This window comes from Vitis vinifera, chromosome 19 (assembly GCF_030704535.1).
Source record: "Vitis vinifera cultivar Pinot Noir 40024 chromosome 19, ASM3070453v1".
Taxonomy (NCBI): Eukaryota; Viridiplantae; Streptophyta; class Magnoliopsida; order Vitales; family Vitaceae; genus Vitis; species Vitis vinifera.
In genome coordinates this window covers 7,693,435-7,835,742 of record NC_081823.1, presented here as the reverse complement: position 1 = coordinate 7,835,742, position 142,308 = coordinate 7,693,435, and the positions used below count along the sequence as shown (strand labels likewise).

The 142,308-nt window shown below is 33.9% G+C and overlaps 14 protein-coding genes and 1 pseudogene across 25 annotated transcripts; 8 read left to right on the top strand and 7 right to left on the bottom strand.

Moving 5' to 3' along the window:
• Positions 1 to 9,796: 9,796 nt before the first annotated feature.
• Positions 9,797 to 14,798, top strand: LOC100243592 (zinc finger CCCH domain-containing protein 18). Of its 6 annotated transcripts, none has more exons than XM_019217189.2 (9): positions 9,847 to 10,046; positions 10,953 to 11,468; positions 11,616 to 11,818; positions 11,903 to 12,070; positions 12,150 to 12,329; positions 12,731 to 12,807; positions 13,071 to 13,247; positions 13,364 to 13,490; positions 14,223 to 14,798. In XM_019217189.2, the coding sequence occupies exons 2-9, from the start codon at positions 10,980 to 10,982 to the stop codon at positions 14,287 to 14,289; spliced, it is 1,488 nt and encodes a 495-aa protein (XP_019072734.1). In that variant the 5' UTR covers positions 9,847 to 10,046; positions 10,953 to 10,979; the 3' UTR covers positions 14,290 to 14,798. The 6 variants fall into 6 exon arrangements, with proteins under 6 accessions (XP_002276183.1, XP_019072734.1, XP_059591256.1 ...); XM_059735273.1 differs by having other exon boundaries at positions 9,847 to 10,832; XM_002276147.5 differs by having other exon boundaries at positions 9,797 to 10,046; positions 10,953 to 11,818.
• Positions 14,799 to 16,297: 1,499 nt separating this feature from the next.
• On the bottom strand, positions 16,298 to 26,910 carry LOC100260706 (transcription termination factor MTERF9, chloroplastic). 3 transcript variants are annotated; one of them, XM_002276188.5, is made up of 7 exons: positions 26,531 to 26,910; positions 24,731 to 24,809; positions 24,483 to 24,661; positions 23,699 to 24,391; positions 17,271 to 17,739; positions 17,007 to 17,164; positions 16,298 to 16,692 (listed from the first exon to the last, which is right to left on the bottom strand). In XM_002276188.5, the coding sequence occupies exons 1-5, from the start codon at positions 26,804 to 26,806 to the stop codon at positions 17,422 to 17,424; spliced, it is 1,545 nt and encodes a 514-aa protein (XP_002276224.1). In that variant the 5' UTR covers positions 26,807 to 26,910; the 3' UTR covers positions 16,298 to 16,692; positions 17,007 to 17,164; positions 17,271 to 17,421. The 3 variants fall into 3 exon arrangements, with proteins under 3 accessions (XP_002276224.1, XP_010644524.1, XP_010644525.1); XM_010646222.3 differs by having other exon boundaries at positions 17,007 to 17,147; XM_010646223.3 differs by lacking the exon at positions 17,007 to 17,164.
• Positions 26,911 to 45,196: 18,286 nt separating this feature from the next.
• Positions 45,197 to 46,565, top strand: LOC100255436 (uncharacterized). The gene is made up of 2 exons (XM_002273968.5): positions 45,197 to 45,491; positions 46,190 to 46,565. The coding sequence occupies exons 1-2, from the start codon at positions 45,338 to 45,340 to the stop codon at positions 46,336 to 46,338; spliced, it is 303 nt and encodes a 100-aa protein (XP_002274004.1). The 5' UTR covers positions 45,197 to 45,337; the 3' UTR covers positions 46,339 to 46,565.
• A 3,207-nt stretch (positions 46,566 to 49,772) lies between these two features.
• Positions 49,773 to 51,319, top strand: LOC100250451 (uncharacterized). Of its 2 annotated transcripts, none has more exons than XM_019216874.2 (4): positions 49,773 to 50,170; positions 50,397 to 50,419; positions 50,849 to 50,930; positions 51,049 to 51,319. In XM_019216874.2, the coding sequence occupies exons 1-4, from the start codon at positions 49,813 to 49,815 to the stop codon at positions 51,093 to 51,095; spliced, it is 510 nt and encodes a 169-aa protein (XP_019072419.1). In that variant the 5' UTR covers positions 49,773 to 49,812; the 3' UTR covers positions 51,096 to 51,319. The 2 variants fall into 2 exon arrangements, with proteins under 2 accessions (XP_019072419.1, XP_002274080.2); XM_002274044.4 differs by having other exon boundaries at positions 49,784 to 50,170; positions 50,370 to 50,419.
• A 5,804-nt stretch (positions 51,320 to 57,123) lies between these two features.
• LOC100250258 (scarecrow-like protein 21) lies at positions 57,124 to 58,905 on the top strand. The gene has a single exon (XM_002274067.5). It carries the CDS (start codon positions 57,124 to 57,126, stop codon positions 58,759 to 58,761), a length of 1,638 nt encoding a protein of 545 aa, XP_002274103.1. The 3' UTR covers positions 58,762 to 58,905.
• Positions 57,527 to 61,354, bottom strand: LOC104877617 (uncharacterized). 2 transcript variants are annotated; one of them, XM_010646240.3, is made up of 3 exons: positions 61,229 to 61,354; positions 60,705 to 60,967; positions 57,527 to 59,677 (listed from the first exon to the last, which is right to left on the bottom strand). In XM_010646240.3, the coding sequence occupies exons 2-3, from the start codon at positions 60,916 to 60,918 to the stop codon at positions 59,073 to 59,075; spliced, it is 819 nt and encodes a 272-aa protein (XP_010644542.2). In that variant the 5' UTR covers positions 60,919 to 60,967; positions 61,229 to 61,354; the 3' UTR covers positions 57,527 to 59,072. The 2 variants fall into 2 exon arrangements, with proteins under 2 accessions (XP_010644542.2, XP_059591657.1); XM_059735674.1 differs by lacking the exon at positions 61,229 to 61,354 and having other exon boundaries at positions 60,705 to 61,215.
• A 1,928-nt stretch (positions 61,355 to 63,282) lies between these two features.
• On the bottom strand, positions 63,283 to 70,731 carry LOC100245137 (probable WRKY transcription factor 20). The gene is made up of 6 exons (XM_010646218.3): positions 70,234 to 70,731; positions 68,797 to 68,991; positions 67,695 to 68,247; positions 67,452 to 67,599; positions 67,207 to 67,365; positions 63,283 to 64,291 (listed from the first exon to the last, which is right to left on the bottom strand). Exons 1-6 carry the CDS (start codon positions 70,468 to 70,470, stop codon positions 63,796 to 63,798), a joined length of 1,788 nt encoding a protein of 595 aa, XP_010644520.1. The 5' UTR covers positions 70,471 to 70,731; the 3' UTR covers positions 63,283 to 63,795.
• Positions 70,732 to 71,895: 1,164 nt separating this feature from the next.
• On the bottom strand, positions 71,896 to 78,895 carry LOC104877608 (truncated FRIGIDA-like protein 1). The gene is made up of 4 exons (XM_010646219.3): positions 78,730 to 78,895; positions 77,767 to 78,543; positions 72,937 to 73,007; positions 71,896 to 72,847 (listed from the first exon to the last, which is right to left on the bottom strand). The coding sequence occupies exons 1-4, from the start codon at positions 78,893 to 78,895 to the stop codon at positions 72,560 to 72,562; spliced, it is 1,302 nt and encodes a 433-aa protein (XP_010644521.2). The 3' UTR covers positions 71,896 to 72,559.
• Positions 78,896 to 78,917: 22 nt separating this feature from the next.
• On the bottom strand, positions 78,918 to 90,967 carry LOC100262244 (truncated FRIGIDA-like protein 1). Of its 2 annotated transcripts, none has more exons than XM_019217241.2 (3): positions 89,915 to 90,967; positions 79,671 to 79,843; positions 78,918 to 79,588 (listed from the first exon to the last, which is right to left on the bottom strand). In XM_019217241.2, the coding sequence occupies exons 1-3, from the start codon at positions 90,822 to 90,824 to the stop codon at positions 79,070 to 79,072; spliced, it is 1,602 nt and encodes a 533-aa protein (XP_019072786.1). In that variant the 5' UTR covers positions 90,825 to 90,967; the 3' UTR covers positions 78,918 to 79,069. The 2 variants fall into 2 exon arrangements, with proteins under 2 accessions (XP_019072786.1, XP_010644522.1); XM_010646220.3 differs by having other exon boundaries at positions 78,918 to 79,585; positions 79,668 to 79,843; positions 89,915 to 90,965.
• A 7,639-nt stretch (positions 90,968 to 98,606) lies between these two features.
• On the top strand, positions 98,607 to 101,065 carry LOC100257136 (probable serine/threonine-protein kinase WNK11). The gene is made up of 3 exons (XM_002276332.4): positions 98,607 to 98,745; positions 99,395 to 99,898; positions 100,301 to 101,065. The coding sequence occupies exons 1-3, from the start codon at positions 98,743 to 98,745 to the stop codon at positions 100,688 to 100,690; spliced, it is 897 nt and encodes a 298-aa protein (XP_002276368.2). The 5' UTR covers positions 98,607 to 98,742; the 3' UTR covers positions 100,691 to 101,065.
• A 3,283-nt stretch (positions 101,066 to 104,348) lies between these two features.
• LOC100252011 (probably inactive leucine-rich repeat receptor-like protein kinase IMK2) lies at positions 104,349 to 106,437 on the top strand. Its single transcript, XM_010646217.3, has 2 exons — positions 104,349 to 105,570; positions 105,670 to 106,437. The coding sequence occupies exons 1-2, from the start codon at positions 104,430 to 104,432 to the stop codon at positions 106,317 to 106,319; spliced, it is 1,791 nt and encodes a 596-aa protein (XP_010644519.1). The 5' UTR covers positions 104,349 to 104,429; the 3' UTR covers positions 106,320 to 106,437.
• Positions 106,438 to 109,024: 2,587 nt separating this feature from the next.
• LOC100267443 (heterogeneous nuclear ribonucleoprotein 1) lies at positions 109,025 to 113,976 on the top strand. Of its 2 annotated transcripts, XM_002274553.5 has the most exons (5): positions 109,025 to 109,390; positions 109,508 to 109,631; positions 109,952 to 110,178; positions 110,453 to 111,653; positions 113,396 to 113,976. In XM_002274553.5, the coding sequence occupies exons 3-5, from the start codon at positions 109,957 to 109,959 to the stop codon at positions 113,407 to 113,409; spliced, it is 1,437 nt and encodes a 478-aa protein (XP_002274589.1). In that variant the 5' UTR covers positions 109,025 to 109,390; positions 109,508 to 109,631; positions 109,952 to 109,956; the 3' UTR covers positions 113,410 to 113,976. The 2 variants fall into 2 exon arrangements, with proteins under 2 accessions (XP_002274589.1, XP_059591152.1); XM_059735169.1 differs by lacking the exon at positions 113,396 to 113,976 and having other exon boundaries at positions 109,063 to 109,390; positions 110,453 to 112,086.
• A 2,293-nt stretch (positions 113,977 to 116,269) lies between these two features.
• On the top strand, positions 116,270 to 121,169 carry LOC100246876 (protein TORNADO 1). The gene is made up of 3 exons (XM_002276375.4): positions 116,270 to 118,050; positions 118,147 to 119,387; positions 119,646 to 121,169. The coding sequence occupies exons 1-3, from the start codon at positions 116,547 to 116,549 to the stop codon at positions 121,059 to 121,061; spliced, it is 4,161 nt and encodes a 1,386-aa protein (XP_002276411.1). The 5' UTR covers positions 116,270 to 116,546; the 3' UTR covers positions 121,062 to 121,169.
• A 9,431-nt stretch (positions 121,170 to 130,600) lies between these two features.
• Positions 130,601 to 132,707, bottom strand: LOC100264032 (cytochrome P450 89A2-like; annotated as a pseudogene).
• A 443-nt stretch (positions 132,708 to 133,150) lies between these two features.
• Positions 133,151 to 136,107, bottom strand: LOC100262283 (uncharacterized). The gene is made up of 2 exons (XM_002274717.5): positions 135,719 to 136,107; positions 133,151 to 134,718 (listed from the first exon to the last, which is right to left on the bottom strand). Exon 2 carries the CDS (start codon positions 134,694 to 134,696, stop codon positions 133,383 to 133,385), a length of 1,314 nt encoding a protein of 437 aa, XP_002274753.1. The 5' UTR covers positions 134,697 to 134,718; positions 135,719 to 136,107; the 3' UTR covers positions 133,151 to 133,382.
• Between the last annotated feature and the right edge of the window lie 6,201 nt (positions 136,108 to 142,308).

Sequence of the window (142,308 nt, the reverse complement as noted above, 5' to 3'; positions counted from 1 at the left end):
TACAGTAGTGGTTTGTAGATTTTGAATTTGTTGGTGAGCCCTGTTATTTGGTTCTTAAATGTACGTTTTGGGCTTGTTTGATAGTGATATTGGGTTTGAGTCTTGTTCGATCTTATTTAATAGATTGGGCTTGCTTGTCAATAATATTGGGCTTCATTAGATTATTGATCATGGGCTTGCCTTTTTATTTATTTTTATTTTTTTAAGGAAAATAAAATTGTAGAGTCTTTTTTAAAAATTATAGAGTTTTTTTAAATAAATAAAAAAACAGTAAAATACCTTTTTAATTTTTTTCTAAAAAAAATTGTAAAATCACTTTTTCTAAATAAAAATTGTAAAAACGTTTTTTAAAATAAAATTTGTAAATTCTTTTTAAAATAATAACTATAAAAATCCTTATTTTAAATAAAACCATAAAATCCTTTTAAATAAAATGATAAAAAAATTTAAATAAAATTGTGTAATCCCTTTCTTTTGAATGAAAATAGCAAACATTTTTAAAATAAAGTTGTTAGATCATCACTTTCTTAATAAAAGTAAAGAAATCTTTTCTTAAATAAAATAACATTGAAAAATTCTTTTTAACAAAATAAAGATAAAATCTTTTCAATATAAAATAAATTAGAAACCTTTTTTTAACAATAAATTTGAAATCTTTCTTTATTCCATTGAGTAATTTACAAAGTGTTAATAAAATTAAAAATTCTTTCCTTAATTTTTTTTTAAAAAAAAATTCATTCCATTGCATTTTTTAACAATAATCTTATTATATATAGAAAATTGAACAAAAAATCTTTTTTTGGTAAATATATAAAAATAATCGATTAAAAAAATCATTTTTGGTAAATTAAAAAAAGGAATTCAAGTTTCTTTTGTAAATAATTTTAAAATGTTTTTCTATTAAAAATATTTTTTAATAAAATTGGATTAGAATTTTTTTTTTTTGTAAACAAAAGTTGTAAAGAAATCATCTCCTTAATAAAAATCGAATTGAAATCTTATTTTTGTAATTAAACCAGTGAAAAATACTTTATTGGTAAAACCATTTGTCGTATATAGAAATTAACTGATACTTTTTTTTTAATAAAATTATAAAATCGTCTTTTCAATAAAAAAAAATATTAAAAATCAATTCCTCTGTAAATAAGGCTCAAATTAGAATATTCTTTTGTAAATAAATTTGTAACTTTTTTTAAAAAAAATTATTTTTAAAAATTATTTTTATTTGAAATATTTCTTGAAAATGAATTTCATTTTAAACAAAAAAAATAAAAAAGTTTTCTTGTGTAAATAAAATCAAATTGGAACATTCTTATAAATAACTTTATAACAAATCTTTCTTTTAAAAAATTGTAAAAAAAAAAAAAAATCTTAAAACAAAAATTGAATTAAAATATTTTTTTGGAAATAAAATTATAAAAAAACATTCCTTTTCTAATAAAAATAAATAAAAACCATTTTCTTGTAAATAAAATCAAATTTAAACATTTCTCTTTCAATAAAATTATAATGAACAAATTCTTTTCATAAAAACAAGGAAAATTCTTTTAAAATAAGTTTGAACATAAATAAAATTAAATCTTTTGATAAATAAATAAAAGCTTTGTGAATAATCAAATTGATTTTTAATGTAATTAAATTCTTTCGAGATTATGATATTTGAAATAGTAAAATCATTTTAATAAATTATTTTGTGTATTTCTCACTTAATCATTACTTTGATATATATTTGTATTATTCTTTTGTGATATACATGATTTATCAACCAATTATCATAGTCCTTTTTACTTGTTTAGTAGAAACTTAGAGGGGTACAATGATAATAAGTCGTACATTTACTATAGATAACCTGAGTTCTAAATTTGTTTTTGGTTTATAAATTTATCCTTTTTCCAAATAGTGAGTCATATACGTTTTAGTTTTTACTTTATTTTCCTTTTAAAAACAACTCCAATTTTTCAAAAATTAATTTTTCTCCAATAAAAAATAAATCTTGTCATCCATGGGTATTCATATGAAAAATACAGAAACTTAGTTAATAAAGCTTATTGATTAAAATCTTTGATTTTTCATATTTTATTAAACAATATGTAAAAATATATTTGAAAACATATTTTAACATGTTTTTTTTTTTTTAATAAGGTTTTCATAATTTGAATATATATATATATAAAGAGAAACATAAAGGAAAATTTTAAATTTTTTTTTTAATATGAGTATTCATAAAAAATTATAAGGAGAAAATTAAATTATTATAAAAATATGTGTAACCAAGGTTTAGTTGATTTCAGTTTTGATGATAACAAAATAAGGTTTAAAACTAATGATTATATTTCAAGTGTGATTAAGCAAGATGATTTTCAAAGTGACAATCACAAAAACAAATCAAGTTAAGGAAAAATCATGAATAAAAAGACTACCTCAAAGAAAAATGTTTTTTAAGATACAAACTTCATAAGATCTCTTTGTAAGGTTGTTGGTGCATTAGGATTTTCATGCATTACATTCTTTACTTATGCACCAAAATCATTCAAGAGTTATGTTGTTTTAAATATTTTTAAAATTGGATGATTTCATGTTTTCAATTAAAACATTTTGTCAAATATTTTTCAAACTTATTTAAAAGGTTTTAAGTTGAAAAGTTGGTTGTTGAGTAAAAAATGGCTCAATTGGTTGAACCGAATGAGGAACCGGTCGACCCCCAGCTCAACCGATCGAGGGGTGCAAAAAGACTTTATCTTTCTCTTTCAAAACGGTTGCTCAACCAGTTAAGGGTGAATAGGAACCGGTCGACCCCCACCTCAATCAGTTGAGGTTCAGTCAAAAGGTGGTCAAGGTCCAACGGTCACCTACCAAGCATTAAATGCTAACGGCTGGTCAACCGATCGAACCCCAACTCGACCGATCGAACCCCTAACAACTAGTTTGACTTTTTCCTCTATAAAAAGGCTTAAATCTTCATTGTTTTATGAGCTTAACCTTCCTAAACATTTCTTGAATATATTTGAGCCTTGGGAGTGCGTTTTGAGTGCATCATTGTTAAAAAACTTGCATATCTTTAGTGCACCATTCAATCATAGTTTTTCTTGTATCCTTTGAACCTAAAGTTTTGTACTAGGATTTTGTGAAATTATTTGTATATCTTTGAAAGGAAGAATCTAAGTGTGAGGTATCACTTAGGGATTCTCAAGTGTGGGGTATCACTTGAGAGGTTGTTCAAGAGTGGGGTATCTCTTGAGAAGTATAAAGGGTGCTTGGAGCCAAAAGTCCAAGAGGGTGGATTAGAACCATAATCCAATTGTATTGCTTGAAGGTTTGGTTTGGAAGCCTTGAATTAGTGAAACCTCAAGCTTGGGATTGAAGCTAGAGGAGAGTGGATGTAGGTCGGGTTGCACCGAACCACTATAAAATCTTGTGTTTGCATTCTTTCTTCCCTATTTTTTTTACTTTATATGCAATTGTCTTTATATTGTTTTATTATATACTTGCATATAATTGTCTCTTACATTCACATAGTTTAAATCTGTAAAAAAAAGACCATCACCCTTTTCACCTCCCCCTTTTAGGGTGATTACCTTAGATTGGATTAACCTAATTTTTGTAACACCTATTTCATATTAAGTAGTAAAAGTTAAATATAACAATAAAAAAGAGTAATAAATATAAGGAAGTTTAGATCTTACTATTAAAATATGGCAAAAACTAATAAAACATCTATATTATTATAACCAATCACAAATATTGTTTAGTGTAACAAATGAATATCGACATTCTAAGATTTTTCAAATATTTTAGTTGATAAATATTATTACAAAATATTGTTTGCTATGGGCCTTAGACGCTGGTATGATTCAAGTAGTTTCAAACATATTTTTGTTATAATTATTTTCTATATCTCATCTGTTAAAATATAAGTTGTAATTTCATACATTATCCAATTAAAAAGTAACCAAACTATAAATTTTTTTCAATAATTATAAATCAATTGACAAGAAAGCAACAAAAAAGAATAGATATTAGGAAGATATAAATACCTTGGTATGGTTAAGTGAGTAAATTAGATCTTCTTGAGTGAGAATGTTGGATCATTTTCCCTCTCTTGGATTGACAACATCATACAAATATTATAAAAATAGAAATATATACAAGGTAAGGACTCAAATATGTTGAATATCCAAGCAACATAGAAAAAAAAACTAGGGTGAAGGAGAATAGTTAATTACCATTATGACATTTATTTACATTTATATAGGAAGATAAAAAGACTATGTTTTAGGTTTTTGACATGCATGGGTTAGTTTTTCATAATTTAAAGTTAATTTATTTAATAATTAAAAAACCTAATTATTTAAAATAATAATAAAATATAATTTTTGAATTTAAAAACACAAATAAGTATATAATTTTGGTACAAGACATTCCATTTTTGTACAATTTATATTTATATAATAATTAATACTATTTTGTGTTTTAAAAAATAATGTTTATTTATAGTAGTGGTTGAATGGGATAAATGGGATATGTGGTGGTTCATGTATCATTTAAAATTTGACATTAATATTTTAAATAACAATAAATATCATAGAAAGCATTTTTTTTTTTTTTTTTTTTAAATTTGAATGTGAAGAAACGAATCAATGGAAAAAAAATTCTCTAAAGAAAGAGATTTCACAAATGAATCAATTGATTTGAGCAATAACATTTAGGGAGAATTATGTTTTGGGGGTAGATGGGCCCCCAAATTAACAAAAGGTTCATGTAACTCTTCAAATTGAGCCCAAGACCCAATGAAAGTATGGAAATTGAGTTGAAGGATATCATCCTTCAGTATTTCCAAAAATGCCCTTCGTTGATTTTGAGAAAAAAAATTAATATTTTTGAAAAATACTTTTATTTAATTTAATATTTTTTAAAAATACTTTTATGTAATTTAATATTTTTTAAAATAAAATTATTTAATTTAATATTTTTTAAAATAATTTTATTTAATTTAATATTTTTTAAAAATAAATTTATTTAATTTAATATTTTAAAAAAATATTTAATTTAATATTTTTTAAATACTTTAATTTAATGTAATATTTTTGAAAAAAAATTTAATTTAATATTTTTGAAAAAAAATTAATTTAATTTAATATTTAAAAAAATATTTAATTTAATATTTTTGAAAACTACTTTTATTTAGTTTAGTATTTTTGAAAAAAAAAATTATTTAACTTAATTTTATAAAATATTTTATATATGTTCTTAAAGGGTATATTTGTCTATTACTATTTCATATCCTTCAACTCAATTTGAAGAGTTATATGGACCTTTTGTTAATTTGGGGTCCATCTACCCCCAAAAGATAATTCTCCCTAACATTTAAATCAATCATATTTATGTCTAAAAAACAATTTAATTTAAAACAATGAATAGCCATTTATTATTATTATTTAAATTTTTAAATATTATCTAAATCATTTAAATTGTTTATAGGTTTGTATTATCTAAAAAAATAATGATAAGACTAAAGCACATATGAAAATATTTAACACTAAAATTAAGATAATTTTTTTGTTAACAAATTTCAGCAATAATATTTAAATTTAAAAAGATTAATTTAAAACAAAATAAATAATTGTTATTATTTAAATTTTTATAAATATTATATTAATGATAGGATTGAAGCACATATAAGTGAGGATGTCGCTTTAGGGAAAAAAATTGATAAACATTTCCCTCTTATAAATGTGTCTTTTTTTTTTTTTTTTAATTTAGCTTACATAAAATATCGTCACACAACAAATTTCAAAAATTTTAAAATTAATTGAATGTTAGGTTGATTTATTGATTACAAAGCCCAAACCATTAAACCCTTCTATTATGTTTGGTTTTTAAAAAATAATTTTTTTGTGTTTAATTTTATTATAAAGTAAAACAAAAAATTTATATATTTTAAAATTATTTAATTTTATATAATAGAATAAAATACGTGAAATGGGTTTGAAGAAACATATAAAATGATATATTAACTTTAATTCTTTTTTTTTTTAATTTCTTTTTTCCTTTTACTTTTTCTCCCGATTTTTTTCTTCAAATCGACTCTAGGACCTAGGGTTGCATTTTCTATCACAAAAGCTAAATTGTGACATTGAATTACATTTGGAGAATTGCTAACCAAACTTTTACAAACTTTATGTGGAAATAATTATTTTAAAAAACAATTTTGGATGCATAAAATAAAATAAATGTAAGTACTAAAATAATGATCATATTCTTACTTTGATATACTAATAACACTTTTGAAGTGAGATTGAGTTACCTTGGGACCTTAACTTATAAAAAGTTGTATATTTCTTAATCTTCCCATCAAAGACTATACGAGAGTTATACTTATTATTTACATCCATTATATACAAATGAAGGGGTAATGGTGGGTTATTAATTTGAATACATCTCTAGAATTACATAGGTTATACTTTTCTATTTTCCTCCATTACTCGTAAACATAATGTACAAAATAAGTTTCATAATGACGGAGTTACAAAAATTGTGACACCACATTCATATAAATTAAATTTTATGACTCTCCATTTATAATTTGAGTCTTCCATAGGTAAGACTCTTGAATGCCGAATCAGTTGATTCACCTACCTATCAATCGATACCCTTAAATAATATTTATATAAATATAATTATATATAACCACACATTATAGGAAAAAAAAGCTAACAATAATAACTTTTCAAAACTTTATCATATTGAAAAGCAACCTAGTAAGTTAAAGAAACCAAGATGATCATATTTAGAAATTCTAATATAATATGACCAACATAAATTTATCTCATTTGAGCTGATTCAATCCAACAACTAAAAGCAATGCATAGGTATATAAAGCCACATCCTTACTTCTATGGTACAATAGCCTAACTAAATTTGACTACATTTTGAGGGGTTTTTTTTTTTTTTTGGATCCAATGTCATAATATAAATAAAGAAATAATAAGAAATTATGCATGTGCTCATTCTAGAAATGTGATAGAAAAAGAGCATTGTTTCTCAACGACCCTCGACAAGGTACATTGGGGAGGGGGAGGGGGAGGGGGAGTGGGGGTAGGGGGGTAGGGGGTGGGGGTCAACAAAAATGTTAGAGCCCCCATTGAATGCGGGGATGAGAAAAAAAATGGTTAGAAAGATATGGCTATGCTTGGTGTTGTTTCCGCTTTTGCTTTGTTTTTCAAAGTGCACCACATGTTGCCTGGAAAGTGAACAATGATTAGGTGAGTTCATGTGAAGCAGCTATGAATGAAAGTGACCCCTCACATGAATCATTCATTGCTTTTGGATATCATCTTTACCCATTTGAGAAGTTAAATCATTTTAACCTTTCATTCCCCATCCAGCCATACTGCATACCCTTTGCATTTTCTTCTTTTATCCATGTCTTTCCGCCATATAATGACACTTTTTTTTGCCATTTCTTATTAAGAGAAGCTTCGAAATTACAAAAAAAAAAAAAAAAAAATTAAAAAAAATTAAAAAAGGCAAATAAAAACTTATCCTAGGCTTAGGCTTTTTGGATTTGATAAATGAAAAGTTCCTCTTCTAAGGTCAACAAGAATTTCTATATTTATTTTTAAAAATTTTATTCATATAACTTATCATCTTAAAAAGACTTTAATATGGAAATTAGACAAGGATTGTTTTTTTGTCATAATTTTATTTTGATTTATGCAATGACTTTTTTCATGTTTAATAATTTTTTTATAATATCAATATTATCATTTAAAGAAAATGAAAAGTATCCCATGATCCTTTATAAATATATATATATATTATTGCTAATAATTTGTCTAATGACACATATAATGTGCATTATAATTAGGTAATAATGTATCATTGAGAAAATAGTTTTAGAAAAATGACTCATTTAGGAAAATGTCTTTAAATGATTTACAAGTGAATGAAATACATTCTTTCAAAACCAATAAACATATCTAATATATTAAAGTTACAATCTCTTTAATAGTAAAAAAAAAAAAGTACAGATTATTAAATAATTCGTTGTAACTCATAAAACAAATTTCCATATAGTGCAAGTTTTTTAACAGCAAAAAAAATACAAATCATCAAGTGATTTGTTGTATCATATTTCCTTGTATAGAGTAAGTTTTTTATTAAGGTGAAATTTGTCATAAAGACATAAAATCATACTTTAATCTCAACCAACCGATTATTTGGAGCAACATCATATATAGACATATAATATATATTGATAGTGAACTTTCACATAGATGTAAACTATTAACCTCAAATCATTGGGATTCATCAACAGATGGGATGGCTAAGATATGATTTCATGAAGAAATTAATTAATATAAGGGTGTCCCTTGGATGTGACCAAAAGCTGAGTAGCCGGCAGAGTTCCTTGAAACTTGTACAAAATGTACATTTGAGTCATTGACATTGAAAATAACTTATTTGTACGTAGCTCTACTCTTCAAGATACCCATGGGAACTTTCAATACTTTAGTATATTTTCTTGGATGGAAACAGAAAGATGTGTAAAGAAAAGATTTGTATTTTATGTGGCAAAAAGAATATAAATTTTAATAATTTCTATTTTGAAAAGGACCCACGTCACCCACCCTAATTTTTTTGGGAAGAAAAAATCTTCCATAAATTTGTGTTTTTAAAATTAAATTAGGGTTTTAAACTTTGAACCGTTGTTGAGGTCAACTTGGTTAAAAACCCTAGATTTATAGAGAGATGAGATGAGATCATGAGAGAGAATCAATGAAGAATCATGGGGAATGGAGGGATTTGAGGGGAAGGAAATGGTCAAAAACCCAAGAAAAGAGGTGGGTATTGTGATCAACACAAAGCCCACTTCTCATTATATCTTAATTACAAATTCAATCATTTACCCTTCAATCTCTCACTATCATTTACTACTACAAATTCTATGTGTTATTTACCAAAAGAAGCTTTACCTTTTCTTTTTTCTTTTTTTCTAATTTTCAATTTGAATTGTATTTTTTAGAATATATGGAAAGTTTTGATTTTTAAGAATATAAATTTTCATTCGAATATATCAAAAAGATAATAAAATCCCGAATGATTAGCATGACCATGAATACAATTTGATAGAGAAATAAATGAGAATTTAAGATTAATTTGAATTTTTAAAATGATAGGGTTTTTTTTTTTTTTTTTTAAATATGGAGATTTTAAGTGCATTTAAGTGATAAAAAACAGAAAATGGGTATATGTATATATATCTTGTGGTTCCAAAATTATCCAAACTAAAAAAAATTAATAATATAGTTAAATATAATAAATATTGTATTCTTATTGTCTTGTTGACCGTAATGCCCCTCACATAAAGCAAATGAAATTGTATCCTCCAAAGAGAGAGGGAAAAAAAAGGGTTGGGGCCCAAAAGATGCAAGTGGGTTTTGTCTTATAATGATGATTAGTGCCCCAAGTGACCAACGAGGTGACTACATATGACCTTAATTATATAATCAAAGTTGCATTTCAACAATTTATCATCAATATTTTAAGTCCAAATGAAGTGTCCATTCCCACTTTGTACCCAAACCCATTTGAGATAATCTCAAGGCCAATCCAATGGTGCAAATCTTAGAACCTGGGTGGACAAACCTGCATTGGAGTTCCCAATTTTTTTTTTTTTTTGAATTCTATACATGGGATTCTCAATAGCTTCAAAGGGTAAAACAGTAATTTCAAAAATGAAAAATGTTTATTAATATGGTGGGGATTACAACATGTGCACAACTGAAGTAATTGCTATGAAAAAAAAAAAAAGTTGAGTAAGTCTTTATAAATTGAAATTATGCAAATTAATATTAACATGTTGGCTTTGAGCTGATGACAGTGTGCTCCCTTTAAAGCATACTTCCTGTCACTCTGCTTTTTGAGATTAAGATGATGTCGTTTTTGCAGAGGGGTGGAGACATGAGAGGGGGATTTAATGGAGTCAAAGCATTAATCATGTTGTTTGAATATTTGGATTAGTTTTCTCTTCACAGTGTGTGGTGGTATGTTGGATTGCCTGGATCTGAGTTTTGTTTTGCTGTTTCTTGTGTTTTTTCCTGCAAAAAAAACTGGTTTTTCTTCCTGCTTGGTGAGTGGATGGGAATGATTGTTATGGGCTTCCTCTGAAGATTTCCTCTGAAGATTTGCTTGTGTATGGATATGGGTTCAGGCTCACATGGCTGAAAATGTTTTTTCTTTTTCATTTACTTTTTCTTTTTGAGTTTCTAGTCAATTTCCCAGGAAAGCCAATACTTTTGGGATAGTCTTAAAAAATGGGTTTATTGACAAAAATTCAAACATGGAAGACAAAAGGGTTTGTTGAGAAATTATTCAAGCTTCATGGGTTGTGGTTCCGAATAAAATTTCCAAAAGTGCAATTGTTATTCTTTATAAATGGCCTTTTGTTTGTGGGTTCACCTTTTAAATCAGTGATATTTTCTGTTAATATGTTTGGATGGAATGATTTTTCCTTGTATCTCATTTATTTTGTAGTTATCTTATTCTAGATTTGGGAGAAGTTCATCTTTGGCTTAATTTTACAGCTTTTCTTCGGCTGTATTGACTTATCCTGTTAGACATATTTCCTTTTAAAAGAGGAGAATGTGAAAGAGATAATAGTATATACACATGATCTTCCTTTTCTGAATGTAAATTTAGATTTCATGGAATATATGGTATTTTTCCATTTTGCAAAAACCTAAATCTTTAGATATAGGTTCATTGCTTTCTGTTTCCTCAGTCTGCAGCCTTTTCCTTTTGACCCAAATCTCATTTCTTTCATAGATAAGGTTTGTCATGTGCGTGCGTGGTTTTTTTTTTCTTTTCTTTTCTGGTGATTTAGAAATTCATTTTTATGAGTACTCAATCATTTTTCTCATGTTCTTTTTTCTGTTGTGTTATATTTGCAGTGACTTGATATATATTCTAGATGTGACATGGATTTTTCTGAGTCCACAGCAGTTGTTTTCAATAGAATTCAAAAACTAGAACCAGAGAATGTTTCAAAGATTATAGGGTATCTTCTTGTTAAGGGTTTTAGTAAGGGAGAAATGATTCGGTTGGCTTTTGGTCCCGATAAGGCGATTCGTATGATAATTGAAGGGGTCAAAATAGAGCTTGGTTTGATTCCAAATCCACCATCTCCAATCTCTCCTCACTTCCCTCCTCTCTCTCCTTCAACTGGTTCTTGGTTCCCTTCATCTTCTCCGTCTCCCGTGAACCGATATCTCCAACATGCTACAGAGCAACTACCAAAAGATTATAGTCTCCAAAGTCAGCCTTTGGGTTTAGAGGAACAGTTAGAACAGGTCAACCCAGCAATTTTAGGAGTTTCCGGTGATTACTATTACCCGGAGACGGCAGTGGAAAATTTGAGTGTGAGGACGGGTCCAAGATCTCTGATTGGTTCGGAATTTCCAGTTAAGGTTTGTCACTATTTCAACAAGGGGTTTTGTAAGCATGGAAATAATTGTCGATACTTGCATGCACAAGTCTTTCCTGAGGTTTTAAGCCCTATTGCAAATGATCTTGCTAATGATGATCATATTTTCTCACCTGGTTCAATCGAGAAGTTGGAATTGGAGTTAACAGAGCTCCTGAAATCAAGAAGAGGCAATCCTGTCTCCATTGCCTCTCTGCCTATGATGTATTATGAGAGATATGGTAGGGGTCTTCAGGCTGAAGGGTACCTCACTGAGAGCCAACGACATGGGAAAGCTGGTTATAGTTTGACAAAGCTTCTTGCTCGGTTGAGAACCATTCGACTAATTGACAGGTGCAATGATTGTTCATGGGGTTCCATATTCATGGATTTTTTGCAAGTAGTTATTAATTGATTAATATGTCAAATATTTTGCAGGCCTCATGGGCAGCATTCAGTAATTTTGGCAGAAGACGTGCCAAAATACATGGAAAGCCGGAGTGAGAGGAGTGACCCTGGTCCAATTGTAAGTGGTTCCCGGCAGATATATCTGACATTTCCAGCTGAGAGTACTTTTACTGAAGAAGATGTCTCTGACTACTTCAGGTGATTCAACCTCCAAACTTCACTGAATCTAGTTTTTCATTGCTTCTAGTTTTCTTATCTTGTGGGGTGGTGTTTGCAGCACCTTTGGACTGGTTGAGGATGTGAGGATTCCCTGCCAGCAGAAACGGATGTTTGGGTTTGTAACCTTTGACAGTTCTGATACCGTGAAGAGCATTTTGGCCAAGGGAAGTCCACATTATGTTTGTGGGGCTCGTGTTCTTGTGAAACCTTACAGAGAAAAGCCAAGGACTGGTGATAGGTAGTCCCCTTTTTTTTTGTGGTGGATTTGATTGTTTAACGGCAATGGGTTTTCCCAATAATTGACATTTAAATCAAAACACATGCATTGTGGGAAATTTTTTTGCTTGTTATAGCATTAGAATTATTCTATGTAGTAAAAGTACTACTTGATATAATATTGGTAACAATTTATAATTTGTTCTATCAATTCATTTTTTGACACTTTTCAATCATTCAAATATGATTAATTCTGGGTGAATCGGGTTAGAACATTAGCCTTAGTACATTTTTAACTATCTGTACTCGCCAGCCATTGGAAATTTTTCTATGCTTTTTTACCACTTAGAACTTCTTGTGATGTTTAAGCTCCAGGATAATTAATACAATCTCTCACAAATATGTTGTTCTATTTTCATGCAGGAAATATTTAGAGAAATTTGAGTCTTCAATGTATTATCCTTTGCAATATGCAGACATGGATTCCGAGCTTCACATGAGTAAGTACATCCCTTCACATGAGCTTCACAGAGTTTCTTCCATTGAAACTCAAAGCAAAATTAAATTGGATGATTTTTTTGAGGAATGCTTCTGTGAGTTTCTTTACAAACTTGGTCATATGCCATGTGGTCGTTGATAAATTTTTAATTAATTATAAAAAATAAGGAACATTTATGCATTGTATGTATGTTTTGAAAATGTTTCTTTGTGTTTATAGGCTTATAGCATTTGTGTACCTTCTAATATGTATGATCTCTTTCAGTGCCTAGAGGAATGGAGACCTCAAGATTGCTCAGAAAGCAGATTATGGAAGAGCAAGAGTTTGCACAGGATCTTGAATTTGAGACAAGGCGTCTCTCCAAGCTGCAGCTAGCACGAAATCCTCTGGCCAATCAGCTCCACCATGGCTATTCCTTGGATGAACTAAAAGTCTTGGAAGGTCTGAAATTGCTTCTTTTTTCTTTTTTTCATTTTTAACTTTTGGTATTCCATCATTCTGGAATTGTTCTCTCTCTTCTGACTTGACGCTTTTTCTTGGTCTTGTTCAAACCATAGCACATGCAAATCATTCCAAGTTCCCGACTGTTGTCCATTCCAATTATCCATTGGATGTTTCAAACAATGGCTCTACAAGTGATGATAAGCCATGGCGTGCAGTCAACAACCCCATCGATCATAAGAGGTATAAATGCATTTCTATTAGTGATTAGTGATTCTTCCTTGTTGAATCTATGGTTGGCAACATTTCCTCGCAGCCTTAAAGCATAAGGGTTTTGGTATCTTCTTTTCACCAGTAACAAGTTCCAAATTCCCGTTACCTTCGATTATTGTCAATCACTGCATATTTGTGTTTTAGTAGCTACCATTCTGCTTGTTGCATTAATGCCCTTAATTGGGTGGTCTTCAAAGTTTTTATTTTTATTTTTTATTTTTATTATTATTATTATTTACGAGCAAATATAATATGAGCTAAACAAATGTGTGATGGAATTTAATCATATTAGATTTTTTTTATATAATCTCCATTATAATTGTTTTTATTTAATAAATTATCAAATACTAACCACATAAAATCATGCAATGTGATTTAAAGCATCTAATTAGAAAGAGTTAGTTTGTTTGTTTGTTTCATTTGCATGCAGCATTGTCGTTACATAAAAAAATCTTTTCAAAATCAGACTTGATAAAATGAATTAGTAAACAACATTGAAATATCATATAAGGGCCTCATTTAGAATCTTGGCCTTCGACTTACTGAAAATTGCTTTCTTCGGTTTCTTTTTGCTTTTCTGCAATATTGATGCTGCACCCATGTTGCTAATCTGATAAAAAACAATCTAACCTCTTTGGCTTGCGTTCATGATTATACTTATGAGTCATGTAACAAAGCATTATTTGTTTTGTCTGCTAACAGTTCAGGTCTTGAACTCCCGGATAGCCCATTTGCATTTCCGATAGGAAGCAGCATTTCTACAATATAGCAAGCAGCATTTCTACAGTCACATAGGTTCAGCAACACACAGATGAATGATAGGAGTATAAAACAGATAGGTTTCAAAGGCAGCATCATCGGTTTGATACAGAACAGCTTCTTCCTACACTTTCTCCCCTTACAATTCATGGATAAATGGATCAAAGTTCCCTGCAAGTATATACCGACAGAAGAAGAAACACTGCAAACATCTCCTCGTTGTTATCCAGGTAATGAATGAGGCATAGCTAGTAAAGAAGAAAATGATACACAAAATCTGCATGTAAGAAAGTTGTTTCAGTTTTTTTAATGTTAATCACAGAAGAAATGAGGTCTGGATCTATAGGAGAGGGTGTAATATAGTTTTCTACTAAAAGAAAGAAACTAGAGTATATGCGGGGTCTTTAGAGGTAAATACATGTCTATAATTTATGTAACACCGAACCATAAAAGGCTTCAAGCAAAGTTAGCATCCCATACCAATTTATGAGAATCTCCAAATTTTGCTGGGGCTCCTCACATGATGGAGTTGGGTTTGCATTGCCTCATCTAATCAGTTGTGGGCAAATGAGGCTTTTCTGCATTTGCACCTGTGTTCTCATTTGCTCAAGCCCAGAAATGATCATTCAAGACACAGGAACATTTCACCTCCAACCCTATGATCCATCCCATTAACAATGCCAATATTAAGCCAGGATGGATCATACAAATGATAATTCAAGACTCATGAGGTGCCATGTCAGATGTTGTAAAAGGTTTGACATCCTCATTGGATATTGCAAGATCATTTATATCTGATTTTTTTTTTTTTTTTTTTTTTAACTTATAACCCACCAAATTTTCAATAAAGTAGCCAATAATTGGGTTGGGAACAAGGAAAAGAAAGCTTCCGTTTTTCAAATATTGGCCCTCACCCCACTAGCATTTCACCTGGACCACATTAGATACTGTAATGTTTGTTTCTAAACCAGAGGTCCATGGTTGAAGTTAGACTTTCTATCATTCAGACCAAACAACCCACTTCATTATCAGTGGCTTCGAATAAACACATAAGCAGACGGGTGCACACTAGGCCTACTTTATTCTTGCGGATAAGATAAAAGATTTGCTGGATCTTCAAAATTTCAATGATTGAAACAGTAATATTATATGATCCACAAGTTAAATAAGCATAATAAGCTAACCTATTGAAAAATGGAGAAGTTGTAGTTGTTGAGGAATTATAGTCGTATAAAGACAACCTGCATTGTTCTGCTTTGTCTCATTCATTGGATCCCTCTCTAATTATCTCAATCATCTTTGGACAGATGCTTGCTCTGAAAGTGACACCATTTATTGATGGGTCCCTCCAATACTAATCTCTGGCCCAAGGCATACCCTATTGTAAACCCGATCACACCATCTGAAAGTGACTTGACAACCACATTGGATAATCTTTAAACTGAAGAAAGTACCAAAAAATAAAGAAGGGAAAACAAAGGAATGATGTTTGCACATACCAATGTGAATGAGGCTTGAAGAAAGAAATATGTTTTGGACTAGGTCAAGAACTCTGAAACAAATTGAATACCCATGACTTGCCCAATGAAGAAGAGAATATGTTATAATTAAATCATCGCATGCATACAAGGGGTTTTTTTTTTCTAGCATATAACTTCAATCCTTGTTGCTAGTCACTATTCTATAATATGCAAGTGTTTCTAGGACTGCAAAAGAAATATTTTCCAAGAAGTCACCTTTCAGGCATCCAACTCAACTTTGTGACTGGTGAATTCTAGGGGGCTTCACCAATGACAGAACAAAAACAGCTGGAGGTGTACACAACTGAGTGGGGTGATTTTCTCTGTTGCTAAAATTAAGTATAGTTACATGATTATATGTCAATATACATGATGATACTTTTACATAGTGTGCTTCGTCTTCCACCCATATGGTGTCGAGCATAAGGAGGAGCCATTCACCTTGAACAAAAAGAAACACATTTCTAAAAAGTGAAATAAAAATTTTTAAGGAGTGAATTGCTGAATCATTTCGTTCAATTCATTGGATGAACATCAATCACTGGTTCAGAGGAGATTACACCATGGCTAGCAGCCAGAAGACAAAAGCAGAGTAAAACAGGAAATGGAAGAGCTTAGAACATAACTTTGAATGCATGAAGGGGGAATAAAATCAACAATACTCTGCAAGCTTCAAAATCCACTTGGTGGCAATTCTTGATGCAGTAAGATAACAAAATCCGCTAAGATGTGACAAGGAGAAGAGTGGTACAAAAAAACGTCTCAAGGACAGAAAGGGAGAAAAGAAAAAAAGAAAAAGACTATGGAGTTGCCTTCTGCTGTGAACGACAGTAAGTACAAATTGCAACCCCAACGCTGTTCCCATGAGGATCTGCTGCTGTTAGGATGAAAACCTGCAACGAATTCAAGTAAATGTCAGAAAGAAATTTAAGTCAGCATTATTCAACACAAAATATCCAAAAACAGACATTCTCATGGTAAACAATTTGAATTGGAGGTTAACCTATATCTATTATGAATAAAATTTTAACTGTTAATATTATTTAAGGACTATTCAACCCCATGAATGCATGCGTACAGGGTATTGTAATCATTTATCAACTAGGAGTTCCTGTGAGTAAGGGATTTCATGCACTAGAGAATCCAAATTGGAGGCTCAACCATAAGTGGATTCACTCATTTTCTTGTTCAATAATACAGAACTGACCTTAAAATAGAGGATTGGGCACTGGTGTCATTTGATATTGTCAATCAACAGAAGTTAACAAAGCCCTTCTACACGCCTTAGATTGCGTATGTAATTGTTATATTGCCTTGACAGAGCTTATATATGACAGTGGCATGGTTTCTGCACATATAATGGCACTGAAAACAACATCAAAAACTCACTTTGATACACTAAAATAAGAAGCATGTGCAGTGATTCATGGGTTTAAGAAGAACAAAATCAGCAAACCACTAAATCACTCACCAGGGCTCATAGTCATTGGAAATCTGAGCTTCACTCAGAAATCTTCCAAGTATCCCAAAAATAACTATATCAGTTGTTGAAGTTTCAGGAAGACCACTCGCTCTTCCAATGATCATGCTAGTAAACTTATGACAAAGTTGAAATAGATCTGTTATCTTCGCTTCTCATACTTCTTTGCAAAATCTTTGAGTAGTAATCTCTGTCGAAAGGCCAAATAACTATCAAGACTAGTCCCAGCCCACTGCTGACAAAAGCATTCATCAGTTGGAACAAATGAACTCAGAGGAAATGGCCCCTTTGGGGCTTTCTTTAGGTAAACCAAGAACCTATGGCGAGGACGAATTCTCTGGTCCAAAGACAAGCTTAGATACATAGGATATTTGGTCAAGGAATGAACCTCATTTCGAAGTTCATTGACCAAGTACATGTACTTAGGCTTTAGATTATCCTCCAGTGATAGAGATAGTACCTGCAAGTATGGTCAAGACAATCAGAAAGTTTAAGACGATAAAACTCATTTAAGGAAAAAGAAAGCAATCAAACAAAAAACATCATAGTCACATTGTAGAAGAGAGATGGAAGGAACACAAGGTAAAAAATTATTTTCTTTAATCCTTTTCTACATAGAAACTCACATATATATATACAAAAAATCCTAGCACCTAAATCGAACTTTCCTAACTCAATTACAACAAATCCCTTTGATCACGGGATTGCTTAATTCTTTTTACAAAATCAGAACTTCCTTAATTTCATTCTACTACACTCCCCCTAAAGCTAGTGAATAGATGTTTTCCATTCGCAGTTTAGATACACGTGCTCGGTTTGTACTACTTAAACCTTTTATAAATATATCTACAAGTCGGTGGTCAGTAGATACACAAGGAGTGCAGATCAATCCACTATCTAGTTTCTCCTTAATAAAATGTCTGTCAATTTCTATGTGTTTAGTTCGATCATGTTGCAATGGATTATGTGCAATACTGATTGCAGATTTATTGTCACAGTAAAGTCTCATTGACCCATCCCATTCAATATTCAAATCCTCCAAAATAACCTTCAGCCACAGTAGTTCACAAAATCCTTAGGCAATGACTAGAAATTTTGCTTTTGCACTGGACCTTGCCACCAAACTTTGTTTCTTGCTTCTCCATGTCACCAAATTCCCACCAAGAAAGGTGCAATACCCAATAGTTAATCTTCTATCAACCACAAATCTGACATAATTTACATATGTGTATGCTTCAAGTACTAGTCTCAAGCTTTGTTTAGATAGCATACCCTTTCTTGGAGACTCCATAAGGTACAGTAGTACTCGATTAGCAGCTTGTAAATGAACCTCTTTTGGACTGCGCATGAAATGACTAATCACACTCACAACATATACTATATCCACTCTTATGTGAGAGAGATAAATGAGTCTTCCTACTAGGCATTGATGCATCTCTCTATCTACTATAGTATCTTCCTCAACCTCTCCAAGCTTATGATTAGCATCTATTGGTGTGCTTGCTGGTTTACATGCTAACTTCCTTGTTTCCTTGAGAAGGTCCGTTACATATTTCTACTCAAAAATAAAAATTCTTTGCTTAGAATGTGCAACCTCAATTCCTAATAAATATTTCAACCTTCCTAACTCTTTAATCTCGAATTTCTTAGTCAAGCATTATCTCAAAGTCTACCTCTCTATTCATCATTTTTTGTCATCATGATGATGTCTACATATATCAAAAGAGTTGTAACTCCCCCTGAATTTGAATGTCTGATGAACAACATATGATCTCCCTAACTTTGTATGTATCCCATGTTTTTCACACTTTTGCAAACCTTTCAAACCACACCCTTGGAAATTGTTTCAGCCCATATAGAGCTTTCTTCGGTTTACACACCTTTTTAATAGTTGGGCCATTACCAAATCCAGAAGGGACTTTCATATAAATTTCTTCTTCCAAATTTCCATTCAAAAATGCATGTTTGACATCAAACTATTGTAGATCCCAATTATAATTTGCTACCAATAATAACAAAATTTTGATTGTGTTCATCTTGGCAACCGAAGCAAATGTCTCTAGAGAGTCCACATCATATTTTTTTAGTGTATCATTTAGCCACCAGTCTTGCCTTGTACCTCTCTAATGTCCCATCCACTCTATACTTGACAGTATAGACCCGCTTACATCCCACTAGATTTTTTCCTGTAGGTAAATCTCCCATCTCCCAAGTTTTATTCTTCTCTAGGGCCTCCATTTCTGCATCCATGGCTTGCCTCCGATTTTAATTAAAAAAAGCCTTGAATAGAGTGGTAAGAATATGAATATTGTTCAAACTTATGAGAAAACCCTTATGGGATGGAGACAACTTTTCAAATGACACAATATGGGAAAGTAGATACAAAGGGCATTTAATGCATTCCCTCATTCCCTTTCTAATGGCAATAGAGAGATTTTGATCCATAGATTTTTTAGATTGAAGTTCAAATTCAGTTTGTAAGGAAGGATGAGAAATTGTTACCTTATTTCTAGAAGCCAATTCAGATTCGTGGACTTGTATTAGTTTAGGAACTACAACTTTCTTTCTTGAATACACTTTACCAATCATTCGATCTTCAAGAGCAGACTCAAGCAGCAACGACTTGGGTTCAAGGAAGTAGGTTATGGATACTAGATCAGACACTGGACTAAAGACTGTAGGAGGGTTAATGAGAGAGATCAATAAGATAAGAATCATGATCTTTGTCTTCCTTGATGGAATTCTCCCCCTAAAGACAAGGAGTAAGAAAGTAGGAGTCACTCTCGTTGAAAGTAACATTTGTTGAGACAAAAAAATAAAATAAATTGGATGGTGGATTACAACACTTATACCCCTTTTGAGTTGAGGAATATCCTACAAAAACATATTTGACTACTCTTGGGTCCAATTTTCCCTTGTTTGGACTATGAACATGCACAAAGCGCACACACCCAAATATCTTAGGAATGAGATGGTTTGTGGTTTTCATATTAGGATAAAACGATGAAAGTATATCTATGGGACTTTTGAAACCTAAGACTTTAGAGGGTAATCGATTTATGAGATGTGTGAGATTAGGATAGCTTCCCCTTAATAAGATCTAGGCACATTATTTTTAAAACAAAAAAACTCATGTTGTATCAAGGTGGCCATTTTTCCTCTTAGCAACTCCATTTTGTTGTGAGGTGTTGACACATAATGACTCACAGATTATTCCCTCATGTTGAAGGTATGGAGTTAGGACTTGATTGAAATAATCTCTGACATTGTTAGATTGAAACCTCTTGCTAATGACAACAAATTGGTTTTTTATTGTGTTATGAAAGCTTAGAAGAACAAAATCCACATTAGATTTGTGTTTAAGTAAGAAAATCTAGCAAGCCCTCATACAATCATTGATAAAGGACACAAACCAACATGCCCTAGATATATTAGGAATAGGGGAACGACCCTAAATATTACTATGAATTAGATGAAAGGGCTCTAAACTTCTTTTATCATCATTGGTGAGGAAGGTTGAACACTTGTGTTTGGCAGGTTCACATACATTACAATGAAAACTTTCAACATCTAATTTCTTAAATAAAGAAGTAAACACAATCTTAAGAGTTCTAAATGATGGATGTCCAAGTCTACAATGTTGAAGCCAAATTTTTTTCTTTATTGATAAGGTGGTGCTCAAAAAGAAAAGATACGGATGACTCGTTTGATGTCCCAAGGTAGTATAGTATGTTCCATTCTGTTCCTTAGCAAGTCCAATCATCTTTCCCAAGTCCTGGTCCTAAAATACAGTGACTAGGGTAAAAAGTCACATTGCAACCTAAATCTTGTGTAAGTTTTTATATAGAGACAAGATTAGTGGACAACTTGGGAACACGAATCACATTTCTACATGTGAGTGTAAGACTAATTTGGAGATCTCCTACACTTGCAACAGTGGTTTGGTTAATAAACCATCTACTGTAGCTATTTTCCTACTACTTGGACAAAGGGTTATAGTTGTTAAATTGGTGTGATGAATGAGTCATGTGATCTGTAATACCTGAATTTAAAACCCAAGAATTGACAAAGATTCTATCCGAGATTTTTAATCTAATGGAAATAGGAAACTTACCTAAAATGACCTACTTGAAGATTTCCTACTTAAGGTTTCTCAAGAGTTCCTAACAAAGCTCTCAATTTTTCAATCTCCTACTGATAGAATCTACCTTGTTCTAGAGATTTTTCTTCAATTGGCTAGACAAAAGACAAGTTTTCTTGCCCATTATCCCTTCGTTGCCCTCCATTGTAACCCCACTCTTTGCTAAATTTGGTTGACTTACCATGAAGTTTCTAGCGTTTTTCTCATGTATGTCTGAGCTTCTAATGGTAAGTGCACCACAAGTTATCCCTGTTATCACGATTTAAAGCTCCTAACCAATCAGTCTTTTTGTTATCAACAGTGCTAGCCTTTTTATCACTCCCTTTGTTAGCAACCATAGCCGAGCCTATTCTGAGGTTCAAGCATGACACTTCTCTTGCTTTCTTCTGCTCAGATAATAAAGATAGTGTAATTCAAAATTGGAAGCTCTTTGCTTAGAATTTGGATTATAACTTGGTCAAATTCAGCATTTGGACCAACTAAGAAATCATATACTTAATATTTTTCAATATAATTCTTCAAGATTGTTGCATCCTTAGGACATTTTGTCTCAATGTATTGACAGTGATCAAGTTCTTGTCATAGATTTTACAACATATTGACATACTTTGTGATTGTCTTGTTTACCTGTTTTGCTGCTCTAGTCTTGACTTTAATTTTATACACTTGTGTTGCATCTAGTGCCTTCAAGTATGTCTGATGAACTGCATCCTAAATGTCTTCAGCAATTGTCAAGAACATACAAGTGTCACTAATTTCAGGCGTCATTGAGTTCCACAACCATGCGATAATCATTGAGTCTTACTCATCCCATGCATCAAACCAAGGGTCTCCTCTCCTTGGTCCCATTCCCAAGAGATGACATAAATTTCTTTTTCCCTTCAGAAAGGTATGAACAAACTGAGACCATTTTAAATAATTCTAACCATTAAGCCTGAATATTGCTTGAATATTCTACAATTCTCTTGTGTTGTGATTGGTAATCACTCCTTTAGATTTAGCAATGACAGTGGTAGTTTCTAATATCTTAGACAATTTTTCTCTTTTTTCCTTTCTTTGCTTTTTTAGAAATAAAAACAAACTTCGACTAATCCCACAAGGCCCTGAAGTTAACGGCCAAGTAAACCTCCAGTGGCCCTGAGGGGACTCGAATTGGAAATAAAAACAAACTTTTAAAAATATAAAAACCAACCTAAGGGTTTAAACAACACATTGAGTCATGTTATAACTTTAGTGGGCAATGGTCTCCGGTTTCTTTTGCAATGGGTTCACAATCTCCTATTGTATCGGAGGTGCAAAGATGACAATGGTCTCCGGCTGCTTTTGCAATGGGTTCACGATCTATACTTATAGTGGTGACAATCACAAGGATGGAGGAGAAGATGGTTGAAGCAATCTCAATGAAGATGGTGTGCGGCAACGCGAAGCGGAGATGATTACGATGTGAGGATGAGACGTCTGGCGAGGCTAAGACAAGGTCAACGACAAGGCAGAGAGTAATGACGCAATCTCTAATTTATAATGTGACGATGACAGATGTTGCTACATCATCGGTGTGAAGAGGAGGGCACAATCTCTGTTTTGCAATGAGTTAACAACGTGATGACCACAACATGACGACGATGACTGCTTTGGTGTTGCGTTCACAATCTGATTGGCTATAATGGTCCGACTTAGAAAAGAGGAAATTTTAAGACCAACGATGAAGGTCGATTTTGGTCTTCAACTTGACAATGAAAGCCAAAAAAAACTTATCTTCCCTGATTTACAAGCCTAAAGCTCTAATAGCATGTAGAAGAGAGATGGAAGGAATACAAGGTAAAAAATTATTTTCCTTAATCCTTTTTCTTATAGAGAATATATATATATACACACATAAAATCCTAGCACCAAAATTAGGAACTTTCCTAACTCAATTACAACAAATTCCTTTGACCACAGGATTGCCTAATTCTCTTCACAAAATCACAACTTCCCTAATTCCCTTCTTCCACACACATGATAAAATTTCTTTAAAAGATTTATCATTTTTTCTTAAGGCAAACCATTTCAAACAAAATATATATTATAACACAAATTTATAAGTACTAAGTGAAAATTTCCATACATTATCATATTTTCAAAACCTAAAAGGGGATCATGAATACTCTAGAAAAATAAAACACAAAGATGAGGGAGACTATACTGCTTTCTGCAACAAATAAGTGCGAGAAATCCCAAATATGTAAATCCAAGAGTGAATTTGTTAATTTCTATGAAATCTGAAAAGAGAACTGACCTGTGTAAGATTTGTTAAAACTTTCAAGATGTCAGAATTACGCATTCCAATACTTCTCAGGAAATTTATCCTAGGCAGAAATCCATCCTCAATGCTGTAATGAAGAAGCTGGGGATGTTTAGTAACCATTTTCACTATACTATCTCTGGGAGCTCCCAATTCTCTTGAGAGAAAACTATAGCGGGTGTTCCATGAATTGTCAATCCTCTGAACCAGTATTTGAGGGCTTAACTGCACGACTTTCCCTAAATCATTTTTCTTAATGCCAACCTCTTCGATCAAGTACCTCACTGTGGGTTTCAATGAATTCTCCACACTATAAGAAAACAAAGATGGAGCAGCAGCAATTACATGCCCTATTCTAGAATCTGGAATACCCAAACCCACCAAAAAAGCAACATGGGACTTCAGATTGTTCTCCACTGTATACTCTAGAATTTGTGGCTGCCTCAAAATAATTCTTTTGATGTCTCTGTGTTTGACACCAACACTTGACAAGTACTCCAACCTTTCCTGTGCAGAACATGCATTAATCTGAAGGGAAGGCATGTGCCTCTCATACATTTGGATAAAATGCGATTCCTTAAGTCCAAAAGTGCTCAGGTAATCAAGAAGTGGAAACCATTTCTCATCTAAATCTATTTCTTCTGATAATCGACAGTATTTGTTCTCTGTAGATTTCCTGGGCTTCAGCTGCAAAAAAAGAAAACTCGTAATATTTCCTTCATGCCATTCACTACATCCATAATAAATACCACATCTCATTATGTTACCAAATAATTACCTTTCCTATCCCATGCATTTCTGATGAATCATAATCTTCTGATTTGTTGAAAGTATGATAAGAACTCCCAATGGTGTTTTTCCCATTTTTGACATCCAATTCTCCTTTGGAAATATTAAAACTTCCTTCAGATTTTAATGATCTAATGCTCTGGTCTTCTTCTAGTTGTCTCCGGCTACCTTCATGAACAAAATTATCATTAGCCATGTTCCCTCCTGAAACTTTTTGAAATGCTCTAAAGCTCATACCTTGTCTTGTATCATTCCCCTTCTGTGAATTAAATTTTTTCCGATCAGCATCAAACTCTTCTGTCTCAGAATCTTCATCCTGGAGATACATTCTAAAGTGAAGCAGCAAATACTTTTGACAAGAAAAAGCAAACTCATACAGTATAATCAATAATGTAAAGATAAACAATTCCCAACATACCAGCAGCACACCAAGTCAACAGATGACCAGGAAAAGGCATACATAGAGCACAAGGAAAAACAGTTCATATATGTAGATCTAAGAGAACATAATTAACAACAAACTGATGTTGTTCGCAGAAGTAAGAAAAACATGAAAACCACTTCAAGCATATAAAAACCCCCATCTGGCTTTAAGTATCAGCATACTGTTTAATGACAAAAAGTAAGCCACTCTTCTGGACTTCAATAAACCTAAAATTGAACCTCACCAATCTTCATTTCTAGATGATATCTGAAACTTCCAAATGATAGATAATGGATTCTCATCCTTAAGATGAGTGATAGGCCAACCCTTTCCATTGTAGTTTTTGAATTTCTTTGAATTCCTTTTGCAGTTGTGAATCAGGGTAAAGGGCAAAATACCTCAGTTCAGAAGAAAAACCATATATGTGCATGAACAACAAACTTACAGTTCAGAGCTAAAGTGAAATAATCCAATAAGTTTCTCAAAAATACGTTTTATAGTCTATTTGACAATGATTTTAAGAAGTGTTTTTAGCCTATAAAATGTTTTTGAAAAAAATTAAAAGTGCGTTTGGTAGTGATTTTAGAAAACGTTTCTAGCCTTTCTAAGGCTTGAATGATACAAATTTCTAATTGTTAAAAATATTAGAAACACTTCCTAAAATCATTGTCAAACAAACTATAAGTGTTTGGTAAAATTAAGTAAACACTTCTAAAAATCTAAAAACACACTTAGAGTGCGTTTGGTAGTGATTTTAAGAAGTGTTTCTAACTTTTATAACACTTTTCATCATTTAAAGTATTAAAAATACTAAAAACACTTCCTAAAATCACTGTCAAACGGACTCATATGGTATTGAAAAATCACTTATAGTATTTTCTCCAAAAACACTTTATCCGTTATTCTAAAAACACTTCCAGAGGCACTCACGGTTAGCACCCTCTCTCCTCCACGTGATTCCTAGTGTTTCATTCTACTTCAATTATTTCTAGAAAAGCATTGAACGGATTAGCATTTTCTAAGTTCTTTTGTCGGTTACAAAAGCAAGAATTCCATCGCTTTAGATCTCAAAAAGCAAACAAAACGCCAGACCACCCAGAAAAGCACCAAATTCCATCTCAAATTACCAAAACAAAAGCAAATTTCACTTTAAAAAAGATAAAAATAAATAAATAAATCACACAACATACAAACCACAAGCTCGATTCTAAATGCATTGCCAGTTGAGTATTCTCCAAGACCTTTTTCCCGATTCCAAAAGCAAACTTTCATTACTTTATCGCTTAAAAATAAAGAAATTTGTTTGCAAGATCCCGAAGCACTCAAACAATGCAGGATGTTCCAGTTAAAATTACCAAAACAAAAGGAAATTTCACATTCAAAATTAACAAGAACACATCCTGCAGGCTCAGAAATACTTCTCTTGATTTCAAAAGCAAAAGATTTCCACTACTTGAGCTCTTCGAAAGCAAGAAAACCGGTTCCAAGAACCCAACCGGCCAAAAACAAGCAAAAAATTCCCCCTCAAATTCCCAAACCGAAACCATACTTCAACAAAAACCTCAAAACAAGCCAAAAGAAGAAGAGGGAGAAAAAAAAAACATAGAGCTCACATCGAAGAACCAATCTCCATCCTCATCCCCCGCATTGTCATCAGTATCGTAAGGCGAGAGCACTTGTCCGTAGCGTGACCTGCGATTGGACTTGAGAATTCTAGGATTAGAGTGCGTAGACAGCACAGTGAACCCACTGGTTCTGCAACTGCTTCTTCTTTTATCGATTTTTGCACTGATGGAATTGAGATTCGAGAGTGAATCAGGGTTTGATGAAGCAGAAGGAGAGTGAGAATGAGGAATGAGGTTGAACGTGTAGAGATAGAAAGCAGCCATGTTGGAGAGAGAATGAAAGAGAGGAACCCTATCTGCTCAAAAATATCTCCTGTTTTCCCTTCTTCCCATCTCCTCTCGCTTTCAAAATATTTTTATAATAACATTCCATAAAATAAAATAAAAAATGATAGATTTCTTTTTGTAACAAAAAAAAAAAAATATATATATATATATATATATATAGGCTCATTATTTATTATTATTTTATTTAATAAATCGTAGTCAAAATTAATTTAAAATTTTCAAACTTTGGTCATCTAAATAATATATAGAAAAAATCTATGCACATGGTGATCATCATTTTTAACTTGTATCAATTTCCCAACCATTACCATAATTTATTCCAATTACCAAAAAATATTTGTGGAATACCATTAAACCCTAATAAGGCCTGATGGGCCCCAATTTGCCTTAAAAAATGTACATATTTTTATAAAGAATATATATATATATATATATTTTTAAGGATATACACTGGGGCTTAGAATTTGCACTTCAAGGTGAGGGAATGCCTCAAATGCATTCCCAAGGCTACATAAATGGATATTTAAACCCTAATAAGGGATGATGGGTCCCACTTTGCCTTAAAAAAAATGTCAACAATTTTATGAAGAACATAGATGTACATAGGCCTTGAAATTGATCATAAAGGTGGAGGAATGGCTCAAATGAATCCTCAAGGTTGCACAAAAAAATATTTAGACCCTAACAAGGCCTAATGGGTTCGTGGTCCATGTTTTAAAAAATGTACATATTTTTGTGATAAATGTATGTATTTTTTAAAATTGGTTTTCAAGGAGAGGAAAGGGCTTAAATGCATTCATGAGGTTACATAAATGAATATTTAGACATAATAAAGCTTTATGGGCTTCCCATTAGCTTTAGGTAAAATATACACATATTTTGTAAAAAAATGTACGTATTTTTCTTAAGGATACACATAAGTTTAAAATTCATACTTTGAGGTTGATGAAAGCCTCAAATGCATTCTCAATGTTACACAAATGAATATTTAAATATTAATAAGGCCTAATGGGTCCAGATCCACCATGGAAAAATATGTATTTTTATGGAAAAATGTACGTGAGATTAGAATTCGTACTTTGGAAATGTGGTCATGATAGTAATAAATGAATATTTAAAGCATAACAAGGCCTAATGGGATTATGGTTTGCCTGAAAAAAATGTATGCATTTTTGTGAAGAATGTACATATTTTTCTTAAGGATGTATGTGGGCATTGAAATTTCGAGGTGGGAGTAAGGCCTCAAATGCATTCCTAAGGTTACACAAATGAATATTTAAACCCTAATAAGGCCTAAAGGTCCCAATCCGCCTTTAAAATGTAAATATTTTTGTGAAGAATGTATATATATTTTCTTTAAAATGTATGCATTTTTTTTTAAGGATATGCATAAGCTTAGAATTTGTATTTCGAGGTAAGAGAAGGCCTTAGATGCATTCATGAGGTTACACAAATGAGTATTTGGACCCTAACAAGGCCTAATGGGGTCACAATCCACATTTACAAAAAAAAAAATGTACATATATTTGTTAAGAATGTAGGTAAGCATAAAAATTGGCTTTTGAGAAGGGGCAAGAGCTCAAATGCCTTCCTCATGTTTCACACATGAATATTTAAACCCTAATAAGGCCAAATGGAGTCTTAGATTGCCTTTAAAAAATGTATGTATTTTTTTTTAAAGATGTATGTGGTCTTAGAACTTAGCCCTTTAGGAGGAGGAAAGACTCCAATTCAATCCCTAGGTTCCATAAATGAATATTTAGACACAACTAAAGTCTAATATGGTACCAATTCATCTAAATATTCATTTGTGGAACTCAGAGAATGCATTTGAGCCCTATCCCCACCTAAATTGTCAATTTCTAAGCTTGTGTACATACTTAAGAAAAACACGTACATTTTGAAAAAAAAAAAAAACACTTGAATTTTTTTAAAAGGCAAACTAGGACCCCATCAGGCTTTATTAGAGTCTAAATATTCATTTGTCAAATTTAGTGGAATGCATTTTGAGCTCTTCCCCTACCTTAATAGTCAATTTCTAAGTCCACATGTTTTCTTAATAAAAATATGTACATTCTTAACAAAATATACATACATTTTTTTAAGGGTGAACTAGGACCTTATTAAGCCTTATTAAGGTTTAAATATTCATTTGTGAAACCTCGAGAATGAATTTGAGCTCTCCCTTAACCTCAAAGGCCGATTTCAAAGCACATATACATCCTTAAAAAAAAATATATACATCTTTAAGAAAAATGCGTATATTTTTTTAAAGGTAAATTGAGACCCAAATTAATCCTTATTAGGGCTTAAATAGTCATTTTTTGAACCTTGGGAGAGCATCACCATAGATTTTATCATTGGGATGAGTCGAAAGGCTATGGATTGATCATAGTGATAATAGAGGGCAGCTCCTACAGATTGCACTATAAAGGAGACGACAAGGTTATTCCTAAAGTATGTTATCAACTACTAATAAAAACATCATTAGTGATCCCAACCTGTACTTTACTAGTAAGTTCTAGACAAAGCTTTTTAAGATGATGGGGGTCTAAGCTTCACTTCTCTGCCAACTTTCATTCATAAACAGATGAGGCATTTTGTGAGTGCTAATAAGAGATATTAGGCTAAGTTATTAGATGTGGCCTAGTTTTCTTGCAATCTACCAAGAAGTAAGGCAACTAACAAGAGCCTATTCGAGCTAACTACAGGGTAACAATTATTAACTTCTCACACTTTTGTAATGGGCTATTGGGAAAAGGTTCAGAAGCTTTCAAGCTTACTAGGGGTGGCAACAACAAGTTGACATAACTTGCTCATACTTGGACAAGGCCGTTAAAAGGATGAAGAGGTGGTTTGACAATAAGAAGTGACACACCAAGTATCAAGTGGGCGACATGTGCTTGTCAAGCTACTCTCTCAACAATTTAAGTCTCTAAGGTCAGTGCATAAAGACCTTGTGAAAAGATATGAAGGCCTCTTCCTTATACTCATGGAGGAAAATATCGGGAAATATCGGCGATATATCATCGATATATCTTGTATCGAGAGGCGGCGACACAACATTTCCAGGAGAAAAATTGGGGGGACGATTTTTCGCAATAAATCGGCAATTTCTCCAAATAATCGCCTGTGGCAGCGGAAAATCGGCGATAAATCGGCGATATTTCGACGATACATCGCCGACTTTTTGGAGATATTTCGCTCCTCTCTCTAGCGCGATCTGACGGCCCAGATCACGTCCGCGTTGATCCAACGGCCCAGATGCGATTCCAACGTTAATAATGTGATCCAACGGCCAGATTTGTCCCAGTTTGTGATCCAACGGCCAGATTTGAATTTCAACGGTAAATTGGTGTTCCAACGGCTATTTTGGCCCAAATTTCTTCTATAAATAGCCATTTTTCCATCAATTTCACTCATTTTTGCATTCATTCTTCATTTGCTCTCTCATTACTCCAATTTTAAGGTATGTATATTTTAAATTGTAATTAATTTTGTTTGCAATTGTAATTAATATGGATGATTTAATGTTATTTTTATATTCAATAGTAATTAATTTGTATATTTTTATTGAATTGACTTAGGTTAATTTGATTATTTAATTATAAATTGATATGTTTATTTTAGATGATTATTTGTGATTTAGTTTCACATTTAATTAATTTAATTAACATGTTAAATTATTTAATTAATTTAATTAACATGAACTAGTATATTTTGAATATGAAATATGTTCATTTTTATGATTATTGGGATTTTTTTTCATATGCAATTATGATTAGTTTTTAATTTAGTAAATTTATCATAGAATTAGATCTAGATTTAAAAAATTAACTTAGCTAAATTATTTAATTAGTTTAATTAACATGAACTACTATATATGGAATATTAAATATGTTCAATTTTTATGATTATCATGATTTAGTTTCATATCCAATTATGATTAATTTTTAATTTAGTAAATTTTTCATAGAATTAGATTTAGATTCAAAAAATTAACTTAGCTAAATTATTTAATTAGTCTAATTAACATGAACTATTATATATGGAATATTAAATATGTTCAATTTTTATGATTATCATGATTTAGTTTCATATCCAATTATGATTAATTTTTAATTTAGTAAATTTTTCATAGAATTAGATTTAGATTCAAAAAATTAACTTAGCTAAATTATTTAATTAGTTTAATTAACATGAACTACTATATATGGAATATTAAATATGTTCAATTTTTATGATTATCATGATTTAGTTTCATATCCAATTATGATTAATTTTTAATTTAGTAAATTTTTCATAGAATTAGATTTAGATTCAAAAAATTAACTTAGCTAAATTATTTAATTAGTTTAATTAATATGAACTACTATATATGGAATATTAAATATGTTCAATTTTTATGATTATCATGATTTAGTTTCATATCCAATTATGATTAATTTTTAATTTAGTAAATTTTTCATAGAATTAGATTTAAATTCAAAAAATTAACTTAGCTGAATTATTTAATTAGTTTAATTAATATGAACTACTATATATGGAATATTAAATATGTTCAATTTTTATGATTATCATGATTTAGTTTCATATCCAATTATGATTAATTTTTAATTTAGTAAATTTTTCATAGAATTAGATTTAGATTCAAAAAATTAACTTAGCTAAATTATTTAATTAGTTTAATTAACATGAACTACTATATATGGAATATTAAATATGTTCAATTTTTATGATTATCATGATTTAGTTTCATATCCAATTATGATTAATTTTTAATTTAGTAAATTTTTCATAGAATTAGATTTAGATTCAAAAAATTAATTTAGCTAAATTATTTAATTAATTTAATTAACATGAACTACTATATATGGAATATTAAATATGTTCAATTTTTATGATTATCATGATTTAGTTTCATATCCAATTATGATTAATTTTTAATTTAGTAAATTTTTCATAAAATTAGATTTAGATTCAAAAAATTAACTTAGCTAAATTATTTAATTAGTTTAATTAAATATATGGAATATCAACTATGTTCATTCTTTATCATTATTTTGTACATTTCTCATATATTTAAATTTAAATATTGACTTGATTTATGTTTACATTGAAATCACATTCAAGTGTATTTTTATTGCAATAGATTTAGCATGGCTAGTGAAGGTGGTTCTGCCCTACCAGGGCGAGATCCGGCTTGGAAGCATTGTTTACCGATTGAGGGTAACCGAAATGGAACAATTTGTAATTTCTGTGGGTTGGTGATGAAAAGTGGAGGCATCACACGATTCAAGTTTCATTTAATGCAAAAAGACCCGCATAACAACACCAAAAAGTGTCCGAGAGTGCCGCCTGAAGTGAAAGAAGAGATACGATTCCTAGTGCATGACAAAACAAAAGCAAAAGCAAAGAAAAATGCAAATATTGAAGACATTCGTGCTCAATTACGTGGCACAATGGGGACTCATCATACACATTTGGTAGACGAAGATGATGATGATGAAGATGTTGAGAATGAAGATGTGTATATGTATCCGGCAGATATGCACCCAGATGAGCGGGATGCATATCGATCTGCAGTTCGTGCCTCGAAAGCATCAGAATGGGAACGTGAACAATATGAGAATATTGTAGGAAGCAAACGCAAAATGGGGGAGTCTTCACAGTCTCCTAGATTACCATCGATGATGCGAAAATCACATAGTATGCGACATTCGCAACAATCACCCCCTATTGCCCCTTCGCTTTACAAGTCTTCTGCAGCAAAACAAAAAAATATCAAAAATATATTCAAGGGTGGTGCAATTAAAGAAACGATGGGACGCTTAATTAGCAAATTCTTCATTTATGAGAGTGTCGCACCCGCAAAAGCAAAGTCTCATCACTTCAAGAATATGATTATTGGTGCACAACAAGCTGGTAATTACTAATTTTTGAAATGTTATATTATGCTATACTTTTAGTAAGTATAGTCTTTTGTGACATGTTTTACATATTTTTTTTTATATGAAGTGCAGGAATGGGAATCGAACCTCCATCTCCATTTGACATAAAGAACAAGTACTTGGAAATGGAGAACAAAGAAATGGAAGCTTATGTGAACCAACAAAGAGAAAAATGGAAGACATATGGGTGCACAATAATGTCAGATGGATGGATAGGGCCCACGAAATTAAGTATTATTAATTTCATGGTTTATTCTAAAGGGAGCACGGTCTTCCTTAAGTCAGTTGATGCATCAAACTATATCAAAAACCACAAGTATATATACGACCTATTGAAGACTGTTATCAAAGAAGTCGGTAAAGAAAATGTGGTCCAAATTGTCACAGATAATGGGTCGGCGTTCATGAAAGCAGGGAAACAATTGATGAAGAAGTATAACTTATACTGGACTCCGTGTGCGGCGCACTGCATCGACTTAATCTTTGAAGACATTGGTAAAAGACCCAGTGTTATCGAGGTGATAAACAATGCTCGCAAGATAACTAACTTCATTTACAATCATGGTTGGTTACTAGCACAAATGAGACTGTATTGTGGTGGAGACATTGTTCGACCAGGAGCTACAAGGTTTGCTACCAATTATATTGTTCTTGATAGTCTTCTTAAAAAAAGGGTCGATTTGAAAAAATTGTTTATGAGTGATGATTGGGCACAACACAAGCTGAGTCGAACAAAACATGGACGAGAGTTGGAGCAATTATTGTTTGACCATGCGTATTGGGACAGAATGACAAATATAGTTTCATTATATGAGCCATTATACGTGGTGCTTCGACTTATGGATTCTAAAGTTGTTCCCACAATGCCATTTGTGTATGAGCTTATGCACGTGATGAAAAAGAACCTTACACGTCAAGGAGCTGGAGATTGGATGTTCAAAATAATACAAGATCGTTGGGAGAAAACACTAAAACATTCACTTCATGCAGCAGGTACTTAAGTACTATATATTTTTATAATTTTTTACTCTGTATTTAATTTTGTTTAAAAAAATACTAACTCTACTTAATTTTATTGTAGCATACTTCTTGAATCCAAGATTTCAATATAGGCGTGGAGTTGGTAGTGATCCGGAACTACTTCAAGCGGTCCATGATGTTTTTGCAAAATTAGATCCAACTACTGAATCACTTGGTCAATTTGGAAATGAGGTAAATAAAAAACTGTTATTTGTCTATAAAACAATAATTTCATTCATCAATTTATTTGAACGTTTACTAACAAATATGATATTAACAAATTAAATGTTGAATACATAGCTTGTGCTTTTTCGAGATGCAAAAAGAGGATTCGGTGATCGAGCGACAATTGCAGCAAGGTCAACCATGGTGCCCGGTGAGTCTTTGTAGGAAAAAATTGATTATCATTATTGTAAATTCACCACATAAGTATTTATATGATTAACAAATTGGTTGCAGCTGAATGGTGGTTTATGTATGGGAATCAAACACCTACATTGAGAAAGTTAGCCATCAAAGTTCTCTCATAAACTGCGTCATCTACTGCCTGTGAGAGAAATTGGAGCACGTTTGCTCTCATCCACACAAAGCAACGAAATCGTGTGGCTTACTCTCGATTGGAGCAATTAGTTTTTTGTTACTATAATATGAGGCTAAAGCTACGCGATATGAAGGCAGAAAATGATCGAGTTGTTGAAAAAGATTATCTTGATCTTCTTGACATTTCAGCCGAGGTGGGTGAAAAAGAAGATAATCAGTTGTTCCAATGGGTGAGACCTATACACTTGGATGACGAAGTTGGAAATCCCGATCCACGAATTGCTGCTCATGCTCGAGAATTTGGAGTTAATGTTGATCGTGTGTTGTCTGAAGAAGTTCACTCTGAAAGTTTTAGCAAAGATACTGATGATTCCCACCAAGAGATTGACTCCACAAGTGTTGGCCATAGTAGTATACCTAGTGCTGCAGGTACTTTTGCTTCTGGTTACAATGGTTCAAGAGGTGGAACTGATGATGGAGGTGATAATGCGGAAGAGATATTAATGAACGTCAACATAGTCAATATCCAGTCAGCCAATTCACCTGTGAAAATACTTTCACACACTGCACACAGGATGAAGACCATGGCTCTAGAAGAGCTGGTCCAGGCATAGGAGCTATTGGGAATCCTTATAGAGGAAGAGAACGAATGATGGAACCATATAATGAGGAGTTACTTTCAGGGAGTTTTGAATCTATGAGTATAGGAACTCAATTTAGTGACTCCTCGAATGAGGCTAATGTCTACTCTCCTCATGTGATGAGTTATGGTCAACCTTCAAGTTCAACAGATGAAGAGTATGGTATGTCGCTTTATTCACCTTCTAGACAAATGCCTTACCAAGTTCCATATCAGATGGAAGGAGGATTGGGCATTAACACATGGGTGAACTTTGAGTATCCTATCCATGTAGAAGCAGTGGGTAGGACTCAAGAGATATATGCATGGCATGTTAGAATTTTTAACCAATATTATTGAGGCTCATTGAGTTGGTACCAATATTGTCTCCAACAGCAAGACGGCGTTCCTTCATCTATCAATCCCATTGAACCACATCGATCCTCATTTTGGTATTAAAGGGACATTGTAATGTAATGTGTACAAATTATTGCTATTTAATGAAATGAAGTATTTTATGTGACTTTATAATGAGAACAATTACAAAATTAACATTTCTTATAGATCGACATGATATAATTACATTTAATATCGCAAATTATATCATATGTATATCAATTTTTTTCTATAAAACAACTTTAAAATGTCTATTATACTTCTAATTATATTATTATGAAGTTTTCTTTACATTTCCATGAGTTTTTAACAATTTTAAGCCTACCGATATTTTTTTCCAAAATATCCGCCGATATATCTCCGATATATCCGTAAAATTGAAGTACCGATATATCCGTGATTACCGATATTTTCTTCCATGCTTATACTTAGGAGAGTCGACAAAGTGTCCTACAAGGTCGAGCAAGAGGTTAATAGTTCATCTTGTTTTCCATGCTAGTTACTTAAATCCTTATCATGAAGAGAATGATGATCCAAGCTGTAAAGTATAAAAAAAGGAAGCCAACGGTTGTTGTAACCTTATACGACAAGGAAGCTGATCACATCATTGCAGGTCAAGTCACTAGGGGATGAGGTATAACTTTTATGATAGAATACTTAATTAAATGGAAGAGACTACAAAAGAACGAGGCTAGTTGAGAACTTACAAATATAATGTGGTAGTTCTAAGAGTAAACCAAGAGGTTCTGAGTAGAAGGAACAACGATTACTCTTGTAGCATTGTGGGAAAGAGTGTTACAACCTACTTGAAATGTCTCTTACTTAAGTTTTTAAAGAAGAGTAGGAAGCATTTAGAACCCTTTAGAATCATTTACACATCTCTACTAGTGGAGAAGTGTAGAAGATTCTAAAGAAACTTGGAGACACCCATGCATTTCTACACAAGGATGGAAGATAAGGGAAAGGTGTGGAGAATTCTGTAAAGTTCCAGATATGTCTTGTACATATCTTGTATATGGTATTTGTATAGAACATTTTAGAGAATTCTAAAAATGCAAGAAACTTTTGAGGGTTCTAAAGAGTTCATTAGGTATCTATAAATAACGGATAGCCTCATTTGGTCAAAACACAAAGCACTTGAGTCTTGTAAAGCATTCTAATGTAATACAAGTCTCATATTTCCAAAGTATTATTTTCTCAGTTATTCACAATGTTTGAGTTGATTCAAGTTGCTTAGCATAAAAGGCTAAGTTTAAGGAAAGGTTAACTTAGCAATGTTGGCTTAAGTTATCTAAGTGTTGCATGTGAACTTAGGAAACACCTAAGTCTATGACATATGAATATGGACAAGCCCTAAAACCAAATAGACCACCTAATAGGGTATTCTCTCAATCTATGACAATTCTACTTAGCAATCCACTCAACCAAGCTACCACCATTACAAAAATCCATCAAGATGTTGTAGTAGGTCTTATTATCAATCTTTACTAAGTGATCTCATTGCCATAACAATGAACAACATGAGCATTTCGTTTCAAGTCACACATAATCTTCATCACCCTTTTAAGAGAAAATGAGAGGGAGATTTTAGCAAACTTAGACAGTAAAGTTAGTCAAGACAATGTTCAACCCATCATCATTAACATATACAACAATAGGGTTCTAGACGTCGCAAAGGAAACGATATTGAAACTACCTTTGCCCATATCATGTTTCTAAATTCAAACGACCTTATTGCCTCCACATAGACTCTAACAACCCTGTTGCCTCCACATAGACTTTTCATTGCATGTTTGACAACATTGCACCATTTTCCCATGGTTTGCTACTTTTTAGCATGTTTAGTTGTGTTTGTTACCTTTGCTATCTTCAAGATGAAGTAGAAGATGATGAGGACAATAGAGAATTCAACTTTGAACACAACCTACGCCAACCTTTTCTTCTCTTCCACCATTGACTAACGAAGAAGAAAGAGCCTTATTAAAAGTAAATGAGGTTTTTATAAGGTTTAGAAACACAAATTAATAAAAATTTGTTTTGTAGTGAGATTGAAAATAGAAAATCCACATAATATATATTTTGTATAAAAAAAAATCTAACAAAATGTTTAATTTATATAAAATATTTTATAACATAATTTAATATGAAAATTGAATATTACGGTACAATATTCATTTATTATATTATAGAATTATTTACTTTATTACTTATTACATCAATATTTGGTAATATTATAATTATTATTCAAAATACTTCGACTATGTTATTGAGAAAACAAAGGCTAATCTTAAAAGAGAAAACGCCCAAGAGGGGGAGTGAATTGGGATTTTAAAAAAATCTTTTTAAACATAACAAATTTAAGTACAAGATGAGCAAATATAAAAAGATAAGGTAAGAGAAATCAAACTCAGAGTTTATAGTGGATCGACACTTCCTTGCCTACATCCATTCTCCTCAGGCTCTTAATTAAGTGAGGGTTTCACTAACTTGAAGCTTCAACCAAACTTCTAATCACTTTTACACTTAAATTCTGGCTCCAATGGGCCCTTACACAATCTCTTCAAGTCTCAACTCACTTGAAGGCTTTATCACTCAAATAAGATGTTTAAGTCTCTCAACCTAGCTTAACAATGACTTAAATACAACTCAAGGCTAGGATGAATCACAAGGTGTACTAATATGCAAATGGAGATATAATGCACCAAGAAAAGAATGAGAGCTTGTAAGGCAAGAACAAGTAGGTAAACAAATAAATGCAAGTGTTCACTTGCTCATAAATGAAGTGGAGCTCTCTATTTATAAGTTTCTAACATCGGGAGCTAAAAAACCAAAAAACAATCTTGACTGGTCGAGTTAGGGATTGACCATTTCACTAGCCATTAGAGCATTTAATACTTGGCAGATGACCGTTACCCTCGACCGGGAAGACAAATACCTCAACCAGGAAGGAAAGACTACTGGAAGAGAAAGAGTGTTTTTTGCACCTCTAGACCGGACCTCAACTGGGAATAGGTAACTAGTCAACCGGTACCCTGGCCAATTGAGCCGGTTGGTCAGTGCCTCGACCGGTTCACCATTTTTTGCCTGAAAACCTATTTTTTTCTGGTCTTTTTTGTTATACCACTTAGGCAAGGTCTTTAGGTAAATTTATATGCCAATTTTGAAACGTTTTGCCTATGGTTCATTTGATAGATCTTGAATTTTGATGGAAATTTAACTTTAAAGCATAAACCAAGTTTTTCAAAGATGCATGAAATGATATGTAAATCCTAAGTGTATCCATGCATTCATCTTACATATGTTTTCTATGATTAAAGGTCTTCTAAAAGTCTTGATCTTGTATCCATTAGGCCATTTGATGAATTTTCAAACTAATACCTGAAATTCTTCATAATTCAAACCAATCAGTAACTTAATCATGATTTGTTATCATCAAAATATGATTAAGAGAACCCTTGGGCTAACAGTTATCATCATCAATTAATTTTATTTATATTATAATATTATGTTATTTTTATATTTACTTTAAACATGAAAAAAAAAACCTTATTGTTACTATTAATATTAAGGGTATTATTGGTATCAATAGTACTAATACACTCATAATAAATCCTTTTTGTCCTATTTTTCTAAATTTCCTACATATAAGAGTTTAACTTAGGAAGATTAGGGATTTCTTTTTAAGTGTTTTTAGAGATTTTATATTAATTTACTACTTAAAAATCACATTATATTTTATAAAATATAACATAAAAAAATTTAAATGAAAAAGCTTATATTCAATGAATATCTCTTGGTATTAATAAATTAATAACAAATTCATATTCATATATCTTTCAAAGATTTTATGAGATGTTGAAGTGTTAAAAAATATAAGTTTTATTTTAAATTTATGATTTTATTTGTTATATGATAATGTTAATATTTATTATCTTATTATATTGATAATAACTAATTCTCTATATTCTCTCATGATCTAATATCAAACTAAGGGTTAAAGATAATGAAATAAACAAGAAAAATATGAGAGAGAAAACCTTAACCCTAAGAGAGGTCTTTGTTCTCATCTTGCTCTCAACATCAATTTTTTTTTTTTATTGTTTGCTTTTAAAAATAATAGACAAATGTCTAGGCCTTTTTGGATAACTAATTTTAAGAATAATTTTATGTTCTTTAGAAAAAACAATGAAAATTGGTTTTATAATTAAAAAATAAAAAATTAATTTTTAATCTTAAAAACAAAAATATGATATTTTCAAATAATATGACATTATAAGATAATTAATTATTTTTAAAATTTTGTTTTAAAAAAGAATTATACAAATATGAAAAATGATTAAAAATAAAACACTACAAATAAAATTATTTCAAAAATATGTTTAAAAACATAAAAGAAAAGGTTAAAAACATTTTAGGGATTCAAATAGACTTTTATTCCATAAAACATTGAAAAAAAAATTTTAATTATTTTTTATAACACTTTGTAAACAAACCCTTAAGTTTGTTTCCAAAAAAAAAAATGTTTTTTTTATTAAAATTTATTCTAAAAAATTCCAAACAAAAAAAAATTATTTGGTAATTAATAAAAAATAGTTTTTATTTTTAAAAACAAAAAATGGAATATTTTATATAACATCTTTCAAATTTTCAAATGTTTTCGGTTATTTTTTAAGAACTACAAAAATAAAAATAAAGTATTATAAATAAAAAAATTACTTTTAAATCATATTTAAAAACATAAAAAAATATTTTAATAACAATTTAAGTTTTCAAACAACCTTTTATTTTACAAAACATGGTATAAAAGTTTTTAAAAAAGATTTTCCAAAAGATATTTTAAAATTCTTTTCAAATAGTCTTTTTTCCATTTTAAAATTAAGAAAAATACTTTTAAATTACTTGATGAAATAGACTTTAAAATTTTTTTATACAACAATTCATGCACGCAATAATTAATTCTGTCTAATTATCTTCAAGCATAAAAACAGAAATATTTAATGTCTAAAACTGTCTAATTTATTGCAGAAATTTAAACATAATAACGCAGATATTTGAATCTGAAAATTTTGTTTATTGAAAATATACCTTAATACAAAGAGTTGATGATTACAGGTTGTTGACAGTAGATGGATGACTCAAACTGAAAGAAGAAAATAACAAGAGAAATTTTTTGAACTCTCAAAATTTTTGCACTCTCTAAATTTTTTTCTGCTCTTGAAGCTCTCTTCCCAACTCTCGAACTCTGCCTCATGAAGAAATTTGAAGCTGAATTTATAGACGAGGCTCTGGGCTTCAAGAAAACTTTAAGTCTTTAATTTTCTTCCACGTATATGAGGATTGCAGAAGGTAAGTCTCCTTTCTTTCTTTTCATTTTCATCACGTTGCATTTGAATCACTTTTTTGCTTTTGAGTCACTATTTTGCTTTTGAGTCATAGTGAAAGACAAAATTTCCTATTCAAAAAACACTATTCACCTTTTTTTTTTTTTTTTTTGCTGGATAATTACAAATGTACAAAAGATTCTTGATATCTCTTAACTGAGCATTTCTAAGAGATATTTTTCAAAAGTTCGTATGGCTTCTTCTTCAAGGACATATTCCTTTATGTACTTATCAACAAGATAAGTAAATTGAGTCTGGAAAAGAAGAGGGACTTCTGGAAGATAGATTGAAAAAATGATTTTTTGAATGTTGTCTTCAGCAATGAGATTATAGTTAGAAGAACTATAAATCTTAGCATCAAGATTTCTTGAAATCATTCTTGACTTCCAATGTCTAATTTGTTTTTTGAGGGCAAATTTAGTACAAGGCCAAGGGCTCTCTGTACCAAACAATTGATATTTTTTTTTATTGCCTTTGAGAAGGATGAGGTGTTGAGCAGGGTAAACTCCTCCATCATTCGACCATTCAGGAAGTTTGCTTTCTATGATGAGTTCAACTGATTTAAAATCCCTGATGAAAGCATTTAAAACACAGACTGCTAATTTTCTTCCAAATCTATCGGTTTGATCAGGATTAGAGAAAATTAGTTGATAAAGAACTCCATAATCCATGAGAAGAGAAGGAGTTAGCTCTATTGATTGATTGTTGAATTTAATGATTATTGGTTTGTAACTGTCTAGGTCAATGTTGGCTTTGCAAATACTATAAGTAAGAGCACACTTACAGTCATGCATTTCTAATGGAATTTCCTTACACAAGGGATCGGTCTTTGGACAATTATTATAAGTGTTGTCATAATAAGAAATCCAAGTGAAGCTCATCCCTTGAATAGTAATTCCAAAAGTGCTACAGTCAGCAAAAAATTGCATAATATGCTCTTGCTTTGCTTTCCCTGTAGCTTTATCCTTTTCATAGATCATCTGTCTAATGCTTTCAAGAATATCCAAATTCTTTAGCTTGAAAAATGAAAATCTAGAAATTTGAAATTCTTGGCTTTCCTCAGAAAGTTTTGAATCTTCATTTTGTTTTGAAAGTTCTTTTTGAAATTCATTTTGAAAAGTTTTTGAAAATGCATCTTTAGATTCTTCTATTTTTTCCCTGCAAATGAAATTTTCAAGATCTGTATCCATTGGGATGCAATGTATATCAGAACTTGAAGGGTTAGAAAAACTTTCTAATTTATCATTTAACTGTTTAAAATGGAAAGATAAGGCATTTAAAGCTTCCAACTTTTGAATATCACTTTTTGCATTCCAAAGATTGTCTAAAATGCATTTTTGTGATATGTCTAATCCTTCTATGTCTTTATGAATCTGGAATGACAGATTACTTTTAGGAATTATTGGAAGAGTAAATTTCCCAAATGTAATCCTTTTTTGCTCCATCTGTAAACAAAATTCAAATTTTAGTATCTCTATTGAATAATAAAACAAATATCTAATGGTTTTGTCTTTATCATTCCAAAATTGAAAATATATTGAGTTTATGAGAGACACATAATTTCGAATAATGATGTTAAAAGGAGTTGTTGAATATTTTGAAATCACATTTATTGATTTATATGAGCATGCACAAATACCATCACAATATTTTTTATTATCTGATTCTTCTTCTAGACTTGACTCCTCACTTGATATTTCTTGTGTTATCAGTATTTGATTGTCTTCTTCTGAATCATAATTTTCACTTGATTCTTCATTTTCTTTATCAATCATTAATCCTATCATTAGATTTTTAAGTTTATCACTTATTTCTAATGAATTAATCTTGTTTTCTAATTGACAATCTCTTGAGTAATGTCCTACTTTTCCACATTTATAACATGTTGGTGTTTTCTTTTTTAAAGTTGTTTTATTTGAAGATTTTGATTTATTAGGAGTAGATTTTACAAACTTCTTTTAAAATTTTGACTCTGTATATAGTTTTTTACCTTTTATTTTATTTTGTTTATTTTTTCTTTTTGAAGGGGCAACTATTGTATCATAACCGTAATAAGAACAAAATTTTCCTAATTCTTTTTTACTATCTTGTTTTTCTTTTTTCATTTGACTCTTTAATTTAAGATTTGTACAAAGAGTTAATCCTTCATTATTGACAAAAGTAATTAGTTCTCCATATGTTAATGACTCATAAGGAATTCTACCATTATGAATATTTCTTATTCTTTGTCTAACTTTTTCTGCAAATAAAGTAGGTAAACCAGATATAAATTTTTCTTTCCAATAATGACTCCCACAATCATGTCTTATCATAACTTTGACAAAAAACATATCTTTATACCACTTGAAATCTTGAAATGTTGGGCATCTAAGATTATTAAGGATTTCAGAAGTTCTTTCTTGAAAATAAACTGGATCTCCTATAAAATGTTTTGTTTTTGCAAATATTAGTGTATTGACAACATCTTCTTCATAGGATTGGACCGATGTTCTTTCTTCTTTAACTATTGTCTCTTTTGCATTTAATATGTATTCTCTATCATTTTGACTCAAATAATGATCCCACCATCCTTTAAGTAAACCAGTGAATCCTATTACTAGGGCACCGACAGCATGAAAGTCAAAATTACTAGTTTTGATTCTATAAGCATTAGCAGCCATCATCATTTCATGAAGCAAATTAATTATTTGATGTTCACTCATTCCATCTATATTCCATTCATAAAAAATACTACCATCATAACTAGCAGCTAATTGATAATTTCTATCTTCTAATTGAACGTCAGGAAAAGAGGGTTTTGAATAATAATTTTTTCTACTTACAAAATTATTAGAAATTTCATTGACTGTTGTAGGAGGTTTTTCTATTGAATCAGGAGACATTTTGAATTGTTCTTCTAATTTATTTATTTATGATTTTCCTTTTGTGATAGTTTGAATTTGATTCTTAATACCGTTAATATTGAGTTTGTCTAATCTAATTTGTATTTCTTTCAACATTGTTTCTGTTGGTGTGGATAATTGAATATTTGATTTTGCAGCATTTATAGGAATAATAAAAGGTTGTTCTAAAGATTTAGAAGATGATGATGATGATGATGATGATAAAGTTGAGGAAATTTTTAAGGATTTTGATGATAATGTTTCTATTTATCCTATTTTCCCTCCCGGGACAGAAGAAAACAAAAATTTAGAAATTTTTGTTGTTTGTTGACTTATATGTTGAAGAGAATGATTTGTATAATTTAATTGTTATTGAACTTGTCTAATATCCTTGTAAATTATGGGATTTTGTTCATCTTTGGTTCTTGGAATTTTGAAGAGTGATGCAGAAATTGAATTATTATCAAAATTAAATTGATGATTATTTAAGGGTGGTTGTAAACCTAATTTTGAAGTTATTGTTAAAATTCTTTTCTGAACATGTTCTGAGTGTTTTATTGCTAATTGATGTCCTTCTTTATCTCTTAAAGTTATAATTTGTTTAAACATAATAATGCAGATATTTGAATCTGAAAATTTTGTTTATTGAAAATATACCTTAATACAGAGAGTTGATGATTACAGGCTGTTGACAGCAGATGGATGACTCAAACTGAAAGAAGAAAATAACAAGAGAAATTTTTTGAACTCTCAAAATTTTTGCACTCTCTAAATTTTTTTCTGCTCTTGAAGCTCTCTTCCCAACTCTCGAACTCTGCCTAATGAAGAACTTTGAGGCTCTATTTATAGGGGGGGATTCGGACTTGAAATTCTATTGAATCTTCAAAATTATTGAAATTCATCACGTATAGAGATAGTTGGGGTAATGAGGTTTGTAGAGGGAGAATATTTTTCTTTTCTTTGTGAGAGACTAGAAAAGAGAAATTATTTTTTATAACACTTTGTAAACAAACCCTTAAGTTTGTTTCCAAAAAAAAATGTTTTTTTTATTAAAGTTTATTCTAAAAAATTCCAAACAAAAAAAATATATATTTGGTTATTAATAAAAAATAGTTTTTTATTTTTAAAAACAAAAAATGGAATATTTTATATAACATCTTTCAAATTTTCAAATGTTTTCGGTTATTTTTTAAGAACTACAAAAATAAAAATAAAGTATTATAAATAAAAAATTACTTTTAAATCATATTTAAAAATATAAAAAAATATTTTAATAACAATTTAAGTTTTCAAACAACCTTTTATTTTAGAAAACATGGTATAAAAGTTTTTAAAAAAGATTTTCCAAAAGATATTTTAAAATTCTTTTCAAATAGTCTTTTTTCTATTTTAAAATTAAGAAAAATACTTTTAAATTACTTGATGAAATAGACTTTAGAATTTTTTTACTCAGTTTTTAAAAGAATTTGTTTTGTAAAAAAAAGTTTAGTGTAAAAGGAAAAATATTATTTGTTATTATAAACACCATTTTAAAATTTTATACAAAAAAATATATCTCAAAAATACTTTCCAAACAGTCTCAAACTCCCCATCAAAACGCAGCGTTTTGTGGATGACACACCCTCAAAACGCAGCGTTCCAACCTCCGCCTGCAAAATCACGCCTCACCAGATCGCTAACTCTGAGAGAACCACATCGCAGCCGACGTAGCAGCCAACATGAACACTGACATTACCGCCTCCGAGAAGCCGCAGTACCCTGTTATAGACCGGAATCCTCCCCTCACCAAGGTTGTCGGCAACTTCAGCGCTCTCGATTACCTTAGATTCGTCACCATCACCGGCGTCTCAGTTACAGTTGGCTACCTATCCGGTACTCTCTATTTATTTGCTCTGAAAACGAGGGGAATTGAAAATTGATTCGATTTTGGAAAAACCCACCTCTGTTTTGCTCTCAAAATGGAGGAAAAGTGGAAAAGATTTGATTGTGGAAAAACCCGATTCAGATATAGGGTAAAAGTTGTGTTGGTTGTGGTTGTCTGAAAGTATGAGTTTTTTCTCGGTTCCAAACAAATAAAAAAAAAAAAAATCGAATTTGGAAAAGGCCCCATTCCAATTCAAATAGAGGGCTCATAGTGGTGTTTTTTTGTGGTTGACTGAAGGGTTGGATTTTTGATCGGGTTGCAGAAAGTGAAAAGAAAGAGTAAATTTGTCTCAGCAACCAAACAGAGTGTCAACGTGTGTGATTCTGGTGTTGAGTCTAAATCCCTGTTAGTTTCTGAGAAACGAGAGAAAATGTAGAATCTTTTTCTCACATCTTAATGTTTCTTTACTCCATTTGGGTTGCTTTGTAAACAAAGGAAAGTTGGTGAAAAGAAAAAGGTTGGATTTTGGGTTGTTATTGTTTTGATTGCAAAAATGAAACAACTTTACCAATTAATGTGTTAGTTTCAGTTGAATGAAACCAGAGATTCATAAATTTATTCTAGTTTATTTTCTTAGTATCAAAACAGAGTGTAGGCTTGTAATTTTCTGAATGTTCCTTTTTCTGCAATGGTGATTGATCTACAGGAATAAAGCCTAACATCAGGGGACCTTCAATGGTGACTGGTGGTTTAATTGGTATCATGGGGGGATTCATGTATGCGTACCAAAACTCTGCTGGGAGGCTCATGGGCTTCTTCCCTAACGAAGATGAGGTAGCACGATATAAGAAATAGGGACTGCTTTTTCGGGTATTTGGTTTGGATTTAGCAAAGGAATTGAAGCAAACATTTGGGCATTTTGAGTTTTGCTAGCCATTTGGTGATATGCGAATAATTCGATATTCTTGTTGCTTGTAACCTTTGTCAGTTTAAATTCTATACTCTGTTTTGTTGAGGCGATGCTCCATCGAAACTGTTCTTGTTGGACCCTTCAATGGTTTGATGTTTGCTTTTTCTGCTCACCCTTTAAGAGTCTTATGTCCATCTTGGAATAAAATTGGTGCTGGGTGGTTTGATTTTCTGAAGATTGATTATCAATGACAAATTTTCAAAAGAAATAGTCTATGCCAAATATGAAATATCTTTGAATTTATTTGAATTTTTGTCAATGGGTAATGACCTGATCAGAGAGATCATCTGCAAGCCTCAAAAATCTGGTCTTTGTTTTCTTCTTTAATCATCAAATACCTGCTCTTTACCTACAGCACAAACTGAGAAAATGGCTTTTCAAGTTGTTATAAAATTCGGCTCTGCAATTGACTTGAGCTGGATATCTTTAACTTGGCCTTTTAGATTCACCTGCATTCATTAGGTCCTTTACCACATTCATCATGCATGGTCTTAACAAATGTGGGTTTAAGATCATTGTCTTGGATGATGTATATGTTGTAACATTTTACTCCGCTTATGTAGTGCTTCCTCTTTTTATTTTGAATTTCATTTTGTGGAAGCCTTTTGAGAATGCTAAGTTGCTGTAGTGAGATATACTTCTATAAAATATTTTTGCTTTAGTTTCTCTGTTTCTGCAAAAGTTTGCTTGGCAGATTGTTGACAACCGGGGTTTGTAATCTAGGAGAAAACTACAGGTAATGAAGATTCCTTTATTATGTACACCATATGCTAAGCACCAAAATTGTATTTGAAGATAAAAATAGTAAGTTTATAAAATGATTTTTATTGATCCAATTGATTTCTGATAGACAGTAGTATTTGTAATCTTTCAAAGATTTGAGACCATGCATGGAAGGAAATGGTTGACTTAGAAGACAAGTTGATCCAAAAGAATGTAGTAATATTTTGAGTTTTAAGAGTAGTTGTTAAAAACTTACAATAGAATGATACATATTTTATAAAAATCAATACGTATTGTAATCTATATCTTATCTTAATGTATTTTGTGATACACGCACACACAATACAAGATACGATGCATAATACAACAATATAACCATATACACACCTTCAACTATTTTTTATAATTTTTAAAAAGAATTATTATATTAATCGTTTAAACCTTTTTAATATTTAAAAAGTTAGAATTGATCATAAAAATGAGGGAAAGAAGGAGAGGTAAAATAATCTTATAGGAAAAGCTACATTCTTATTGTCTGAGACTATATTAGAAATTAAGTAAATTTATTCTTATGATGAATTTTGAAGAATTTTCATTCGAATGATTTGAATGTTGATGTTGAAAATGATGGTGACCGATGGATAAAAACTTTTGCTTAATATATTAGTTTTTGTTCTTTGGGATTTTTTTTTTCAATGGGAAAGGAATGACAACGAACATGAAAAGTCGGAACTTCGGGATGATACATAAACACACATACACACACACACACACATATATATATATATATATATATATCAATAACATAAATAAATACATATGCATAATTAGAATTTGGAACTAGGAATCAAATCTAAAATTTAAAAGTTTATATTTATGGATTTTGTGATGAACCGATACATTAAACTCATATTTTATTGAATCGAACTTTTCAAAACTCTAGTATTTAATAGTTTCATATGTTATGACATTGTTTAACTCCTTAAATCTTACTATCTTTCATCAAACTGGTTATATATTATTTTATACTTCATACTACTACTATAACTATAGATGCACATGTATGCACGTTTATTTCTATTGTTTTTTCCATATTAAAAAAATTACAAAATACAATATGGAAAAAAAAAAAAAAAAAACAATACACAATACATTTTGAGTTAACAACTATGGTTTTAAGAATTTCAATTCTATTTATTTATACAGTTAGAAGCAGATGTTTAGAGAGGCAAGTTACTTCTGGCTTAAAAAGAAGGCATATGTTGTTAAACATGGATTGCAGATATGATTTTTTTAGCAGGTTCACTTGGAGCAAAACTATGAATGGTATTATTGAGTTGGAATTTGGAGAGAAGAGAAGCCTTGCGTTTGTTGTATAAAATTTCTTGTAACTATGAATGATATTATTGACTTAGGATGGACTTTGGTGAAGGGTGAAGCTTGATTTTGTTTTATACAAGTTCTTAATACTGGGTAATTTGTCTATCATCAGAACATTTATGAACTCCAGAGTAATTTTTCAGTATTTGTGCCTCTCATTTGGGCAAGACTAGAGATCACAAACCTAGTCTATGCTGTGGGTTTTGTCAGCAACTTTGGTGATGTGGTTTGGGATTCGGGATATCCTCTGTTTTGAGTTCTTAGAATGGCTTCCACTAATATAGAAGTGAATGATTTTTCTGATGTCTCAGCCATTAGGTATAAAACAGTGCATCACAAGAGATAACTGATAGACCTATAATCAAGCTAATGCAGACTCTGGAAATTCAGTAATCCATCTCAGCTGTTCAGCAATGTTGTTCACCTTTGGAATTTGCTCCATACCAACATCTTCTAGAATTGTATGGAAAGGATAATTGGGATTTTTGGCTCTCCCTGAAAAGAATCATGCATCTACAAACCCATCTAATCTTTCTGGCTTTTGTTTCAGAAGTTGGTTGATTGGGTTGGAATATGGGGGATTATGGTTCCTGAATTCATGGATGGTCTGTGGAATGCAATCCTGTTTAGATGTTGAAAAATGCCAGGGGAAAAAATGGTAGGCAAAAAAGGCATCTAGTAGCAGCCGAGGACAGAGGGCAACTGCAAAACTCAGCTGACTCTTCAGGTCTGTACCATGTATAGACCTTAGCGAGGAAGAAGGAATTTAAAGAAGCTTGAGCTCAAAACACACTTCCAAAGTCTCCAATGGTGTTAGATCCATCCATGAAGAAGAAGAAAGACATTGATGATGAATAGTACCACCATATCCAAGCTTGTGAGGGCTTCCTCCGCTATCAATGGGGAGGTCACGCCAAAAGCCACATCTACAAGTAATGCAGAGGCAGCAACATAAGCTCACTTCCAACTTGGGCCTGAGTCTTTGGACATGGCACAAGCAACCATCCCAAAATCACCACACTGAAAACAAAGACTGATATCTGTTTATGTAGCATTAGATTAAGAGTGGATTTAAAATGAATTATTTCTCATAACTATTTCTATAATTCTGGTTTTTCTCTTTACAAGCAAACATAAGCTTACACTCTCAATAAACTAATTTCACAGAGGAAGCCATTCTTTTGAAAAAAGAAGAAAAAAATTGCTTAAATGTAAAGCTGTGATTGGCTACTTAAGGTGGACCCTCACTAGATTGGATGTGTGGTTGGCGCGAACCCAAACGAACGAAACTGCCGTGGACCAATTTGAACTGCCAACACTCACAGACTCATCTCCTTCCTCCACAAAGTGACTGCTCAGCTTTAAACCCAGAAACCATAACCATGGAAGCTTCGTTATCTTCTTCACATGTTCTTGCCTTTTCCAGCTCCAACATCTGCTCAAGAAGTTCAGTATCAGTGCCCTCTAAATCTGCTGTCAGTTTCATTAGCAGAAGCAACCTTTTGCGTAAATCTCGCCGGCAAACAGCAAGAGTTTCAGTGGTCAACGATGTCTCTGCTGTGGCAGACCCGGCTCAGGTGGAGGTCACCTGGCAGATTGTCGTTGGAGCCTTAGGTAATTCCTTTAAAATTTTGAGCCTTGGTTTTTATAAATTTGCCTAAACGCTAGATGGTCAAATTAAGCAGTGGAGTAGAGGATTTTTTTTCCTACGTTTTCTCATTAACCAAACAAAACATAATTCAAGCCAGTTCCTTTTCTCTATTGTCTTCACACATTTTTTTATTTTTTTGAATTCTCTCTTTAAATTCTGCAGCTGGAGTGACTCCTTTTATTGTGGCAGGGATCGAGTTCAGCAAAAGAATTGTGAGTATCTTGTAGGCTAATTTTACCCTTTAAATCTTTAAGATAACCTGCTTGCATTCATGGTGCTTGAAATAATTGATTTGAGTACTGATTGAGTTCATAAATCACTCTGTCAAACCTCTTTGATATGGAAAAGATGAGCTCAACTTGGTCTCTAATAGACAAGTAATGAATGAGAAAGCTCACTATTAGTGACTTCAATAAATTTAGGGAGACTTGTAGGAAATTTGGGTTAAATGAGGAAAGAAAACCAGGAGGAATATGCAGAATTATGAGTGAAGAGGGTATTTCAAACCCAATAAGATCATGAACTTATAGATTATGCAAGTTCACCATGCATCTTCTCACATGAATGTATGATAATTGAGATAATGCCTTTGTATGGTTCATTGACACAGAATATGAAGTTGTTTTTACATTCTATGCCAGGTTGCCCAGAAGAGATGTGGGGTATGTGGAGGATCAGGGCTTGTTCTGAGGGACAAATACTACTTCCGGTGCCCTGGCTGTGGTATGATTTTCAATACTAGTTCACTCTGTTCTTTCTTAACCTGAATTACAATCGCGCATTTTCTGTAGATATCTTGTTAAACTGATAATCACTCATTTCTTGATTGGTTTGGTGGTAGGTGGATTTCTCCCATGGCAATCATGGAAGAGATTTTTTTCTGGTTAATTTCTCTGGTTTTCAACCATAGAAGGTTGAGTTAAGTATACAAGTTTGGAAACCGAAAAATGCAGGGATGGTGATGCTTTTATAGTCCCTTGACTCCCAAGTTGCTGGATAGACCGGAAGAGGAGAATGCAGTGGACAGTTAATTTCATTGATGTATATGCAAGGAACCTTACATGATAACAAGAATACTCATTGATGAGCATGTCTACCTAATATTTTCTCTACATCATGTCATATACTGATAGTTTCAGTTTGTGGTAAGCCTTGTAAAATCAAATTTAGGGATAGATTGGAAGAACTAGTGTTGCTACTGATACTGAAACATATAATTTCAATGGCCTGCCACATATGCTAGGAAGGGGGTGTGGCAATTCTTAGTCTCGATGATACAGAAATTTGGTTGTTGTGCAGCAAGGTACTTATTGTTGAAGAAATTAGACTGGTTTTTGGACTAAAAGATTAGGATTGTCCCATGGTACTGTTGCTGTCATCCAAAGTGGGGAAACTTTTTAATGCAGTCTCTCTATGGTTGTTGACTGACTGGAAGGGTGGGTGCAAATTTCAGACCAAGACATGGGGTGGTTGGGTGGTGGGGGTGGGGGGTAATGGCTATTGTTTCCTATTGAATAGCTTCGACAATGAGAATAGCAGCGGTACCATGGATGCTGCCTACCTACCAAGCAGTGAAATTTTGGCAATTTTGGAGGATAGCAGCGGTATCTGTACCAGTGTCTGAACTCATGTTTCTTAGTCCTAATTTAAAAGTACAATCAAAGTGATCATGTGTTTCACTCCACAAGCCTGATGGAGCATATGAAACTCGAAAATGATAAACTAGACTAACAATGTTAGTTTAAGAACATAAAAATAAAACAATCTATATAAAAGTATACGAGATTTTAATTAACGTGATTCGGTCAAACATGTTTACCATACGAGATTATGATACAACTTATTATTTAAAACTCCTTTCCTCGTATCTTGACCTTGATTCAAATTAATCGAGTCAGGGTGCCATGGCTCACGTTGTCCATGTCCCACTATCTATGATCCACATAAGCCGCTGATTCATTCCCAGTTCCCACTCTGCTTCACATTTCCACCATGCCGACATCATCCGGGTCTGCTTGCATGACCTCATCAGGCCAGGGCGACTTTGACTCTCTTTTATTCTTCTTTTTTGAGGGAATCCAACATAAAGAACTGCATAAAATTACAGCTACTTGACTAGTTGAGCTGTTCATCTTTGATTAAGCTGTTCTTCTTTTTTGGCCTAATTTTCAACACCATTACTAACTTTTTGGCTTTATTGTGGTTGGTCATCTTTGAATATTTTATGCACTAGCTTTGAATCAAAAGCATTTAATGCTTCAACTTTGTATGAATGATTTCATTATGCTTTGCCAAAGCTGGTCTCTCCAATCAATTTCTCACTTCCCTCTTTGAAAGAGTTAGAAGTTTTCTCTTTTCAAAATAAAAAAATAATAATAACTTTCATAAAAAAAATTCTTAAAAATTTATATTGACAAAGTAACCATTTTAAAATTATTTAAAAAATTATGATATAATCTTTTTTTTGAAAAATGATTTATAATGAGATAAGATAATTCCATTTTTTTATACAAAATATTTTATTTTTATATAAAATAAAATATACTAGGGGAAATCAAACCCAATTCTAGGTCCACATGTCTCAAAAACTAAAAATGATAATAATAATAATAAATAAATAAATAAATATTACAAGTGTGTGATGCAATGCTGATGAGAATTTTCATTGACTTTGATGACAATATTTTTTTATTCTATGAAAAGGGATCGAAGAAAATAAGATTGAAGGCAACAAATTCAACCCAATTTCAAGGGTAATTAAGATTTTCTTAGTGGGGGAACCCATTGTTTTTCAAAGGGATGGAGTTTATGGTGGTGTTCATAGCAAGACAAACAGTGTAGGACCCCCCATGGGTATGGGGAAGGGAAAGATAGAGAGGACAAAAGGAGGAGGTTGGATCCTTTTTTGATGGGTCAATTCAAGTTATTCAACTCCCCCACAACAAGCCATGGGCTGTGCTGTAAACAAACCCCTCCGCCATGAGCTGGCTGTGCTGTAAACAAAGGAAGAAGATTTCATTAGTGGGCTAAAAGTTAAAACTTGAAAATAATAAAGAACCAAATTATGGGTAATGAAAGTGGTTGTGGGTTGAGAGTTGGAGGGTTGAGGAAAGGCGATTGAAGATAAGGTGGGTGGGGCAGAGTGGAATTATGGTAGAGAAGAGAGTCAACCATTTCATATTCTCTTTGTAATTCTTTGGTTACATTTACATTCCATTCCAAAACATCTTAATAAGACATCATTTTTGGATTGAAAAGGGGAAACCCCCTTCCTTTTTCTTGTCACCTTTCTCTACTTGATTGATTTTGTTTGATTTAGGATTTTTTTTTCCAAAAAAAGAAGAAAAGAAAAAAGAAAATATTGCATAGAAAGATTTGAATAAATTTGATTCAAATCTCTTCTTTTATGTCCAATACCCATCTCAAAAATAAAATAAAATCAAGTTCTAAAAAAGGAAAAAAAAAAGAAAGAAAAAAACTAAATTACTACTTTTTTTTTTCAATTTTGTCTATTTACTTCTTTTGTAGAAATGAAATTTTTGCAAATGCGTAAATTTTTAAATAATTTTTAAAAAATTTAGGAAGTATTTGGATATTTTTTATTTTTTAAAAATATAAATATTTATATAAAATATGAGTAATCTTATAAATAAATAAATAAATTTTGAGGTTCTATTTTCTATATTTGAAATATATATATATATATATATATATATATATATATAAAATAAGTGAGTTATAAGCTATCTTTTTTCATTTTAAATCGTAGTTTTTTTTTCAAAAAAAAAAAAGAAAAAAAATTATTTTTATACAAAAGTTAAAATTAAGATATTTAAAAGGATAATTGTGTTTTGAATCTAGTTCAACCCAAAAATTAAGATTTGGTTCATATAAGTTTACTATTTAAACCTAAGAACTGGAGGGTGAAAATTGAGAAAAATGATATGAATTTTTTATTTTTTCTAAAATAACTTTTATTAACTATGAAAAAAATTAAGAGTCCAAAAAGATTAATTTAAATTTTATTCCTTTTGCAAACCTTAGTAAAATTTAATATAATTTAGTGATTTGAAAAAAAAAATACACCATTTTCCAAAAAAATAAAAATAAAAATAAATTATTATTATTTAAAAATCAAACATCTTGCAAAATATATATATTTAAAATTATGTATATAAAAAATAACTAAAAATATGTTAAATTTATTTTTTTAAAATGATATATTTTTTTAAAAAAAACAGTTATTAAAAAAAAATACATTTTCAGAATAATTATTAAAAAAAATTTAAGATTAAAAAAATTTTCAAATATTATGATAGAAAATAGTTTTAAAGGGTATATTGATATTCTCATATTTTATATTATTTTAGTTAATTATGTAATTTTTATGAGTTAAATCTTAATTTTTTTTTTTTGATAAAATTAAATACGGTGAAGCGGTAATCACATCGCAGTGTCTCATCATGAACCTTTTTTTCCTTTTTTAAAAAAAAAAGAAAAAAGAGAGAGAAAAAGACTGAAGTGTGTGGGGTTACACGTGGACTCATAACCGTGTGGGACATAGGCCCATGTCGGAGCCGTGTGGTACTTCCTTGGTTAGCAAATTACAGAATACCCTCTGCCGTCCACGATAAGAAGACCAAAATGCCCTAACTTTTCATTACCGTTGAAAGGTGCTTTTACGGTCCTTTTGACATCCCGCGTACTCTTATTTCCATGAAATGACCATAATAACCTCTACCTTTTTTCAATCAATTTGTCAGGCTCTTATTTCGGGTTCCAAAGAAATCAAGTTGAATTCATCCCTGTTCAACTTAAATTAATTTTATTAATTTATAATCAATTTAGGCTTATTTTTATTTTTCAACAAAAATGAAAAACCAAATTTCAAATTATGATTTATATTAATATTTCTCTATTTTCATCTCTCTCTAGGAAAATAAGATTTTTTTTAATTAATTAAATTTATTATAAAGTTATTTTGCATGGTTTTGAAATTTTTAGTCTATTATAATCTACATCTAAATTTTTTATTTTTTTTACTTATATATAAAATTTAATTCTTTGAAGTCAAATTTAATAATATTAATGGATAACCCAAATATATTATCACCATATATTACCAAACAAGACGTTATTGTCTAAAAGATTAGTGATAAAACTGATTGATGATATCCCATTGTGTAATCATCTTTGACTAACAAAATTTTCACACCCAAAATTGGGCACTCATTCATTGTAATCATAATTTCAATGAGAAATAATTAAAATCCATATCTGTTTATCATTATTAATTACATCAAAATTTGTAAGATAATAAGACCGTTCATGAAGGGCTTTTTGGCCATTAAAACAAAGCAAAATTCAACCAAAATTGTTCATTAAGGCAATCATGGTGGCAAGACTGTTGTTCTTGGAAAGGCAGAGGGTACTTTGAGCTGAAGATCTGTTGTTTATAAAAAAAAGATAAGTTGCTGCTGTGAGCATAGGCCCTAGAATACTCGCTAACTGCTCTCAGCCTCACACTTTGATCTGTTGTCCCAGCTTTGAAGCAAAGCAGAGGAAGAAGCCCGTAAGCAATCACACGAGGTTTGTCAAACACCCTTGAGTTTGATGTTGAAAATTGATGTGGGTGGAAATTGAATTCTTTCTTGTTTTGATATTTACTCGACTTTTTGTTGCTTGAGTAAGATTCTTGGACATCTCTTGCTTAATTTATGATTTTTTTGGGAGTTTTCACCCCAGAAATGATGAGGGTGTAGGTCGTTTTCCATTGGTTGACAAGCTTTGGCTGGGATTTGCGCTCTGAGTTCTGTTTCTCCGAGGTGTTTCATGGTATGTGGAAACGGGTTGGTGGTAGATTTGAGAGCAATGGAGTTTTTTTCTTGGGGTCTGAAATTTGGAAAGTGAATGACCCATTTGGCTTGGTTTCTTCAATTCTTCCTTTTTTCTCTGTTTTTTTTCCTTAATTCTGAAACCTCTGGTGGTAAGTTTGAAATTTTTAGTGGAAGGCTTGTTTGGGATCTCTCTCTTAAAAATGATTTGTTTTTATGTTGAGAAGTTTGAATGTGTGTTTTGTTTGTAGAAGGAGGTGGTTGAGGTTGAATTCCAAGGTTTGGCTTAGATTATGTGTTGAAATTTTCCCATTCTTAGAATATATGTTAAGAAGGGGCATGTTTTCTAGGTTCCAAGATGAAGCTTTAATCTATTCTGTTTGGTTTCTAGGAATACTTGGGCTCATGTTTGGTGGGTAAAATCTGATTTTTACAATATTCATCAATTTTGCAGTCTTAATCACAAGGTAGAACCTTGGATGTATTTCAGAGGATTTCTTTTCTTGTAGAAAATGCATCTCATTTTTTCCCAAGCTTGTAAGCTTGTTGTTTTTGAGTAATTTGTTGTGTACACCATTTTTTTTTCTTGCATATGTATTAAGAATGTCTAGATTAGTGTTGAATAAGATTGTCGTTAATTCACATCTTTTATTGCATTACATGTCAAAAGGAAAAATTTTACTCAGTTGCAAGCAGTCTTCTATGTTAAGAAAAGGCAAATGATGTGCCTTAGCAGTTAGCGCTCCCTGATATCTAGTAGCGTGATTTACCTTTTCTTAGCCATTTATACCTTTGTTGCCTCAAATAGAAGGGTAGTTTGTTCAATTAATCTAAAAAATACTTGCTTTTTTCTGTCACTGAGATCTCTGTCGACTTCTCTGAACCTTTCCATTGAAATTGCTGTAATGGTCTTGTTTACCTTCTTCGCAGAATGTGTACATCAGTTCTTTAAATCTTGGCCAAGCAGAGTTCATTCAGAGGTACGAGAAATGACAACTTGAGCTGTGAGTTGGGTTTTGAGAATATTTCTAGTGAGATATTCCCAGTATTTCTGCAATACCAAAAGACTAAGTTATTCCCAAATGCAAGCCTCTCAGAAACATGGAATTTCAGGTAGGTCTGGCAGTTTCTACAGCCAGCCTGTGCCACAGGATGAGTCTTGTCAGTGGCCTATCCTTAATATAGAGCACCACTCATGCTCTGATGATGGCAGCCAAGGGATGCACTTCTCTGGCCCGACCTATTGTGAGCAATACGGCACCCATGAATCATCCTCAGCAACTGGTAGTTTCCCCATCTACAATTCTCCATCTACTGTGAGTTTCTCTCCTGAGGGCAGCCCTGCGTCGCAGCAGGATTCTCAAACATACCCATCAGACCAGCTTCATTCCCCTGAGAATGGACATGGCTCTCCAATAAGCGGATCCTGTCTGACAGATGATGTCAATGAGCTGAGACACAAGCTCAGGGAATTGGAAACTGCTATGCTGGGGCCTGATTCAGACATTCTTGATGTGCACGAAGTCATTCCACGTGAACTCAACAAAATTTCATTGGAGAGGGAGAAGTGGAAACAGATGATGGAGGTGATCTCCAGAGGAGACTTGAAGGAAGTCCTTGTTAGTTGTGCAAAAGCAGTAGCAGACAATGATATATTGAGGGCTGAATGGGGGATTTCGGAGCTACGTCAGATGGTATCGGTTTCTGGTGAGCCAATTCAGCGGTTAGGAGCTTACATGTTGGAAGGACTAGTTGCAAGGTTGGCTGCTTCAGGAAGCTCCATCTATAAAGCTCTAAGGTGCAAAGAGCCGGCAAGTGCTGAACTCCTCTCATACATGCACTTGCTCTTTGAAATCTGCCCATACTTCAAGTTTGGGCATATGTCTGGAAATGGGGCTATTGCCGAAGCAATGAAGGATGAAAGCAAAGTCCATATAATTGATTTTCAGATTTCACAGGGCGTCCAGTGGATCACCCTAATCCAGGCTCTTGCGGCTCGGCCTGGTGGACCACCACAGATCCGTATCACAGGTATTGACGATTCTACATCAGCTTATGCCAGAGGGGGAGGACCCAGTATTGTGGGACAGAGGCTATCTAGGTTTGCTGAGTCATGTAAAGTACCATTCGAGTTCCATGCTGCTACCATTTCTGGTTGTGAGGTTCAGCTCGAAGATCTTGAGCTTCGACCAGGAGAAGCACTGGCTGTGAATTTTGCATTCATACTGCACCACATGCCTGATGAGAGTGTTGACACTCAGAATCATCGTGACAGACTGTTGAGGCTGGTTAAAAGCTTGTCCCCCAAGGTGGTGACTCTTGTTGAGCAAGAATCCAACACCAATACTGCTCCATTCCTTTCCCGATTCATTGAGGCCATGAACTATTATTTAGCTGTTTTTGAGTCAATTGATGTAACTTTGCCAAGGGATCACAAGGAGCGGATCAATGCTGAGCAGCACTGTCTGGCCCGAGAAATTGTCAACATAATAGCATGTGAGGGGGCTGAGAGAGTGGAACGACATGAACTTCTGGGGAAGTGGAAGTCACGATTTCTTATGGCTGGTTTTACTCCCCACCCGCTAAGCTCCTATGTGAATGCCACCATCAAGACTCTGCTGCAGAATTACAGTGACAAGTATTCACTTGAAGAGAAAGATGGAGCTCTCTATCTTGGCTGGATGGACCGAGCTCTAGTTGCTGCTTGTGCATGGAGTTGAAAACGCACCAACCTTTACACATGTTTCCTAGATCTTATAGTTTAGAACTGTTGGATTTTGTACCATGCATTTAGTCTTAAAACTTTGTTCAGAAACATCAGCCACCGTTATAACTTATGAGCCTTTGAGAGTTATATTGATTAATAGCGTCCATAGTCATTTTCACATCATTAGTAGCTGAAGTAGAATCTATTTGTCTTTAGTGTATGATCATCTTCTAGTCTGGGTGGTAGTATATTTTTATGTTCACAAGGACTGAAAAATGAGCCCTCTGATATAACAAATTGCAGAAAAACTTTACACAAAACATCTCAGGTAAAAACTATGACAAAGCAAGGAAGTACAGCACTTGGATTTCTCACAATCAAGTATTCTAACTTGGAGTATAATCCTCCAACTCTAATGGAATCATACCTGTCTTCGCTTTCCCTGTCCACCATATTAACTACTCTTCCAGCTATAATTCGGCAAACTATCACGGCCCTCTTTGCATTTGCCCCCTTATAAATGGCAGGTGTGTTCCCACTTGATGTCGTGCTGCATGAACTTAATGCAATCCCATACTTCTTACCATATTCTGTGTCAAAACCCGATTGAATTATTCTACAGACTTGACAAGTGAAATCCTTGCAAAGCTCAATCACCCTGTTTAGCTTTTGGCTGCAACAGTTCATCTGTGTGCCATAGAATTGTAACAGCTCATTGCCATCCACAACGCATCTAGGATGCCTCTTGTGTTGCTCATACGCTTTCTTTTTTATCATCTCTCTGTACTTCTCAAACCTTTCAAGAATCTCTGAGGAGTGCTTCACCCTAAGGATCCTTTCAATCTTCCGAGAATCCCTGGAGGGGCTTGTTGCTGCTGCTCTGAATATCATCTCAATGACGTTTCTTGATGAGTCTTCAACACTGAGCTCTGCTTAAATGCAACATGGACATGCAAAATAAGAACAGTATTAAGCAGAACCAACTTCATCATCTGTAAGCATAATATTGGGAATGTCCAATGATGGGCGAAGGACTCACTTTTCGTTTTGGAAGTGATCTTTACACTTTGTAGGGGATGGGGAATGGGGACCATGAGGCCAATCTTAAATTACTAAAATACAAAAACCAAAAGGCCAATGTTGGGTCTGTCCAGTACTCTGCCAACATTCATTTTGAAAATGTTCTTTCCATGGTGGGGATTCAAGTGGAAAACTCTAGACTCAGTAGGCAACAGGAAAGGAGGACCATAAAACCATATTACATGTATTTGGCACAATCCAAACACAATGAGGATGTTGTATTTGTCATAGTCCCCATCTGATAGAGGAAAAAGTTCTTACCACTATATATACTGGTTTGACCTAGAGTGGACAATATCTACATAATTGGGAATGAATCCTTAAAATAAATGAACTGGTTTCTTATGCTATGTTTGGTTCCCAAAAAATTTGAGGGAAAATGCAAGGGAAATAAAATACAAAGGAAAAATAGAAAGAAATAAAAAATGAAGGAAAATAAAAAAATAGATTAAAAGTTGATAAATTATTTTTTTTGTTACTTCAAACTTATTTTATTTATTTTATTTCATCAATATAAAGATTAAATAATTTAAATATATATAAGTTTTTAATTAGTTTTAATTATATTTGATTTTCTTTGATATTTTTCATAAGACAACCAAACATGAAAAAATCACTTTCCTTTGCATTTTTTTTATTTCCTTAGTATTTTCTGATAACCAAACATAACCTTAAGCTATTAGCTATCATGGACCAGTTATAATCTTGAATATACAGTGCTCATTATCATGTTTCTCTGGGGTTTCTAGCTTAGTCTCCCACATGGAAAGATCCTGACTATCTAAATTCTATCCTCATTGGGATGTTTTTCTCTTGCAAGAGCAATGCTTAGGCCATCTTCCTAGATGACACTGGTAGTGATTCAGAGAAACTCACCATAATAACGTTTCCGAATGTAATTTCTGTGGAAAATGACTTGATGGACTGGAGTGACTGGACTTTCCACCTGAAAAGGTTCCTCGCCACTTGAGTCTTCCTGCTTGAGAGCACTACTCCTGTCCTTGACAACTTTTTCCGGCCAGTAAACCACATCTGAGAGCTTACTTCGACAGTCAACTTTATCCTTCAAGTACACCCACATTGCATCCATCACACCCTAAACAAATTCTACTGCCTTTACACTGTTATATCCTCGCAATCTACCAACCAAACAGAAAACAAAAGACTGTTAAAAAAATATGGTACTTGTATATAGTTCCTTACTCGTCATCTCATTAGCCCGTATCTGGTTCACTTCTTTCATTCTGACAGGCAGATTACCTACATTCTCTACTAGCCCAAATGAAAGCAAATATTATACCCCAAAAAAGGTGTAGAATAGAGGAAATGATACTAAAGTTTTGGTAATAATAAATGGGAGTTGGGTGCAGAAAATAGAGGTATTAAAAGTTGGGTCATACCTTAGAAAGGGTCATTGCAGCAGGGCTGTAAGTCACAGACAAATTCAAGAGAGATAGCAAAGTTGGCACCCAAGTCTTGTAGGTTCAGTGTATACTTGAGCTACTGATGGCTGTATCCATCCACAGTATGAGTGCAATGACAAAAGTGAGAATTTAAGGGATTTTGGATTCTACCGTGCAGTGCATTTAAGGCACCCCCATTCTCTTCACAAAAACTAACAAAAACCGTATTTGGATTGTCCCCTTTTGCATTTGCTTGATGGTGAACCCTTTGGTGGTTTACTCCAAGAGACCTCGCGGAAACATCCGAACCACTCAATTTATTGTTAGGAAGTGGGATTTCAACACACCCATAGGGGTTCAACTCCTCTATGGGAATATCAAGATTTTTCTGGAGATTTGCTTACCAAGTTGAAGATGGGAAGCCAATCATGAGGTTTGTCCACATCTTCCTACACGGAACAAACTGATCTCTAGACAATCCAAACCAATGTTTCAATGGGCGCTATGGAGAGTATTGAGTTGTTTATACCTAAACACAAGTGGGTAATTCACAAGCACTATATCAAGTATTCTTTCCATTTTAACCACCCGTTTGGTACAGTAACAAGAATCTGAAATTCAGATAATGCATGAGATGCATCACAAGAAAATCAGAAAACCTCAAATATTCTGACCTTAATTATACCATCTCAAGTCATAAATACAGACATTCCTTTGAAAAAGCACAGCACAAAAGCTAAACACTACAAATTTAAGGTGGTGTTTATTTTTTTTACTTTTCACTTAAAGCAATTTATTTTCAGAATTTAGGTTGTTTGTTTTTCCACTTTGTTATGACTTATTATAAACTTTTTATTAAATACAAAAAACCAAACTATGTAATTTTTTCTAAATAGAAAAAATAACATATCAATTTTTTTTACTTTTTAATGCTTAATAAAAATAAAATACTACGAAAACAAACAACCTAATATTTAACACTATTAAACATTAAGATTCTATTTAGAATTAAGTAAAAAAACAAACACCACCTAAGCATTTCCAACTACACACCTTCCATTTCCAGCACTATGAGCTACAATATTTGCCAGAAAACTTTGCTTGTATCAATTTCATATTTGTAAGCAAGTATTGAACTCAGAGAAGGTCATGTGATACAAAAAGCCATTAGATACAGAAGGCCATTGCAGAAGGCTGTTAAGTGCAAGGTAGATGGAAAAATATGTGACTTGTTTCTTGGAACTTGAATACTTGCCCTTTTTCTTTTTCTTTTTTGTCATCTTCCACCCATCGAAATAGAGAGAAAAACCACTTCATTTTTGTCCAACTTTTGGAAGCAATATCATGGTCCCATTTATATTCTCCCCATGTTTGGTGGACCTGGATTAGAGGAATGGTTCAAAGGTGAAGTTTCAATGCTATGGCTTTCACCTAGGTTCTCTCTAAATAACATGTTTCTTTCTCACTATTCTTTCAATGAAAACATTTTTTTTTACCGCAAATGTCCATCACAAAAAGTTTAATTACTGTATAATGCTTTAGGTTGAATTAATACATTTTTGGGTGATAACATTGTATTACTTGTATTTAATTTGTCTAGTGTGCAAATATTTTCTTTTTGGCTGCTATTTTTTTGGAAAATACTAACTAAATTGTTTAAAATCTAATTCCGATTCAATCAGAATTGACCAACTTGTTTCGATTCCCAAAGTTGGTTAAAAAGACCTAAACCAAATCGTACCCATCCCTATCTTGCAAAATAATCTGAAACAATCAATTCAATGTCTAGGCAAGTAGGCATTGAGTTTTCAAATCATCCACCAGCCATGGGAATTTAACTTCCTTGTAGAAATGTTTATCAAGTTGAAGACAGGAATAATCCCTCCCTACCTACAACAGAGACAGACTGATATCCTATCCACCCAAACCAATGTCTCAATGGGCAGTACAGAAGAGTATTATGTTCTCTATCCTAACAATACCCGAGTACAAGTAGTTAATTCACAAGCATTATATCAAATATTTCAACTTCACAAAGATGGTCAATCATCTGTCTCACAGCAACAAGAGCTTCAAATTCAGATAATATATATGAGATGCATTCACAAGACAAACAAGAAAACCTCCAATCACACTGTGATGCACATTACTTGAGCATCTTCTTGAACTTCAACAGGATTCAAACTTCAATTACAACATCTCAAGTCATAAATACAGACATCCTTTGAAAAACCCCACCAAAAAGCTAAACATAACAAATCTAAGTATTTCCAACTAGAGACCTTCCATTTCCAGCACTATTGAGTTACAATATCTGTCTTTGATGTCAGAAACTTTTCCTGTATCAATTTCATATTTGTACACAAGTTTTGAGCTTGGAGAAGGTAATGTAGTATAAACAGTGATTAGACACAGAAGGCAATTGCAGGGAGGCCTTAAGAGCAAGGTAGATGGAAAAATGTGACAACCTTGTATTTTCAACTTGAATGCTTGCCTTTTTGTCCTCCACCCATGGAAATAGGGAGAAAAACCACTGTATTTTTGTCCAGCTTTTGGAAACATTATCATGGGCCCATTAGTATTCTCCCCATGTTTTGTGGACATGGATTGGAGGAATGGTTTAAAGGTGGAGTTTCAAAACTCCGGCTTTCACCCAGGTTTTCTCTAAATCCATACAGATCCATGCCATTGTTTAGAACACCATAGTATCTTGAAACTGGGGTTGCTTGAACTGCCTGAAAATTGGAATTGTTAGTGCGGGTTTGGGTTAGAACAAGTTCAGCATGCAGTGTTTGATGCTGTACATTTGGTCTATTCTCAGAAGCAGAGTTTATCCCAACCCCAAGATCAAGACTGATTGTGTCATTTTCTTCTGATCTAATCATTGGCATTCCATTCAGAGCTACTTGTCCTGCTGCGTCATGGCTATTAGTCCTTGCAGTTGGTACATCATGATTATGTTTTCCTTCATATGTGGTTATCACTGCTTTTGGATCATGGGATGCTCTCTCCACATGCTTCCTAACAGGGCATCCAGCATTCGTGCACTTGTAATAACTCCTGCATAACAAGCAAGCATGAGAAGGAGCATTGTAGATCTTATGGGTAAACATGCAACTAAATAAAGATTAAACCCAAAATCACATTGCATGAAAACAGACATGAACATGACACCACATATACAAGCTAACACAGAAAATTCACGACAACAGGTATCTGGATATTTATATATATCAACGACCACCTCACAAGATTCCCTTCTCTCTCTAACCCACCAGACAGCCAAAAGAAATCCCTTTGTAACTTGTATAGCATTGTTCTGACCAAGGCAGGGAAGATAAAGAGTGGGCCCAGGCCAGCAACCTCAACAAGTACTTCTGCTACGCGTTTGTCTCCCTCTCTTGAATTTTAAGTGAGTCTCGGTAGATGCAAGGGAAATTTCCTAGGTGGAAGCCTAGATAAAGCCACCCAGGTCAAGGACACGATAAGAGTTTTATAAGGAGTCAGGTTCACTGATTATGTTAACCATTATCATGTTTATGCTGGAGACTGAACAGTTTTATTCATAGTCACCAATTAGCTTCCAGTAATAAGCAGTTTCATACAAACAGATAAAGTCTAAAAAGTGGATTCAAGCATTCAGCTACTTAACCAAAGTTCCATTCCACTTGCATGTAACTTCTAATTTATTTTATGATTTGTTAATTGTTTATATGCCTAATTGGGTGATGGACTTCTAAATACAGTTATATGCCTTATGATGTGAACAGCTTTTACATGCCTAATTGTCTATTTATGAAATTATGGCATGCTATATGTTTCTATAGCTATTTGTCACTATATATTGCAGTAAGAATGTATCTCCATTTACTATCTGTTCTGCACATCTATGTTACATGGGTTCGGGTTCGGGTACGAGTGTTGGGTGTGGGTACGAGGTTTAGGTGTCTGATGTTTTGCATCCTAAAATCTTAGGACATAGGAATTCAGTTGAAAAGAATCTCAACTATATGGGCAGATACTTGGATACAGCATTAATGAAAAATAAATTAACACTTAACATAAGCACAATAAGAGAAGTTATCGATAATACTAAATGGTTAAAATTATATTTAGAAAATATGCTTATTATATTTTTTCTTTTTCATTAAGATGTTAAGCATTATTTTATTTTGATATTATCATTAATTGTACATGAAGAACCTATTTACTATAGGCGGCCTCTTATTTTATGGGATGTTGAGAAAAAACTTTAAGAAAATATTATGCCACATTATTAATATACTTTGATTAGTTTAAAACTTTAAAAGTTTATATTGATTTTGAAATAAAAATCTTCCAATACATCATGCGAAAAATATGACTTTTCTATATTAGTTATCGCAATTTATCTTTATTTTTTTATGATATTTATCTTGATTATTACATTTATCTTCAAATTTTATCTATTATGATTTTTTTAAAATTTTAAAAAGAAATAAAGCACTTCTTCAATTGTAAGAGTTAGAACTTAATTTGAAAGTTCTTTATTTTTTCATACAATTTATTTTATACTATCTTATATAATTTAAAAAAAATAATAAGAAAGAGAAAAAGAGTGAAATAGTTGTATGTTGTATTTGGTGCAAATATAAGCATAATAAAAATAAAGAAAGAAAGAAAGAAAGAAAGAAACATAATGCAGATAGTCCTATGTGATATAAGCATATTCGACAAGGATCTCACACCCACACCCATGTTATATAGTGTCAGCATGGGTATTTTGGCTGAAATTAATGTGTCCATGTATCACAGCTACACATCTAAAGTTTTCACAATGTTTTTGTTTATCATTATATTTTTATTTCTTTTGCGATGGACTGGCTGATTCATTTTTTATAAGCCCTTACGTGGTTGTTTAATGTATGGTCCAGTAGCATTACAAATCAATATTGACTACTAGCAGGCAGTTTATATTTTAAAAAATAAATAAAACCAAAGTCAATCTACATGGTTTCACATGGAAAGGGAGCTTAAAGACTCACAAAACCTTCCTACTATTCTACCTAAATTGGGGTTAGGTAGGCACTTCATTGTGCATACACAGACAGAAACTTTTTTTTTTTTTTTGATAGATAAACAACGATATATAAAAAGGGCCAAAAAGCCACAAAGTATACAGGGGGACACAGACAGAAACTTTGCTAAGCAATGTTGCATTGAGGGATCAAAAAGTCAAATGATAGAAGTGTGTTGAATGCTACAGGAGTAAAATATCTCAAGAACTCATGCTCTAAAGGGAATGAAGCTCTAGATACTGGCAAACAACTTGGAGGATGATCACGATGCTGAGGAAGAGGGAAAAAGATGTACAATTAAGTTAGAATAACTCCTTTTTCTCTACGGAGATCTATTCTCATTACCTGGGATCCTTAAATGCCCATTATTGATGCATGTGTTGGCTAAAATGATAAAAGAAATACAATAAATAGAAATGAATAGCAAAAGCTCAGATCTGATGCAAATGGGCACATGGAAAAATGCTTAATGGGCCTCAGAACAAGTGTCTCAGATTCCAATATATCTGTTCAGTGGTGCAATATACTACTGAATTGTACTGCAGCATTGTCAAATGCCATCCATATTTTTCATAAGTTAACATGATTCAATGTCATGGAAGACAAACAGATCATGGTTAACAAGCTACTGAAAGCTCAAACTTTTACAAGGTTAATGAAATCAAATTGACAAACATGCTGTGATTGCACAAATTAAGATCGCAGAAAGATTGGGAATGCTTGTATGCATAGGTGATGCAACAGAGTTCATTTTCCATCAGTATGATGGTCAACCATTGCCCAGTGAAAGAACAAGGTTAAAATACTCATCAAATATGCATCAAAGTCAATTGGCAGAGTAGTGAAATTAACCATGTAGAAGGGTCTGATTACTAAAAAAACTTGACTGTATGCCTCATCAACAACAGTTAAACATACCTCGGATTAGGGTTGCCTCTCACCACTTTCTGCCCATATTTGCGCCACCGATACCCATCATCCAGTATGTCAACCTCACTCAGAGTTTGAACAACAACACGCGGTTCTCTGATAGGCTTAACCACAGGAGTGACATCAATCCCACCAATTTCCATCTTCCTAAATAAAATATTTTGGTAATTCATTGGTTAATGCATGGACATAAAGCAGGAAAAAAAAATATGAAATCTGTGGAACAATAATACCTCCGCTTTGACAATGGATCATCTTCATCAACCTCATCAAGGATAGCACCTTCTACAACATCATCATTTGCTGCAACAGGCGATAGTTCGGGAGTGCCATTGGGGTCGATGTTGTGGGCCATCTGGCCATATATGCTGGGTGACTTGTCTTCAAAATAAAAATCAGCCCAAAAAAATAATTAGTATGTTCATATAAAGAAAATTACCAAATAGATAGATCACATATAAGGTTCCTTCCCTTACCATCTCGACCAATTAAAGATGAAACTTTATCAGGTCTTTCTTCTTGGACAGGTAAAATAGCACCAGAAGCATATCGGCGACTAGGTTGAGGTTTAGGATGATCATGCGTACCCTTATAGATGATCTCTACTATCTGTCCATCATGAGCACGTTCAAATAGCTTTTTTACCTCACAGTTAGGATGTGTACATTTGTAATAGCTACGTGGAAATTCACTTCCTTTAACATGTTTCTGTCCATATTTTCTCCAATTATATCCATCCTCAGATGATCTCTCAACTACAGCCGAAGGCCCAATTCCTTTCTGATCAGATTGTGATGCTTGGACCCCATTATTGGGATGCCCTTGCTGGTTTAGCTCATCAGAATCAACTTCAGCAGGTGCACTTTCCAATGATGTCACCATATGCCCAGGTGAACATAGACTCAATTCATTTGAGGGTGCCATCATCTCACTTTTAACTGTAGGTGATGGCATTAATGACAGATCTGGATGCTGGGCCTGAACTGGTATGAAGGGCTTAACTTGCTGGTGGTTAAGATCTGCAGAAACCTTGAAAACAATGGAAAATGTAAGGTAACCAGTTCAAGCATACTTGGAGCACATGTATATTGAAATTCAAGCCATGATAACCCATAAGGAGCTTCATCTATCAACCCATGCATACTTGCAATTAAAATCAAGAAACTTAGCCATAGACATGCAGGCATTGAATGCAGACAACTAAATAAACAATAAGAAAACACACTGTCAGACACCTCCAGCAGATAATGGAGAATAAGAAGGTAATGTTAGTAATAACATGAAGAAATGGATGTTGCAGTCCAATTTCTACCACGATTCCAATATTTCTAGTAGCATAATATATCTTTTCAGATACTTAATTTCAGTGAACATTATGCATGTTAAGATATAAGTATTATCCTTTTGGAATACAGGTAAATGAAAATGTAAAGAATTTCCCCATGAAATCTAGATCCATGCAACCATCTGACCATAGTTTCATACTGAAGATAGAATATTAGTGTATTACCTAGATGCCATGCATATTTCCTACACAAATCATCATATTAACCAAATAAGAGTTCATGAGGACATTACCGGTGATCCCACCAAGAATAACCCTGAAGCAGAATTTGATACAGTGTGGGGTTTAAACTCAAAGGAGCCAGATTTTCTTTCATCAAATGTATTACTATTGGAGCAATTAGAAGTTGACGAGAACATACTGGAGCCAACAGATCCGTGAATCATTTGAGGCTTGGCAAAGGAACCAGTAGTTGGGGAAGGCTCAACCTGCAAGAGAAGAGAAAAGTTAACAAAAGCTATTGATTGGGAATTATTTTCTCCAACCATCCATGACAAAAAACAGTCTTTGAGACAAACAAAAGAGAAAACAAAAAAAGGTAAAGAAGATATAGGCATGTTATATACACTCATGCTAGCCTCAGAGTCCTAAACATCAAATCACCCAGAAAGCTCAATAAAAAATTTTGCAAAATCAACAACAGTTTCCTCTCATCCAAGCTAAGTAAACTGATCGCAGCAATTCTAAATTATACCAAAATGAACTAAACTGCACAAAGGACAAAAAACTTCCCAAATTTACCCACCAATGAGGAGCACTACCCATGACTTCATTTCCATATACTCAACTTGAACCAATACACCTTTAATTTGGGAAAGCTATGTATGCACACAGAAATGCATCATCAAATGTGAGAGTTGGAACATTACAAACAGAAAGGCCAAGCACCAACAAAAAGAGAAGATTCATCTGTGAAAAAACAACACTGACATTAAAACAAGAAAAGCTTTACAGTTTCTAGGGAAAGACATATTCCCAAAACAAGTATATAGAACAATCGGTACCAGCATAAAGGAGCCAACAAATAATAATGCAAATGCAAGCATCGGAATCTAACGGTCCCAGCATTGAGCACCCAAATATAAAATTAAATTGCAAAGAACCCAAAAGAACGAAAGCTAATAATCAAAATCAAAAGTCATATTTCGAACTAAAAGAACGGCATATTTTTAATTCAATAACCATATAGTGCACATCATTCAGGTACCAAAAGTGCTCCACTAAAGCCACTTCAAAGCTAGAAACGCTTATTATCTATGAAAACCCTCTGTTTGGTCTCCGAGAAAATAACAAAAACTTAAATATTGAATCTTCCGCAAATTTTCACCGGTTGTTTCCCGAGAAAATCAAACTACTTTACTTAAAACCTAAGGTTTCAATCGATTTCCGAGAACCCAGAGAAAAATGAGTTGTAGTTCCCACGAAAGAAGAAATTTAGTCAATTACGTCCCGTGCAGCAATCATTTAACTGAATTCGGCTGAGCTTGGAAAAAACAACACAACTTCCTCCACTTTTCCTCAGTTTTCTAGCGAACCCAAAAAGCGTCCAAAATTCAAAAAGCTGCTTCCTTTACATTTCCCTCACCCTTCCCAGCGACCAAAACAGATCCAAATCGAAAGAGGAACAAAAATAAAAATAAAAATAAAAGTATGAAAGGACAAAACCTAACCTTCATGTTGGAGAGTAGAACGGGGGAGTCGAGAAAGGAGGAGGGGCTGAGACCGGAAGGGATGGTGAGGCAAGGGGAGCGAGAGATCGGGAGCTTGGCGGGGGACATGAGGCGGTAGCGGGCGCCGCCGTCAGATCCGGAGGCGACATTGGAGGAGTGTAGAGGAGGTAGAGAAGTGGCTTCTTTGGAGGAGTTGTGCGGCTGAAACGATGACTCCTCCATTCTGGGATTCCACATTCAGTAGAGAGAGTGTGTGAACAAGAAGTGGCTTTTCCTGGGAAGGAGCAGGCGAGGGGTAGTTTGGGGATTTAGCAGCAGTTGTCTTCCTCTTACAACTTTTCCACCTTCAGAAAATCCTGTTTAATTGATTGGAGTTTGGGTTGGGTTTGTGCCGTGTTTACGCCTATATGTATTTTGCACTGTGGGCTTCTTTGTCAGAGAAGCTGGACAGACTGAGACCTAGTTGACTTGTCTTTTTCTGCATCACCCTTTTTCCCCCCCCACTTTTTTTTTTTTTTTTTTTTTTAATATAAAAAAAGGTGTTTTTCAAGAATACTTTTTTATTTAAATAAATAAGAATAAGGAAGATAACTAAATTGGTTGGGCAAGCCAGCCATAATTACAGTACAGAATAGTTTGGTGAAGCAGGGTATAGCGGTTAGCAGTCTGTTCTCTCGCCTGCCTGCCCTGCTTGCCCATCCATCTATCCAAGGTTGCTTCCAAACTCAAACAATTTCAAGCTTGCTATTACCAGGGAGGCATCATGTGCCCTGAATTATTTTCGTCTTGTATTTTCCCAAGTAGAGAATTATTATTATTATTATTATTTTACAAACCCATTTTTCTAAACAATAAAATAAAAAATAAAAAACCTAAGAGCTAAGGGTTAGGTCACGGGAATAAATGAAGTTTGGATGGAGGAGGAGGGTGAAAGACGTTTGGAGTTTGGAGCAGAAGAGGTACGGGGACATGACTGAAAGTGGGAAGAGATGAGATAATTGCGAACTCCACCAACGTAAATTATTTGTTATCTAGGACTTTGCCCAAAGAAGCAAAAATTTATGGACCCAAACTGCCCTTGATGTGGGATACTTGAACCTACTCAACAAACATTTCTCTTAAGCTCAGTTGTATGGCAATTGAGCTGCACCCCTCAATAGGCCTCACAAAAGCTCAAATGTGGTAATCAACTACTGTTTCAGTATTAGACACTGATAATCTCCACTCAACCTCTTTTCCCATTGTGGGGATCATCATCTAGTGTATTTGGATCACTATCCCCTACCCAAACCCCCCCTTTCTCCAACATTTGAGCAAGGCTCCTCCAGCTCCACTGTCGGTTTCAGTAATGGTAAACTTCATCTCAGAACATCTATCATACTAACAATTTGAGCCCTAGATCCATACCTGGTTGTCCAATCACCCAAGCTTCAGTTTCACCTCTGCTGCCTCTTTCACCCTTTCTTTTCTTGCCCCAGTCAGGAAGGAGGCAAAAACAGGCAAACCTGTGATGTCTATATTCAAGATTGTGCTGACAACAAGCACAGCACAAGACAACAAGCACATAAATGACATTAATAAACCAGATAGTTTTCTACAAAAATGCCTTCCTTTCAGTGAGCTTTATGCAGAAATCAAATTCCCATATAATTGACAAGGGTAAAAACATAATGAAAAGTTTCATTTACATATGGCATCCACTTTCTAGACGCCCAAATATGAATATCCCACAACAAACAATTTATCGAAGACCATAAAAAAAGGTTTATGTGAAAAAAAGAATGTACACTACACTGACCATTTCCTGCAATTCTTCCCACCTCCTTGGATCCTAGGAGCAAGGAAGGGCTTTACCTGCATAACCTGGGGAGGATAGAAACTTCTGGTTTTTTGTTTTTGTTCTGTGGTTTTTGTACACTAGTTGCTTTACAACAATCACAGTAATCTAAAAACACAATGTGCTTTCTAACAGCTAGAGTTTAGACAAAGATATGTACCAACCAAAATTATACCATCACAGAGAACATTATCAAGAGCTACTGGGATAGTAAGTCCAATGGTAATGAGGCTGCAAATTATATCCACCGAGACCAGATGGCCTATCAAAATAACCAGATGGTATTGGCATCTGTGAATCCAATGCTTGAACATGTGGCCTAGCAGGGCTAAGGTTCCCAGGGAAACTCATAGGAACGCCAGCAGAACAATACAGACCAGCTGATGGGGCTGTGTACCGAGCAGTGGAAAGTGTTGGACCTGCCAACCCCTGGAGCTCAACTGATGAGCTCAAGTATGGTACAGAACGATCTGGCAAGAAACCTGCTGACTATAAATGTGACTGTTGGAAAGGATTAATAGTTGAACTGGCACCAGCAACACTTGGGACAGCTGCACCAGCTGGCTTGGTCCATGGATGCTTGCTTCCAAGTTCCTGCTGCTGCTGATGCCTGGGAACAAGGGCAGCTGCAGAGCGTTTCCTGTCTTTCATCTCTCTTTCTAGCATCTTAATACGCATTTCAAGGTGTTCCCGAGGGTATTCAGCTTCAAGTTTGTATTCTTCAAGGCAAGAAATTATTTGTTTCAATATAGTGATTTCTGCACCTGTGGCCCCATTCTGCTTGTGAAAATTAATGAGTATCCACTCAGATGACTGTTTGAGTTTGAACTCTTATCTGAAGAATCATACAAGGATATCAGAATTACCAGATATTGAAGAGATTGATTCCTGCTGTCATAAACATTCTGTGCAAGGTTCTCAAACTTCTTTACATGGGCTTTCAAGATGGGAGCGAGGGGGCACTTGTCAGTCAAGCTCAAATTCACAAAGAAATTTGTCACCAAGAATATGTTTGCCCTTGCTCATGAGTTTTTCAACAAGATATGTCACAATCAAACCAAGTATTGGAGTACTGTCAGACTTGATTCAGGGAAGACAGACAACAAAAAGTATGCATTTGATTCTATGGATGAAAAAGGTATGTAATTCCAGGACATATAATGCCTCATCAACTAGTACAATGCTTAGATCGATCTGAAAAAAGGAATGAAAAATTGACAGGTGTTGTCAACCTTGCTCTGAATGAAGTTTATGCACCATGAATGCAAACTTGTGCTTGAAGTCATAATTTGACAAAAGTGACCCACCAGTTCTCTCCCTATTCTTCTTTCATTTTCATAATATTTTGCTTCTATAAAGGCTCAATGTTCAGGATTTCAATCCCTAATGGCTACCAGGGGAGCCTCCCTGACCATAAAATATTTCTAAATCCATTTACCTTTTAGCGCTCATAAAATGTTCCTAGACCAATTTACCTTTTCGCCCTGAGACAGCGTGCAAATTAGCTTTCCTCTTTCATGTAAATTTTAAATTTCCTCAATACATCTACAAGTCCATCATGTCCATAAAAAATCCAAGTGCAGTAGAAATAGCTTATATTATCATACTGAAGCAAGAAGATGCTTCCGGCACGTAACTTTTTTGTCACAGGCACAAAATTCTTTCACCAGTTTTTGCATCCATGTGGCACTTAGAAGCCCTCTGAGCCAGCCTGCACTATTCCCACACAAGATGTACCAGAGACTAACCCATAGAAGGCACACAAGATCATAGGGCACCAACCCCAACCTGTATTTTATTACCTCACTGAATAAGAATACAAGACATGGTTTTCACCAAGACTCCCACAATCTCTTTGGTGAGTTCATGCTTACTCTAAATTCTCTGCCAAGAGGCTCTCTAGTCCTCCCTTTTTATAGAGTGGCGCCACCCACTTCTTGTTAGACTAGGAGTACACAAACCTAGTTCTACTTGGACTCTTATTCATAGGTTGTGGCACCAACCACTCCTACTTGGACTAGGGACAAGCAATCCTAGCCCTACTCAAACCACATTTCCAACAGGAATCCAAACTCCTACTCATACCCGACTTGCAATCCTGCTTTGAATCCAACTCTTCATGTTGTTGCTGCTTGCAGCTCATGTGCATGCCCAGCCCTCTCTTAGTCTGCACATCTGGGTCACATCCATGCTGAGGCAACATGCTCTTGCATCCATTGTGTTGCCATTATGGCACCATTCCCTAGCCAAGCCATCTCTTGGTGCAGCAACAAGTCATGGCATTCCGCCCATGACTCCTCATCTCTGTGCACAAGGCATTGTGCCCTTGTGCCAAGCCTTAGGCATCCCATCTAGGTTGACATCGTTGTTGCTGCATCAATATGCATCATCCAAGTCTCTCTCGGTGCTGCAACATGCCATGGCATTATGCCCATGGGTCACCAAGTCGTCTCCTTGCACAAGGCATTGTGCCCTTGTGCCACCTTGTCGTGTCAAGGGTCACTCATGGGGCCAAGGTGCTGCATGGTCCGGGCCAACACTTTTCCACTTTATCAGATCCCATTCTACCATATTAGCACAGTTATCTGTTAATATGGAGAAATTGATGACATCAGACCATGTAAGCATCTCAAAGGATTAGAATCTACCACTAGACACTATGAAGTGTCACATCACAATGGCAATATGACACCACAGTCTGCTGATTTTTTTTTCCTTAGTTCATCACATATTGGGTGGCTAGCAAAGAACCCACACACACACACACGAGCATCCACACACCCACCCACCTTATGTTCAAGACAAATCTTCCTCTCTATAATGCACATGAGCAGAGAGACACACACACACAGGCATCCACCCACCCAACCCACTATGTTCAAGACAAATCTTCCTCTCTGTAATGCACATGAGCAGAAGCCATGACAGTATCTATTGCCATGGGTTCTCAATCAAATAGAAAATAACTTATAATTTATAAAACATACAATTTGACTCCCTTTTTCCTCAAAATATTATCTTCTATGAACTGCTGGTGAAACTTTTACCACTAGACAATGTTAGCAACCTTCATTCCATAAACCATATAGCAACTATTAATGAACACATAATCAATACATGAACTAAAACATTCTTTTACCATTACCATATAAAATAATATATTACTTAAATTAGCATATAAAACACTATATATGGTACCATTACCATATAAAATAACATATTACTTAAATTGATGCAATTCATACCACAATAATAAATTATTGAATTTTCACCTTTTCTTTTACCAATTTCGAACCCATTATCATATAAGGCAGATAGACGCAATTCATAAGCCAATGGGCATTTAAATAATAAATCATTCTTATATAAAATAATAAATTACCACCTTTCTTCAAATTCCCAATCTCAATCACTAGTAACTGCAATACGAAGAGAAAAAGAGAGACTAACCACAACACAAAGAGAGAAAGAGACTAAGGAGGTGAGGAGGGTAGTCGGTGACTCGGTATACCCAATTTCGCCTCCTCTTCTACAAAGCACATCCACACCACACCAATGAGACCACAAAGACAAAGCAAAGAAAGGTGAGACCAACATGCAAAGATCGCGATGGAAGAATTTGGTTTTTTTTCCCACCAATCAAGTAACCACCACAATGACATCTTCAACACGAAAGCACTACAGTCCATCCATGATCGTTGTGAGGATGTCATCTTTTGTCTTCTTCTTCATCATGGATAAGAGTCATAGATCTTTCTAAACTTTTTTATTGATGAGAATCTCTATTTTTCATAGATTTCTCGGTTTTAGTTGTTGTTTAACGTTCTTTTGTCATGATTTAGAGGGGCGGAAATGATTTATGGGTTTAACTGGAGAAACTTTCAATAACTCGAAGGATGCAACCGAGTTTAACCTATTTTTGTCATGATTCAAAATCATAGTGCCAATCATTGATTCAAGGGGTTTTGAGGCACATTGGTCTTGGCGTCTCAACTAAGTATCAAGCCATAAGCAAATAAGATGGATTAAGATAAGAAGTTCAAAAAATTATAAAAATATTATGAAAAATATTTTTAAAAAATAAATATAATTCAATCAACTTTAAAAACTAATAAACTTAAAAACATATTAATATAATAAATGGAATGGTTTCCATATATCATTAAGAATAAATTAGCATATAAAATAATACACTACATATGATATGATTACCATATAAAACAATACATTAACCAAATTGAAGGAATTCATATCATAGCTTAACATATAAAGTAATAATCTTCAAATTCACATTTATAACACACATGAGCATTTGAAGTAATAAATAATTTTTATATAAAATAATATATTTACCCATTTTATCTTTAAATTCCCAATCCTACACCACAAATAGAGAGTACCCTATTTGGCAGAGGTAGAGAGCCTCCTTTGCAACACATGCCCACATCGCACTAGAGACACTACAAAGCCTGAGCAAAGAGAGGCAACAATAACATGCAGATATCATCATTGATGGAAGAATATGATATTTCTCACCAGTCAAGCAATCACCACAACAACATTGTCAATAGGAAAATCTCTAATCTTTTAGAGATTGCTTAATTTTGGTTACTCTTTGTTGTGATTTGAAAGGGAAAAAAATGATTTATGGGTAAATCTGGAGAATATTTGGATGTTTAATTGAGTCAACTCGGAATTTCAATGGAGTTAACCGAATTTAATTGATTTTTGGCCGAGTTTGTGATTAAGATGGTATCAAGTATCGGACTCGACACCAAAAGGGTCAAGGCAAATACGACTTAGTTGAGTCGTACGGCTAACAATTTGAACCTTGATTCTTGACCAAGTTTGAATTGAAGATTATCGAATATTAGACTAGCCCAACCTAAGCCTACCCCAACCTCATTTCTCTAAGCTCAGGTTGAGTTCAAATTGGTCAGGTTAGACTCGAGTTGATCAAGTTGATGAAATTACATGATTCAAAATTCATTCATAATATTCTTTAAAAAAACATTTTTCTATATATTTATATCAAAATTTAAATAATAAATAGGAAAAAAATTTCAAAAAATAAATTTATATATCTTTCTAAAAAAAATCAAAAGAATATGATATAATATAATTTGATACTCTTTCTTAAAATTCTAAAAAAATTAAATATTATTATATATGATAATATACATTATAAATATTATAAAAAATATTAAATCGGGTTTGGATTAAGTTCAACTTGTTCGAACCTAACCCCAAACCCAATTCAAATTGAGCTTAGGTTAAAAAAACATAACCGAAACTCAATCCAAGTATTGAAAATGATTGACCAAACTCACTCAAATGTTGGGTTTGGATTGGGTCAAGTTGTGTCAACCCAACCAAGTTGCACCTCTAGCATCAACCACTAAGAGGGTATCACAAAAACAATGAAATTGTCCTAGGCTACATAAATCATTGAACTTGGTAAAAGATAATATCATGTAATTTCATCAATATAAGCATTTGCACAAGTGACAATTTTTTTCATGCAAAACTAAATTGCATTGAATCAGCAACAAAGAGCTGTTCTATAAACACTAAAATTAGCCCACGAGCTACATATATCGCAATCAACAAAAAGCATCCTACAAGCAATGAACATTTCCATATTAAAAAAAATTAAAAGAAAACTTCCAAACTTACAAACTTCCTCAAATACACACCTGGAACTTTATCCACGCAATTAAGCCTGCAACACAAAGTAAATCCTTGTTGCCGATTCTGCACAACAACATTGGCCAAAAATTCAACATACTCGCTGCTATCAAAATCTGAACCCATTCCATAAGCTGCCAGGAGATACAAAAACCCTAGAAAGCCATTACTTGTCACAGCTCCACGATTTATCTTCCCCTTCCACTCCTGAGCCAAGTACTTCGCTCTCTGCATCACATCCGCCTTAATCTCAGGCAAAACTGCCGTCAATTGCTCCAACAAAAGCAAACGAGTTTGCATCAAAGAACCCAGTTTGTTACCCTCGTTATCAACCTCGTTTGGCGGGAAAAATTCTTGCAAAGCATCCAGAACCAGCTTGGCCGGGACCGGGGCGACCCGGAAAGCATCGGGCAATTCGGATGCTATTTCTTGGCGGTCCTTACTGTGGTCGATGATGTAGCGTGTGAGGCCATTGGCATCCATGTTGGAGCATAGGAGTTTCAACCGGGGGTGAGATGGAGGGACATACTTTTGGAGGATTTCGGGAACGACGTCGTTTTGGCATTGGATGAGGTCGAATTGGCGGGTGAGAGAGGATTGGATGGAGGAGAAGTGAGAATCAATGTCGGACCAGGTAAGAGTGAAGGAGGAGGGAGAGGAGGAGTGGGCTTGGAGGTCTTCGAAGGCTATGCGAAGTTCTTCCTTCTTCTCGTCGATGAGTGTGAGCCCTAATGCGATTGTCTTCACTGTCGCCATTAAAGAACAAAGAAACCAGAACAAAAAACCTAGGAGAGAAAGAAAGACGGCAGAAGTTACAAAAGGTAGAAAAACGACGCCGTATTAGACAGGGTAAAACGATGTCGTTTGCCGAAAATATGCAGTCTGCAGAGAGAAGTACGGTTAAAAACTTGTATAATTGTGTCCACCGTGAAGTGAAAGACGCCATAACGATGTCGTTTTGAGATGTGTACCTGACTCTGGGCCCGGGATTGTGAGGAGGCTTTGTTGAATGGGCCAAGCACATCCCATTAGCATTAGACATCTGATATGTATATGAGACCTCCATGGTGGATGGGTTGGGCTGGAAAATGATGTGGCCCAGAATAGGATAATTAACACACCCAAAAAATCGACCATGCCACAGGAAATATTTTCAGGATTGACCCAAAAATATCTATGCCATTAGCAAAATGATTTATTTAAGAAAAAAAGTGTCACTATACAAGTATACAGACATCCACACATCTAACCTACCATCTAATTTCTGTAAAAGAAATGAAGGACAAAAAACATAAAGAGTACCACCAAGAACTACTGATGAAAGTAAGCTGGAGGGTAGAGAGACTGCAAACCGTATCCACCATGAGCAAATGGCATCGGCAGCTGTGGTTCCATTGGGTGTAAATGGGGCATAGGAGGGCCAAGGTTCCCCGGGAAGCCCATGGGGACTCCTGCAAAGCCATACAGCCCAGCTGATGGGTTCATGAATGGAACAGGACCATCTGGCACCAAACCCGGTGCCTGCAAATGAGGTTGTTGGAATGGAGCAGCTGTTGAACTGGTACCTGCTGCACCGCTTGGGACTGAGGGACTTGCTGTTGCCGTTGTCTGAGCCTGCTTGCTTTTTTGCTTCTTCTGCTGCTTAGGCCTGGGAGCAGGGGCAAGTGCAGGGCGCTTTTTGGCAGCCGTCCTGGCGGCCATTTGGCTCTCGAGCTTCTGAATGCGCTCTTCAAGGGGGGCCCCAGGGTATTCATTGTTGAGATCGTAGTCTTTAATGTACTTAGTCACTAGTTTCAATGCACTGATTTCTTTGCTTGTGGCTTCATTCTGCTTGAGAAAATTAATGAGCATGCACAGGCATTGAGTTTGAACTGTTATCCTAAAAATAATGTGAGGAGATCAGAATTACCACTGACTGAAGAGAATGCTTTCCATCTTTGCGAACTTTTCTAGCAACATCCCTGGACGACTCCACAATGTCTTTCAAGATGGCGATTAACGGAAACTTGTGAGTCAGCTTAAATTCTAAAACAAATTTAACTGCCAGATTTGGCTTGCCACTGCCAATGAGATTTTGAATAAGATCTGCAGTAATTAAAATATGCATATTCATTAGATTCCACTTGAAAGAAGACAAAGAAGACAACCAAAAGATAATTATTGGAAGCATAGAGCAAAAGGTAAGCACTTCTTTGGACAAAAATGCAGTCATCAATGACTAATGCTTGGATGATCTGACAAAAAGCATGAGAATGGTCAGCTGTTGTCAACTTTGCTCTGAATGTTCATGCATCACAAACGCAAACTTGGGTCCCTATAGCAACCATGTGTTTGTAATACAACAAAAGCGGTTTCCCTATTCTATCCAATATTTTATCTCATCCCTATTATATTTCGCTTCTTTTAAGGCTAAGCAGTTCAGGATTTCAATCCCTAATCACGAGTAGCAGAGGAACCTCCATAACCCTAAATATTTCTACATCAGTTCACCAGTTTGCTCTGTCATATTAGGAGTAAATTAGCTTCACTGTTTCATAATCAACTTTGAATTTCTTTAGTACATGTAGCATTCCATCATATTCATAAAGACTCCAACTACAGTTGAAAACTTAGATTATTACAATACAACAAGATAAAGTGACAAGATGCTTCTTTTCACCCATTTCCTGATGTAATTTTTTTTTTATCTTATCTTTCCCTTCTTACTATTATACCGAAGTCATCAGTTGCATAATAATCACATTGGGGGTCGTGTAAGCATTACAAAGAATCAAAACCCACCTAGGAAAATAAATAAATAAATAAAATATGAAAAACAGAAAAACAGAAGCACAGAAAAGGAAGCAACGAACGAAAGTGATGGGGGAAAAAATGGAGAAAGAAAGCAAAGGAAGTGAAGGCAAATTCGGTGCATGCACATGTTCGTGTGAAGAGAGACAGATAGGCAGACAGACAGACAGGATGCTGCTAGAAAAACAGAAATTCCCACTTTCATCAGCTTCACTAACCCTTATCATCCTGATGTCATCATTTTCAACTTCTTCAATCCATTCCCAAAAGATCATAAGTTTGTTCTGATATGCAAATTTATATAGCCTAGGGATTTTCTAGGATCTAAGCCCTCAATGGGAACCTTTTTTTTCATAAATGGATCCTATATCAACTAGTTCAACACGAAATCATTTCAAAATAGTAAAGCAAAGGGGTTAGGGCAATAAACTCACAAAATGCGTTATGCATAAAATTGTTAACTAGTAAGAAAATGATTATGAGATCACAAATGAGCATTAAATGAGCACTTGACAGTCCATATAATAATCCATAATTCTAAACTCAATGGAGGAAAACACTACAACATAACTGTCCTTTCTCAGCAAAGCTTTATTTAATCAGTAATCATAGGGGTTATTCTAAAGTTTAAAATTGAATTAAAGAGATGGGGAACAACATTGGAAATATCCTTTGAACTACAAGAGAAGCGCAAAGGCTTGTTCCAATGGCCAAACCTTAATTTGAGACAGTATGGATGATTAAAGTTCATCTTGGGGCTTGCCATGGTTTGTTAAATTTCTATTTTGGTTGGTAGTTGACTTTTTATCAAAGTTTCTACCTTTTTTAGTCTAAGAAAATAGAAAATTTTCTATTTCTTTTAGGTCTAAATAATACTCCTTTTCCATCTCTTTTCCTACTTTTGCAAAGAAAGAGAAAGAATTAGGAAAATTGTCTTATTAAGGGTCATAAGAGACTACTGTATATTGCATAAAAGATAGAAATGTTTTGATTCTCTGGCTCAATCTTTGAGCCTTACCAGAATTCAAGAACAAAAGTTAGCTGTAAAATGCCTTAAGAACCTTGACCAAAAAGGTATAGCATACCATGCTACCTCAATCTTTTGAAACCCCTCAAAAAGGACAAAGGTGATAAAACATTATGCTGATGATAGGAACTTTATATGGATATTGATTCCATAATTAAAATGTCAAATATCGCCAATATTTTGGATATTGGAAGGCTCCAACATGACAACTAAAGTAGACATCTTGCCCATCCAATTTTTTTCATTTTTCCCTAATTTTTCGCCTATTTATCAGCGATATACCAACATTACACCGATTTTTCAGTGTTATCGACGATTTTTCTGGTGCCATGTCAGCACCTTTTTCAACTTGGGATTAATCCGTCATGAGCTATGGTAGCATAGGGGCCACCATCTTTTAAATAGAGCTTTTTTGGTTTTCACATTATTGATGTGGGATAGCTTTTTATTTAAACTCTAAAAAAAATTCACTTAACCAAGCACAAAAGCAAGGCTCCAACCAAGGTCCTCAAATTTGTCATATATGTCATGTGCCATTAAATTGCAGCCTCATTTCTGAGTATGTGATCTTTGAACCTTTTTAAATACCCAAGCTGATCCTTTCTGTGCAATGCAACTAAGCACAACCATAAAGCCATACAAAATTTTGAACATCTTAGATTGTAGAGAGACAAAAAAGGATTTTAGTAACACTTCAAGCTTAAATCCCATTCTTAACATAAATATATATATTAGAGAGGAAAACTCTAATTTTTCTTATATCACATAACACAGTAGAAAAAGCTAGAATATATAAAAGAAGCATGACAATAGACCTGTCATTGAATCCCTACAATTCTAGTAACAAACAATCCCTTAAAATAAGAGATATAAGCAAAATTAAAATAGAGTTTGCAGATACAATCATCCTTATCTCTTTATTTAAAATAGGAAATAAAATCAGAATCTAATCCTAAAAGACTAGGAAACTAATTCCTAAAAGTTAGGAATTAAATTGGAAACTCAAACTCCCTTCAAGTTGGGGAATAGATGTCAATCATTCCCACCTTGGAAGTCAATTCTTCAAACTTTATTCTTGAAAGGGTTTTCATTAGAACATCAGTTACTTGAAGATGTGTAGAAGTATGAACCAAGTTTAGTACCCCTTCAAATTTTTCTTTGATGAAATAACAATCCAACTCCACATGCTTAGTGCTATCATGATGAACAAGATTTTTAGCAATACTGATTGTAGCCAAATTGTCACAGAACACCTTCATTAGCTTCTTTTGTTGAAATTTATAATTTATCAAGCAATCTTTTCAATCATATACTTCAGTTAAAGCCGTATACTGTACCTCGACAATACTCCTTGTAACAAAAAATTGCTTCTTGCCATGCCAAGCCACCAAGTTTTCCCATACATAGGTGCAATAGCCCAGTTGACCTTCCGTCTATAATTGATCCAACCTAATCAGCATTTGAGTAGACTTCAACTTCCTCACTTGTTCCTTTTCGAAAAAATATTCTTTTTCCAAGAGCCATTTCTAAGTATCAACCGATCCTATAAACTACTTCAAGATGTTCTTCAGTGGGCTTATTGGGTTCGTTCATGAATTGACTTACAACACTAACTGGAAACACATGCTAGGCCTTGTGTGAGAGAGATAAATGAGCTTTCCAACAAGTTGTTGATATCTTCCTATGCCAACTAGAAGACTATCTTCTTTTAAACCAATCTTATAATTTGATTCCATCGAAGTGTCTATAGGTTTGCATCCTAACATTCCAGTTTCTTTCAGTACATCCAAGATGTACTTACGTTGAGAAACCACAATGCTTTTTTTTTTTTAATAAGAAACCTCCATGCCTAGAAAGTATCTTAAAGTTCCTAGGTCTTTGATTTCAAATTCTCTAGCAAAAGCTTCCTTTGAGCACTCCATTTCTTTAGTACAATCCCAATCACAATGATATCGTTAATATAAACAATGAGAATAGCAATCTTCCCATTTAGAGAGAATTTGGTAAATAAGGTATGATCAGCTTATCCCTAAGAGTACTCATGCTCCTTGACTGCTTTTGTGAATCTGTCAAACCACGCTTTATGCGATTGCTTAAGACCATACAGAGACTTCCAAAACTTGCACACTTTGTTAACATTGCTTCTTGTCTTAAAACCGGGTGAAATTTTCATGTACATTTCCTTTTCCAAGTCATCATTGAGGAAAGCATTTTTAACATCTAATTGATGAAGGGACCAATCTAGGTTAGCTTCAAAGTATAACAAAACCTGAATTGTATCGAGCTTAGCAACAAGAGCAAAAGTCGCTTGGTAGTCTATGTCATATGAATGATTGTAGATAGAATGTTGGGTACATGCTTTCACACCTTTCCTTAACGCAATAAGAACATCAAGATCATCATTAGCAGTACTATCAATCTAAATTTCATGAAAAGTGTTACCTAGACTATTTGGACTCAAATTGGATTCATGTTTTTGCTCAGGAGGTGTGTGATCCTCTATTTCCCTTAAGGTCTTTTCCTCCTTGAATAAACACAGAGCTTGTTATCAATTTCAAGTTGAGTATGGATGGGAGTGACTGAATCCTGGCTGTTAGGCAAAGACAAAACTAATTTAGTGATATGATGATGTTAGGCTTAGTTTCTAGTGGAATTGAGGTAATGAAGGTGGGCTCGGTCTTGGTTTCTAATGGAATGGAAGTATTAAGCCAAAAATTACTTTCTTGTACAGTTGAGTTCTTCCCCTGAATATAAGTTTTTGGTCCATATGATTGGTTTTCAAAAAGGTTGCATCTATGAAAGCATGGTTGTTAACTCGTAAAATGCATCGTGTATCATTTTTTTACTTTTCTGTATTGTGTATCATAAGTTTTTTATATAGTGAAAAATAAATAGAAAAATATGTATGTGTATATATTTATTGAAAGTATAAAGTATAAAGTAATATATAACCAATTTTATGGAAGATAGGAAGATCTAAAAAGTTAAACTATATCATATCATATGAAAACATTAAATGTTAAAGTTTTGACAAATTTTGATTAACAAAATATGACTTTAATAGATAGATTCATCATATAATCCATAAAAATAAACGTATTCAATTTTTAGCTATTATTTTTAGTTCCAAATTTAAACATATATATATATATAAGAAAAACTAATATTTTAAGTAAAAAAATTCATTCACTAATCGCCATCATTTTCATTGTAAACATTCAAACCATTCAAATGAAAATTTTTCAATATTCATTATAAAAATAAACTTACTTGACTTCCAATATAGTATTTGACAACAAGAATGTAGTTTTTCATGTAAGATTATTTACCTATTTCTCCTCTTTACAATCAATTTTTAATATTTTATTATATATTTTAAACAATTAATATAATATTCTTTTAACAAAAAAAAAATAATATGATTTAAAAAATAAATTAATTAATTTGATTTTTTAAAAAAAATTATAGAAAATAGTTGAAGATGTATGTATCATCGTATCGTAATATCACGTACCGTATCGTATGTTGTATATGTACTAAAGTAATATATAGATTGTGATATGTATCAATTTCCATAAAAAAATGTATTATATCATGTATTATAAGTTTTTAACAACTATGCATGGAAGTGTAGAATTTTCTAGTGATAGGGGAGTAGCATTTGTAACCTTTTTTAGTAGAAGACTAGCTAAGAAAGAGACATTTGATAGTGCTTGTGGACTCAGGTGGAGAAAGGGATGATGTTTGTTGGTTGATCACTATTTGAAGTAGCTCCATTTGCTCTTTACTAAACAAAGTAGCCTCAGGTGTAGACTTCTCCTCTTCAATGAACGTGAAGCCACGACTTTTAGCAGAACCTCTCAGTTTTCAGTCAACTAGCTTGTTATGCAACTTCTAGCAAATGTCCTTCATGTGTTCGGGTTTTCTACAATTGTCACACCATGGTCTTCCTCCCTTCCTTGGCGAGATTGTGGTGAGTAGGATTGGTTCCACAAGTTGCTAGGACAAATCCTTCACTCAGGTTTAATGGAACTTGGTTTCCCATCATAATCTTCTTTCTACTTTCCTCTTTGGGAAACTCGAAAAAAACTTCTCCAGTTGGAGGAAAAGGCTTAATTCCAAGGATTCTTCCTCTTACTTCTTCCAAATTTTTGTGAAGCACAAACAAGAATTTAAAAATTCTTTCTTTCTCAACAATCTTTTTATACTTGAGACAACATTTTGAACAGCCAAATTTAGCATTATCAAAGAGATCTATTTGCTTCCTGTGAGTGTTTAGCTGGGTTGGCAATTCCAAACACAATTCCTAAGTGTTTCCTAACTCGATTTTTCCAATTCTTCTTTGGACTACTTGCCTAATGAGGATCAAGTTGTTGAATTTGTCAAGAGACTAAGGTATGTAGCTGAGGTTGGAGTTGGATGGAATTGAATCAATCATATTATTTAAATGTTATTTTACTTAAAATATTTTTTAAGGAGTTAGGAAGGTTTGGAAGCAATTTTTTTACTAAGTGTTCAAAATGTTATGTTCTAGGATCGATCCAGCTTACACTTTTTTATGAAATCTCATCCATTGGATCAAGGGTTTCCTTTATTTAAAAACCCAAGACTTGCTTCCTGTGATGGAGAGAAAAACACAGCAACAGCCATCCCCTTTGGTTCTCTTCTCCTTTCCTATTTTGGGGTGTTTGGTTGCCAAGAAAATCCAACTTTTCTATTGTTTTCCAAACTGTTTTCAATGGATTTTCTTGAGAAAAAGATGGGTTCATACTTCATTCATTCATCTCTCAATTTCTAGTCTATTTGGGTTTGGGTAAAAACCTATTTTCTTCTTGTGTGGATTCAAGAAGAGGTCGAGATCGAACTTGGTGTGAACTCTAAGTGTGCTTCGGAAGAAAAAGGTGAGAAACTGAAAGTGAAAGATACTAATCAAATGGTCCAAGAAGGATTGGTTGGCATGAGCTAAGTAAAACCTTATATTAAGTTTTTGTTCTTCATAATGGATGTTTTCGATCAGTTGTAGGCCCATGATTTTTTATCTCTTTGAAGGTTTTCCACATTAAAATTTGGTATCATTGTCTCTTTCTCTCATTCTACTCTTTGATTTATTTTCAATTTTTGATATCATGGGTTACTTAGGCATATATGTTGAATGGAAGAAAAATGAGTTGAAATAGGTGTGATTATCCATTGGATATCTTGAATAATTTTTATGTTCGTTTTGGTTAATGATATCTTGTAGTAATTGGAAATGAGTTAAGGAGAGAATTGTTCTTATGAATTAATTTTGAGGAGTGTTGAAGCATTTGCATGTGAATTGCATTTATAAATTGTTGGGAAGGTGTTATTGCATTCATACTTGCTTGTGAATTTTATGCTTTGTTGAAAAGTTGTTGGAAGAGAAGTTTGTTGACATTGAGGAATTCTAAGGTTAGGTAATTTTGTTAAGAGATTTTTTAAAATTGTTCAACAACACCTATTCACCAACCCCCCCTCCTAGGTGTAGTCCATCATTAAGATTCACCTTTCACTTCAGATATCTATTTAGAGTATTGAGTAAGTTTTCTTTAACGGAGATCGTTTAGGATACCTTTTTACCTCAAATAATCCAAATGCGTTATCATTATCCGAGTAGGTTTCCTTTCCAGCATCCCAAATTCTCTTGGTCATCTTGTAGTACATAAAGTCTTCTCTGATTTTTTTGGTCATGGAATTGATTAACCATGACATCACCATGCTATTTTTAGATTTCCAGTCCTTGTACTTCGGATCTCTATTGATGGAGTGACGGTAGCCTTGACGAGAAAATCATCTTTTCCTTTCCCACAAATGAAATCTCCATTAAAGGAAATAATTTTCACTCAACTTATGCCTAGTAATCGGCAAAACCAAACTTTCTAATCTACCACTCCTAGTTAGAGGACATGTTCAAAGTGGAGGTTGAGTCCAGAGTGGTCATTCCGTATTTCACCATTTGGATAGTGATAGGTACAGATATGGCTCTAATACCATATTGAGATTTAGAGAGGAAAACCCTAATTTTTCTTATATCACATAAACAAAAGAAAAGGCTAGAATATACAGGAGAACCATGACAATAGACATGTAATTGAATGCCCACAATTCTAGTAACAAACAATCTCTTAAAATAAGGGATATATACAAAATTAAATAGAGATTTCGAATATAACCATCCTTTCTCTTTATTTAAAATAGTAAATAAAATCAAAATCTAATCCCAAAAGACTAGGAAACTAATTGCTAAAAGTTAGGAATTAAATTGGAAATTTATACACACACTCTCACATATACTCTTAAAATCTTGATCTTTGAATAAGTACCTTATACTGCATTTGATATAATTAAATTGGGAGACCTATGGCCATATCCATCATCCCATAGTTGAACCTTGCAAGACTATATTCCCTTAAACTCTAAGTCTACCTTATATATGTGTGTGTGTGTAGGTAGGCTTCTGCACACCCATGTGTGTGCATGTGTGTGCCCACATGTACATTTGCATGTGAAAAACTAACCTGATGGTCGAGACTTTGAAAAAAAAAACTCTCGAGCTTTTTCACATATTCCTTAACCTTCAACTTGACAAATTTTTATTATTTTAAAGCACACATTTATCCAACGCATAACCAAGAGTATCAACTTAAAAATAATAATTTTTAATATTTGCTTTTTATGCATTTATTTTAAATTAATAAATGAATTGCATGCATAAGATATGTGTCTTACAACTATATTTACTAAGCTTCTATGGAAGATATTCTCATCTTACCACCTATGCCCTTTTATTGTTGTAATCAATTTGAATTAATACAATATCTAAATGTATACTAAAATTGTAGTTTTTAGATGTAATTTTTGAATTTATACTCTAGCTGTAATTTTTAAATTTCCTAGAGATGGTTTCTTTCTTTTTCAAAATGCAGTTTCAATTTGACTAATAAAAATAAAATAAAATAACTACATGACTCTTAGGGGGCATCAAAGAGAATATTTCCGAAAACTCTCAATAGCAATAAATGTCAAACCTTTGTTGTAAACAAAATCCTATTTTAATAAATCAATGATATTTGTTAATCAATTTTTAGTCAAGCCTTTAGAAATGATAGCAAGGTGGTATTCTAATCCATAGCCTTCCCTCACTAGTCTAGAGCACCAGCCCCCCTCTTCCTGCCCAAACTACCCAACTATCACCAGTTTCTAGAGGGAATCCCATTCAATCACAAATTTCCAGAACCACTAACTGAGAAGAGCATTGTTTAGAGCAGGCATGTTTCTAATACCCAGACACCTTGAATAATTCATTGTTGATGTGACGTCCTCCATATTTTTTGAACTTCTGATATTTCTCACTGACTCAACTTAGATGGGTAGCCTCTACAGAGATACAACATCACAACAAATATCATATTTTTGAATTCTAAATCACTAAATCTTCTTTCAACTCCTGAGTTTAAATTAATTAATGCTGCACTCCTGTCTTGAAGATAACTATTTTTGTTTTCAGTGACCCTCTGAATTTCATATATATAACTCTTTTCACTTCATCCTGTTTTGCTGCAGTTTAACTCTTCAATAAGTTTTTCAGCTCATATTTTTCACACCCATTTCAAAGTTCAACTTCCTTTTATAGTTAAAACCATTACAAACTATCTGATTTAAACAAACAAAGGCCAAACAACACAAGCAAACTCATCATGAATGATAACATCAAAAGATAACATTCCCCAACATGGGAAAAGGAAATTTACAAAACCCATGACAATGTAATCCATGAAAAATAAACCTCACCTGCTGAAACCCACTATCTAGAACCAACAACGAATAGATGCTATATATTGCCATGAAGCCATCAACATAAAAAATAAAACAAAACACATTTGACGGATCTAAGACTGCATTTAGTCAAACACTCAAAACATGATGGCTGAAACGATCAAGCATCCAAATTAGAAGTCATAGCAGTATCCATTGCATTATGTTGTTAGCTAGCTACATAACTCCTTATGCAGATGATTGAAGCCCACTTTGTCATAGGATATCATCTTTTACAAATCACTAGTGAAGATTTTTTCACTTCTATGCACAATAGAATAAACTTCATTGTATTAAACCAACAACAATGAACAAAAACATAATACAGTGAGGAAACTAAAATAGATTTATCAGTATACAAACATGCATTTGGAACAATAAAATAATCAACCAGACTGCAAATAATATTGTTGAATCGGGTGTCATATAATCAATGCAACAACAAAAAGCAACACATAAGCAAGAAGCATTTCCATATAAAATTGTGAACCTTCTGAGAAGCATACCGGGAACTTTATCCACCAAATTGAGCCCGCGGCACAAGCCAAAGACTTCCCGATACCGAACAACATCGATCAAAAGCTCAAGAAGCTCAGTACTATCGTAATCCGAGCCCAACCCATACGCCGCAAGAAGATGCAGAAACCCCATAGGCTTTAGCGTGTTGTCTCCAACTTTCACTTTCCCCTTCCACTCCTGCGCCAAACTCTTCGCTCTCTGCCTCACATCCTCACCAATTTCCGGAGAAAACAGCATCAACTGCTCCAACATGAACACGCAGCTCCGCCTCATAGTGTGCAGCTCACTGGATCCATCTTCGTTTGCATTTGACGGGAAAAACCCTGTCAAAGCGTCCAGAACCATCTTTGCCGGGTCCCGTGCTACCTGGAAGGCGTCGAGGAGTTCGGAGCGGAGGGTCTCACGGTCGTTGGGGTGGTCCATAATGTAGCGGCGGAGGGCTTCGGCGTCCATGGCGGAGCAGAGGAGTCTCAGCTGAGGGTGAGATGGATTGGCGTTGTTCTGTGGGGGTCGAGAGACGGCGCTGTTTTGTGTGGGTCGAGAGATGGCACTCTCTTGTGGGGGTAAAGAGACGGCATTGTTTTGTGGGGGTAGAGAAACGGCGTTGTTTTGTGGGGGTAGAGAGACGGCGTTGCTTTGTGCGGGTAGAGAGACAGCGTTGTTTGTGGGAAGAGTGTCGTTTTGAGGAACGCTGTCGGTACGGGACTCAAGGATTTCGAATTGGCGGGAGAGAGATGATTGGATGGAGGAGAAGTGAGCGTCAATGGCGGACCAGGTGAGGGTGAAGGAGGAGAGAGAGGAGGAGTGAGCTTCGAGGTCTTCAAAGGCTTTACGTAGGCTCTCCTTTTTGGCATCGATCAGTTTCAGAGCAGCTGAAATCGTCTTTAGTTCCGCCATTGAAGAACGGAGAAAGCAAACCCTAGTTGCAGAGCCAAACCTAGGAGAAAGTTGTGAAGAGTGAGAAATCGTGAAACGACGACGTTTCGAACTGAAAAAACGGTGTCGCTTTGGCAATTGTGTTACTGCACCATTAAATTTCTCCTTCTTTTTTTTCCCCTTTTTTCCCTTTCTTTCGGGCTTTTCTGTTTTAAGAGTGGGCTTATCATGGGCCAGAGGCCGTAGGAGGCCTAATATGACTTTTGGGCCTCCCAGTAAGATGGGTGAAAAAGCACATAAAGATATAAATTGTTATCCCAAGATTTTCCTAAACGACTAATAATATTATTAACCTCTTTAATGTTAGTTTATTTAACGATGGTTGAAATCATCTGAAAAATGAAGGTCAAGAGGGCATCATAAGGATATCTTGTGATCATATTTTGCAAGGTTGAATAGTGCACTAAGAGATTATTACATTTTATTTACCTTTTAAAACACCTGGCTCATTCAAAATGATCTTAAATTGTGTTTTTTTATATAAATTGAATAAAAAATTATTTAAGAAAAAAACCATAGTTTGACTTGGTCAAAAACATTTCAAAACGGGTTTCTTTTATTTCGACTTAAATCCCCAGGTTGATTAGTGGAGGTAACCTTTAAGTTATTTTTGCAAGTTTTAGCGATGGCCACTCATTAAGTTGGGAAGCTTAATCAATCAAGTCATTGGTCAATACCTAGGTTAACTGATCAAGTCACTTATTGGTCACCCCCAAATTAGTGGAACAAGCTTTATATCCTCTAACCATTATTTGTTGTACCTTCGTATCACCAATGACTAATACATTGGTCGACCACTCATATTAACTAATTGAGGGAAATTATATCTAAATGGTGAGTTTCAGCACCTTGTATTAATTGTTCAATAACCCTAAGTAAGGGTCTCCAAAAAGCGCGCGGCCTACGGCCCGCTTTAGGCCCGGCCCGGCCCGACAGGCTAAAGCCCAGCCCGAGCCCGTTTATGGGCGGGCCAGCCCACCGGCCTAAATTTAGGCCCGGAGGGCCGGCTCAGCCCTTAGGCCCGCCCCTTTAAAAAAAACTACAAAAATAAAAAGTATTAAAAAAAATATTCAATTAATAAGCATAAAAGGAATGTAACTCAGTTAGTTAGAACCTTGAAATTTAAGCATGAGAGGAGAGGTTTGAATCCCCCCTTCTCCCTTCGCTTTTTTTAAAGCCATTTTGGCTTATTTAAAAAAGCCCCCCGCCCGGGCCGCGGGCCTCCTATTTACGGCCCGGCCCGCCCATTGGAGACCCCTAACCCTAAGAGATATCATTTTGATTTAAGTACATTAAAACCAAATTTTGCATATTCTTTAGTACACACGTCAATCCTAGCCTCCTTTGTAATTAAGTTGCGCAAAAAATTGTGCTAGGATTAGGGGTGTAAGCAAAATTAAAAAAAAAAAACCAAAAAAATTGATCTAAATCAATCAAAACTAATCATATTGGTTCTATTTTTAATAATAATAATAATAAAAAAGTCGGTTTGATTTGAGAATTTTGAAAACTAATCTTGTTGGTTCGGTTTTTAATTTCTTGTTTCCTAATTGATAAAAACTAAACCAAAACTGATATTTTTAAATTTATATATAATTGTTTGATATTTAATAAGTTTTATTATTATTATTATTATATTTTATTAAAGTAATTCATTCTTTTCATATTATGGTCAAATTAATTCCAAATGTATTTAATATATTTTTAACATCAAATCCAAGTTGGTTTCAATTAATTTTTAAAAACAAATTAGATTTAAGACCTAATATAAATTCGAATTGATATGCTTTGGGTTGAAAATAACCACAAATCTATCATTGGGTTAAAGACTAGAAAAGGTCATTAAATTGGGTAAAAACCAATCAATGAAAACCGAATTAAATGAATCTTAAAAAACTTGGTTTGATTCAATTTTTCACTCAAAATCTAATAGGTTTGGGTTTTTTCATGTATAGAATCAATTATATCAGATCGATTTATTTTTTACTCAAAAACTGACCAAACCAACCTTATTTACACCCCTACTTAGGATCTTGTTATATATATATATAATAATAATAATCTTGTGAGAGAGTTTAAAAGTAAAACATCTCTTAATGATCAATTGTATAAGATCTCTTAAAATCGAGAATTCAAGTACAAAAGAGATTAAAGCTTGATTTGAAGCCTTCGAAGATTAATCTCTTTACTTGGTTTAAAATTTTGAGGGAAGTGAACATAAGTCAAAATTTGTAGAATTACTATAAAATTTTGTTTATGCCTCTTTTCTCCACTCTTTTTAGTTTATATTGCCGCCTATTATTACAAAATTAAGAGTTAAAATTTGTTAAAGTCAACTAACACCTGATACTATTAGTCAATACAACTCGAATTTAATATGTTTTTTTACGGGTTTGGATCAAGTATAATCATGTTTAACTTATATTTTTATTGTCCCACATAATACATTTAATAAACAAAAAAGTTTTGGGTCAACGTGTATAATATAATTTCAATTCAAATTGACCCATTTAATAAACATCGAAATTAACTTTGTTATAACTATGAACTTTTAATCCATATTTCACTTATTTGAAATTTAATTTTAAATAAATAAATCAATTAAGTCATAAACATGTCTTGTCAGAACGTTAATTTATTGATTATTAAATATGTTAAATAAGTTACACAACATGTTACTTGTGTAATAATGAATTCGTATTTAGGTTTATATTTTCAATTTGATTATTATTCATGTCGTGTTTGAGTTAACTTATTTATTAGAATATCTTAACTTTGACCCGATACGAACCACCCCTACTTATATTGTATTCAATCTTATTTTTTATTTTTTTATTAAGAAATAAAATGTTGTTTAATGGTACAATATTATCTCCACATTATAATATAAATACAGATCATTTGGAATTCTAATTTTATCATACTAATGGGTTAAAAATGAATAAAATGAAGGGTTGTATTTTAAAAGGAATTTATTAATTAATTAAAAAATACATATTTCTTAGAATTTAATTTAATATTTGTTGATTCTTAAAATAAAGAATGCACAAATTAATAAATTACTATAAAAATATCCATATAAACATAAGTCATTAGATTGATTAAGATACAAATATGACAACTTTTTTTTGGGTCCAATGGAGACCACTTAATTTGTTAAATAAAAAATATAACTTAAGAATTTGAGTAATTTATTTGAACAAATTATAAAAATTAAGCTATTAATTTAAAGATTGTTTTTATATTTTTGTAGGAAGAATATTTTATAATTATTTGTTCTATTTTTGTTATAAATAATATAAGATAAGATTTTTTAAGAACCCTTAAAATATTTTCCCAAAAAATTTAAGCTTTAAGACGGTCTTTTTAGGTTAAGTATGTTCAAAACGTTGTTGTCTTTGAATTTTTTTTTTTTTTTTTTTCTTGATTGTCTTTTAAAAAATCTTCTCATCTATTACATTTAGAGAAAATGCTAAATTCAGACCTTATTTTATTAAAATCAAAATACCACTTTCACTAAACTTTAATCTAATACATTTGGAGGAAATATTAAATTCAAATTTTATTTTGTTAAAATCATATTAATCGAGAGATGAATTAGGGCTTGTTTAGTAATTGTCTTTTAAAATAGTTTTTAAAAAATAATTCTTAAAAATTGTTTTATGATGTTTTATAAAACAAAAGTATGTTTAAAAATCTAAAATGTTTTTAACTTGTTTTTAATATTTTTTAAATAATTTATATGTTTAGTGTTTTATTTTTAATTATTTTACGTATTTGTATAATTATTTTTTAAAACAATTCTTAGAAAACAAGTGAAAACAAAATAAAACAACTAGGTTGTTATTGGTAACTATTTTTTAAAACAGTTTTGAAAAACAATTTTTTAGTACAATTTTTTGAAATTTGTTTTCTAATATTTTGTAGAACAAAAGTCTGTTTAAAAACCTAAACTATTTTAAATATTTTAAAATATGTTTTAAAAATAATTTTTATATCTAATATTTTATTTTCAACGTAACAACTAAAAAATATTATCTGAAAATATTTTATTTTTTGTTATTAAAAACAAAAAATAGAAAACATTTTTTGGTTATTAAACATGTTCTTTTCTTTTCTTTTTTCTTTTTTGTTTTGGGAACAGACAACTATTATGGAAAATAGTTGTGAAACAACCCTAAAAATGTTTTTCGAAGATAGAAAAATATAAAATAGTTTTAAATTGTTAAATGTATTTTCTATTTTATTATGTCCTTAAATATTTTAACACAAGGTGTCACATTATTATTGTAAAATACATTATATTATTATTAAATACTTGCTAATCTTATAAGGAGACCAGGCAAATAAATTTCTAATTAGACACAAATTACAATTATTTCACTTGGGACTTTGCCATTAATTTTGTTAATGGAATCAAGTTGAAAAGCTAATATAATAATTACCTCATGGTGTAAAACATAACAATTTATGGAAATATATGTGTCAAACATTTTATTAATTTTCCCCCCAAAAAAAAATGTCCAATTATATTTGTAGTAATAAAAACTCTACCAATACATGGAAATATATTGAAAATATACCATATATTATAAATAAAATATAAAATGGTTATAAAACATAGGCCACTTAAATTTTTTTTTTTTTTTTGGTGGGGGGTGTGGTGTGGGTGGGTTAGTTAAAAGTAGTCATAGTTTGACTTGGCCAATTCTTTTTATTTTTCTTAATTAATTTTTGGCTTTGACCTTTTCAAAGTCGGCTCCATCAAACAAGGAAGGGTCAAACTAAACTCTCTTTTTTTTTTTTTTTTTATTGAAGTGGAAAGCTAAATTTGTTAAAAATTAATAATTTATTTGCGTTATTTCTTAAAAAATGGAAAAGTATCTTGAATCATAGATGACATTCACATGGCTAACATGGTACATGACTAAAACAATTGAAAAATTATTCACATGATGTCTCATGTGTTCATAATTGCAAGCATACCCCCAAACATCACAAGAAAACGCATGCCATGGGGCTACCTCTAGATTTAAATTGTTTTTATATTTTAAAATAAAGTTCATGATTAATCTTCTTAGTCGGGTTGTCCAAACCCATGCTCACATTATTTATGTTTCAGTCATATTTTAATATTTTAATCAGGAATATAATCTCAATATTTATTTTAAAATAATAATAATAAGCTATTAATTATGATATTTTTTTTATATATAAAATTAAAAATATTTATATATAAAAAATATTTATCTTTTAAAATATTATAGAAGTTCCTTCGACATTTATTTTTTATTTTTTAAAAGTCATTCAACTCTTAAATCCAACTTTCAAAATAAAGACATTAACAACCCATTTGGATAGTGATTATATGGAACATTTTTAATTTAAAAAGTGTTTTTGAAAAAAAATTTAGAGTGCATGTAATGTTTTCTGAAAAAACGATGTCTCGCATCCAATAAGGGGAAAAATTCTTTATATTATATAAGTATGACTCTTCTTAATTATATAAATTTGTTTTAAAGTTACAAAACCCCTTTACTTAGAGCAGACAATATGATTTGGTAGGTTTATTATAAGTCAAATTGTTCTTCCAAAAAAACATTAGAAGTAATTTTAAAAATATTTCCTAAATTTTACCAAATACCTAATACTTTTTCTAAAATATTTTTTAAACTAAAAATGTTTCCTAAAATTTATGTCAAATACACTTTTTATATGTGATTATCTTAAAAAACAGTTTTAAAGAAAACATTTACGATCAAAACACTTGGAGTAAGAGCCCGTTTGACATACTTTTCAAAAGTGTTTTTAGTTTTAAAAACACTTAAAAATGTTTTTAAGATAAAAAATAGGTATTTGATAATATTCAAAAAATATTTGAGAGGTGTTTCTTTAAAAAAACACTTCAAAAATTTTCATATATTCTTAAAATACAATTTCCAACCATTCTCTGTTACACTTTTCGCTTCCTTGTCACTCTCCTCTTCCCCTTTCACAAAAATAATATTTTAGTTTTTTTAACAATATATATATATATTTTGTAATAAAAGTTTTCGATTTATTATAATTTCTTTTTTAATAAATGCCCTTTTTAGTAATTTACTATTATTAAAAATATTTTTATACTCATACAATAAATTATAAAAAACACTACTGAAATCATTTTTTTTAGATTCTCATCAAAGCCTTTTTAATAGAAATATTAAAAGAAAAAACACTTTTAATAAAAATACTTCCACTTGAAGCAATGCCAAAGGGACTTTAAAATAACGCCAAATACACTCTAAAAATAAAATAAAATAAAATCACTATAATCACTAAAATATCTTGTGTTAAAAGACAACCACCCCTCTCCTTTTCTCCACTTGCTTAGCACGGCACAATTATTTATTCCTAGTAAAGTTAAGAATTAATCATATATTTTATGTACCTTAATATTTGTGTACAAAATTTTAGGCATGAGATTATGGGGAAATTGCGTTACATGACTTTATCTAGGTGGAAAATTCTCATTTCCATGCAATATCTATTTCCTTTTTGTTTTTATTTTATAAGATTATGGAGAATTGATAAATGTATTTAATGCTTTTAAAAAAAAATATATTATAATTCATTTTTTTAATATAAAAATAAATAGTAAAGTCAATTCCAAAATTTAAGAAAATATAAGGTGCTGTTTGTTTTTTTACTTAATTCTAAATAAAATCTTAATGCTTAATAGTGTTAAATATTATATTATTTGTTTATGTAGTATTTTATTTTTATTAAATATTAAAAAGTAAAGAAAAATCAATATGTTATTTTTTTTATTTAGAAAAAACTACATATTTCGGCTTTTTAAAAAAGTAGAAAAACAAACAACTTAAATTCTGAAAATAAATTACTTTGAATAATAAACCAAAAAAATAAGGGAGAATTATGTTTTGGGGGTAGATGGGCCCCCAAATTAACAAAAGATCCATGCAACTCTTCAAATTGAGCCCAAGACCCAATGAAAGTATGGAAATTGAGTTGAAAGATATCATCCTTTAATATTTTCAACAATGCCCTTTGTTGATTTTGAGAAAAAAAATTAATATTTTTGAAAAATGCTTTTATTTAATTTAATATTTTTTAAAAATACTTTTATGTAATTTAATATTTTTTAAAATACTTTTATTTAATTTAATATTTAAAAAAATATTTAATTTAATATTTTTTTAAAATATTTTAATTTAATTTAATATTTTTGAAAAAAAAATTATTTAATTTAATATTTTTGAAAACTACTTTTATTTAATTTAATATTTTTGAAAAAAAAAATTATTGAAAAAAATTTATTTAACTTAATTTTATAAAATATTTTATATGTGTTCTTAAAGGGTATATTTGTCCGTTACTATTTCATATCCTTCAACTCAATTTGAAGAGTTATACGGACCTTTTGTTAATTTGAGGGTCATTTACCTCTAAAAGATAATTCTCCCAAAAAACAAACACCACCTAAGTATCCTAGTTGACCTAATTATTGTTGTTATCAAAATTGCATGATTTTTGTAAACTACATGAACATATGATTAAATCATTCCATTTTTTTTTATTTTTTTTCTAAATTGAAAAAAAAATTCCATAGAGAGTTTTATTTCTTTTTATTCTTAAAATTTAAAAACAAAAACAATTTTCCAAGAAGGGGGCTGAGGTTTCCTAATCAAAAAACAAGTCATTAACCATACAAGTTGAGACTCTAACCAGAGTTAAGTCTCTATTCCTCTTTGAACCCTATAAATGACCGTCCTCAAAACCCTTCGCTTTTTTATGCTTTCTGCTGCTTCTCGTTGCTTTTAAAAACGGTGTCTTTGCTTTGCTTTGGGAAGCTTGAGGCATCGAAAAGCTGCGGTTTATGGTAAGAACAATCTCTCGTTTGACAAGCGCTGGATTTTGGTGTTGATCTCAACGTGGGTTTGATTTCCAATGAGCATGTTCTGTGTTTTCTGCGCTTTTTTTTTTTTTTTTTTTGGGGGATAAAGATAATAGCTTTTTGTTAGGTTTGAGCTTGTTTGGATGCAATTGTACCTTTGGAGGGGGTTTGAGTTTTGATTTAGATTTTTGAGGAATTCTGGTGATTTGCATTGTTGTTTCCTGGAGGTTTTCAGGTTTTGCGTGTAAATTTGCATGCCAGGTTTTGGATCTTGATTTTGATTTGTGAGAATTTGTGATGATTGTTGTAGTTTTCAAAGTGGATTTTAGGGTTTTAAAATTATGTATTTTAACTGATTTTTAATTGATTTTTATACCATTTTGGATTTCTGTTTTGATTTACGAGAGTTTATGCAGTTTGTATGGTTTTGACAAGTAGATGTGCATGCATTTTACGGGTTTAAAAGATTCTGTAGCATGATTTTTGGATTTTGATTTTGATTTTGATTTCTGAGAATGTCATGATTTCTGTAGTTTTTTTTCATTGTTTTAGGGTTCTGACATGTAGATGTATATGCACTTTATTGGTTTCTGATTGATTTTTTTATTTTTTTTATTTTTAATTTTCATTGAAGATGCCAGCGGTGAGCCCCGATCAATCTGATCGGGATTCAGAGCCGTTTGTGGAGGTAGATCCGACTAGAAGATATGGTCGGTACAATGAACTGCTTGGCTGTGGTGCAGTGAAGAGGGTGTACCGTGCTTTTGATCAGGAGGAGGGCATAGAGGTGGCTTGGAACCAGGTGAAATTAAGGGCTTTTAGTGATGACAAGCCAATGATTGATCGGCTTTTCTCTGAAGTTCGATTGCTCAAGACTCTTAAGGACAAGAACATCATTGCTCTGTACAATGTGTGGCGAAATGAGGATCATAACACCTTGAATTTCATAACTGAAGTGTGTACATCTGGTAATTTGAGGGAGTATCGGAAGAAGCATAGACATGTTTCCATGAAGGCACTGAAGAAATGGTCAAAGCAGATTTTGAAGGGTTTAGACTATTTGCATAGGCATGAACCCTGTATTATTCATAGGGATCTCAACTGCAGTAATGTCTTCATCAATGGCAATGTGGGTAAGGTAATAAATCTTCTCTACCCTCTGTTTGTTGTCTGAGAAAATTACATGACCAACTAAAATTTTTAGTTTCATAGTTTACTTTATTAGCATCTAACTCCCTTTATTTGTTTGCTAAGAAAGTTGAGGGAAAGGAGAAAACTACTAAAATTTCTCAATCTAAACAGTTTAGCATCGTTTTAGAGCATTCTGGTTGCTGAGAAAATTAGTGAAAAGAAACAAAGTTCTGAATTTTGTAATTCATATTGTACTAGCATCCAACTGCCCTTGTTTGGGCGCTGAGTAAGCTGAGGGAAAGAATTAGAAAAAAATGCTAGAATTCCATATTTCAAATATATTCAAGCATTTGAATCTTGATAGACTTCAGTATAAAACTTATTGTGATTTTTTTCTGTGTGAAAATAGGTGAAGATCGGTGATTTTGGATTGGCAGCAACAGTGGGGAAGAGCCATGTAGCACATTCAGTGCTTGGAACACCAGAATTCATGGCTCCAGAGCTATATGAAGAGGACTACACAGAACTAGTAGACATATACTCATTTGGTATGTGCTTTCTAGAGATGGTCACATTAGAAATCCCATACAGCGAATGTGACAACATCGCCAAAATATACAAAAAGGTGATATCTGGGGCTAGACCTCGGGCCATGGACAAGGTCAGGGACCCTGAGGTGAAGGCATTCATCGAAAAGTGCCTGGCAAAGCCAAGGGCAAGACCCTCAGCTTCAGAGCTCCTCAATGACCCATTTTTCCATGGAATTGATGATGACGAAATTGACAACAGTGATAGTTAGTTTGTTCATGCTAATCTACATCCCTTCAAAAGTATTTGCTAGGCCATTCTTTGGTTGTCCTTTTTCACTTCTTTGTTTTGTGTTTGTTGATTGATAATTTGGAGGGATATGGGGGAGGGTGGGGGCTATGGCTTTCAAATGTTATTGTTTTGTTTGTTTAAGAATACAGAAATGGGATAGGTTTGAAGGGAAAAAAGGACACACATGGGGAAAGTTGTGATTGACTTGTGGAGGTGTCTGTGTTCTTTTGTAAATATTGTTTTCACACGTATATATTATATGAATTTAGGGGAAGTGTCAGATTTCTTCTTCCAGCAAGCAATTGTATTGTTTTCATATAATTGAGATCAATATTTTATTCTTCTGTTCACATTACCACTTTGATTTAAAGTTCCCACTTTGTTCTGTTTGAATTTGAATTCTGCATCTAGGCATGGAAAAGGGAATTGAACCCTACCGGCCACAATGCATCAAAGTGTTCATATGAGAACTTTGAAGATGGAAATAATGTGCAATTAGAAGTTTTTAGAGTATTGTAAAAGCAAAGGAAAATGAAGGGTAAAGTTAAAGTCAAAGGGAATGAAAGGGTAGGAGGCTTGTGGTTTGTGGGCTTGTGCCAACGGCCAAGCAAACAATCAGCAAATATTCAAAGCGGGAGAAGTGGGTGTCACTATAGACTTCGTCTGTCATCCTCTTCTGTCGCACTCAAGGTTTGTTGGGAAAGAAATGGCAATGTGACTAGGTTTCCATTTCCACAAGACATATGGGAAAAGTCCACTTGTGCTGCTGACAGCGAATATTTAATAATATATCCAAAATTAGGTCGGTTTGGGACCTTTGTGTCATGGGGAAGTTCTCTTGAATTTGAACAAAAAGGATGAGCATGGAATTAAAGGAATAAATGTCAGAATAAAATATGTGAAAGAAGAGAACAAGTCTTAAGCTCAATGGATGATAAGTGAATTTGGATTTGGGTTTGGATTTGGTGGACACAATAGGATGAAGATGCTACAACCCTAATGCTTTTCACAATGGTGGCCCAAAAAAATAGCAGGGGTTGTAAACAAATTGGCTTTTGCTAGAAGGCCTGGAAGGTAGCATCCTCCACCCACGAAAAAAGCCATGCTTTAAGGTGAAACTTTTAGCCCTTCAATTGAATTGCACACTGCACAACCACTGATTCAGATTAGTCATTCTGCATTTGGAAAAACAATGAATTAAAATGCTTTAGTGGAAGTGGGTGAAGGGGTGTTTGTTTATTTTCAAGAGTTGGCAAACAGACTTCCCAGTATTTTACCTAAAACAGCTCATGATTTCAAGAGATTGCTAGGAACAAAATTCAGCAGGTTTTTGCAGCTCTAAATTGTATAGACAGAACAAAATCAGAAAAGAGAAGGTAAGGGGGTGTTTGATAAAATTTAATACTTATTATTTAATGAATTAAGTTAATTTTAAGTTAAATTATATTTAAATTATTAACTTAAAACTTATTACTTAATTCTTATTTCAAATATTAAAGTTGTTTTATAAAATTAACTTAAAACTTATTCTAAATTATTAAATCGACATGTTTATTCTTATGAATTATAATTAAGGTAAAGAAGGTCGAGTAACAGTGAATGTGATAAAACAGTAAAGAAAATCATTGAGGTAATTAGTCAAATTGAATAAAAATATAAAATAAAGATATAAGTTTAAAAATAAGTTAATTATTTTTTATTTTAATTCATATCCTTAAGTTATTTTACCAGGGATGCTTTCAAAAGTAAAAGTTAAGGTGTGCATAGGAAATTGATTTTCCAGAAGTGACTTTCCTGGGAATCATAGAATGTGTTCCCGGAAAAAAAAAAGGGACAAGATTCTTCTTCATTTGTTCCAATGGCTGGTTGATGTTTCCTGGGAAAACATTTTGCTTGCTTTTGGTCAAGACACGATGAAAGAGATGGAATAAAACTGATTTCATGGAATCATGTAACGATTCACACCCAATTATGTAGATATTGTCCGTTTTACGTCGAAGATCCTTTCTCCCTTATCCAATGTAGATGTCACAAACCAAGCCTTCGGGTAGACGAAAAGTAGTTGTTAAGTACAAATTTTAGACCTCTATATGTTGGTGGTGCGTGACCTTCTGGAAACCAGACTCGCTGTTCTCCGGATCTCGCGATATCAAATGGGGACTACTTCAAGCCTTACTAGTGCCCTCGGGTGTCAGAGATGAGAACTGAGAAAATAAGCAAAAGCTCTCATCTGGGAAGATCCCTTGACTTGTTCGGCCATTGCCATCCGACCGAGCATGATACCGTTTGGGCCTCGTTCTTTACACACATCTTGGCCGATGAGTATCATCCAGCCATACGTGCAAGCATTTAGACCTTCGGGCGCTGTGGCACAGTTCGGGTTTGGTAGTTTCCAACGTGTCAAGACGCGTTGGCCCAATAAGCACTTGATAGGCTGCGCCATCCGGATTCGGTAGCCCAAAGGATGACAAGTTTGACATGATGAGATAACATGATTTGAAGACAATATGAATACGATTTTGTGTCTGACTGTTCAATCCATTTAACCTATATAAAAATATTAATTTTATATATTTAAAAATTAAAAATATTTTTTAATTATAAATATCATATAGACAAAAAAAGTAATAACAAAGAAATAAAATATTTTATAATTATAGTATTAAATAAAATAATAAATAAATGAAAAATCAAAATTCTAATTTACTTTTCATGTTATAAATATATTATGATTAAATTAATTAAAAATTTTAAAATAAACCGAAAAGTTAAAAGCAATTAAAAAGTATTTTAAAATAATATACTTATGAATTTAAAATAGGTTAAATCATGACTTAGAATCATAATAACGGATTCAAATTGCATTAACGGGTCACTATTAATCCAATTTAAACCATTTATCGAATGAACCATGGTGTGTTAGTAGATTATTCATTCAATGAAAATTATAGTTATTCAATATGATATTAGAGCCTTGTTCGGTGGAAGATCATGTGCTTGTGAGGCTAGGAAAATGCCTCTTGCTTATTTTTGGCCTGAAGATGAAATTCATTGCCAACCCTAATTGGTTCTAGCTCAAGGACAGTTTCCATGCAAGGATAGGACATGTGTTGGGATGTCCAATTTTGATGAAATTGTACAAAACTATACAGAAAATCTGAGTTCAGATGTTCCAAAATACATGCTTTGATGACTCCAAATTCCCTGTCATGCCTCTCCTTGTTTATGATGTTGTTGACAAATTTCCTTCATCCAAAGTTCTATACAGCTATCACTGTGATGCTTAAAAATAAAACCCATGAGTCAAACCGAATATTTCCAATGATTATGCCCTATTTTTAAAGGCCTAATGACTAAATACCCTTTAAACTGTTGTCAGTAGGCACTAAACAAAAGAGATAGTGTCAGTTTCACAGCTGGAAAGGACTTCCAGGATGGTCACTTTGTCGTGTCTCATTGTTGATGGGTATATTTTTTAAGGATTTGAGACAGATTATCAAACAGAGAGAGTAACAGACAAAGAATTGAACATTTGAGGCATTGGTTGTGTCAAAAAGATTGAAAGAACATAGAAGAGAACTTTGGAAATTCAGGAGGAGAAACCCTAAGAAAATGTGATAGATGATGAAGTATTACTTCAAGTTTCTGGCACAAAATACCATTTAAGAACTTGGGGAAAAGGATCCATTATCACTGAACAAGAACTAATAGCTGCCAACATGAAGAGCAGGCGAGAATTCAATCTGGCTTTCAAGATGTTGATATGGGTTGTGTTCTCTTCTCTTTTAGTCATGGTATGTGAGGGAGGTCAGTTGCTGAAATCTCAATTCTTCTTCAACTTCATTCAAGCTGTTGATCCTGAAAATATACTTGGGATTGGCTGGAATGGGTCGCTGCCACATCCATGTATGCTTCAGAGGAAGGGTGTGAAATGCAATTCTCAGGCCGAGGCCATAGTAGACATAAGGCTTGAGAACTTGAACCTTAGTGGGATAATTGATGCAGACTCCCTTTGCAAGCTCCCATTTCTGAGAGTTGTCAGCTTGGCAAAGAATCTCATTCGGGGAAGCATTCCCGAGTCCATATCACTCTGCACAAGCTTGACTTATTTGAATCTGAGCAGCAATCTTTTGAATGGGAGTGTGCCTGGGGCTCTGACTGGTATGAAGAATCTCAGGAGCTTGGACATCTCTCACAATCATCTTCTGGGAAAAATCCCCGATTTCGACAAGCATCTGTATAAGTTTTCCCTGAAATCAAATGAATTCCTGGTGAATGAAACCAGGAGCTTGGTGACCATGAGCCAAGGACCAAGCCCAAAGCCAGAGACTTCAGAGGCTAGACATGAAAAGGGGATTAGAATTTGGGCAAGCTATGCACCAGTAGTTATCTGCATTGGATTCTTCTTGTTGTTTGCATTTTTTGTGAACAAGAAGGCTGTAAGATCAGCAAAGGAGAAGGAGATCCTGAAATCACTTGGAGCATCTCCTCTGAAAAGTCCTAGAACCAAGACTACAGATGAAGTGAAGCCAGAAAAAGCATGCTCAGAGCTTGTGTTCTTTGTTGGGGAGCATGCAAGGTTTAGACTAGAAGATCTGCTAGAGTCTGCAGCAGACTTACAAAGCCAGAGCCTTTGCAGCAGCCTATACAAGGTAACACTTAAGAATGATGCAGTTTATGCTGTCAAGAGAGTGAGGAAGTTGCAGGGAGGCTTTGAGGAGTTCGGCCAAACAATGAGGCGGATCGGGAACTTGAGGCATCCAAACATTCTACCCCTTGTCTGTTACAATTCCTCCAAGGAAGAAAAACTTCTGATATACAATTACCAAAGAAATGGGAGCCTCCAAACCCTTCTTGAGAGTAAGTCATCAGAAACGGGAGCCTCCAAACATTCTACCCCTTAACTGGAGATGTCTTTTCTTCCCATATCTCATGGAAGTTTTTCTTGGTTGTTTTCAGATTATATCGAGGGAAAGAGGGAGTTCCCATGGAGACATCGGCTGTCCATAGCCTGTGGGATTGCGCGGGGTTTGGACTTCATACATCAGAAGACTGATCACTGGGAGAGCATCCCTCACGGGGGTATCAAACTTTCAAACATCCTGTTGAATGAAAACGAGGAACCTTTAATAAGCGAATATGGATATTCAAAATTCCTAGATCCCAAGACAGCTTCCCTCTACTCCTCCAATGGTTACACAGCTCCAGAGAGAGGTTTATCAGAAGAAGGAGATGTGTTCAGCTTTGGGGTGATTCTCCTAGAGTTGCTAACAGGAAAAACTGTGGAAAAGAGTGCATTAGACCTCCCCAAATGGGTGAAGTCCATGGTGAGGGAGGAATGGACTGGAGAGGTCTTTGACAAGGAGGTTAACAGGGCAGCAAAGCAGTGGGCATTTCCAATGCTGAACATCTCCCTCAAGTGTGTGGCACATTTCCCTGAAAACCGGCCATCCGTAGCAGAAGTCCTGGAGAAGATAGAGGAGGTGGTCAATGCCCAGGGAGACATTGATGCCTCACCTGATTCTTCCATTGAATCCAACTACCAAGATGGCTGTTTGCTTCACACTGTCATACCAGAAACCTGGGACACACCAGGCTCTAATAGCTGAAACATATATGCACTACATCTTTTTTTTTTTTTTGATGTTCTTTTTCCCTCTGTTTCAGAATAACTTTAGCTTATCCTCCACCACAGAATTTTGAGTTTCAATAAAATCTTTCTGAGCCCTTACTGTGAGCATAAAACAGAATTAGAAGAAAATGTATATATATATCATTAGGCTGGGCCTTTGTCATGTTACATTGGGCTCTGTCAACACATTTTATAATTAATTATCATTAGGGTCATTAGGCCCATTGAATTGATTAATCCTACAATTTGCTCAGCATGTTTCTGGATCACAAATTTCCTGGGATAACCAGTGCTATTCTCCCCAATTTGAGGTTCCATCTAAACCTTTTTTCCTATCAAATATACACAAATATGTATAGATTTTATGAGCAAAATTCACAAAACATGTGATTATGACAAACAAATATTCTTTTTTTTGGATTGAACCCACAAGGGCTAGTTCATTGAACACATAGCATGGGATATATAAGTTTGGATGGTGGGGTCAAACTGTAGGTCAGTCTCTTCATCCACCCACCAAAGATGCCCTTAAAAACGGGGATGGGAGGTCAAAAATACCCACAAAGGGAGAAAGCAGAACCAGGGGCTTGAAGCTCCAATCAATGGTGGGGACCTGCCTTCACTCTTTGAGGGGGGTGTGGGTGTGGGTCAACCCACCAAACTAGTGGCCAATTTTGATGTGTGTCCACATCCAACAGTCATATCAGATGGTGATGTATGATACCCAATACTTGTTCAACACACTGGATCATTTTTAAGATGGGAACTGCCCTCCTCTCTTCTCTTATGATTCATCATTCATCTACCAATCTCACCATGTGTGCCCCCCTGTTCTTGATGGCCCTTTTGTCTTTTCATCTCAATTTTCACACCCACATTCAAAATTTTCTGATATTTTTAGAATTAAGTTGTAAGAAAATATGGAATTCAGAAATCATTACTTAAAAAAAGTATGCTTTTCAATAAGCATAATAAATATTTTTCAGGTTTTTTTTTTCTTTCAAATCATATAAAAAATAATAAAATAAATGGGAAGGAAGCAAAGAGAGGTAGGTCAAAGACAGTGGCATTGTGGCACAAGCAATGATGAAGAATTGGTAAAAATAAGGGAAGGCCAAAATAGTGACCTCTCAGTAGGATCCAAGCATTGCTAAAGAAATTATGGAATGAAAAATGATCATTTGTCCACCCATAAGAGTGAGATAAGTAAGTAGTGATTTGGAATTTTCCCCTTCATACATTGACTTGGGGGTCCTTTAATGACCTAATTGTGTCCCCATCTCCCTTCATGGTCTCATCTTTTGTTTCATCATAAAGTTATTTGAATTTTTGTACTCACCATTTCTCTTTAACCTTTTCCTTACACTAGTGAAATTACATTATAATTAAAGTTAAAATAAAAAAGCAATATTTGTGACATAAAATCAAAATAATCCAAAAAAAGTAGCCTCCGTGAAATTGTAAATTTATTCTTAAATCAACCAAAATTAACCTTATGCTATTTTTAGAAAAAAGTGTTTCGATGCTAAATGGGTAAAAAAAGTAAGTGAAGGATACTTTTGTCTTGTTTTACAAAAATGTGGGTCATTATTGTAAAATAGGGTTATATGCCGTTATTTTTAATCAAATATCTTAATAAAACATAAATAATGAAGAAATTCAATTTAAAGGTATGTTTGAAACATTAGGATATATAATAAAAACTAAACTAAACATTTGAATATATTTTCTTGAAATTCACTCTATTTCTTGTCTGATATTAATAAATTTTTTTTTCTTATTATAATTTTGATTCCTTTCTTACTTTGAATTTTTATTAAACCAATATTTAAGGTGTAAAATGGGTATTGGATTTAATTAAGATGGATTAGAGTGACTTGAAAAAAAGAATGAAGAAAACTTGATGTACAAGTAGTATGCTTGGGAATGAAGACAAGGGAAACCTAAAAATGGAAGACATTCTCAACTAATCTCCACAAGTAGGAGGTGTTGCACTCAAAGTGAAATGAACTCAAAGATGCCAATCAAGATGAAGAGAGTAATGTTTACAAAAGCTAATTAACTTTAAGCTAATAGGGGATTGAAAAGAGAGAAAAAAATGATCAAAACCCTACAAGTTGGAAGATGGATGGCCACTAGTAAAACAAACTATGAAAGTTGATCCACCAATCTAGAATGAATTCAAGGAGATTTTCATTAAAAAGGATGCTTTAATTAGTCAAAATGGCTATGTTAGGAAAAGGAACCCATTAACAATTTGTCTAAGTTGGAAGAGATTTATGGAACAAATCACCTTGTGTCAAATTTGTGCAATCCAACTAAATCCATCACCTCATTCTCCATCTTCTTCTAATATATATGTATATAAAATATTTAAAAAAAGAAAAAGAAAAAAAAAATCCAACAAATCCAATTATTGCAATTACAAAATGCTTTAAAGGGAACAGAGACTATTAAAGAATATATATATATATTTTGGAATTGTTAAATATTGGGCAATTCATTTATTCATTAAATGTGACAATAATTAATTAATAAATGGTTTGGAAGTTATCATGGGGAGAGAAAAATAAAAATAAAAAGTAAAATATTAAAAATGTGAAAATTATTTTTGATTTGAAAAAAAAAAAAAGGGAGAGAGGGTGTAGATGGAATGTGGATGTATGGGCATGAGTGTATTGGTTTCAATATTTCCCTCTCTTCTTACAAATATCAAACACAAAAAAATCTATTTAAAAAAAAGAAAAGGAAAATCATCAGTCTCCTGTCATCTCCCCTTGGTCCTTCAAATATTCTTAGACCAGACACAGAGGATTGCCAATCTCTCTCTTTATATATATATTTATCTCTCACCCATCTCAGCAACAAAATTTTCATTTCTTTTGATTTAATTAAGGGCAGTGGAATAACCAAGGAAGAGAGAGAAAGGTAGAGAGAGAGGGGGAGAGAGGGAGGCTTTTAGGAGCACCTCCTCTGTTTTTCATTATTGTGATGCCTCTTCTTAGATCTTAGTTTCTCTCATTTTCTCATCTGGGTTCCTCCCAAATGGTGAGTTTTTTTGCTTGTTTGTTTCAGATTGTCTGCGTCTTTGTTGATCTCCAACATATGGTTATCATTTCTGCATCAATCCCTGATCTGGGTGAATTTTGTTTGTTGTGTTGGCAGCGGTTCTGGATTGGGTTTTGATTGGTGGATGAGGGATCCGATATTCCTGAATTGGATTTGAGGATACCCACTACCTATTTGATTGAGAAGAGGCTACTGGGTTCTGACCAAATTTCTAGATAAGGTACAGTTTTTTCTTGTTTCATTGTTGTCATCCGCATTTGGATCTGTTGATTACTGTTTTTTTAGCAAAAGGTTGCACTTTTCTTTTGTTTCCAAAATCCAACCTTATGTGATCGAAATTGGTTAGGATGTGTGGAGCTTGTATGGATTGAATTGATTTATAGAATTGAGATGAATTCTAGAAGAAATTGTTATGGTTATTTGTGGAGGTGGTGGGGTGTTTTTGTTTGAATTTGAATTGGGCAACCTTTTTTCTTTAAAGTGGTTTGTTTGTGAGGTTGATATGATTGATTGATGAGGTGATTTACTGGTGGATTGCAGAAAAGATGGAATCAGATCTTGGGAAGCTCTTCATCGGTGGGATTTCATGGGACACAGATGAAGATCGTCTTAAGGAATATTTTAGAACATATGGAGAAGTGGTGGAGGCTGTGATAATGAGGGATCGTACAACTGGTCGTGCTCGTGGCTTTGGGTTTGTCGTCTTTGCGGATCCTGCTGTTGCTGAAAGGGTGGTTATGGATAAACATATGATTGATGGTCGAACTGTGAGTAGCTTTATTGTGATGAATCTAATTGGAATTCATTCGATTTTACTATCTGATTTCAGTTCTGATGAGAGCTAGCTTCTCCCGGAGATGCTTTTGTTTCCCTTTGGATATAATTCTGAATTGACATTTTTTATACCATGGCCAAGATTTAAATGATATGTTTTTCCTCTTGTTTGGAAAAAATCGGACAATTAAAAATTTTCACCTGGTTATGAGAAACTGTAAGTCATATGAAACTATTTGATTTTCATTTTTGGTTCTTCATTTCCAGGTTGAAGCAAAGAAGGCTGTTCCTAGGGATGATCAGCACCTTCTGAACAGAAACACCGGTAGCATTCATGGATCTCCAGGTCCAGGACGTACTAAAAAGATTTTTGTTGGAGGTTTAGCATCCACCGTTACGGAGAGTGATTTTAAGAAGTACTTCGATCAATTTGGTACAATTAATGATGTTGTGGTGATGTATGATCATAACACCCAGAGGCCAAGGGGCTTTGGATTCATTACTTATGATTCTGAGGAAGCAGTGGAGAGAGTTTTACACAAAACCTTCCATGAACTTAATGGAAAAATGGTTGAAGTCAAGCGAGCAGTTCCAAAAGAACACTCACCAGGACCCAGCCGGAGCCCTTTGGTTGGATATAACTATGGTTTGGGTAGGAACAACAACTTCCTTAACAATTATGGTCAGGGATATAACATGAGTTCAGTTGGAAGCTATGGAATCAGGATGGATGGTAGATTTAATCCAGTTGCTAGTGGTCGAAGTGGGTTTCCTCCATTCGGTGCTCCAGGTTATGGAATGGGTATGAATTTGGAACAGGGGTTGAGCCCGAGCTACAGTGGGAATTCTAGTTTCAGTAACAATCCTGGATATGGACGGATATTGAACCCTTATTATAGTGGCAATTCAAACAGGTACAGTACTCCTATTGGGTATAATGCAGGTAATGGAAGAAGCGATTCCGTTTTAAACTCAACACCTCGGAATGTTTGGGGAAATGGGAGCCTTAACAATGCCACAAACCCTGCTAGTCCTGGTGCTTACTTGGGCTCTGGAGGTGGGAATTTTGGAGTCTCATTTGGAAATGGTGGGGCAAATTGGGGCTCTTCTCCTATTCCAGCTCAAGGTGGTGGGAGTGCTCTGGGCTTCACCAGTGGAAGTCTCAATTACGGGAGTGGAGATAGTAGCTATGGGTTGGGAGGGGGAGGGTATGGAAGAAACAGTAGCACAGGTGTAGCCGCAGCATCATCATTCGCCCCATCAACTGGGGGTTATGAAGGGTCTTATGAGGAGTTGTACCGCAGCGGTTCAGTTTATAATGATTCAACTTGGCGAACTCCCACATCTGAGCTAGATGGTCCTGGCTCGTTTAGTTATGGACTGGGCAATGCAGCTTCAGATGTTACTGCTAATAGTGCTGAGGATTACATTGGAAGTTATAGTGTTGCAAATAGACAATCAAATAGAGGTAACACCTTTTGTTTATTTTCATAAGATGTTATTCTTTTGATTTAAACTTGATTTAGCTTTTTGATGGAAGCCAATAAAACAGAGATGCATTATAAACTTCAAATTTTGGACTGTTCTTCATTAACTGCAGAAGCAAAATTTCTTTCCTGAAACTTCAAGAATTTGATCACATGTTAGTAGTCAAGGCATCTTTGATCGATCCGAAGTCTGACTAATTCACTGAAGGTTATTGAAGTTTAGATCCAAAAACAGGGAATATGTTGTCATTTTCCTTAGATCATGATACTGGTGACTTCAGATTCTGAACTTATTGATGCTTCAAGTCATAGGAGTTTAAAAGAGAGGATGCAGAATATATTGTTGCTTTTAGCTGATAAACGTAGTTTTTAAATGATATGAGCTTACACCAAGTCACATATTTGGTGCTAAAATCCTTTGATGCTGGTGCCTGGCATTATGAAACACTCTTGAGACATACCTCATACCTTGAGGCTCAAAATGCAAATGCATGTACCTCATATGGTAACAAATATCAAGGTGCCTAAGAAGAGAAACTTAAGGGAACCCCTTTACAACATTTACATCCAGAGATTTTTTTTGGTCTTTGTTGGGGTGCAACAATGCCACTCATAAACCTGGGGATAGGTGACCTAAATGATGGTGGTTGAATGCCATAAAGGGCTTGGCCTACCCTCGCTAGACACCAATTGGTTTTCAAATGAGATGGTCGAAGCTTTATCTAAAAATTGGTAGTGGAGCCAATGGTCATGGGTTCAAGCCACAGGAGCGTCATGTTGGGAGAGGGATTGTTGGTATGCAAAAATGCGGTCACCCAAATGTTGGTGGTCCATTGCCATAAATGGCTTTGCCTACCCTTTCACTAGACACTAATTGGTTTTCAGATGAGATGCTCAAAGCCTAAGCAAAGGGTATTATTTTAAAATTTTAATTAACACTTCATCTGATATAAACATCCCTTAAGACTTATATTTCCTTAAGAGATTTAGGGCCACTAGCATATGAAGTAGTTTTTCTTAAATTATGTCTAACTATTTGTTAGATCCCAACCTGCATTGTATAAATTCCTGATGCAGGCTAAGCTTTCTTTCGACATTTTGATTTTCCCAGTAGAATCTTAGAAATGGTATACCTTAGAGATAATTTTAGCTAAAAGCTTCTCTTCTGCTCTTCATCCATCATAAATCGAGACAACTTTTTATGAAATTTTTCCTCACAATATGAGAATTCCTGATAATGCATGCTTAAGCATAAAGAACTAACAACAATAACAACTATCACAACAAAACCTTAAATCCAAACTGTTTGGATTGGATAAATTAATCCATCATTCATCTCTATCCAAGGCCAAATGCTCCATTAAGTAAAAAGACTATCTAGGGCCATCTCCTCTGTTAAATTAAAGGTTGTTATGTCCTTTCCACATGTTAGTCTTCCTCTCCTCAAGAGACAACAGAGAGGCCTACCATCGCTTCAAAAGTGGATGCCTGTTTCACGTCTTTTAAAATTTTTGCTCCTTATAGCCATGACTTTGGGTTTCCATACCTACACATGCCGCACTTGTTTGTTGATTTAAATTGGTAAACAGATGGGTTCATACTGCTTTTGTTGTATAAAGTTTGTATTAATTGGATAATCATTTGGATTTGGATACTGCAAGATATCTTTTCTAATGGTTTGCTAGTCTTGGTGTTTACTTTCTTTGGTCAATTCTTGTTTCAGGAATTGCTGCCTAGGAGATTCGTAATTTGGATATCTAAAAAGGTAATTGTAGGTGAAGAAAATCTGGTGAAACAGGTGAAGAGGACTGTGAATTTCATACATCTCCCTCATTAATATACTTCAGCTTATAAAGGAAATTGATGATATAGAGCTAACGAGGGTTCTTGATTTGAAGTATACAAAGTCAGAGAGAAAGCAGTTTACAAGGGATTTTGTGTAAGGTTTGAGATTTGAATTTTCTTCCTTAACTTAGGTTCGTTTCTTGGCATTTGGTTGAGGTGTAAAATCAGATTGCGGGATATACTTGGAGAGATTGTTTCCAATTATTGAATCGTGCATCTCTGGTGAGGCGTGCCACCGGTACTACATTAAATAGAGTTCTTAATTTTTGAATTTTTTTTCCCTGCTGTATTGTCCAGCAAACTTGCTGGTTCTTGTCCTTATATTTCCTTCTTTCCTTTCTGGGATTTGATTTTTCTCCAAGATTGTAAGCGAGGTTCTGTTTGATTTACTAGTGTGAAACATTAGAGGGATACCCATCTAGGTTCCCTATTAAATAAGTTACTAAATTTTCTGATTCATTTTCTGTTGGAAACTGTCTGTTCAACAGGTTTAACCTTCATTTATATATGAAATGGGTGTTTCTGGTTCATTCCTGATATGCTTTTGCTGATCCCAACTTGCCCTATTTCTTCTCCTAACAATTTGGCTTTGAGAACAACTTTCACATTACAAACTAGTACATAGCACATTTCTAGTTAGGTGCCAACAACCATATGTTCTTTTTCTACTTACTCCAGGATATCTAGGGTCAGGGTCAACCTTATATGATATCTGGCTTAGCCTAAACCCTTTCTGAGTAACTGATACATAGTTCTTTTGGTTGAATCTTTGGTGGGATTTTTTTTCTCCTTTCTGCTATTAAAATTTAAATTTCTCATCTTTTCATTGTGATTCTGTGTGGTCATGCTGACTCTTATCCTAACTTTCCACACAACATCTAGGTTATACCTGGTGTTTCATGTCACTTTCCATGGTTCTTTTTTTTTTTTTTTTTTTAATATTTTGAGGAGCTCAATACAAATATAATGGCATGTGGCCCTCAAAGGAATACAATTCATGTGGCCCCCTGTTCTGTTGCCCATACCTCACTGATTGTGAAATGCATATGACATTTATGGGAATTCTAGGCTCATTTCAGGTCCTACTACTTCTTCACTTTTCGGTGCCCCCAGTTTTTGGCCAAGCAGCTCCAGGAAAAAGCCCTGGACCCTACTGCCTTGTGCAGCACACTTTGCTCAAAGAAAAAGACTTGCTTGGGCTTGGGCCTACATGGGCTAGGGCCTTGTGGTGGGGTGTCAGATGGGGTTGTGCTAGGGTCCATTTTACCAAATTCAACTAATTATGGGCCTGGGTCCATGTCCTTGGCTCTTTATTCCTCTGAAGTTTTGGCTAATTTTTTCCATTTTATATATATTTTTAGGGTGTTTTTTGTCATACAACCTGGCTATATTGGTAAGTTATCCGGGCACGTTCAAGTGGCAACTTGGCAATAATTGGAAATTGTCTCGCTAGTGATTGATAGAAACTGTTTTTAACCCATTTCAAATTATTTAACTTCATATAAAAAGCTAAAAAATGAAATAAAATTGAAGTAATAAAAATAATTTATTAATTTTATAATGATGATTCATTTTTCTTTTTATTTTCTTTTCCTTGCTATTTTCTTCAAACTTTTGAATGGTAACATTATGTTTGATTTTTCAGAGGAACCCATCCGAAAATTTGTAGCATTCCTTTGATAGAAAGTGTTTTTAACCCATTTCAAATTATTTAACTTGATATAAAAAGCTAAAAAATGCAATAAAATCGAAGTAATAAAAATAATTTATTAATTTTAAAATGATTATTCATTTTCCTTTTTATTTTCTTTTTCTTGCTATTTTCTTCAAACTTTTGAATGTAAATGTATGTTTGATTTTTCAGAGGAACCCATCTGAAAATTTGTAGCATTCCCCTGAAATGCTGCTGTTATGGTTGGTAAGATTGGATGAAATGAAACTCTTTCCATCTGGGTATGATTTTATTAATTAAAAATGACTTAAATAAAAAAAAAAAAAAAGGAAAAAGGAAAAAGGAAAAAGGAAAAGGAAATTGTTGAACTAATCACGGAATCGGATTCGGGTCCATGCCAAATCCATGTTGCCCCAACTGTGAAGCAGAGAATCACTGTACTTTTTCTTCCCTTTCCCTTCATTGGATATTCCCCCCAATGCCACCACCTCACCTACTTTCAACGCTCCACAAAAGTTGTCCTATTGATGAGCTGTTGCCAGAACTACACATCCCCTATCTATATTTTAAGTTAGCTTATGATTCACCAAGCTCACAATAAGGCCTAGTTTGGTTGTTCCCTGAAAATGAAGTCATCTCCTGATTTTCTTGCATTTTCACCCCTTGAATGATGGGAATTAGATGGGATTATTCCAACTTTCACTGATGATGAAACGTGGCCTTACTTTCAAGTCAACATTAGTAGGACAGCACCGCATTATTAGCATCCCTTAAAGAAGGATTAATCTGTCCAACACTCATCTCCCTTTTCCTTCCTCTGCTTTATTGGATTCTTCATTCTTTTCTGATGTGAAAAGAAAGACAAAGCTAAGAAAAATGACTCAAATTTCTAATACCCCAAAAAGTTGAACAAAGAAAAACATCACCCCTTTGGGTTTTTCACTTCATCCAAGCTTCTTCCACATGCCCCTCCATCAATAGTCCCCCTTGGTGCTGTAAATATGACAAATCAAAAGCATTTTTTTTCTTTTCTGCAGAAAATATTATATAAAGGTTTCCATCACTTGGAAGAAAGGTTATTCGACAGAATGCCTTTAGGAAGAAGTTGAGAATATAACATGGAAAGGAATCAATGTGAATGAAGTTGTGTGCAGTTGTTTTTGGTCATGGACAGCTTTTTGAATTCAGGACACTCTGGTGGATCCTGTGCTAATTGAACATCGGTTAAAATTGTCTAACCCCATCTTCCTAAACTCTTTCTATGTTCATGAACTGTCAAAAGATCATGGTGTTTGATTGTTTTTGTGTAGCATACTAGCTTGTTTAGCCTGGTGGGAGTTGCCTCTATATACAACATATGGCTGCAAGCCAGAATTTCAGAGATCTTCAATGGGTTCTGCAAGTGATCAAATCAGGAAACATCAGCCTCCATAGCATTTCCTTCTACCTTTCTCAGCCAACTTCAGGCTGCTACCAAGAAACAGAGAACTCCATGAATGTAAACATTTCTAAGGACAGCATTTTGTACTTTTCACAACTCCTGACAGTGTTAGCAACTGCCAAGGACTCCCAAGAATCATTGAGAAACTTGGAGTTTCATCATGTTGAATGGGAAGCGCAGCAACTTCGCAATCTTGGAATGGTGCTGGAGAATAACTTGAACATCAAGCAGCTTATGTTTAGGAGAAACAGGCTCAATGTGGAGTGTTTATGGGAGTTATCTGAAATTCTGAAGAGAAATGGAGTCATCAAGGAAATCATGTTCTCTGAATCAGCTATTGGGGCTGCTGGAGCTGGGTTACTTGCTTCTGCACTTAAGGTGAATGATAGCTTGGAAGAGTTGCAGATATGGGAAGACTCAATTGGCTCAAAGGGGGCAGAGGAGCTCTCAAAGATGATTGAAGTAAACTCCACTCTGAAGCTGTTGACAATCTTTGACTCCAACTCAATCACAGCAACTCCCCTAATTTCTGCAGTTTTAGCAAGGAACAGAGCGATGGAAGTTCATATCTGGAGTGGAGAAAAAGGAGAAAAGAGTTCCAAGGTTGTTGAGTTTGTACCCGAGAACAGCACGCTTCGAATTTATAGGCTTGACATTTCAGGTGCTTGCAGAGTTGCTTGTGCTCTGGGGTGGAACTCAACAGTGAAATCACTTGATCTGACTGGAGTCCGGTTAAGATCCCGGTGGGCTAAGGAGTTCCGGTTGGTTTTGGAACAAAACCAGAGCCTCAAAGAAGTGACCCTATCAAAAACTTGCCTAAAGGACAAGGGAGTTGTATATGTTGCAGCTGGGCTTTTCAAGAACCAGAGTTTGGAAAGCTTGTACCTAGATGGAAACTGGTTTACTGGGATAGGAGTAGAGCATTTGCTCTGCCCTTTGAGCCGGTTCTCAGCTCTGCAATATCAAGCAAACGTGACTCTGAAGTCGGTAACTTTTGGAGGCGGAAGAACAAAGATAGGAAGGGATGGGCTTGCAGCCATCTTACAGATGCTAACAACCAACCAAAGCGTGACGCGGTTGGGGATACAGGATGATGAGAGCTTGAGACAGGAAGATATCGTCAAAATCTTCAGGAGCTTGGAAAGGAATGCCACTTTGAGACACTTGTCCTTGCAGGGATGCAAAGGGGTCGGAGGAGAGCTGGTGCTGCAGACAATAATGGAAACCTTGCAGGTAAATCCTTGGATTGAGGACATTGATCTCACAAGAACACCACTTCAGAATTCAGGTCAGACAGATGGAATTTACCAAAAGTTAGGCCAGAATGGGAGGACAGAGCCTGAAATTGACCTGCTCAAGGACATGCCACTAACAGTGCCCAAGAGCTGCAGAGTCTTCTTTTGTGGCCAAGAATATGCAGGTAAGTTTGTGAACTTCTAAAGTTCCTTCAGCTATCCCATTTAAATCTCAGAAATCAAGATTGAGACTAATTGAGTTTTTGAAACTGCAAGTGCAGGTAAAACTACACTTTGTAATTCCATTTCACAGAATTTCTCGTCTTCGAAGCTTCCCTATATGGATCAAGTGAGAACTCTAGTGAACCCTGTTGAGCAAGCTGTTAGAACAGCAGGAATGAAAGTAAAAACCTTCAAAGATGAAGACACAAAGATTTCTATATGGAATCTTGCTGGTCAGCATGAGTTCTATTCCCTTCATGACCTCATGTTCCCGGGGCATGGTAGTGCATCATTCTTCTTGATTGTATCCAGTCTGTTCAGGAAACCAACCAACAGAGAATCAAAAACCCCAGCAGAGATAGAGGAGGACCTTCAGTATTGGCTCAGGTTCATAGTCTCCAACTCAAGAAGAGCAGCACAACAATGTATGCTGCCAAATGTAACTGTGGTCCTCACACACTATGACAAAATCAATCAACCATCACAGGACTTCCAAGCTACTGTGAATTCAATTCAGAGATTGAGAGACAAGTTTCAAGGTTTTGTTGACTTCTATCCAACCGTGTTCACGGTCGATGCTAGATCATCTGCCTCAGTGAGTAAACTCACCCATCACCTTCGAAAGACGAGCAAGACCGTGCTCCAAAGAGTCCCCAGGGTTTATGAGCTTTGCAATGATCTGATACAAATTCTCTCAGACTGGAGAACAGAGAACTATAATAAACCAGCCATGAAGTGGAAAGAGTTTGATGAGCTATGCCAGGTTAAGGTTCCATCCTTGAGAATCCGATCAAGACATGACAATAAAGAAAAGGTAGGGATGAGGAGGAGGGCTATTGCTAATTGTCTTCATCACATAGGCGAGGTGATTTACTTCAATGAGCTGGGGTTTCTGATCTTAGATTGTGAGTGGTTCTGCGGTGAAGTACTTGGCCAACTAATACGACTAGATGCTAGAAAGCAAAGCACAACAGAGAATGGATTCATCACCAGGAAAGAATTGGAGAAGATTCTTAGAGGAAGTCTACAAAGTCAGATTCCTGGAATGGGATCAAAGGTTTTTGAGAACTTGGAGGCCAGTGACCTTGTAAGGATGATGCTGAAACTGGAACTTTGTTATGAACAAGATCCATCAGACCCCAATTCACTGCTACTGATCCCCTCAATCCTAGAAGAAGGCAGGGGAAGGCCACAGAGATGGCAGTTGATTGCACCCGATTGCGTTTATTCAGGGAGACATCTTGAGTGTGATGATTCAAGCCACATGTTCCTCACGCCAGGCTTCTTTCCCCGTTTACAGGCAAGAATTTTTTTCCTTTTCTTCGTTTTCCCTTAAAAGTCTTCCTCAGACACAGCTGATTTTACTCATCATTCATAACAACTGACAACATAGATGTCTATGATTGAAATATAGACTTCTTCAATGACTTCCAACTAATATGGAGTGTTTGATTTTCTTCTTTTATTGGTTTAGGTTCTTGATATTGTTATCATCATTATTATTATTACTATTATCAGTTAGAATTTCTAACCAAAATTAGGTTGTACACAAGCTCAGGTGCATCTCCACAACAGAGTCATGGGGTTGAAGCACCAACATGGAGCAACCTACAGTCTTGAGAAGTACCTCATCTTGATAAATATTAATGGTATCTATGTCAGAATCGAACTTGGAGGGCAGTTGGGTCACTACATTGATATCCTTGCGTGTTCCACCAAGAACCTCACAGAAACCTTAAGACTCTTCCAACAGCTCATAATCCCAGCAATCCAAAGCCTCTGCCATGGCGTTACGCTGCATGAAAGTATTATCAGGCCGGAATGTGTCAGAAATCTAATGCCCCCAAGATACCGAAAAACCCAATTTGTTCCTCTACAAGTATTGAAACAAGCACTACTTTCGGTTCCTGCAGAGGGTATGTATGATTATCAGCACACTTGGGCTTCAGTTTCAGACTCTGGCAGACCTATTCTGAGAGCCGGGTTTGATTTTGCTCGAGACCTCCTATCAGATGATGATTTTCGGGAAGTGCTTCACCGGAGGTATCATGACCTGTACAACCTTGCAGTGGAACTGCAAGTCTCACCAGAGGCCAACACAGATGGACTAGATAATCCTGCATCTGCCATGGAAGAACAAGACAAAGTTGAACCAACATTTGGTGGTATTGCTAAGGGGGTGGAAGCAGTTTTGCAGAGACTGAAGATCATTGAACAGGAAATCAGAGATTTGAAGCAAGAGATCCAAGGGCTGAGGTACTATGAACATAGACTCCTAATTGAGCTCCACCGCAAAGTGAACTACCTGGTGAACTACAACGTCCAACTCGAGGAAAGGAAAGTGCCTAACATGTTCTACTTTGTTAGAACAGAAAACTACTCAAGGAGATTGGTCACCAACATGATTTCTGGAATGACTGCACTTAGGCTGCACATGTTATGCGAATTCAGGCGGGAAATGCATGTCGTTGAAGATCAGATGGGGTGTGAAATGATGCACATTGACAACATGACTGTGAAGAGCCTGGCTCCATACATGAAGAAGTTCATGAAACTGCTGACATTTGCTCTCAAGATTGGAGCCCATTTAGCAGCTGGTATGGGAGAGATGATCCCAGATTTGAGCAGAGAAGTTGCTCATCTTGTTGAACCTTCACTCATGTATGGGGCAGCAGGGGCTGTTGCAGCTGGGGCTGTTGGGGCTGCAGCTGTTTCACGTGTAGCTGGTAGCAGCAGCAGAAACAGGGCCAGGTCCTTGGGTGGAGAAAGTACAAGGGACTTTCACCAAGATCTAAGAGCAGCACAGCAATGGGTTGTGGACTTCTTAAGGGACAGGAGGTGCTCAACTGGAAGAGAAATTGCAGAGAAGTTCGGACTATGGAGAGTGAGATACAGAGATAACGGACAAATTGCATGGATATGTCGAAGGCATATGAACACAAGATCACATGAAATAATTGAGGTTCCCATTTGAAATACATTTGCATAAACTCTAGGATAAAAATATGAAAATTGGTGAATGTCCTGTGAACCTGTATCAGCCATTTCTTAATAAATTGGAGAAATCTTTCTCTCGTCCATAGATCTTGTTGAGCAAAATGCCTTAGTAGCTACAAACATGCTGGAAGACGTGTGAAAGTTATTGTGAACTGAGGAAGCTTAAGAATCTGTTAAGAAGGTTGCTGAGGTGTGAAGAGATGCTGAAATCGAGGCTGCAACCATAAAACAACTTAGTCAATGATAGAGTTTCATGGAGCTGTTACGATGCTGTTGCTATTTTATAGGAAATAGCTGTTAGTTCCAGCTATTTTTGCCGCTTTTCTATTGTTTTCTGTTGCAAACTTGTGTATAAATGTTGCATTGATCATTCAATAAGAGTAGACATTTTCGTTGTCTCAAATACAACTTTTGGTAGTTGCTTCCAGCACTTCTAGTTTCTTATCCAAAGTGCTTGATTTGCAGCAGCAGCAGCAGCAATGTACTCTGCTTCAGCTGTGGATTGTGCCACGATATCTTGTTTTTTAGAGCACCAAGAGAAAAAAACTTGAACCGAAACTAAAGCAATAACCTGATGTGCTTCTCATATCATCAACGCAGCCAACCCAATCACTATAAAAAAATCCATGAAAATAAAAATTTTGCACCTGCTTGAACTTGATGTCAAAGTCAATAGTGCCTTTTATATATCTCACAATACGTTTTGTTGCCTGCAAGTGAATTTCACTAGCACAATGCATGTATCTAGAGAGTAGACTTATAACATGTACAATATCTGGCCTTGTTGCAATCAAGTACATCAAGCATCCAATCATGCTTTTGTATAACTCTTCATTTACTTTTTCAACACCATCTTCTTTGCAAAACTTTTCCTTTTGATTCATAGGTGTGGATGTGGGCTTGCATTCCTCCATCTTGAACTTTTTTAGAATTTCCTTTGCATACTTCTACTGACAGATGAATATCTCGTGATGATTCTGATGCACTTCCATTCCCAGGAAATAAGACATTCTCTAAGATCTGTCAAGTATATCTTTGGCAGAAATTGTTAATGCTTTGCAGGCCTTGGAACAAAGGAGAATGATGAGACAAGAAGGATCTGTTAAGGGAGCCTTCCAAGCCAAATCATAAAACAATGATTCCAACAAAGACAGAAAGAAAAACAAGAAGAACAACAAGTCAAGCTATAACAAAAAGAATAAAAAATGAGCCCATCCACCTTTCCCTCATTGCAAAAATAAAAATAAAAATCATCCTCCACAAAAGTGCTGGTGAAAGCCAGATGTCAAGTGCAACAATTGTAGTCAATTAAGCCATATGGAGAAGGTATGCAAAACACAACAACAAGAAGAGATCAAGGTTGTAGCTACTGATCAATATCACAAAGAATAACTGTTTGTTGCCACCTGTTTTGCCAGCAAAAACATGTTTGAAAGTTAGCTCATAAACAGTGGTTGCACAAACCACATGACTTATGATCAAGGACTTTTCAGGGAACTCGACAAAACAACCGTTTCCAAAGTAAGAATTGGAAATGGGGAATACATCTCAGCAAGGGGCAAATGGACTATTGCCATTGAAAGTCTCTCAGGTTTGAAACTTATCCTTGATGTTTTATTTGTTCCTAATATTGATCAAAATCTCTTGAGTGTTGGGCAGCTACTTGAGAAAGGTTTCAAGGTGCTATTTGAGGACAAGTTCTATATGATCAAGGATGCAAATGGAAAATATGTGTTCAAGATCAAGATGAGAGGCAAAAGCTTTGCCTTGAATCTGCTTGAGGAAGAGCAGACTGCTGTTTTTCAAGAAAATAATGTCACAACTTTATGGCATAAGAGATTGGGGCACTTTCATCATAATGGAGTGCTCTACGTGAAGAAGAATCAACTTGCAGTAAGTCTACCTGAATGAAGCAAAATCTTCCTACTTGCATAGCATGTCAGTGTGGAAAACAATCCAGACTTCCTTTTCCACAGAAATCTACATGGAGATCATCACACAAGCTGCAAATTGTACACACTGATGTTAGAGGACCTCAGAGAACACCATCTTTGAAGGGCAGTAAGTACTACATTGCCTTTATAGATGATTATACTAGATATTGTTGGATTTTTTCCTAAATTTTAAATCTGAGGTTGCTGATGTATTTTGGAAGTACAAGACCCTAGTAGAAAGCCAAAGTGGTGCCGTCATGCAGGTTATAAGGACAGATAATGACATTGAATATACTTTTGAAAGATTCAACAATTTATGTGAAGAAGCAGGCATAGAGCACCAACTGACTGCACCTTACACACCACAACATAATGGAGTGGTGGAGAGGAAGAATAGGACTATAATGGAGATGACAAGATGCCTTTTGCATAAAAAAGGGCTACCAAAAAAGTTCTGGGTTGAAGTTGCAAACATTGCAGTGTTTCTACTGAATAGACTCCCAACCAAAGCTTTGCAAAAAAAGACTCCTTTTGAGGCTTGGTTTGGATATAAACCTTTGTTGTTAAACTTAAAAACATTTGGTTGCCTTTGTTTTTGTTATGTGCCTCAGGTGAAACGGGACAAGTTGGATAAAAAGGCAGAAGCTAGGATCTTCATAGGATACAATAGCCAATCAAAGACTTATAGAGTCTATATGCCTCATGCTGAGAAAGTCATTGTTAGCAGAGATGTCAAATTCATGGAGGATGATAAATGGAGTTGGGATGCTAAAAAAAATAGAATTTTGAGTTCCTTGATGAAAATATTGACGACATTCCTATAAGAGGCACCAAATCACTTTATGATATTTATCAAAGGTGTAATGTGGTTGTGTTTGAGCTTGAAGGGTTTAGTAAGTTGTTGAGGATAAAAAATGGAGGGTTGCAATGCAAGAGGAACTCAACATGATAGAGAAAAACAACACTTGAAAGCTAGTTGACAAACCAACACATAAAAAGGCCATTGGTGTCAAGTGGGTTTATAGAATCAAACTCAATTTTGATGGTTTTGTAAACAAACATAAAGCTAGGCTGGTTGTCAAAGGTTATGCTCAAATGTTCGGTGTGGATTTTTCAGAAACCTTTGCACCTATAGCTAGGTTGGATACAATAAGGATGCTGCTAGCTTCGGCTGCTCAAAATGGTTGGAAAATCTATCAGCTAGATGTAAAATAAGCTTTTCTAAATGGCTACCTTGAGGAGGAAATCTTTGCGGAGAAACTTGAAGGATTTGCAATAAAAGGCAAAGAAGACAAGGTTTATCAACTAAAGAAAGCCTTGTATGGCTTGAAGCAAGCCCTAGAGCTTGGTACAACAGGATTAATGCACATCTGCTTGGTTTGGGGTTTAAAAAAAGTCAGAGTGAATCCACACTTTATATTAGAAAAATTAATACTGGCATACTTGTTATTTCATTATACGTTGATGATTTTCTTGTAACAGGAAACAATCAATGTTTAATGGATAAATTCAAAGTTGAAATGGAGGTATTTGAGATGATAGATCTTGGAGACATGTCTTATTTCATAGGAATGGAAGTCATCAGAATCAGCATGAGATATTCATCTGTCAACAGAAGTATGCAAAGGAAATTCTAAAAAAGTTCAAGATGGAGGAATGCAAGCCCACATCCACACCTATGAATCAAAAAGAAAAGTTTTGCAAAGAAGATGGTGCTGAAAAAGTAAATGAAGAGTTATATAGAAGCATGATTGGACGCTTGATGTATTTGATTGCAACAAGGCTGATATAGTACATGTTGTAAGTCTACTCTTAAGATACATGCATTGTGCTAGTGAAATTCACTTGTAGGCAACAAAACTTATTGTGAGATATATAAAAGGCACTATTGACTTCGACATTAAGTTCAAGGAGGTGCAGAATTTTCATTTTCATGGATTTTCTAGTAGTGATTGGGTTGGCTGCGTTGATGATATGAGAAGCAGATCAAATTATTGCTTTAGTTTCGGTTCAGGTTTTTTCTCTTTGTACTCTAAAAAATAGGATATCGTGGCACAATTCACAACTGAAGCAGAGTACATTGCTGCTGTTGCTGTTGCAAATCAGGCACTTTGGATAAGAAAGCTGCTAATAGACTTAAACATGGAGCAAATTGGGAGCACACAAGTCTTTGTTGACAATCAAGCTCCAATTTCAATTTCAAGTAATCTAGTATTCCATGGCAAGACAAAGCACTTTAAAATCAAGTTCTATTTCTTAAGGGAAATACAACATGATGGAAAAGTAACTTTGGTACATTGTAAAACAGAAGTACAAAATGTTGATATTATAACAAAAGCTCTACAAAGAGCTAGGTTTGAATTTATCAGAAAAAAACTTGGAGTTTGTAGCTCCCAAGTCAAAGAGGAGTGTTGAGAAAAATGTCTTAGGGCCTGTTTGTTTAATGTTTTCAAGAACTGTTTTTTGTTCTTGAAAACAAAAAACACCAAAAACTTGTTTGGTTGGGAGAGTCGTTTTTGTTTTTGTTGTTCCCCGTGTTCTCAAAATGGCACTGTATAGAGAACAACAAAATGTTGTTTTCCCCTTTTTTTTTATTGTTTACATAACAAAATTAAACAACAAAAAACCCATATGTTCTCCGTGTTTTTTTTCTTCCAGTTCTCATCTCTTCTCCAGCACAGTCACGTCGCCTCTTCTCCAGCACAGTCGCGACATCTCTAGTAGTAAGAAACGAAGGTAATTTCCGCATATGTTGAAGTTATTTTTGATATATCTAGTAAAATAGGTTTTTTTTTGGTAATATTTGTTGAGAAAAATGTTAGATCTGGGTAAAGAGATATCAGTTATGTTATTCGAATGAGATCTGAGCTTTTTTTTTTATCACTTATTGTTAGTTTTTTTTTTTCCCATTTATATTTTCCTGTTTGGATGCTGAGAAAAGTGAGGAACGAGAATGAAAATAGAAAAAAAAAAATTCCTGATTTTTTCCCGTTTTGATTTTTCTTGAGTTGTTCTGTTAAAAAAAAAAAACAAAAACCTTGCTTAAAGACATGGAAATCAAATGGGAAAATCCAGGCTTGATGGGTAAAACACCTCAAGAAAAATGGAAAAAAGGAAGAGAATCGGAAGAAGATGAGATGTTGAATCACTAAGAACTCTTTCTCTCTCTAGATCTGCTCTTCCTCTCTCTCATCCGAACTCCAAAGCCTGGTTAAATCCAGCTGATGATCATGGACCTCCACTCTTTGCTTATTCCCTTCTTCCCACCTTCCGATCTCATGAAAGCAAAAATAATTAAAAAATTATAATAAAGTAAAAAGTAAAAAATAAAAAAATAAAATAAAATAAAAAATTATTAAATTATTTTCTATATACTACTTCAAACTTATTTTAATTTTTTCATATGATTATATAATTTAAAATATATAAATTTTAATTAATTTTAATGGTATGTTTTTTGTAATAAATCAAACGTTAAAAAATTAATTTTTTAACATTATTGAAATCAAAATTATTGAAATCAAACGGTCAAAGGGGAATATCCATCGGCATATTCTAAGGGCTAGGTCAGTCTTGAGAGGAAGAGAGATGTGAGGCTAGGGGTTCCATCCACTTGGGTAGTCTGATTTGAACTCGGACTCTGCACTGATTAGCTATTGGATGTTACTCATATATTTTCTTGGGGTGATGGAAAATCAGTGGAAAGATATGTGACCATCTCCTTACTTGCATTTATTTTGATGTCTTATTTATTTTATTTAGAAGCTTGTTAGGTGAAAATTAGTTATAAATATTAAATTAATTCTTTTTAAAACTTTTTATCTCATTTTAATAGAATATACTATAATTTTTAATAAAATTAAATATTAAATCAATAAAAAATAATAATAAAAATGATTTTATCATGTTTGATTTATTTAAAAAAAAATATAAAAAAATATTTTAATTTTAAAATTAATCAAATATAAAATTAATCAAACTATTATTATTTTTATTTACTTTTCTTTCATTTTTTCCCCAATTTTTGTTTCAAATTTTATAAAAACTAAAAAAAAAGTCTTTGAAATCTAATTAATATCAAATCTATTTTTATTTTTATTTATTTTTCTTTCATATTTTTATACACTACACTATACGTCAACAATCTTAATTCTCATTTAAACATAATGTTAAGTTCTATTAGTGGTTTTAAAAGTTGTCTCCTCATAGAGTTCTTATTTGTGATGGGATTGTACAGATGACAACTGAGATAATAGATGTTGAGGATGCAAGAACATGGAGAGGTAATATAGAGAAAATCTTTATTGACATCATGGTTAATGAAGTTAATAAAGGTAACATGAATAGTGGTACATTTAGTACCAACACATGGAGAAGGATCTTACTTGAGGTCAATAGTCAAGGGAAAAGCAATTTCAACTTGAAGCAGCTTAAACAAAAGTTTAATAAACTACGTGCAATGCACCGTGAGTTCTTTGATCTTTTAAAGCATATTGGATTTGGCTGGGATGCTGAAACTAACATAGCGCATACTCTAAAGGAAACCTGGCAAAATTACATTCGGGTAAAAATAACTTTTAAACTAATTACTTTTTAATTTAAATATTTGGTAAACACTAAGAGTGAGTTTTTTTTCCTTCTATTAGGCACACCCAAATGCAAAAAGATTCCGCTCAAAGGGATGCCTAAACTACAACTTGCTGGGATTGATCTTTAATCCATCAACAGCAATCGGTGCCCTCCACTACTCTTCCACCCAAGATCCACCAAACACTGATGATGAGGATGAGATGGATGACAATTTGGAACATGGTGGAGTGCATGTGGATGTAGATATTGAGATCCCTGATGATCCTCCACAACCAGAGATGGTAGGAGGAGTGACCACCTGTTTTGGAAAGCGTGTAACTGATTCTCTATTAGAGCGTAGAGGTAAGAAAGAATCCAGATTAACTCAAATGGGAGATGCTTTGAAAGCTTGGGTTGAGGCATCAAAGGCTGGAACAAAAACATCTCGAGTTAGAATTGAGGCATTATTGGCTAGAGTGGACAAATATAAGAGTGAAACTAGTAGTGAAGCTACTAGTGGAGGTACCACTGATTTTAGCATAACAAGGTGCATGGCAGCCTTACAAACCATTGAATTGTTGGATAATGACAAATATTTAAAAAATGTTGAGAAATTCACAATGCCGGAGTGGAGAGAGATATTTATGAATATGCCTGATGAGAGGAAAATGGCATGGCTTGATAGACTTTAAATGTGAATGTTTGGATGCATAACTATTATGATGACATTGTAATATGTACTATTTATCTTTTGGTTAGAATCTTTTACCATGCTCTTTAGTTTGTCATTGTATGGATGTTATTTATGGTTATGAAACTTATATTATAACCACTTTAATATTCATTTCGTGCTATTTTATATTACGAGTTCATTTGTTTTGTGTAGTAACCAATAGATGATAATAGCACAAGCAGTGGTTCACTATATGAGTCAACTTCATCTTCTGAAGAGGGTGATGATTTAGATGAAATTTTTATTGCTCACATTATGAATGAGTATGAGGAAATATTTTTATGCAAGACACCTCAAAGGACATCAATGTTAAGTGGTGCACAGTTTGTAAGAGATATGATAGAAGGTCATCCTCAGACATGCTATGAACTATTTCGGATGGATAAAGAAACATTTATGAACCTTTGTGATCATCTTAAGAGACATGAAAACTTACAGGATACACAATTTATCACAGTTGAAGAGGCAGTGGTTATGTTCTTACTAATCGTAGGACATAATGTGAAAATGAGGGTTGTAGCAGACCGTTTTCAACACTCTACATAGACTGTCGCTCAACACTTTAAAGAAGTTAGACGTGCATTATGTTGACTTGGCAAAATTCTCATATGTCCTAATAATATGACCAATGAGGTGTCTTCATATGTTGCTGGTAATCCTAAATATTTTCCATGGTTTAAGGTAAGAATTTATAAAAAATATTTATAAATGTGAATTTCATGACCATTATTTAATTTATTTCCTTAATAATAATAAATGTTTGTTGTTGTAGGACTGCATTGGTGCAATTGATGGCACTCATATTAGTGCATGGGTCCCAACTGATAGACAAACCAGTTTTAGAGGTAGAAAAACAGTTATAACACAAAATGTTATGTGTGCATGTGATTTTGACATGATGTTTACATTTGTTTATACTGGTTGGGAAAGAACAACAAACGATGCATGTGTCCTTTTGGATGCATTGACTAGACCAGAAGTCAATTTTCCTTAGCCAAGTGAAGGAAAATATTATGTAGTTGATTCTGGTTATCCTTGTATATTTGGATTTTTGCCACCATATCAAGGAGAGAGATATCATTTACAAGAATATCGGAGTAGACGTAATCAACCTATCGGGTATAAAGAACTTTTTAATTATAGACATTCATCTCTTCGAAATATTATTGAAAGATGTTTTGGTGTTTTGAAGACCCAATTTCCAATATTAAGGATGATACCTTGTTATAAGCCAAGTAGGCAACCATCAATTGTTGTTGCATGTTGTACCCTTCATAATTGGATTCGTCTATTAACTCGGAATGATCAATTGTTTAGAGAATATGAGGTAGAAGACTTTTCAATCGAAGGTGAAGAAGAGAGCACAAGTAGTACAAACCATTCAATTGATTTATTAGATGAGAGTGCAGCAACTATGACAGCTTGTAGAGATCAAATTGCTGAAGTGATGTGGGCAAATTATATTAATGTCAATCCATGACTTATCTTATTTTTAATTTTAAATATTTGTCAACACTTTAGTGTTTTGTTAGAATTTATATATATTTGTTAACTTAACTAGTTCTCATTAGTGTTATGTGATGTTTGTTGTAATTTCTAATGATTAAATATTGCTTATAAATTTAATTTATAATTGTAAAAGTAGGATGGACAAAAGACCCATGTGAAATACATACATCATATTTTATTTTATTTTTAATAATTTATCAACTTATATAAAAATTTTAAAATTAAATAATTTTTTAAATTTAAATGAACTGTGTATTTAAAAATATTTATAAATTTATAATATAAAGTTACTTGAAGAAAATATTTTATTAATTGGAAAAGAAAAAAAACATTTTTCAAACATGTTTTTTTATTAACTAAGCCAAACATGTTTTTTTTTTTTTTTTTTTTGAGAACAAAAACTGTTTTCCAAAATTCAGTTCTCAAACACAATTTTTTTTCTAAAAACACCAAAAACTGTTCTCAAAAACGGTTTTCCAGAACAGTTTTCAAAAACAGCAATCAAACAGACCCTTAGTAGCTACAAACATGTTGGAAGACGTGTGAAAGTTGTTGTGAACTGAGGAAGCTTAAGAATATATTAAGAAGGCTATTGAGGTGTGAAGAGATGCTGAAATTGAGGCTGCAACTATAAAACAACTTAGTCAATGAAGCTAATAGAGTTTCATGGAGTTGTTATGCTGCTGTTGCTATTTTATAGGAAATAGCTGTTAGTTCTTGCTATTTTTGCTGTTTTTTTATTGTTTTCTGTTGCAACCTTGTGTATAAATGTTGCATTGATCATTCAATAAGAGTAGACATTTTCGTTGTCTCAAATACAGCTTTTGGTAGTTGCTTCCAACACTTCTAGATTCTAAAACCTACAGATCTAGTTGCTCACCTTAATTAATCTTAATCACACTACTTAATTGTTAGTCGGTATACTTAACTTCTAGGATCAATTAAGTCCCAAACTTGATGAATTAATAAGACCATTCTGCACATAAACATTTGTTGGATGCTACATCAGCTACCTGGTTTGCTTCTCTGGAAGAATGTCCATGGAGATAATTATCAGATTGTCTTTGAAGTTATCCTAGCATCTCTAATGAGCATGCAAATACTACCACTGGGGTTTCCAGCCTCATTATTCAGAATAGTTAGGGCAATCTTGGAATCCCTTTCTATCTAATGTGTGTCCTCACCTTGTTTCACCCTTGGAGATATGTGAGCCTTCAATGGATTCTTCATCACCACTGGAATTAGAGCTGAAAGAGGACTCTCAGATAGATCAACTTCATCTCCATCCACAGTAGTCCATTCAAAATGCCATATCAAATTAGCCACAAAGTACTCCAAATGAAAAATTCCTAAACCATATCCAGGGCAGATCCTCCTGCCTGCACCAAAAGGCATCATTTTGATCTCCTTAGTCCCAGTTACATCGAACAATTCAACCCCTTTGCCACCTCCACTCAAGAACCTCTCAGGCATGAACTCCAGTGGATCTTCCCACACCTCTGGGTTGCATGCTATCTCCGCTGCCATGAAAAATACTGTGGTGTTTTTGGGATATCATAGCCGCCCAGGGTTACATCTTCAGTCACTGCATGAGGCACTCCAAAGTGTCCTGGAGGATGACGCCGCAAGCCTTCCAGTATCACAGCCTTCAAGTAGAGCATCTTTTGCAGATCTTCCTCAGTCACCTCATCCTCTCTCTCTCCCATAACGCTGCTAATCTCTTTATAAAGCTTGGTCTGAATATGCGGGTACTTCACTAGGTTTGCCATTATCCATTGCAGTGTAGGGGAGGTGGTATGCGTCCCAGCATTGAGAAACTCGGAGCACAAACTAACCAGCTCTCCATCATTAAGCGTTCTCTTCTCTTCAGGCAATTCCAGATCCAGCAAAGTATCTATATAGGCTGTTACACAACCACCAGACTCCTTTTCGCTACCACCGTCGGCTTCGTTTTGTTTGCTTTGCATTTCCTGCTTCAACTGCTGTCTAGCTCTTATGAGAGAGATCAGAACATTTTCCTGATTTTTGAGAAGCTGCAAGAATTCCTCCCACTGCTTACGAAACAATATCTTCCCCAGAGCTGGCCACAAAGTGAGCTTACGGAAACGAAGTAAGCCAGCTAACACCCGCTACTCAGATATTTCAATCTCTTTCACCATCTTTTCATCAAGTTTGTCACCATAACATATGAGAACTAGTAAGCACAATATGGCAAAGTGGAAGTCATTCAGCACCCGGACAATGCCATCTCCAGTGTTGGAGCTCTGCTGAAGCCGAGTAATGAGGATTCCCAAGACCCACTTGCGGGCACGGGCATATGACTTAAGGCGCGAGGGATGCAGGATTTCAGAGGTGAGATTTCTACGGAGGAGGCGCCAGGTGCGGCCGTAAGGGGCAGAATTGATGTCGTGTTGATTGCTGCTGGTAATTTTGTGGATAGCGTGAGGAATGGGGCGACCGGCAAATATGGTGGCATTTTGGATCAAGGCTTGGTGGGCGAGGGAGCCGCTGGCCACGAAGATGGTGAAGCTGTTGCCAATAGGAAGGGAGACGATGGGGCCATGCTTGGCATGTAGTTTTCGGAGGATAGGCTCCAGTCTGGGAAGGATTTACGATGCCATAGGTATTTGCTGATGATGGGGAAGGCAATTGGCCCTGGAGGGAGGAGCTTCTTCTTGGGTTTGGAGGTGAGAATTGGGAGTAGGAGAGCTGAAATGCAAAGGGAGACGATGAAGAGGAAGTAGGTCTCCATTTTTCCAATGAAAAATTCCAGGCTCAAGGGTCTTATAAGGAGATGTGTGGGTGAGGATTGATGCACCTCACACCAAGTAGCTAACATGCCACCTGTTGGCTTATCTGATAGACTCGTTTGTGATGATTTATGCCAGTTGCCTGGCGGGTTAAGTAAATATCCTCCAGAAACAACCTTCCATGTTAAAAAACAAGAGCTTCTCCACCTTTCCAAAAGAAGCAAAAATCAAACACGAAGAGGGCTGGTCCCAGATGCGGATCTGCAAAGTTCCATCATTGGGTCAAGGTCTGGAAACAGACATGGGATGGAGGGATGGATACGCAAAATGTGGTGGATTTTGCGAAATATACAGAAGCCAATATAATCGATACCCTGGCCTAGTTCTGCAGTTAGCAATGAATCACCATGTGAATGAGGGCCCAGCCCTCAGATCATAGCATCAAAGGGGTTTTGGTAATTATTAAAAGTTGAATTCAGAAGGATGAAGAGAGAAAACACAAAAACTAGTTGCACCACTCATTTTCTTATCAATCCAAGCTAGAAGTTGGAAAACAAGAGAAGAAAAGATCTAAGCTGAATAATTTGATATATACCAACAACAGTTGAAACAGAACATAGCTTGTACCCCATGCAAGTCATGATTTCCCGTCAGCTAAAACATCTCAACATACAAAAGAGAACACCACACACACTGGTTGCTACTACATTATTACACTTAAATACTACTACTACTATCAGTCGTGGTTCTAAAAATCTAAAAAGTCACCACTGTGTCCTCCACTCCACCAGCCAAACAAAAGCTCAGAAGAAAGCTCTACTCCCATAGAACACTCGGGAGTTGTTGTTGTTGTTGTTGTTGTTCTTAGCTGCTTGTAGTTTCTGATCAGAGCTAGAGTTTCCTGAATTAGTTGGTTCAGTTTCAATGTCCATTGGGAGTTTCATCTTTGCCAGAGACTCGGTGAATTGCTGCATGCTTTTCATGTACATGTCTACAATATCCTGTTGCACCATCTTTTGCTCTGGCTCAATGTTCACGGTCACAGCAGGCTTTGCAAATGTATTGCATGGAGCACCACCTGAGGAATCGCTCTCACCATCTCCAGTATCTGCATTCTTCTCCTTTGGAGGTGAAACATGTTCTTCATTTGGGGATTTTGAAGTCCCCGAAGCATCAGAGGACACAGAGCTTGCAGGAAGAGAAGCAGATGGAGATCCATTAGTAGATACACTACTAGGGGGAGAATCAAGCTTTGGAAGTTGGACGGATTCAATAGTACCCTCTGAGAAGCTTTCCACAACCTGAACCCCTAGTTTTTCTGAACTAAGGTGACTATCATTATCCAAAGTCCCTTCAGAGCTCCGCGAGTCTAAATTTGTACACGGGATACCAAAATACTCTGAAACCATCAACTGGTTTTCGTTCATAATCTTTGGATCTGGGAACTCAATGGCATCATAATCACTGGGCATGGACTCAGATATCTCAGTATCCTGTGAAGCTTCATTTGTGGCCAAGGCTGTTGGGAGTGCAGGAATTGCCATTACTTCTGGGGAAGCTCCATTATAGGAGAGAGACAACCGGACAAACCCAGCTGGGGAATGGAACAAATCAGTCGAGGAGAGAGAGAACTCTTTCTCTAGCTTCCCATTGTTGAGCAGTACTTCTGATAGAGGCACCAAAGCAAACCCTAGCAACTGATCCTCAAGATAATTCTTCACCCTGCTCAGCATCCATATCTCACATTTAAGAGAGGATTCCGTTGTTCGGACACTGAGCCGGAGATTATCATTGAAGACTGGGTTCTGCCCTCCACCATTAATAATTTTGGTGGAGACTGCATTTTCGGGATCACTGGTTAGGCAAAGCTTAGCATAGACATCTTGCTTGTGGTAAATGCATATGTTGTGGATGTCCCTCGCCTGATGTATGTAAACCTCCAGAGACCCAACAAAGGCATCCATGTTGCACACCATGCCGCTTTCCTTTCTGTGAACTTCGATTCCCCCAGACAAGCAACCAGGGTTTCGGACAAAAAGGTCGGATTTCTGCTTCTCTGGCTCAATGGAGACAGGGGAGCTTTTGAATGGTGACACAACAGATTGTGGGGAATCCATGATATCAATCAGTAAAAGCAACCTGGAAAATCAAAGAACAATTGGATTGAAAAATCAAATCACTGCAAAACAAAGCTCCAAATAAGAACTTAAAAACCCAACTATCCTGGAAAATCCTTAGGAACTCAGAGTTGAAACCAAACTGTAAGCTGCCAGAATGCTGGGAACACAAAACCCCAAGACCAAAGAACCAGTCTCCAATTCAAAACACTAACATAGAAGTCAGAAGCTCCTACTCTCATAGAAATCCGCACCCAGATCCGCAAACTCAAGTTAAGTTGTTGATTGCTTGTGACTCTTAAAGGTAAAAATCAGGTAACTAAAACTAGCCTACAAATCTAGAACCTAGACTGGCTGAAACAAGGCTAAATTCTCAAAATCCAGAGACCACAGGACCAGGACAATGAACCTTTCAGTGGAGCTGCTTCAAAACCCAGACCCCAAACTTAACAAGCACGCAAAACCGTATACCGACAACCAAACCCCCAAAACCCAAAACCTAGCATGAGCTGAAAAACACACAAATTGTACAAGACCCAGAACCAACAACCTCAAAAACACGAACAGCTCCAAACCCCAGAAACTAAACCTAAAGAAGGCAAAACCCAGAAACCAGCACCAACCAAAAATCCAAAACCCTAGTCCAAGCTTGAAGTGAACACAGGCAAATTCTCAAAATCCAGAAGCCTAAAACCTCAGAAATGAGAGCTCTCAGATGAACCACTCACAAACCCAGACACCAAACTTAAAAAAAGCAAGCAATCTACAAACAGTTAAGCCAAATATGAACAGATTCCAATAAAGCAAGCAACTTTTTCTTCACAGAAGCACCACTACCGAATCCAAGGAAGTGAAACAGGGAAAGAGAAAACAGTGACAGAGACCATTCGCAGAATTCTAAAGCAAACCCGTTTGAATTTTCCCTTCAATCCCTCAAAAAGCACAGGACGCACAGAGAAATTAAAGCAGAAAGATAACAAATTTGATAAAAAACCGAGACGGGTATTCTTTTTTTCCCTCACCTTTTGGCCCCAAAGTCAACCCAATTTCAGAACAATCAGTGGCTCTGATCCAAAACCTGTGAACGGCCCAGTTCGTGAATCGAGGCGTTGATGAAGAACAAAGCTAAGAATAAGAGAAAATCTTTGTACTGAAAATTCTTGGAGGGATTGGAAGGTTGTCGGAAGGGCTTTGTAGTGGTTTGATGTAGGCGTAGAGATAAGAGTATTTAAGGGATTGTTTAATATACTATTTGTGCAGAGACATTCTACACCGACCCATGCGTCAGTGAGAAGACCAATGAGATGGCATATCAGTGGACAACGCAGGTGGGGCACTCTAACTGGAGCCGCTCTGCACACACTGCCCTTCTTCTTGGATTTTTGTCCTTAATTTACGCTTATTTGTCAAACCCCCTTTCCATTTCTCTAATATAATATATACTGCACATACATGGTTTTTTTTTTTTCAAATAAAAAAATCATAAAGCCTAGCCAGATTTGTCAATAGTAGGTGGCTTATTTTTATTTTTATTTTTTATCCCTAAGTTTAAATATAATCTAAATTTGTAGACACTCTAAATAAATGTGAAAGTATCATTTAAATTTTACATTTTTATAAAGATTTTAAAAAAATATATTAAAACAAGACATTTTAAGAATATAATTTAGATAAATTCATATTTTTTAATTAAGAGTTAAATAAAAATTATTATTAATTTTACTTTTAAAAATAGAAAATAGTAAATATATTCAAACCATTTGGTAGCTTTCAATTAGGTTTTGTTACCATAGATCCAATAATCCAAATTCTATAAGAAGACAAAAGCCCATAAGAAGACAATGAAGCTTCTCAACCCTTTTTTTTCTTTTTTTATAATTTTAGCTCAATGTAATCCAAACGTTCTATTCATGTAAATCCATAAGTTTTATTGAAAATCATCCAACTTTATGTCACTTGCAATGTAAAACCATTTTATTTGCAAGTTCTCATAATGGATAGAGCCATAGCACTAACATGGATCTTTGCATAAAGGGAATGAGTCAAGGTTCAAGGGATAAAATCATTTATTTGGTAAATTAGAAAATTCAATTTTATCTCTCTCTCTCAAAAAAAAAAAAAAAAGGAAGAACATGAAGTATTAGTGACTCATAGGAGGCTTTACTTAAAGAAAAATGAGAAAAGTAATATATAATGTAGGGATAGTGGAAGCAATTGACATATGTCGGATTTGGGTCAATCCAATAATAAATAAATTGGAAGCAATGTTAATTATTGTGGCCAAGTGAGATGATTCCCATAATTACATTGGTAAGAGAATTCCACCACACAATTCATGTGTCGAGAATCATTGTGTAACACACGTCCTATGTATTAACACCGAAATGGAATATAAGAATAGTCTTGTCACTCATAATGTGCAACTACACTAGAGTGACTGAATCCATGTTGGTTCAAGAGATTTAAGAATGTAATCTTAAGCAATTTGACTAAGGCTCAAAACCGAACAAACAAGAAATAAAACATATTGGAATATGGTACTTATTAGATTAAATTGGTTGAGGCATGATAAGTCATTGCCCTTAAAGTAAGTTTGTTCTTTTCGAAGATGAACCTTGGTGTGTAAGGGAATCGGTGTCCTACTTTCATGTTACAATAGGTAGGAACCTCACTTTAGGTGCACTCTTTTGGCAAGGTATGATACAATTCGAATTCACGAGTTGGAAATTCCTCTAGAATATGTGACAGATGAAAGAGACTACAAAAAAATGTTGCAATAGAAGTATTGTTATGGTAGGTTGTGTGAATGGTTTCTTGGATGATCGTAATACTATACAAGGTGATTGCAGTAGGGATGTGGCAACAATGGATATGCAAGGATGCTGTAACAATTGTTGTTCGTATGCAGGCAACGATAGATATGCAGTATGCTACAACAATTATTATTCAGATGTAGGCAATAAGGGACATGTTTGGATGATGCAATAGTTTTTGTTCGAATGCAAGCAACAATGGATATGCAAGGATGTTGCAATGGTGGTTGCTCAAATGCAAGTAGTGGGGATGTTTCAATAGTAGCTACTCGGATATAGGCAACAATGAGGATGGAAAAATGCAAAAGAGAGTAGAATGTTTGAAGAAGGAAACAGATGGATATAAGCCTTTTATAGGTAGACTCCAATTGGACTCTCCTATAAAGGTTTTGCAGCCACAACAAAATTAAATTAAAAAAAATTATTAAATTTGATTTAACCAAAACATGTAAGCATGTTCATGTTTTGGATTTTTTGTTGCAAATGCATAGGGTTGATGAACATTAAGGTTTCTCGAGCTAAACCATTTGAAAATCCTACTCAAATGAGCTTGGCCCCCTTAGGCACGCAAGGTTCCCACTCTCCTCCCCACAAACCAATGAGAGTAAGGAAGTGAGAATCAATATAAACCTAAAAAAGGTTTCATCCCTTTCCAATGTGGGATTGACACCTTTTGTTTTTATACCCAAACACAACTCACACACTCTTTTATATTTTAAGATTTTATCTCAATTTTATCACTTTTCTCCTACTTTCACTCACATGCATAAATATAAATATATATGAAAAATGCTAAAGTCTAAATACAAGATAACTCTAGTAAAGAAAAATTAGAGATAAAGTTACTATAACTTTGTCATATTCTAGGTTATCATACTTTGGGATCAACTATAATGTGTTCAATTGATTTTATATTAGAATAATTAATTATTTGCTAAAGTTAATAAAACTCTAAATTAAATAAATAAGGATAAAATATAAATAAAGATTTCCTAAGATATTTAATGAAATAAATCAAACAAAAGAAGGAATGTTTTTGAAAGTTTCACAATCTAGTGTCAAATCCTTTGAAAGAGAGCATTATGAAATTTAAGGTTTAGGATTAAATTCAATCTATGACCAAATCAAATTTAAGGCTAATACTTCATCCAAAACTTAGATTTTTCTCTTTTAAAAAATAAATTCTTAAACCATCAAATGAATGAAATTAATTATTGATTCAAGGTTTGACTTTTTAACCCTTCCTACTTCTTGTAGCTTCCTTTTGAGGCAGATAAAAAGATCAAAAGATCAAAATAACTAATGATTAAGAGTTATCAAAAGTTACTAGTATCATGTAATAATATGTGAAACCAAGGTTTGGTTAATCTTGGTTTTGATGATAACAAATAAGGTTTAGAACTAATGATTATATTTCAAGTGTGATTAGGCAAGATGATTTCCAAAGTGGCAATCACAAAGAAAAATCAAGCCAAAAATAAATCATTAAGAAAAAGAAGACCTCAAAGAGAAGTGTTTTTCAAGACCTAAGCTTCATAAGATCTCTTTGTAAGGTTGTTGGTGCACTAGAATTTTCATATATTACATTATTTACTTATGCACCAAAATCATCCAAGAGTTATTTTGTTTTAAATATTTTAAAATTGGAAGATTTCGTGTTTTCAACTAAAACATTGTGTCAAATGTTTTCCAAACTTGTTTAAAAGGTTTTTAAGTTGAAAAGTTGGTTGTTGAGCCAAAATCAGCTCAATTGGTTGAACTGGATGAGGAATCGGTCAACCCCCAACTCAACTGGTCGAGAGATGCAAAAAAAAAAAAATTATCTCTCTTCCAAAACGGTTGTGCAATCAGTCAAGGTCTGGTCAATGGGCGGTTAAGGTCCAACAATCACCTACCAACCATTAAATGCTAACGGCTAGTGTCGACCGATCGAACTCCTAATGACTAGTTTGGTCGTTTTCTTCTATAAAAATGTCATAATCTTCATTGTTTCATAAACTTAACATTTTTTGAATATATTTGAGCCTTGAGAGAGTGTTTTTTAGTGCACCATTGTTCTAAAACTTGCATGTCATTAGTACATCATTCAATCCTAGTTTTTTTGTATCATTTGAGCCTAAAGTTTTGTACTAGGATTTTGTGAAATTATTTGTAAATCTTTGAGAAGAAAAGTCTAAGTGTGAGGTATCACTTAGGGATTCTCAAGTGTGGAGTATCACTTGAGGGGTTGTTCAAGAATGGGATATTTCTTGAGAAGTGTAAAGGGCGTTTGCAGCCAAAAGTCGAAGATGATGGATTAGAACCATAATCCAATTGTATTACTTGAAGGCTTGGTTTGGAAGCCTTGAATTAGTGGAACCTCAAGCTTGGGATTGAAGCTAGAAGAGAGTGGATGTAAGCCAAGTTGCGTCGAACCACTATAAAATCTTATGTTTGCATTCTCTCTTCCCTACTCTTTTACTTCATATGCAATTGTTTTTATATTGTTTTATTATATATTTGTATATAATTGTTTCTTGCATTCATATAATTTAAATTTATAAAAAAAGACCATCACCCTATTCATCCCCTACCCCCCCCCCCCCCTCTAGGGTGATTACCTTAGATTGGATTAGCCTAATTTTTCTAACATAATCTAATGTATTATTCTCTCACAAGGATAGAACTAAAGATTCTAAAATTGTAATCCAACTAATCATTAATCTCATATAAGATTCTATAATTTATTTAAGGTGACCTAACATATAAGATTTATTCATACCAATTAAACTTTGAAAACAAAATCAAACCATTCAATATATTATTGTTGCTTACTACTCTTCTTTGGGTTCTTCACCTTTATGTTAGCATCTTCATATCAATCAAATTAGCTAAACATGACAGGAGACTTCTCCTTACAATTCATATTTAGTTGCCAATAAAATAAAATAGAAAGATGGAAAAAGCAAAGAAAATAAAATAAAATAAAACCTAAAACTTTATTGAAGAAATTCAAGAAAAAAAATCAATCTCTTTTTTTCATTTCCCTTCTTCAAATTAAGAACTACCTAAAAAACCTAAAATTTGAGTTTTTATTGTTTCCACAAAAACCCAACACATGACATGTTCCTATTGGCCACGTATTTTACAAATTACTACCTAAAATGACTAAAAATAATAATAAAATCATGATTTCTAATTGTGTCGGGCCCACTTAGGGTAGTTAAAGTGCCCGAGATGCAATTGCCGAGGTCAAGAGGCAAAACATTGAAGTGGTAATGTGTGATTTTGAAATTTGAGTCATTTTGAAATGAATTTCGAAATCATAAGTTGAATTTCAAAATCATTTCGAAATAATGATCATTTATTTATGCCTAGTTGTCTTCAAATAGCAATAACTTTTTCGTTTCAACTTTGATTTATGAATTGTATAAAGTGTTGGACTCATGACTTCTAAAGCTTCGAAATGATATATAGTTTCCCAAAATTAACATTATGAAGTACTCCATATTTTGTCTTAAATTTAGAGTATATGTTATTGCCAGATTTTGAGTTCCAAATTTTTATGTGAACTTGATTTGCAGTCATTTCAAACCTCTTCCATTATGACTGCTTGTCCTCTATCTTAGTTCATAACATTTGTTGCTGGTATTTATGTCTATGTCTTGTTTATCATGCTTTTGTTTGGATTCTTCATGGTTCACAAGTCTCGAGTCTCACAGTTATGCATGTTTAACATCTTCTACTTATTTGGTTGATAATAACTTTTGCACTTATCATTTTTTTTCATCTCTTAAACCTAGATTAAACTCAAAATAGAAGTTAAATCCATAATTAGAGTTTTAGCATTAATTTAAGTGAATTTGGATGATTTGAGTTTTTTATATTACATAAATTATATCATAGTATATAAATCATATCTACATAGTTTAAAGTTGAATTTTAATAATTTTATTTCAAATTCAAATAAATTAATTATTCAAAATCTAAAATCTATGTGATGATCATCTTAATAAGTTTATATATATATATATATTGTATTATAATTAAATTCAAGAAAAAAATAAACTTGTAAATAGAATTATAAATATTTTTAAAAATAAAAATAATTATACTTATATTATTATTATTATTATTATTTATATATTTAAATACATGCAAATTACGTAAATTATCATTTTATATTAAATGTATTTTCAAGTATTAGATATTATTATTCTATTTACAACTTTCATCATATATGTATTGTTTTTTTCATAAAAGAAATAACTTCAATATTTGTATTATTACTTATTTTATCTCTCTTTATTTATTTATTTATTTCTATAAGTTTTGAGATGTTATTCCTATGATATTCTCATAAATCCAACAATATTTCCTTCTTTCTTGATATTTTGATCCTTGATTCAAAGTAAGTGCTATAAAAACTAAACCAAATATCGTCTAAAGGTTGGTGAGTCGTAACTACTCTTTTTATATATTAAATCTTTTGATCATCGGAGTAGGAGTCGGACTTTAGTAAACATCCTTCAAAGGTTGGTAAGGCTTAACTACTCTATTTACATATTAAATCTTTTGATCATCGATGATTGATATGATCATCAGAGTGGAAGTCAATCTAACCGACTTTCTCACTCTAATGTCCATTATGAGTGTAAGAAAACTAATCTGAAGAATCCTGTAGGGATCATATTGCAGAACCATCAAATTAAGATGATACATGGTATCTCTCAAATAATATGAACAGATATGGGTGATATATGTAAAGTGTCAAATAGTTATTTTGATAATGACTTCACATAAATTAAAAATGGGAAGTC

Bases quoted from the DNA above. Each gene is read 5' to 3' on its own strand.
- LOC100243592 (XM_002276147.5), top strand. From the start codon at position 10,980: ATGGATTTTTCTGAGTCCACAGCAGTTGTTTTCAATAGAATTCAAAAA. The intron at 12,808-13,070 runs GTAAGTACATCC...GATCTCTTTCAG, and splicing joins GGATTCCGAGCTTCACATGA to TGCCTAGAGGAATGGAGACC. The intron at 13,491-14,222 runs GTATAAATGCAT...GTCTGCTAACAG, and splicing joins AACCCCATCGATCATAAGAG to TTCAGGTCTTGAACTCCCGG.
- LOC100260706 (XM_002276188.5), bottom strand. From the start codon at position 26,806: ATGGCTGCTTTCTATCTCTACACGTTCAACCTCATTCCTCATTCTCAC. The intron at 24,810-26,530 runs GTGAGCTCTATG...ATGTATCTCCAG, and splicing joins ATGGAGATTGGTTCTTCGAT to GATGAAGATTCTGAGACAGA. The intron at 24,392-24,482 runs GTAATTATTTGG...CTTTTTTTGCAG, and splicing joins AAATGCATGGGATAGGAAAG to CTGAAGCCCAGGAAATCTAC.
- LOC100255436 (XM_002273968.5), top strand. From the start codon at position 45,338: ATGAACACTGACATTACCGCCTCCGAGAAGCCGCAGTACCCTGTTATA. The intron at 45,492-46,189 runs GTACTCTCTATT...ATTGATCTACAG, and splicing joins TACAGTTGGCTACCTATCCG to GAATAAAGCCTAACATCAGG.
- LOC100250451 (XM_002274044.4), top strand. From the start codon at position 49,813: ATGTGTGGTTGGCGCGAACCCAAACGAACGAAACTGCCGTGGACCAAT. The intron at 50,420-50,848 runs GTGAGTATCTTG...ATTCTATGCCAG, and splicing joins TCGAGTTCAGCAAAAGAATT to GTTGCCCAGAAGAGATGTGG. The intron at 50,931-51,048 runs GTATGATTTTCA...GTTTGGTGGTAG, and splicing joins CTTCCGGTGCCCTGGCTGTG to GTGGATTTCTCCCATGGCAA.
- LOC100250258 (XM_002274067.5), top strand. From the start codon at position 57,124: ATGCAAGCCTCTCAGAAACATGGAATTTCAGGTAGGTCTGGCAGTTTC.
- LOC104877617 (XM_010646240.3), bottom strand. From the start codon at position 60,918: ATGGATGCAATGTGGGTGTACTTGAAGGATAAAGTTGACTGTCGAAGT. The intron at 59,678-60,704 runs GTGAGTTTCTCT...GCATTTAAGCAG, and splicing joins CATTCGGAAACGTTATTATG to AGCTCAGTGTTGAAGACTCA.
- LOC100245137 (XM_010646218.3), bottom strand. From the start codon at position 70,470: ATGTGGAATCCCAGAATGGAGGAGTCATCGTTTCAGCCGCACAACTCC. The intron at 67,366-67,451 runs GTATTATTGTTC...TATTTTATTTAG, and splicing joins GATCCATTGTCAAAGCGGAG to GAAGATGGAAATTGGTGGGA. The intron at 64,292-67,206 runs GTATGTTTAACT...CTTGTTATGCAG, and splicing joins AGAGGCAACCCTAATCCGAG to GAGTTATTACAAGTGCACGA.
- LOC104877608 (XM_010646219.3), bottom strand. From the start codon at position 78,895: ATGGTCGATTTTTTGGGTGTGTTAATTATCCTATTCTGGGCCACATCA. The intron at 78,544-78,729 runs GTACACATCTCA...TTTCTCTCCTAG, and splicing joins AATCCCGGGCCCAGAGTCAG to GTTTTTTGTTCTGGTTTCTT. The intron at 73,008-77,766 runs GTGTGTATTTGA...CCATCTTGAAAG, and splicing joins TTGCGTGGATAAAGTTCCAG to CCCATGTAAAGAAGTTTGAG.
- LOC100262244 (XM_019217241.2), bottom strand. From the start codon at position 90,824: ATGGCGGAACTAAAGACGATTTCAGCTGCTCTGAAACTGATCGATGCC. The intron at 79,844-89,914 runs GTATGCTTCTCA...TAATTACTGCAG, and splicing joins TTTGGTGGATAAAGTTCCCG to ATCTTATTCAAAATCTCATT. The intron at 79,589-79,670 runs GTGGTAATTCTG...AATTTTCTCAAG, and splicing joins GAAAGCATTCTCTTCAGTCA to CAGAATGAAGCCACAAGCAA.
- LOC100257136 (XM_002276332.4), top strand. The intron at 99,899-100,300 runs GTAATAAATCTT...GTGTGAAAATAG, and splicing joins TCAATGGCAATGTGGGTAAG to GTGAAGATCGGTGATTTTGG.
- LOC100252011 (XM_010646217.3), top strand. From the start codon at position 104,430: ATGAAGAGCAGGCGAGAATTCAATCTGGCTTTCAAGATGTTGATATGG. The intron at 105,571-105,669 runs GTAAGTCATCAG...GGTTGTTTTCAG, and splicing joins CCTCCAAACCCTTCTTGAGA to ATTATATCGAGGGAAAGAGG.
- LOC100267443 (XM_059735169.1), top strand. From the start codon at position 109,957: ATGGAATCAGATCTTGGGAAGCTCTTCATCGGTGGGATTTCATGGGAC. The intron at 110,179-110,452 runs GTGAGTAGCTTT...CTTCATTTCCAG, and splicing joins ATATGATTGATGGTCGAACT to GTTGAAGCAAAGAAGGCTGT.
- LOC100246876 (XM_002276375.4), top strand. From the start codon at position 116,547: ATGGCTGCAAGCCAGAATTTCAGAGATCTTCAATGGGTTCTGCAAGTG. The intron at 118,051-118,146 runs GTAAGTTTGTGA...CTGCAAGTGCAG, and splicing joins TTGTGGCCAAGAATATGCAG to GTAAAACTACACTTTGTAAT. The intron at 119,388-119,645 runs GCAAGAATTTTT...ACACAAGCTCAG, and splicing joins GCTTCTTTCCCCGTTTACAG to GTGCATCTCCACAACAGAGT.
- LOC100262283 (XM_002274717.5), bottom strand. From the start codon at position 134,696: ATGGATTCCCCACAATCTGTTGTGTCACCATTCAAAAGCTCCCCTGTC.